This window comes from Chlamydotis macqueenii, chromosome 20, assembly GCF_036417535.1.
Source record: "Chlamydotis macqueenii isolate bChlMac1 chromosome 20, bChlMac1.mat, whole genome shotgun sequence".
Taxonomy (NCBI): domain Eukaryota; kingdom Metazoa; phylum Chordata; class Aves; order Otidiformes; family Otididae; genus Chlamydotis; species Chlamydotis macqueenii.
Genome location: NC_141575.1, coordinates 10,610,139 through 10,732,034, shown reverse-complemented (window position 1 = coordinate 10,732,034; position 121,896 = coordinate 10,610,139). Strand labels below are relative to the sequence as shown.

The 121,896-nt window shown below is 55.7% G+C and overlaps 5 protein-coding genes and 1 long non-coding RNA gene across 6 annotated transcripts; 4 read left to right on the top strand and 2 right to left on the bottom strand.

Annotated features, from left to right (window-relative positions):
- Nucleotides 1–357: 357 nt before the first annotated feature.
- CIMIP2A (ciliary microtubule inner protein 2A) lies at nucleotides 358–13,613 on the top strand. The gene is made up of 7 exons (XM_086763822.1): nucleotides 358–413; nucleotides 3,545–3,738; nucleotides 7,315–7,622; nucleotides 8,431–8,548; nucleotides 9,646–9,740; nucleotides 11,766–11,883; nucleotides 13,491–13,613. The coding sequence occupies exons 1-7, from the start codon at nucleotides 358–360 to the stop codon at nucleotides 13,577–13,579; spliced, it is 978 nt and encodes a 325-aa protein (XP_086619948.1). The 3' UTR covers nucleotides 13,580–13,613.
- TUBB4B (tubulin beta 4B class IVb) lies at nucleotides 13,567–15,737 on the bottom strand. Its single transcript, XM_086763821.1, has 4 exons — nucleotides 15,626–15,737; nucleotides 15,432–15,540; nucleotides 15,245–15,355; nucleotides 13,567–14,777 (listed from the first exon to the last, which is right to left on the bottom strand). Exons 1-4 carry the CDS (start codon nucleotides 15,680–15,682, stop codon nucleotides 13,717–13,719), a joined length of 1,338 nt encoding a protein of 445 aa, XP_086619947.1. The 5' UTR covers nucleotides 15,683–15,737; the 3' UTR covers nucleotides 13,567–13,716.
- A 3,452-nt stretch (nucleotides 15,738–19,189) lies between these two features.
- Nucleotides 19,190–24,195, top strand: LOC147598270 (uncharacterized). Its single transcript, XR_015260764.1, has 3 exons — nucleotides 19,190–19,306; nucleotides 19,920–20,104; nucleotides 23,470–24,195. It is a non-coding gene; the product is annotated as an uncharacterized LOC147598270 (long non-coding RNA).
- Nucleotides 24,196–24,528: 333 nt separating this feature from the next.
- Nucleotides 24,529–37,823, bottom strand: LOC104486326 (ectonucleoside triphosphate diphosphohydrolase 2). Its single transcript, XM_010128989.2, has 9 exons — nucleotides 37,710–37,823; nucleotides 35,478–35,595; nucleotides 33,654–33,804; nucleotides 32,777–32,936; nucleotides 31,119–31,343; nucleotides 29,802–30,074; nucleotides 28,862–28,957; nucleotides 26,585–26,719; nucleotides 24,529–25,547 (listed from the first exon to the last, which is right to left on the bottom strand). The coding sequence occupies exons 1-9, from the start codon at nucleotides 37,821–37,823 to the stop codon at nucleotides 25,317–25,319; spliced, it is 1,503 nt and encodes a 500-aa protein (XP_010127291.1). The 3' UTR covers nucleotides 24,529–25,316.
- A 2,813-nt stretch (nucleotides 37,824–40,636) lies between these two features.
- Nucleotides 40,637–52,027, top strand: NELFB (negative elongation factor complex member B). Its single transcript, XM_086764025.1, has 13 exons — nucleotides 40,637–40,766; nucleotides 41,011–41,174; nucleotides 41,367–41,466; nucleotides 42,215–42,445; nucleotides 43,378–43,563; nucleotides 44,959–45,071; nucleotides 45,742–45,844; nucleotides 46,810–46,905; nucleotides 48,251–48,393; nucleotides 49,275–49,381; nucleotides 50,327–50,468; nucleotides 51,275–51,383; nucleotides 51,638–52,027. Exons 1-13 carry the CDS (start codon nucleotides 40,665–40,667, stop codon nucleotides 51,773–51,775), a joined length of 1,734 nt encoding a protein of 577 aa, XP_086620151.1. The 5' UTR covers nucleotides 40,637–40,664; the 3' UTR covers nucleotides 51,776–52,027.
- A 21,801-nt stretch (nucleotides 52,028–73,828) lies between these two features.
- LOC147598269 (P2Y purinoceptor 2-like) lies at nucleotides 73,829–77,194 on the top strand. The gene is made up of 3 exons (XM_086763510.1): nucleotides 73,829–73,892; nucleotides 75,560–76,541; nucleotides 76,958–77,194. Exons 2-3 carry the CDS (start codon nucleotides 75,623–75,625, stop codon nucleotides 77,101–77,103), a joined length of 1,065 nt encoding a protein of 354 aa, XP_086619636.1. The 5' UTR covers nucleotides 73,829–73,892; nucleotides 75,560–75,622; the 3' UTR covers nucleotides 77,104–77,194.
- The last annotated feature ends 44,702 nt before the right edge of the window (nucleotides 77,195–121,896 follow it).

Genomic DNA, 121,896 nt, shown 5'->3' with positions numbered 1-121,896 from the left:
TGGCTGCGCGTGGGCTGTCCCAGTGACCGGGGCGCGCATAGCCAGGCTGTCCTGAGTTGTGTGTTGGGCGTGAACCGTGCCGTGAACACGTGTTTGTGCTGGGGCAGCTCACGGGGAACATCTGCCGCTGCTGTCCCGAGAGCTACGAGCCTTCAGGAAACCTGACAAATGCTGTAAAAATCTCTGTGCTCATCCAAAATTTCCAGGTGAGGAGAAAATAAAAGACTTGTCCAGAAAAACCTGACGAGCTGTGGGTACTGACACTGCTCCCGACAGCATCACAGAGGTTTCCCGGGTGACTGCATGGTGCTGCGTCTCCTTCCCCCCACGCCTGCCACTGAGAGCTGCCCCACTGCCATGGCAGCCCCGAAGGAAAACAGCCTCTTCCCGTCCAATCCCTACTACATCCCGGGGTAAGTCCTGACGTTAATCCCAAACATCTGCTCGTTTCCAATGCAAATAGCTCCAGCTGGGATCACATAGTGTTTATGGCTCGTTATATCTGGGAGGTTTTTTTAAGGACACTGTTAAATATTCCATGGAACAGGGCTCCAGGATAAGCACCACTTTGCGACAGGGTGTAATTAAATAATTAAAGACTGTGCTGTGGCGCATCGAAGGCAGAGTCAAAATTGTTTGGTTTTTTTTTTTTTCCTCCTCCCTTTTTTCTTTCTCTTTTTTTTTTTTTTTTAAGCTGACAAATGTTACCAGGGCTGCTGCGCAGGGTTTGGCTTCCGTATTGCCCTAACTTTTGCACCAAGGGCGTTTGAAGATCCCCTTTGAATACGTAGTTGCGTAGACACGACACGCTCTTGGCAAATCGGTCGCGGCGCTGTCCTGCTGCCCCCTGGGAGCTCTTTGAAGAGGTTGGTGACTGTGGATGCTGGTGGCCTGGTGAATACGTAGTTATGGGGTTTTTTCAAAGCTTTTTGCCACATCCTCTTCTAAAGGCTTGGAAAGAGGAAAGCAGGCTGTCACGGGTAAGAGGCAATGAGTTATTGGTGAGAAGGTGAGACACGAGCAGCAGAGATAAGTGGATGGGCTTCATGGTGACGTAGAGTTGTGCGTGGGGTCCTCTGGTGACCCGTGCTGGGAGATGTGGTCCGTGATCCAGACTGGGAAGGACTGGATGGCCACTGAGGGGGAACAGCTTCTGTTGGTACAAAACCACGTGGCGTAGTCCAGCCCGGGGCGAACTCCGAAGGGCGTCAGGCCGACCTCCCCACACGGAGGGGCCTGGGACAGACCAGGCCGCAACCCTCAGCGCAGAGAAAACACCCGTGTCCCACGCGGCCACAGGCGCAGGATGGGTGCAGGCAGGAGGGAGGCAGATCCCGGGCTGCAGGTAAGGGTGGAACGCGCTTCCTCCCTTCACGATCCTCCTGCTGTGACAATCGCATCCGGCCTTCCCGCCAGAGCAGTGTGTGGGATTTTTCCGTTGCAGAGCTCTGCGCCTTCCAGGCTTACACAAGCTCCGGGGTTGGGGTTTTTAACGCGTTCTTGTGCTGCCGCGGTTGTCTGAACGATGCGATGTGGTACTCCGTGCGCGCTGTCACCCTGTCAGAGCCGTGCGCTGACGGCAGCTCAGGAAAGAAGAGTCACAGCCAGGAGGGAGCTGCAGCTGGGCGTGCGCCTCTAAAAGCCTCACAACCTTCCCTTGCTTGGTACAGCCCCCGCAGAAGCAGCTTCCAGCCCCAAAACCAGCACAGCGCTGGGCTGCTCCTGTCCAGGCTGGTGCGTCAGCCACTGAAGGGAGGAGGAACCAAATTCTGCTGCTGCGTTTTGCATCGTAGCATCACCCCGAGCCCTGGAGGAGGCCCCTGAGGGTGGTGAGGGTGCCGCTTTGCATCTGGTTTGGGTGGCTGAAGCAAGGAGGAGCTGCCTGAAGGGCAGCGCCGGAGCCCAGGCTCCGCTGCTGGCAGACGACACACCCCGAGCTGGACTGCCGGCAGGAGGAGGAGGGAGGAGGAAGATGCCGCATCACAGCATCTCCCCGGCTGTCCCATGTGCCATACCCAGCCGCGCCAGTGAACCCGCAAACACGACGAGGGCATCAAAACTGGTTGCTCTTGCTTGGGTTGGGCGATGGCCATGGCCGGGGCTTCGAAAACGCCACCGCGGTGCTCAGGAGCATCAGGGAGCCAAACCCAGCGTGCGGGATGGTTTGGGAAGGACTTGGGGCCCAGAGAAGGGATAAATCCATGAATCCCGGGCACAGCCCTGCCCGCCCCATCCCAGCTTGGCGCGGCTGGGAAAGGCACGGAGCTGAGCGAGGACGGGCCCAGGGCCAAGGGAAGGCTGAGCAGGTTTAGGTGACGCAGTCTGAGGAGTGGCGATCGCAGAGATACGGCTGAGTAAGGGAAAAGTGAAATGGGGCTCAGCCTTGAGAACGGAGGTGACTCACTGCTCGCCAGTGAGGTCGGGATCAGTGGCCGGAGCGGCTCGGTGCGAAATACAGAATCGGGGATCTCTCCGGTGGCTTAAACCACCAGCAGAAGGTCACCAGCCCCGCTGAGCCTGGTCTCTGCCCCAGGCGCTACGGCTTTTACCAGCAGCGCTGGTGACGCGCTCTGCGGCAGATCCCTGTGCCATGGACCCAGACTGACTCGCCTGAGCTCCCCACGTTACCTCGCTTTTAATTGCTCGTGAATTGAATCCGTTCTCAGCCCTACCATTACTTTGTTCAGGATCAAAATCCCTCCAGCCATCCTGTAATTATTCAGGCTCTGTCATTCGTGCTTTTGCTCAGCTTTGTCGTCCCGGCGTAGCTTCCCCGTGTTGCAAGACTCGCTGAAACCAGCGGGGACGAGCCACCGAGCTCCTCGGGCGGCTGCCAGTGAGAGATCCTGCAGGCAACGTGGGGAACCTGCCAAGAGTAAACGCAGGGCTCTGCTCGCTGCTGTTTAAAGTGTTTGGAAGGGAAAGTGCTTACTCATCATCTTATGATCCGCGTGCATCAGCCGGCTTTGTCCCCAGACAGGCACCGGGATCACTGGTTGAGTGTTTCTGTCTGTGTTGGCACTGGCAGCTCTACCTTCCCTCCTCAGCAGCGGAACATCACTACTGGGAAATTTCGTACTGGGGATGGGTAGAGCTTGTAATCCGTACTGGTGGACCTGGGAGCTGTGCTCCTGCCGGTGCTGCTTTGGCCGCGCTCCCTGGCCTCGTCCCGTGTTCCTCCGTGGGCCGGAGCACGAGCCTGTGCCTGTACACGCCTGTAAATCTACGAGCCAGTTTTCATGCTGACATGTAAAAACAGGCATGTGCAAACACACACGCAGCCACACCCGCCTGGCTTCACACGTAACCCCACGCATCCTCTCGATGCTCCCCTCGTGCTGCCGCTCAGGCAGCAGAATCTCATCCACGCTCACAGGCGCGTCCCTGTGCCGTCGCCTTCCCGGGCTCACGTACCCCAAGCCCCATATGCTCGTGGCCGTGGCCCCTCCAGGGCGCAGAAGCCCTAAAGCCCTAAAGGTCATCCCGCCAGCCGGCACCTTCCGCTGCCACCTCAGCCACCGCTCTCTTTTGGTTTCCTCCTCAGCTACGAGGGCTTCATCCCCCAGTTCAACTTCCAGTTTGGAGAGACTTTTGGCAAAACCACCTACCGCCTGCTGACGGACCCGACGGTTACGAAGAGCCCTCGCTCCTTGCTGGCCCCACTGCACACGCAGAATGTCGTTGAGGACTTCAGCAGGACAAACCACGACGGCCAGGGTTATCTCCCTACGCATCCAGGTGAGCAGGTCTGGTCCCTTCGCCACAACGGGCTCTGCTAACGAGCACTGGGTCAATCACGAGCAGTGGGGTCCGTACCCGTCCTCAGTGGGCTCCTGGGGTGAAATGGGATATTTTTCTGTGGAGCAATCACAGCTCTGGTACAGGAGCACGGACACAGGAGAGCAGCACTGGTGCGGAGCTGGAGCACTCGGCCTCCGCTGATGAGCATGGGGCTTCTCATACTGGTGTCTGGTGGAGCAGAAAGGAGAATTTTAGTTCCCAGGTTATCTTCAGGTAAATTAAGAGAAATTATTTTATGGCATATTATGAACTCACTCCCTAACTCTTCCATATTCCTGTCGTGGTTTAACCCCAGCCAGCAACTGAGCACCACACAGCCGCTTGTTCACTCCCACAGCAGGATGGGGGAGAGAATCAGCAGGGTAAAAGTGAGAAAACTCATTGGTTGAGATAAAAACAGTTCAATAATTGAAATAAAATATTAATAATAAATTGTAATAAAAAGGAAAATAACAAAAAGATAACTAAAACTCACGAAAGAAAAGTGATGCAAATGAAAACAATTGCTCACCACCAAGTGACCGATGCCCAGCCAGTCCTGGGCAGCACCAACCTCCTCTCCAGTTTTATTGCCAAGCACGATGTCTGGAACAACCCTTGGGCAGTGGGCTCAGCTGTCTCAGCTGTGTCCCCTCCCAGCCTCCTCGCTGGTGGGGCCGTGTGAGGAGCAGAAAAGGCCTTGACGCTGTGTAAGCACGGCTCAGCCGTAACTGAAACATCCCTGTGTTCTCAGCACTGGTCCCAGCACAAATCCAAAACACAGCCCCATAGCAGCTACTGTGAGGAAAACAAACTCTGTCCCACCCAAACCCCGCCCAGTTCCACAGGCTAGAATCCGTCCATCTGGGGAAGAGGTGGGCTGTGCTACCTCCGCCCTTCCCGGCCAACCCGCCTGGCGCAGAGCTCGTGCTCAGAGCTCTTACTCACTGCTTGAGGTTCATCTTCCATCTTCCTGCTCCTACCAGTAAAAGGTTCATGTGCCCTTCCCTTCCCACCTCTGCCCACCGGCCCCGTCTCCCCCGTCAGACGCTGAGATGCGCTCATGGAGATTCCCAACGCTGGGAATTTGCCGGAATCTCCTACCAAGACCCAGCCCTCCTGGGCAAAGTGCCTGGTCCCCCAAATTGGGCCACAGCAGCACCGTGATCCCCATTGGCTCCTCTCGGGGACATGCCGTCCTTTGGAGACTCGTTTCCACGTACCGTGTCACGTGTCTACGCCGCGGCTGTTGTGGACGCCCTGGTCGGTGGCAGTGAATGCTGGCTGAGTGCACGGGTTACTGTGTCTGTGCAGGATCTGGGTCTTCGTTTCCTGTGGGATGGCCACACCAAAGTGGTGCTTTCCCATTTCACGCTGGGAATTTGTGTCACGTAGCTTCTTGCAAACTTTGGCCTTTCTGTGCACGCTAGCCCTGTTTTCCGGGGTAAGGACTCCACTACGCAGGTGGTGTTTGCAGGCTCCATTCCTGGAGACTTACATTTGCATTTCCTTGGGCTAAAATGGAGTTTGGAAGGCTGGACCCAACTAACCAGTTGACCTCGTTGTGCTCTCTCATTATCCTGTCCTCATTCTTGCGCTCTCCTTGCCAACCTCTGCGTCACCCACCACCATTTGCAGTTGGGAGCTTCTGTTTGCTGCTCGTTAGTGAAATGCTGAAGAAGGTGGCGCAGGGAGCACCTTGCCGTGCTGGTAACCCTTCATCGGCAGCTGCTGTCGTGCTGTTGGTGAAGGATCCCTACAACCCTTCACTGCAGACTTCATCGGCGCTGCCTGGCATCCTTCTGGGTGTTGTACGTGATGGAGATCAAAGAGCTCATGGCAGCGTTGGGTCTGTGGTTGCCTTCAGCAAGCTCAGGCTGAACGATGTTTCTGAAGGTCTGGTTTTCATGAAGCCTTGTTGATGGCACGGGATATTCTGCTGTTGTCTAGCAGCCGAGTGCCATGTTGTTTTCTTGCTGGAAGCGTGGTTGGTCGGAGATACCAACCAGGGTTGGGCTGTTGGCATCGAGGGGTTACGGCACAGGCCAAGCATGCAGGCACCCCCTCCCCAGGGACCTGGACTGAAAACATGCGGATAATTTACCCAGATCAAACACAGAGTGCTCTCCTGGCTTTTAATTGACTGCCTCGCTGCGCAACGTTTCTGAATCAATAAGTCTGGAAAAAGCAGGGTAATGAAAAAACCTAATATGGATTTCTCAAGTAGAAAACAACTTGATTTTCCCTTTTCCTTTGGCGTGCAGGATAAAAGGAAAGAGCAGATGCAATATTTTCATTAATAACGAAGGAAATGTGAAGACAAACCTGCTTTAAAATTTGCACACTGCGTTGAAAAATCACTTCCATCAAATATTTGACTTTATCAGCTGCTGTCCAGGCTAGGAACAAAATAATACAGTTGTACAGAGTCTGTACAGAGAGTCACATAGCGTACATATGCTTCTGATACAGTTACAAAGTTCTGTACAGTATAGATGCTTTATAACGCAGTTATGAGCAGATTGCAACCCTAAATGCGCGTCAGAAGCCCTGCTGCTCTCGCAGAAAGGGGTCAATCGTGCTCCGTGCCGTTTCAGCCAGGACAGGTCCTCATTCCCTGGCACACGGCGCTGGTGACGCCTTCGCTGGGAGACAGCGTCCTGTCCCGGGGCTTTGCGCTGCGCCACAGCCGCCCGTGAAACACGAGGAGGGCAGGGAAGGCGGTCACGACCAGAAGGCTGGACAAAAGTGACGTACGGGAGCAAAAATGGAAGGAATTTGGTTTGTTTAGAAAGGACGAGACGGACATAGTAACGGTTTTCCATTCAGGAAAAGATCGTGGCGGGGCACAGGAGCGCTCGTCCTCCATGACCACCGTGGAGGGAGCCGTTGGCGTCGCTCCTGGCACAGAGCGCGAGGAAGCGCCCGGGCTGGAGGTGTCGTGCGGGGCGGGGACAGCCCCGGAGCCACATCACAGGATATTTTTAAGGGAAAGTCGGACAGAAGTCGCCAAGCGTGGCTGTCCCTGCAGAGCCTTGAGCAGGCCCCCATCCCTAGTTCACCGCCAGGATATTCAGCGCACGCTGGCCGTAAGATGTTTTCGCTCAGCCAGCGTCACAGCAGACCCTTCCTCGACAAGCGGCAGGGAAGCCAGGGCAGGAATTCCTTGTGGGACTGGGAGGGGCTGTGTTTAGGGGTGCTGATGCAGCCGTGTGGAGAAAAGGATACGGTTGGGTTTTCTCCCCTTTAATTAATTTTTATAGCTTGGCTGATGATATTTCCCAGTTTGGGTGCCACTTAGAATAGATTTTAAGTTACTGAACTGACGTTTACGCAGCTTTTCTGCGCAGGCTGGTGTATTGGATGGGGCTGACGGTGCTCGCAGGACGCGCTCGCAGCCCGTGGGACGCTTCTGACCTCCAGGCTCCCTTCCTTCGCTCCGGAGGGACGTGTGGGGCCCGCGGCCCAGCGCGGTGGGAATCCCTCACCCTTGTTCAGCCCCTCCTTTCCCTTCACTCGGTGTCTGTCCCGCAGGGTACCTTCAGTATGAGAAACTTGGGGCTGCACCAAGCTTTCCTGAACCACTCCTTGGGCCAAAACCTCCCCCTCCAGAGCCGAGGCCGGCAGAGGCAAAGCTGACAATGATGCACACGGATGCAGTGCCCAAACGCCGCTTCCAAGATTACATCCCGAGGACACAGCTGCCACGTATCGAGTACCCGCAGAGGATTTCACGTCATCCTGCCTCCGAAGAGCACGAGTGGCAGTTGCCCAAGCTAACCCCAGCTTACGGACTGGAAAAAAGGGGTGAACCCAGCAGCACCTTCGCAGGAAGCAAATCGGTAAGAGGTTCTGGGCAGAGGAGACGCGTGGTAAGGGGTGGGGTTTGGGGCCTGGTGGGTGTGGAAAGGCTCTCCTTGGTCCAGGAGTGCGAAGAGGGAATTTCACCTGGGCACGGGCGGCAAGGATGGAAAGTTGAGAGTTTTAGCTTCCAATCCTGGTCACTAGGTCTTGTGTTACGCTGCGCTGTGCAACCAGGCTTGTGTTTCCTTCGGGTGAACTGGGAAAGGCGAGCGCTCCTGGCACCTTTGGTTACGTGCCAGGTTTTTGACCCCTTAACTGCTCCCGCCACTCACCTGAGTTTCCCACCATCGTTACCCCTCATTGAAACACGAGCACTGGGATTTGCCTACGGAGCTGGGTGCTGCTTTGCACGGCACCGCTGGTTCACTCAGGACCAACGCCTTTGAGCCTCTTATTTCTTCTGGAGCCGGAGTCAGCGTTTGTCGCGTCACAGCCAGCCGGGGCCCTGCAAATCTCCGGGAGGCAGAGATTAGAGATTTGACGTCTCAAGTCAAAAGCTGGCGTGGATGTAAATCCCAAGAAAGGGCATCCCTGCTCCTTGCGCTGAGAAACAGATCTGTGAAGGAGCTCCGTGCCCAAAGCCCCTCCTTGTTCTCCCTGGGGATTCTGCAAAACCTCCGTGCAGAGAGCTTGTCTGGTAACTTGACTTTACCAGAAATTCTTGGAGTAGCTCTTAATGTAAAGCTGGGAGGAAATGGAAATGGCAGTTGCAATGATTTAAGCAATGGAGTCTAAGGAGCAAGTGGGTTTTACTGGTGTTTATTTTATTTCTGCTTTTATTTTGAGCTTGTAAATATTGAAGATGAGACTCTGCCAGGAGTAGATGAAATCATGGATGTGGAGCGAGAGGATTGGTTGCCAAAACTGGATATACCAAATGTGATCCAGCAGAAAGTCATTCCAGGTAAAAAAGAAAGAGGGAGGTCATGAGTCTGCCTCAGCAGAAATCTCAGAGACACCAGCCAGTCGCCCCAGCTCGTTTGAACACTGTGGGATGAAAAACGCCCCTGCTCCTCTCCGTGCAAGGGTGTTTCTTTGGGATGCCGTCACTTCTGTGGATCTGACGCCGAGGGGCAGGTGGAAGGGATGCCGGAGCCACCTCAGCTCCCCACAGCTGTAGGGCCAGGCTAGAAAATGCTCCGGAAAGCGAGGAGAGATGGGTCATGGGCTCGGCGCCAGCTCCAGCACCTTGATGGGCATCTGTTACCGTTGGGGCAGCTGTTTCTCTCCTAGAAGGAAGAATCATCTGAATCATCACATCAACAAACAGTGGTGCATTGCACCACCATAAATGTATAAAACTCTTACAAGGAGTTATACTCCATAATTTTTCCTCTTGTTCTGGAAGAGCGTTCCACTGCGAGTAGGAGAATTACAAAGGGTGATGCTCTGGACTCCTCCCCAGAGGGTACCACACCAGCGGGAGCGATGCTTGGCTCTGAGACGGACCACAGCCAGTGCAGGGGTTGCGTGTCAAAGTATTTCAGACTCAGGGAAAGAGCACTGACATTTTAGAAAGACAAATTTTGCTCTCTCCAAAGCATCCTTTTAGGTTGTACCTCTCTCTCTCCATTTTGTGTAGGTTTAGATTTTATATAGTTTCTGTCTTATAGTTAGTGAAAACTTGTGGGATGGGCACGGCAAATGAGAAAGAAAGGCTGGACACTGGGTTGTTAGCCCCTGGATGTGTGTTGAACTCGGAGAGAACATGGCAGAGTTGTTGGTTTAAAGAAAAGACTGTAAGAAAATGAAATATTTCTCCCATACCTCACGGAGACCAACAAAGATCTGCTCAACACATTGAGTTTTCCTTGGGAATCACAAAAAAAAAGACGGTTTTGGAAAAGATACTTCACGTCTAAGAGTTAATTTTACAATTGAAATGGATGAATTTTTCCTTCCTGTACTCTGCCTAGGTTTTACTTTTATCCTAGCCTCTCCTGCTTCCAAACTGTCTGATCCTCATGCGATGTGTGTGTTCTCTCTTGTCTTCACCCGAAGGGTACGCTGGATTCATCCCCTGCTTCACCTGCATTAGCGGCGTGAACTACATCCGGAACGTGAAGGAAGCCATGAAGGAATTTGACCGACAGCAGGTAGATTATGTTGACAAATCCTATTTCAAGAACATAACCCTGGCATCAATTCATCTGCGATGCCAAAAGCAGTTTCGTTTACAGCAGCAGCGTTAGAACCGGGGTTCTAAGTACAAGCGAAAGAAAACGCTGTTAGGTAACACGCTGAAAAAATTATGAGCAATTAAATTCCGTAACTTGTTTCCTTGGGACATGACGGGAGGATAAACGAGTTCATAAAAGGATTAAGCAAATCTGTAGAGAGTTGGTTCAGGAGTGGCTGTTAAAAATGTTGCTCTGAGTGCAGAAACACAGGATGCAGCGCTCTGCGCTTCCCTGACGCAGTCCATCTCCACCCAGGTGGCTTCCTGGGCTGCTTGCGTGGGTATTTCTCCCTTTTAACTGGTTGTAAGGCTTTTTCCTTTACCAACAAAACTTGTCTTAAAGGGATCTAGATGATGTTCCTCCTCCTTCTGGGAAGGATGCAGAAATATCCCTACCGAAAACAAATCTTTCATCCCCTTGCCGTAAAATCTCCCGTATAATGCCGTATAATCCTCCTACATGGGAAAATGAGATCCCTCCTACAGTCGCTTGCATTTAAAGCTACACATTTCTTCCTGCTCCCAGGATGGAGTGAGAGCCCAGCGATGCGGCTGTCTCGCTGGTCCGGTGCCGGTGAGGGCTGCTCAGCTCGGTGAAAGCAGGTTACAACATTTCCAGCCCTTTCTGGTCACTGGGATTCACTGTGGTGCCTTCGCCCCAGAGCGTACTGGTGTGATGTAGTGAAAATTCAAGACGGAGGATCCCTGGCTCAGAGAAACTCAGCTGGGAAGCAGTGACTCAGCAGGGCTGACAGCGCTCGTGGCAGTCGGATGCTGCGGCTGAAATGTGTTTCCCTGCGCTGGCTTCCTTATCCTTTCCTTCTGCTGCTAATAGGAATTGAAATGAAGCAAATAGAACAAAAAAACCAGGCGTTATCAAAACGAAATGTGCTCTTTGCAAAGCCCTTCTGCCCCTGATTGCTGCAGAGATGTCTGCCATGCGGTAAATCGGCGAGGGAGGTGTTTCTCCGTCGCAGGGTTTGGCAGAATCCAGGCTCGCAGAGGCTGGCTGCAGCACATCAGGTGCTGAAGGAATACAAGCACGCTAAAAAAAAGAAATCACACCACACTTCTAGCTAAGATGGCTTCTGACTTCAAGTCACTAATCCTCTGCCCTAAATCTCCGTTGCCCTAGGTTACGTACTGGGATGTGCTGTGGATGGTTGCGTACTGTCCGCAGCAGGGAAAATAGCGCAATCCTTTCGCTTCAGCGCTGCGCCTGAGGAATTGCAGCGGTCGCTCCATCGCCAGTCACAGAAGGGTTCAGTGGTCCCGCGCGCTGCTGGGCTCCGTGAACCCCATCCTTCCCCACCGAGGAGGGCGGTGCAGCTGTAGGGGTTTTGCGGCTGCAGAGACGGGCAGAGCTGCGTACCCACCCTCCAGCACTGCCCCCGTCCGGGTCTGCCCTCGGAGGGCAGGACGGACCCAAGGGATGCTTTCCGCTCTCCCTTCAGCTAACGCTCCCTAAGCCTTCCTGCTCCTCCTCGCCTGGGAATTACTGGCTAACCACCACCAGTGGTACTCACAGAAAAACAAACCCAGGTGAAGGGGTTTTGACCCCTTCAGAGTCACAACACAGGGGCAGACGAGGCACAGACCCGGTACGTCAAACAGAGGAGCGGAGCGCCAGGCGTTTGGGACGTGCGGGCGGTGCCCGGAGGTGACGAGCACAGCCCAGGCCGTAGAGATCCTGGGGGCCGCACCCCGGCCGGGAGCTGCTCCCGGGGCACGGGCCAGCACCAGTCGGGAGAAAATCCTGTACGGTGGAGAAAGGGAAGGTGCAATGCAGTCCCTAATTAGAAGAAAACAGAACTGGAAAGAGAATTGCTTTATATTGGCTTAAATATTTCCTTTAACGCAGAGTCAAAGCACGCCACTTGGGTAGCAACAACACGGTTTAAAAGGAACCGTACTTTATTGGGGTTTTTTGTTTGTTTTCCAGCTTTCGCAGAGAAACCCAGCTTGCAGGTTTGGCAAGAGATTTCCCCAGACATACTGGCCTGACACCAGAATTTACACCAGTGCTGGGCTGATACCTTCCTACATGGGCTTTGTACCAGGTGAGTTTATCAGCTGAGTGAAAACTGAAGTTGCTAATACTAATTATTGTCATTAAGCAGCTGTTATTAGTGCCAGTGTCAGCAGTGAACAGTTACTGAAATGTTCCACCCGGTAGTAGTTTTTTTTTTTTTCCCCAGTCTGTGCCAAGGCGCTGGAGCTGTGCCATCCCCTGCCTTTCTGCAGGAGGGCCCATGGTCCTCGCTGCCGGCCGTGACTTGTGCAGAACCTTCCTCTGGTTTCCAGCCACCACCCCCTGCTAAAGCAGAGGAGGCTCAGTAACGCCTCACCCGTCCTAAAAAGCTTGAAGTATGATAAAAAGCAAAAAAAAAAAAAAAAAAAAAAAAGTGAGAAAGCACGAAAAAAGCAGTGAAATGGCCTTCAAGACCGGTGGTGGCTACCCTGGTCCTTGTCAGTTGTCTGCGCTGCCTAAAAGGAAATCTGAAGAAAGTCAGTTTGTGTGTTAAGGGGAAGGCCTGTCCATGCAGAGCGTTAGAGTATTAGGCCAAGGGTGCTGGTGGATGACACTGTCCCGCCCTCGCTAACTGGCAGGCCAGGGAACACACCAGCTTCTGTGTCATGAAAAGGAGGAAGAAAAAACCCACCCTAAAATCCAGGACAAAAATCAACTGCTTAAAGCGTTACCTCATGATTTAAAAAGCTTTTGTCATCTTTTCACCTACAGAAGTGTTGTGTAGGTTTGAAACCAGCTCCCTGTTTCTGTAGACAGACTGACTTCCCCCGCCCCCAAGAGCCAGCAGTCAGTGTAATTGTCACTACTCCAACCAGTTCGACTGTGGAAGGAGAAACTCACTTTTAAGACAGAAAAAATTAACCCAGCATCAGTTATAATCAAGAACACCAAACAGAGTATCTCCAGTAGGAAAGCAGCCTGCTAGCTCGCGCCCAGCTGCTGCGCGGGACAGGTTTGTCACTGCAGGTACCACTGAACACGTTACCATTCCTGTGCAGGACAGATTTGCTCACGCAGGGTTTCCACGAGGTAGAAGTGTAATTTGGTATCACGTGTTCAGCTCACCTGCAAAGCAGAGAGGCTGCAGTAACACCCGGTTTGGTTTTAAAATCTCAGTAGATTTTTACTGTCAAAGTGACTCCAGCGAGGCTGTGTACACAGCAGCTCTTCAGTGTCCCTTGTCCTCAGCACAGTGCGGCGCAGCTGTCCCCAACACGCTTGTGCCAGGCCAGGGCTACCTGCGGGGTTGGTAGTGCTGCGCGGCTGCAGGGGGCCAGAAACCACCCCCAGCTGCACCATTTCACGGCCCGGGCAAGCCGTAGCTGGTGGACGCCTGCACCTCCACTGCGGTCAGGAGCGCTGCTCGGCTCCCAGCGTGCCGCCTGTAACAGGAGTCCGCGTGCAGGCACCTAAATTTAGACGCGGAGCTGAATTTCACCCTCCATGTGAAGCGTACCCTCCCTCCGCCGGTACCCTTGATTGTAAATCCATACCAGCCAATTTTTTCAACTCCTGCCCCACCAGCAGCAAGCAGGGCTGCCACGGCATCCACGTTGTTATGAGGCAGGGAGAAGCGTGGTTGCCCTGCACAAGGCGGCAGGGGCTCACGCCAAGTCCACCGTTGTTCTTTTGCAGACCTCCGCCACACCTATGCGCTCACTTTTGGAAACAGCACCCGAAAGGCTTACCGAAAGCAACAAAGGAGACGAGGTTGTGCACTGTGAAAAATGCTTTAATGGTGCCTGTACAGCATTTGAAGTGACTTTGAGACAGGAAGAGGAACACAACACAGACAGAGAAGATTTGAATGAGAGTTCATACAGCTTTAAACAAAATTTACAGGTGTTCATCTGCATAGCTTTTACTCTGCCTCCTCCTCAGCCTCCTCCTCAAACTCCCCCTCCTCCTCAGCTGTGGCATCCTGGTACTGCTGATACTCAGACACCAGGTCGTTCATGTTGCTCTCAGCCTCTGTGAACTCCATCTCGTCCATGCCCTCGCCAGTGTACCAGTGCAGGAAAGCCTTTCGGCGGAACATGGCGGTGAACTGCTCAGAAATGCGTTTGAACAGCTCCTGGATGGCTGTGCTGTTACCAATGAAGGTAGCAGACATTTTCAGGCCACGAGGTGGAATGTCACAGACCGCTGTTTTAACGTTATTAGGAATCCACTCAACAAAATAGCTGCTATTTTTGTTCTGAACGTTGAGCATTTGCTCATCGACCTCTTTCATTGACATACGGCCTCTAAACACAGCAGCTACGGTCAGGTAGCGGCCGTGGCGTGGGTCACACGCAGCCATCATGTTCTTTGCATCAAACATCTGCTGCGTGAGCTCTGGCACGGTTAAAGCACGATACTGCTGGCTCCCACGGCTTGTGAGCGGGGCAAAGCCAGGCATGAAAAAGTGCAAACGGGGAAAGGGAACCATGTTCACTGCCAGCTTCCGCAGGTCAGCGTTAAGCTGGCCTGGGAACCGCAGGCAGGTGGTGACACCGCTCATGGTTGCCGACACTAAATGGTTCAGATCACCGTACGTTGGAGTAGTTAACTTCAGTGTTCTGAAGCATATGTCGTAGAGGGCTTCGTTATCAATACAGTATGTTTCATCTGTGTTTTCCACAAGCTGGTGCACCGAGAGTGTGGCGTTGTAGGGCTCTACTACAGTATCTGACACTTTAGGGGAGGGCACAACACTGAAAGTATTCATAATCCGGTCTGGGTACTCTTCACGAATTTTACTGATGAGGAGGGTACCCATGCCAGAGCCCGTACCACCACCGAGAGAGTGAGTAAGCTGAAAGCCCTGGAGACAATCACAGCTTTCTGCCTCCTTTCTTACAACATCTAACACAGAATCAACTAATTCAGCACCTTCCGTATAATGGCCCTTTGCCCAGTTGTTTCCTGCTCCGCTCTGACCTGGAAGAGAGCCATTTTCGTATTAGATTACGGTCACTGCTTCCTGCTTGCAAGCAAAGCTTAGGAGCATCAGGCTACAGAGAAACCCCAGAAAAGCTTTGATTTAATCAAGCGTAGAGCCGTGGTTTCATCACACAAGCAGCTCTGGAGCGGCTCGGCAGAAATACAGAAAACATTCCCAATGACAGAGCAGCCATGAACCTCTCCGGAGGGTAGGGAGGAGGTAATGGGAATCGGAGGAGCAACGACCTCTTGTGCCTTCTCGGACCCGCTCTCCCAGCAGCTGCCATCCTGCCCCAGCCGCAGACCCGCGGTGTTTCACGCCAGGACTACCCCCCCTCCCGGGGCCGCGCTTGCCTCAGGAGCATGTGCGGCGGGGAAGCCCGCAGTGCAGCGTCCCTGCCCACCCCACCCCACCCCGAGCCGGTTACACGACAGGTCCCTCCCCCGCTCCCGGCGCCACTCACCGAACACGAAGTTGTCCGGCCTGAATATCTGGCCGAAGGGCCCGGAGCGCACCGAGTCCATGGTGCCGGGCTCCAGGTCCACCAGGACGGCGCGGGGCACGTACTTGCCACCTGTAAAACAGGGAGAAGCCGTGACTGCGGCGCCGGGGGCGGCCCGGGGAGGGGCGGGCGGCGGGCCGGGCCCTACCTGTGGCCTCGTTGTAGTAGACGTTAATGCGCTCCAGCTGCAGGTCGCTGTCTCCGTGGTAGGTGCCGGTTGGGTCGATGCCATGTTCGTCGCTGATCACCTCCCAAAACTGCCGGAGAAAATCGTGTCAGGGGGCGGCTGGGGCGGCGCGCACCCCCCGCCCGCTCTCTCCCCCCTCTGCCCACCGCCCAGACCTTGGCCCCGATCTGGTTCCCGCACTGCCCGGCCTGCAGGTGCACGATCTCCCTCATGATGGCGGCGACACAGCTCACTCTCTCCAGCACCGCTCTCTCCCCCAACCGACTCTGACTGTGTGAGGCAACCGCCAACCTTTATATAGCAGCGGAATGCGCGCGCAGCCTTCTTCTGCCCGCCCAGGCGGCCGTTCGCAGTAGCTATTGGCTACTCATAACGAGGCTGTAAAAGTCAGGAACTCTGATTGGCCAGAATGCTGTCATTCAAATCATTGGCTCCCATTTGCTCCTCCTGCTCGTCTGTTGATTTTACTGTTAAGGCAACCGGGGCTCGCGAATGCCCGCCCTACTCGCTCAGAACACTCCCGATTGGCTTAATTGAATGATTGATGTCGAGTCTGATTGGTTGTCGCCCCCAGAGATGAGCTAACGTCATTTGATTGGGTGAAAACAAAGTGTCCTAGTAACCGTCGCAATGACTCCGCAGCAGGCGCTGGGCGGTGGCTCGCGCAGCCGCCTGTTCCCGAAGCCTCGCGCGCACTTTGCGCAGCGTAGGCGGCAGCTCCTCCTTACTGCGGGAGAGGGGGAGGGCGGTTTCCGGGGAAACCTGGCCGAGCCCTTTCCCTCGCGGGTCCCTCGCACTCCCCTCCCCGCCTCCGCTCCTCCGCGAGGGCCTCCCTCGCCCGTCCCCGCCGCCACCCCCTTCCCCCGCTCGCCCCGGGGCGCTGCAGCGGCGCCGTGGGGGCGGGGAGCCCGTCTGCGCAGGCGCGGGCTGCGGCGCCTTTTCTAGCACTTTCTGGCGCGCAGCCGCCGGAGGCAGCGGCGGCTCGGCGGCCGTTGTCATGGCAACCGCGCTCGGTGGCGGGAAGGGGCCAGGCCGGGGCACGGCCGGCGGCAGCCGTGAGTGGCGGGGGGCGGCCCGCCCTCTGCTTCGGGCTGCGGGGGGTCGGCGAGAGCCGTTTAGGGGCAGCCCCTCTGCAGGAAGGGCCTGCACCACGTGGAGAGAGCTGGTGTGAGGTGGTGTCCACCTGGGAAGGAGCCCGTGTGAGGTGGTGGCCTCTCAGGGGCCTTGAGCTGGGCGGCTGGCTCACTGGGTCTCTCCGAGGGTGAGCAGAGCAGTGCTGTACAAGGCGACACCTCTGTCCTGGGGTGGATGTTCATGGTGCAGCCCTGGCATAAGGCAGCCGAGCATCCCTAGCTGGATAAGTGTGTGCCTTGCTTCCCTTTTTGCTGTCTCTTCCTAGGCTGTACTGTTCCCTTCTACCATCCAACTTCGTTAGCACATTCTTGCATAAACACTTCATCTATTGGTCACAGCTTCTACTGAGCATGCTTTGACTGCTGTTTTAGCAGAACCTTTTTATGATTATATGTATTCATCAGGATGCCAGCAAGGCCTACAAGTCCTAGCATCTCTTCCTCTTTTGTACTGTAGCTAAAACTTGAAAGAGGTTCCTAATTTGGCTCTCCAAACCTAGTCTCAAACTGCTGCCTGGTTGTGGGGGTGGAATGAGGCAAAGGCAGCAGGTGACCTCAATTCTTTACACAAACAGAGCAGATCAGGCCAGCATTCTGTGTCACTCAGGCATTCATACAAGGCAGAGGTACATTAAGGCTTGTATATGTATCATGATGTATGCTTGGATATCAGTAATCCAACTGCTTCTGTGACTGGGTCAGGTGAGGAGGCAGGCAGGGAAAGAAAGCACTGTGGAGACTTTGGCTGGGGCTTGAATAGCCTCTGGTAGTTGGCTGAATACAAAGGTGATGATGATTCGTATTTCTGGCATGTAAACAACATATTCCCCCAGGAATGCTGGAAGGAGCCCAGGAGCACTGGGAGCAGAGACCCTGGGAAGAGCCCCAGAGCATCGGGAGTGACCTGAGAGGATCCTGGGCAGCTCCAGGAGGCCCTGGAAGAGGCCTCCATCAGCCCAGAGGTGCGCAGGCGCGGCTAGGAAGACACACATACGGCTCATCCTCCACATTTGAAGCCAGAATGCAGGAGGTTTACGCAGTTTACATGGAGACAGCTGAGTAATGCAAAGGCATGAGGGTCCGGATTTATCCCGCCTAATTATAGACATTGATTTGAATAGCTAACGCTGAGCTGTGTTCATGCCAGTCAGTGGCAAAGGATGGCTCGGCCTGCTCCAGCTCTGAATCGCCCTCTGACAACACCTTTCTGTTGTCTGTAAAGGCGTTTGAGGTGACCAAATCCAAAATCTCAGTACCATTTAAGTATCAAAGGCACCCGGGATGAACTCCGATCAGATTTGTTCAAGATTTCATACAAGGCTGTAATAATCAGTAAAGACAGCTTTTCCTCCAGGATGTGGTGCCATCTCTTCAGAGTACTGTGAAAAAATGACTACTGTCTTCTTTCTGATTAAAAAGAGAGAATGTAGAATGTCTTGCCTGTGTTTTGCTGTCTAGGAAAGTACATTCAGCATAAATTCTCATCGGGGCGTACTCAGAACAGCATTGGCAAGCTTCTGCGCTCGTGAAGCCCTAGAAAACCGTCCCTAAAATGGAGCGGGGGGAGCCACTGCAGGGCTGGTAGGAGGCTTGCTGGTACAAGTGCTGCTGTATTTAATGCAGATACAGGATTTTTTTCAGCCAGGGCCAGAAAGTGAAGGACTGCGCATCTTTGACAAAGATCTGTTTCCTCAATTTGTTAAAAATGATGAGCCTTTGTAGCCGGTGCTTCTCACAGCTTGTGCTTGTGCTTCAGCCCTCACTGCCTGTAATGTTTGGGAAGCTGTTCTGTAATGTGCAGAGTGAGAAATGGTTGCCACCCCCAGCATCCCAGTGGCAGCAAATAAGTGGAAATACTCTGCTTTGTTAAGAGTATCAGTCTCCAAAATGCTAGCAGAGCAGAGGATTGCCCCTGTGGAGTAATTTACCTCATTAATTACCCCTATGGGGTAACTAAAACTTCACTCCTGTGCTTGAGCCTCCCAAGGTTTCCCTGGGAAATTCAGCCACCTAAAGATCTGCGGATTAGGAGGCCTTTCAAATTATCCGAAACATTTCTTTTTGCTAATTCTATCCCAGTCAGCCAGTACTTCTTAGCTACATGCAGATCCACAGGAAGCAACAATTCTATTTAAAATATCTTTGCATGTTTTTAAATTAAGGTAAAATGCCAGTGTTTCTAAGCTCTCTGTGAGGACACAGCCAAGCTGCCAGGAGTCTCCATGGAGAGCTGCTGGAGCTGCCGACCATCTTAACCCTGCGACTTCTAATGCTGTGGCAGCCCAGCAACCTGATCAGCGCGTACCAGAAGGTGAGCTGGCAAGCAGCAAGGCAGGTTTCTGCCAGAACCTTGTCTCACACGAAGCATTCCTTTAAAGCAAACGGAACACTGCCAATTGGGCAAATTCTGGGGGAAAAAAATTTGCACGTACTGTGGTCATGCGTGAGCAAAATGCTTAAGTGTGTTTCTAATTGTTGTCGGTTTAGTGGACAGCCTGCCCAGGAACGCTGCTGCAGATTCCCAGGGGCAGTTGGAAAGCAATTGGGATAGCAGAGAAGGGAACGGCTTGGCCGTGGAGGGGAGGGACATGCTCCACATCGCGTTTTCACTGAAGACAGCTCTTTTGTCTGGGATTTGGTTTCTTTGGAAGCTCTCCTCAAACCTTGCTGCAAGTGACAAGCGAGGAGGCTTCACCTCATGAGGTGCTCCTGAGTTTCCCGTCTGTATCCATTAGTGGCTGTAACAGGGATACTCAAAAACATTAGGGTCTGCTGTTAGCAGGCCAAAGTGCCTGGCTGTAGTCCAAAGAAAGACGTGGTAGCGAAGTTAAAACTAAGTTGGCAATGGCATTTCTGTTTTGCTGAATTATATATTAGTTATTTTAAAGCTTTTTATTGTAATTGTGGGGGTTTTTTTTAACTATCTGTACTGCTTTCCGTGTGGAAACGGGTATTACTGTGAATACAATTGGTTTGAGCAGAGTGGGGAGATACTTTCTTTAACTTTTGAGTATTGCCTTCCCCTTTTACTGAACCAGCTGCTTTGTGTGCCAGGGGGTATAGAGAGGTGGCCTCCCCCGAGGCAGGCAGACAACGGCTGTAATTCTCCTCTTGATACTTAACCAGCTGAGTGGGTTCAAGGCACAGGTCCATCCCGTGTCCATCTCTAATGATCATCAGCAGTTGCTAAAGAAGAACAAGCCAAACGTGCACGGATGTGGCAGGTGGTTCAGGTAATTCTTTACCCACAAGCAAGTACCTTTTTGTTTAGTAGCCCTAATGGATTATTTTTAATTTAGCTCATCACCTTTTGAAGCCATGTAAACTTTTGGCATAAACAACCCACTGCCATGGTGAGTCCCACCGTTTAACCACAAGCTTTGTGGAAGAAGAGCTCCTTCCTTTTGGTTTGATAATTTCCAGTTCAGAAGGCGGCCGTGAGCCTGTCGCTTGTGCTCAAGAGAGCCTTGAACGTTGTTGGTGATTACCATGAAACTGAAGGTAATGAATGCTAAATCAGCTTTTCTTGACTTAAGGTTCAGCAGTAACTGGCAGTTTACATCTCCCTCACGTTTAAAACCAGTGAACTTTGAGCACTGTTCCCATAATGTTTCCCTCATTCAGTTCCACAGCTCCACTGCTGTACATTATCCAGCGATAAGCTTTATAAGTATTGCCGTCTTTCACTCAGGAGATCTGTTTCTCTGGAGAACTTCCGCCAAAAAGCGGTGACTAATTCGATCATGAGGTGCGCATATGGTGACACCCGCTGCTGTGAACAAAAATAAACTTTCCTTCACACAAAAGTTGATTTTATCATTCCTCCGTCTCTCTCAAACCTCCTTTTCTTCATTTCCAGTGCAGTCCTCTTCCTGTTAGGGATTATTCTTTCTCCCTCTTGTTTCCAAAAAAGCCTTTGTGCATATTCCATGCTAGTGCCCATCTCCCTGCATCGAGGCCTTCTTCCACTAACGCCACGGCTTCTGAAATCACTGATTAGAGCTGCTTTCACATCCCACAAATAGCTTCCATACTGCAGTGTGTCTTTCATCTGTGTTCACATCAGGAGTCTCCTTGACAAGTTTCCAGACAAGCCTGCTTGCTAATTTATTTGATTTGTGGTGGGACCAGCTACTGGCTGTCTTGGAGATTTCCTAAGGCTTCAGGCGCTGTTCTGCCATCCTCCCTCTTGTGACTAATCCTTGTCATTACACACTCAGGGCAGCAGCGCTTACCTTCTGTTTGTCTGGCTGGAGCAGGGCATCTAAAAGCGCCCGACTGCAAGAAGGCTCTGAGTATCTCATACCAAGAGCGTGGTGGAAACCGGGTCAAAGACACTTCTTCTGCCTGGTCGTCACTGCGTATGGGTACACGCCGATGTTTGCACTTGCAGAACATCAAAACGCTTTGATTTGCCTGGGTTTGATGGCATTATGAAAATCTTTTATATTAAGAGAGCTGTGGCAAAAAATAGGGTTTTACTGATCACAGTATTCATTTGCACTTATTCTTCTACTAGCATTTCCATCTACTTCAGTGTAGGAGTGACAGGGCATGAGGTAGGATGTAAACATCATATGGCTTCCTGTTTCCCTGGAAAATATTCAGATACAGGATCATAGGCGTGCTGTAAGAACAAAATAAAAGTGTCCTGATCTCTAAATGCAGCCATCCTAAAAGGCATTCCTCTCATCTTCTGCTGGATTTGCTCCACCAGTGGTTGTGGATTTCAAGTTATTTCGTTATTGTTTATTATAACAGCCCCAAACAACTGAAATGAGCGCAAGTACTGCAGTGCCTGGTGCTGTGCATTGTTCCTACACTTGCTATTCCAGAGGCCTTCCCTTAACCCCTGCCAGGACAGTATCTCATTGAGAGAAGGAGTTACAATCACTGCATTACTAATGGCAAGATGGAGCTCCGCCATGTGACAAGTTTTGCAAAGTCTTTGAAGCTTGCATGACCTCCTCACAACTTGCCAAGATCAGCTAGGAAGCCTGTGACGTCCCGGTGAAGTAATTCATCCGTAAGCGTCCTGTGAAATACCTGTGTCTCACAAAGCAGCGCTTACCTACAGCCCTGCCTCGCGTACAGCCAGGTACCCAGAGCGGTGCTGGGGCTCAGCTTAGGTCTCTCTCCTACAGCTGCAGGGAGCCTGCGTGTGTGAGGATGGGAAGAAGGCAGCAGCTCTGGTCCTGTGGTGGTGGACTTTGTAACAGCAGAACTGGACTGCAGGCATTTCTCTCAATTTTTGTGGGAATTACTTGGTACAATCCAGATGGGATGTACTGGTTGGGAATTCATGATGCTTTGGAAATGGTAGAAACTGGAAGATGACAGGAGCTAATAAACTCCTACAAACATGCTGAAATGAAATTCAGGCCACTCTAGCCAGCAGCAGGTCAGCTAATCTGTTGTGTTTCTGGAGCTAAAATAGAGAAAGTGCTTTCTGCTGTCAATTTTTGTATCTAATACTTTTGATTTCCTTCTTATTGACGCTTGCTGACAGCGGCCGAACTGCAGTTGCACGTGAGCAGACGTTATCTGCCGGAAGAGCTCTCCCGGGGTTCAGCCTGAGCGAGAAGTGAGGGAGCTATGCGTAAACATAAAGAACTTAGGGACAGTTAGAAAATCCTCATTATTAATTGCATTGTAACCAAAGGGCTGCAAGCATCTTCATTTCAGAGTGAGTGAGTTAATCTAGAATCTCCTTTTAAGCAGATTTCTGCTGCCCAGGTAATCTGGGGATCAGTTCTGCAAACTTACGTAGCACTGACATGGAGGAGCTGCTTCTATAGAGAACTGGGAAAAAAGAACATGTTACTTTTGTTATATTCTATTCTTCTCATAGGTTCCAAATGTTGTTATTTTTGCCTTTTTTATGACTAAACCCACACTTCAGGGCTTTTAAAAGACCAGTCTAACTCATTGTCTAGTAAATACATCTAGAAATGTGTTGTTTTTTTTTTTTTTTTCTGCCAGATAGAATGTAAGTGATGCTCACAGTCAATGCTGCCCATCCCCAGCCCAGTTCACCTGGTAACCCGAGGTGCTGGGGGCTGCAGCTTGCGATGGGCAGCACAGGCGTTGTACGAGAACAAATATGCCTGCCCCCGTGTCCTGCCTGCAGGAGAACACAGCGGTGGTGGTATTTGGAAGGAGTGGTGGGAAAGGAGGGAGCAGAGCTGCTGCCTGCAGTGTGTGGACCACCAAGGGAAGAACTTTAGCCATCAAAACGATAAGAACAACAGCTTTTAGCTCAAGAGTTTAGGATCTGCTCTAAATCAAGTGGTTGTGGGTTGTCTTTGCATCACAGATTTTCTTCACGTCGCAGAGTGGTGATTTGATGTCAAATGGTGGCTCAGGTGCCGTGGATTTAATACGGGGCAGGTTAGGCCATCTGTAGGTGCCATCACTCAGTACAGCTCAGTGGCATGTGTGAGGCAAAAGTAAAGTGCCAGGAGGACATGCTGAGCTTCTTGTCTAATTGTTAATTTATTTTCTGCATAGAAATCCCCAAGCTTCTAAAGAAGAGCTTGGAGAAGTTCCAGTCAATGTCCTTTCTCTTGGACTCTGTGATCGAGTTCTCAAAATCAAGATGTAATGACTGAGCAGGCCAGAACACCTGGAGTCCTGGCGTTCCTGGCATCTCACTGGCTCGTTTCCATTTCCTCAGTGGTAGGATTCTTCTTGGGCAGGCTGCGAATCTCCGCCAGGAACCCAACAGTTCTCCTGTGTGCTGACAGAGCCAGGGCTGTGCTTAATGATTGCATTTCCAGATGTGGGAGGAATGAAGTCTCAGGAATTTCCCCAATATCGCTGACTCCCTCATAACCTCTTTTTTTTTTTTTTTTCTTTCTATGCAGGCTTGTCTGAATCCCTCCCACCTTCTTCAGATGGTTTGAGCAGAGAACACATCAAAGATGTAGACATGTCTCTCATCAACTAAATACCAGCAGCCAAGTTATCTGCAGTCATTTTCTGCCGTCCTGCCACTGGGAAGGAAGTGCCTTCAGGGGTTCTCATTGTGTACCCCGAAAGTACGCAGCCTAACAGCTCTTGAGTAAACAGAGGCAAAATCAGCATCCCCCATCCTCCTCACTGAAACACTCTGTGTTCACCATAAAGCCCCCGCTTTGATCTCTTGCCAGGAATAACACAGACAGTCTATTAAAACATCTTTAATAACATGATACAATTAAAAATATCTAACGTGCAACTCAAAGAAATGAATATGAAGCTTGTTTAAATCTGTTTCCACACCCCTCCGAACTTGACTGACAGGTTCCAAACCTTCATTAATTGGCCTGAAAATTTATGAATAATCCAATGTTATGGGGGGGAGGGGGTGTGTGAGGTGTCCTATATATGAGTTGGGAGCACAAGGGATTAATAATCAGATTTGAAAGGATTTGAGTGCCATGGTAGCTTTAAAAATCCTGCAAGGCACATCACTGCATCTGTGAGCATTTGAATTTCTGTTTAAAGTGGTCTGAAATGAGTAAGAGACATTTGTCCCTCAGGCTTTTAACCGCCTGTGTGTTCAAGTCTCTAAAGCAATCCACGAAGTGAACTCTCAGTGCTTTAGTCAGAGTCCATCCCTTTTCTTCACAATAACACAAGGAATTTGGACAGCACCTCATCTTTCAAACGAGCAGACCAGACTAGACCAGAGGAGCTGGAATGACTGCCGAGTCCCAGAGGAATCCCGAGTATTGGATTATACAGTAACTCTGGTCACAGTCTAGTGTGAAAGCCATTGGGCTGGCATTAGGAAAGCTGCTGTTCCCGGGGCCGGTGTTCTCTGAAGGACAATGTTAGAGGAGATACTTCACTATCACAGTCAGCAAGACGAGCAATTCTGTGCAAAGGAATGCGCTGGTGAACTGCAGCACAGCGTGCACCTGGTTTTGGTAGATGTGAAATGCAACGTGTTCATTTAGGTCCTGGTTAAAGAGTTTAAATTGGCAGTTTTAACCCTGCGTTGCCATGACTCAGCTGAGAGGCAGGAACTCAGCTGCACGTCTGTGCCTTTTGTTTCTCCTTTGGTGCCCTGCACATTTTGTAGAGACCAAGACCAAAACCCATTGGTTTTGAAGGATTCTCGGCAGCAGGAGCATCTGCTGGAAGGGCTGCGTGGACACTGTCACTGAGGTGGAAGAGCAGGCAGATCAGCAGTAGCAGGCAGAACATACCTGCACTCTTCCCTAGAACATGCCAGCAAGGTGGTTGCTACATTCTGATTCGGTTTTAACGCTGTTCCGGTCTTCACTAGTGGCGACACTGCAGGTATCGTCTCTCTTGTGGGCACAGAACAGGACAGAGCGCTTTTTTTCAGATAGCGCCTCTCCTGATCAGACAGGGTTATTGAACATTACCTTTACAGTAGCTCAGGGCCCGCCTGCTCGGAGGCATGGTTTCATTAGGCTGGCGTGAGTAATCTCAGCTGCAGCCCAAGCAAGGTCTGTGCAGGCTGCTCTCATCTGGAGAACGCATGGCTTGCCATCCACCAGGAATCACGGGCTTCCTGCGGAGCAGGATTCCTCATCTCAGTGCACAGTAGTGCAAGTGCTGGCAAGTTGAAATAAGGCACTGAGGCTCTGGGAGTCCTGCAGGAAAATCACTCGCGTCGTCCAGTGACTTACACCTGTGTGACTGCTGTATGTACGCTGTGACTGTCCCCTGGCAGGAGTATTGAGTCCCGGAATAGCTGTCAGTTGTCATCAAAAACACTGCTGTTCCTGTTACTGAAGCTGCTTTCCTTGACCATCACTCGGTACGTGATGCGCATGAAGGAGCCAGTGAGCAGCACGACAAAGAGGATGAGGAGCAAGGACCAGACCCCTGGTTCAATCCCCTTGAGGAAGCTCGGGCTGTCCTGGGGGATGGTGTTGGTCAGACTCAGCAGGTACCCAAGCGTCCAGGCAGACGATGCATCACCTATCTATTGAAATAAAAAGGAGGAGAGGTCAGAAGAGAGACAGACAGCGTGGACCCCAGCTGTGTTTCTGTGCACAGACCAAGGCCTTGTATACTTTATCTGAGACTGATCCAAGGATTAGGCTTGAAATGAGGAGGTCTCCCACCCTCAGTTCCCCCAGTGCACTCCAAGGCCTTAATTTCCCTGACTAACCTCACCTGGGGCTTCCACCCACCCCGCTGCCCATGGGCCTGGGAGCTCCATTAAAGCTCTGGCTTGGGCAGCTGCCCCTTTCCTGAGCTGTGCTGTAGGTGTGTGCTGCTCTGTCTGCTGCTCACTGACTGGTTTTCCCAGATGGACCTTGGGTCTTTGTTGAGTGGGGGTCGTTCTGTCTCTGGCCCTGTTGCCTGGTTGAACCTCAGACCTATGTTGTGGGCAGCTTGTCTCTGGCTTTCCAGAGTGGGCTCCCTGGAAGCACCTTGGACCTGCCTTGTTACGTTGCCTTGGTCTGATGATCGCCATCCGCCTGACTGAATGCTGATGTGGCCCTGCTCAGTGGGATCGTGCCTTCGCTGGTGAGTTGAGAAGGGGTCTGAGAACAGGCTTTCTTTTCTTTTGTGAAGAGGAGGAATTGAATCAATTCCCCCTTTCCTTAGGGGCTCCAGACCCTGAACCAGTTTCAGACCTTATAAGCCAGATAAAAGCCCTCACTAGTGAGGTGATTGCAAAGAGGTAGGGCAGCATCTTTTGGGAAATATTATCAGTGGTTTGTCCTTAGCATTAAGTGGTGATGGGCCGTACCTCCTTTCTGACTGGGCATGGGCTCTTAAAGACGGTACTGCTTCAGCGGAGGTTTTGACATCTGCATTTCAGTGGGGACCAGGGTAATCTCTAGCTTTCTGACACTGGTTTTCTTGCTTATTGAAATTGTGAATTTATTTTGCAAAATCATCTTGCTGGAGACACCTAGCTGGTTAGGGCTTGCAGGAATGGAGACAGGCTGGCTTTACTGAAACCAGCTCTCCCTTGTAACTGGAAATGCCACGCTGTAGGTCACTGACCTGCTTCTGGAATGCAGTCCAAAGAGACCCGTCAAAGTCAAAGCTGTATCCCTTAGTACTGAGATGAAAGATGAAGGCAGACGTAAGACAGTAATCAGCAAGCGTATCCAGGCTTTTGGGGGACTTTTTCACCAGCTGGTGTCATTTCCAAAAGAAGATGGAGACAAAAGATAAAAGTAGTAAACAGTCAGTAGCTGAATTTCAGGGCTGCTGTAACCTCTCCTCTCCTGCTGTGGGGCTGGAGGAGGGGTTTGTGTCCTCTGCAGGCTGAAGCTGTATTTCCTGCACTCTCTGGGCTGTGGTCTGGGAACCAGTGTCACCTCTTAGTGCCTTTGTTCCCATCTTATTAAGGACCAGGCGGTTCCAAGAGCAGCAGGACTGGCAGCCAGGTCTCTGAACTGCTTGGTGTGATTCTCTGCTCTGTAATTAGGCTGAGCTACTGCTGCAGCCTTTCTCTCCGTAGGAGCACTAACAAGATCTCTCCTCTATCTAGAAAAGAAAGCTTTAGGGAACTGCTTATGGGCTTTGCTACCTCATTAGCAAACCCTGTAGGAATTGGCTAATTTGAATGTTACTGTGGATGCCTGGTCAGTGTAGGTGCGAATAAGCCAACAACTGAGGAAGAGAACTTGGTTCCCTCATGGCTCGGTCTCCGTGGGCCCAGGTGAAGTGGGAAAGCCCGTGGAGTCTGAGCGGATGTGTTCTTAAGGAGAGGAGGGTAACAGGAAGACCAAGGTGATGTACAGGAGTAGACAGCCTCCTTGTTTACTCCTTAATATGCAGTAAAAGGTACTTGTGGCTTTTCATTTAATTAAGTCCAGGTGTTACCAGCTGGGATTTCAGAAGAAGGAAAACAAGTGGAGTCTGTTTCCTCAAAGTAAAAAAAAACTCCAAAGAAACAAAACAAAACTCCAAAACAAACAAAAAACAAAAAAAACACACACACACAAAAAAACAAACCAAAACAAAAAATAACCTCAACCACACCAAAACCAAAAACCAGGCAAATCCAAGTTTTTCCCTGGGGGAGCCAGTAGGTTATGGCCCTGGCAATCTGAGCCCCGTGGGCTTTTACAACAGGCTGTTCCTTGCTGCCACTGCCCCTGCACACTGAGTTATTCCACGCTGTCATGGTTTTGTTTAGTAGGGGGGGGCCTAAGGTGGCAGCTTCTGTAGGAAACTGCTAGAAGTTGCTCCCCTTTGTTCAGGGGACTTGGCCAGGCCTAGGGCGGACCCACTGCTGGCCAAGGCCGAGCTGATTGGTAGCAGAATGTCTCGTGATAACGCCTCTGCGATAACGTATTTAAGAATGGGAAAACAGAAAAAAAAAGAGAGAGAAGAGAAGATGTGAAGGAGCTGAGCGGGGGCAGAAGCGCAGAGGGGGAGGCGCAGGCCTCATGGGCCTTGCAGGCCTCACCCTCTGGCCTCTCGCCAGGTGGCCGACTGGGCCCGACTCGGTCCAGCCCGGCTGCAAGAAGTGGAGAGGAGATGAGAAGTGAATGAGATGTAAAAAAGATCCTGAGAGACACCTACCAGCCTGTTGTGAGGAACGGCTGCAGACACCAAGGTCAGTTCAGAAGGAGGGGGAGGAGTAATGCGGCTCCTGGCCAAGATTCCCCTGCAGCCTGTGGTGACGACCATGGTGGAGCAGGTTGTCCCCCTGCAGCCCATGGAGGTCCACGGAGGAGCAGAGATCCACTTGGAGCCCGTGAAGGACCCCGCACCGGGGGAGGTGGATGCCTGAAGGCAGCTGTGGCCCGTGGAGGGCCCGCTGGGACAGCTGTTCTAGAGGGACTGCACCCGTGGAAGAGATGACCCACGCCGGAGCAGTTTCAGGAAGGACTGTGGCCCGTGGGAGGGACCCCACGCTGGAGCAGGGGAGGAATGTGAGGAGTTCTTCCCCCGACCATGAAGCAGCGGCGTAAAACAACATATGATGAACTGACTGCAACCCCCATTCCCTCTTCCCCCCTGTGCCGCTCGGGAGGGGAAGGTAGTAGAGATAATGTTAAGCTTGGGAAGAGGGAGGGGTGGATGGAGGTTATCTTGTTCTCTGTCTCATTATCCTGCTGTTTGTAGTAATAAATGAATAGTTTTCCCCAAGTCGAGTCTGTTTTGCCCGTGACGGTAACTTTAAGGATTTCTCCCTGTCCTTATCTCAAACCTCGAGCCGTTTTTCCTTATATTTTCTCTCCCTGTTCTCTCGGAAGGTGGGGGGAGTGAGAGAGAGACTGCGTAGTCTGGTCCGATCGGGGCTGAACTACGACACACGCTTACCTCTTTGATGGACATTTCACAGAGCCTGGTGACTGCCTCGCTCAAGTCAGGAGAGGATGCAGTTTCTCTCATGAAGTCCATGGCATCAGAAATCACCTACAAAAGCCGCAGAAATAATCGTCAGGTTGGACTGTGCTCAGCATCTGTGCACACGGTGCCTCCAGGAAGGTGGCAGTAGCTGTGGGGTGCGTTGCTGGGATGCCCTTTCCGTGCGCCTGTGTTGGTGGTTACGGGGCCTCTGAGGGGTGCAGGGAGAACAAGCATGTCTGTCGCTGTCTGGAGATGGAAACGGGACTGCTCGCTTGCGTGCAGCAGCCTTCCTGGCCCTGCCTGGATAAGTAGGCAGGGCCTTATCTTCCTCAGCACCATGTCCATGGGAGGCTCTCAGGAGCAGGGAGCTGAGGAAATTTCTGTAATTCCTACCTCTAAAATGTTTGTCCTAGGATTTTGAGTTGGTCTTGGCTTAGCAACCAATGACTTTGAATGCTAGATTCAGAGTCTCAGATATAAGCATGCTTGTGGAGCAGGCCCAGGGATTTGCTAAGGGAGTGGCAGAGGATCTTCAGCTTCACTACAGACTTTGTTTGGGAAGATCTGCTCAAAACACGACTCCTGATTGCCCCATCCTTGCTGGCTCATGTGAGCTCCTTTATGGCTCTGTGGAGCCCAAAGTTTGTCTCACAAGCAGATGTTGCTGAGACATGGATGAAGAAAGCCCTACTGCAGTCCTTGGTGGAAAGCTGTGGTCCATGCCTGAACAGCTTTGTGTCAGTGAGGGGGAGAGGGCAGGAGGGCATGTGCACAGCATTAGCCAGAGCACTGGCTCTCTTGGCTAGCAGAGGGCACAGCATGGCTGTTCCCACTCTATTAATGACCAAACTGGTCCCATTTCATGGGTTCTTCATACCAGTTGCCTACCCCAGTGTAAATGAGAACCCACCAGAAACCTGGTCTGGAGGGGCTTGAAAACGCTGCCGAGGGAATGCTGGAAGAAGCTGCAGGAAGAGGAAGAGTTGAGCAGGCTTTGCACAAGTGTCACACAGGCGCTGGCATTGCTGGAGCCGGTGATGTTGAAGACCTCCTCAGGGCCAGGGGTGTCCAATGTGTCATCGCTGACAGCACAGGGCCCAGCACGCACTGACTGCCACTGCATTTCCCGGGAGTAGGCGAGGGGCCAGCAGGGATTAGAGACGGTTTTAGCACTTCTCTGGTCCTGGAGAGGTGGAATAAAACAGAGGCAGAAGAGAGGAAGTTGGCATCCTAGGGCTTCACAAAAGAAGACAAAATGGAACACAGTGAGGAACAGTTCTTCTCTGGCACCACGATGTTGTAATTGAGCATGCAGGCAGCAAAAGGTTTGCTGAACCTTATCTCAGGTCATCAACTGTGAGGCTGCAGCTCCTGCAGAGTTCAGGGCAAGCTGTGAGGCCTGGACCTGCTGCAGGAGGCTGAGGAGTCCCAGCCCCCCTGTTCTCCCTTGCACCAGTAATACAATCCCAGTGAATCTTGTACTCTTTCTAGTTGCAAGAAGAGGCTGCTCTGGTCTGCCTTCTGCATGGCTCAGCCCCTCAAGAATCCGTGTTTCTTATCTCTAGGAGTTCCCCCGTATAGCTTGGTGAAGTGGGTCTCCATGTGGGACATTCAGGTTTCAAATAAGAGGGGTTTGGTTTATAGGGAGGCAAGTCGATGGGCAGGGAGTAGTTTATTTCTGGAAAATTCAGTTTTGTCAGAGACTAAAATAATTCTGGAGTTTGCATCAGATCCTGCCACCTCCCCTTCAGGTGAAACAAAGTTTGGAAGAACCAAAACACCTGCATGTTTTCAACATGAAATACTGCTCTTTTAAAGACTGCTTCAGGGTTAAAGCCCGCAAAGGACACAAATACCCCAATGGATGGTCCCAGTTGGTTCCTGGGTGCTGCTGTTTAGGTTCCCCTTCTGTGGAGTTCAGAGAAGACAAGGGAAGTCTGCTTCCCTCCGCCCTGAAGGTGATCTTAGCACCTCTGGAGAGCAATTTTGTCCTCATATCTATTAAGTGAGGAGCCAAATAGAGCCTGCAAGTAAAACTCTTGAGTGGGCGTCTGCTTGGAGAGCATTGATTTGGGCATAGAGTATGTCTTACAAATGGACTGGGCTTTCTTAGGTGTATGCAGATGCCCTCTGTTAAAGACAGTGTCATTTTGCCCATTAGCAGCCACACCTTGTGCCGCTGTCATTCAGAGGGATTGTATCCAGGAGTCTGCTGGCAGATACTCACTTGGATGAGCCTGGAGAGCAGCCTGCTGCGGAGCTGGGCCGTGCCGTGGCAGGGGCAGCGGTGAGTGTAGACGTTGTGCGTCTGCCCGTACAGCTGCAGCCTCACTCCCTCTCTTGGTGCCTGGTTCTCTTCCACCTTGGAAGTGAGCTGGGTTGAGGTTTCTCCCACGGACAGGACTCCTGCCATCCCCTTCCTGCAGGGGACCAACTGTCCTCGCCAGTCATACTGACCCAAAAAGAATCAGAGAGGTCAGTTCATTCAAGGCCAGGTTGGCCAGGGCTCTGAGCAACCTGATCTGGTTGGGGATGTCCCTGCTCCTGGCAGGGGGGTTGGACTGGATGACCTTTCAAAGTCCCTTCGAACCCAAACCATTCTGTGATTCTATGATTCTTAAGACTTCTGCATCTGGGTCATGGTCAGATGCAAGCATGAGTGCACAGAGAGAGAAAGCAACTGTCTGCTACAGTGCAGCCAACTTTTTTTTTTTTTTTTTCCTCCCTCCTTCTCACAGCACAGGATGCTGAACCAGTGGCTTTGGAGGGAACAGAGGAGCTGTTGTACAAGCACTGCTATCTGCGCAGGGAGCTCCCCACAGCCAGCAAGAGCAAAGAGGGCTCACCAGCATGGGTGGCTGTTCAAGGCAATGGTCTTGGCAGGCAGGAGCAGGGGAGAGAGGAGGGGATGGTGGTGGGGGTGGGAATGGGAAGGAGGGTTCCAGGTGGGCAGATATGGGCTTCAGGTGCTGCCTTGATGCTAAAGTGATCCTCCTGTCAGAAGGACTCTGTGGTTTCATCTCCTGCAGTCTTTCAGAACTGATTTTGGCAGTGCTGAAGTTTGCAGTACAGGCTGGAAGGTTTGTGATGTAAGCATCTGTCCCTGGCTGGGGAAAACTGCGTTGCTGGCAGCAGGGCTAGCAATTCCCTAAGCAGAGCATGCTTGCTGCTGGTTATCAGAACTGCCTTTCACTTCCCTGATGGGCAATAACTCAGTCTAATCCACCCTTCTTTTGCTTTTTAAGTTCTTGAGACCCTTTGGCTTGAGAAGCCATGGGTTGAGAAAGGAAACTTAAATGTATTCTCTTTGTTAAGTGAGCGCCTTCTGAATGCAGACCAGGCGCCTACGCTGGGGACCCCCAGCTGTACTCTCACTAGCATCTCAACTTCTTGGGCTTTTGCTTTGGCAGCAGACGACTCTGCTTCTCTGTCCACCCTCCACAGGATGTCCTGTGGGACAGCTGGACTCCAGTGGCAATTCCACAGCACCCCACAGACATAGCAGCAATGCCTGTTTGACAGTGGTGCTGAGCGATAGCTGCAGCGACTCGGGGCAGCGGACTTCTTGTGGACACCCCAGGGCCAGGCTACCTATCTGCGTGGCCATCCTGGATGTGCTGTCCAGAAAGCCTCACATCTCTTAGGGCAACTGCATGAACGTGCCCATGAAAGGCTGTATTAGTCCTTCAGTGCAGTTTTAACCATCTCATATTATGTCCCTCAGCCAGCTGGTGTTGGATATAAGCCATCTCCTCTGAAAGGCAGTGGAAGTTGTGCTTAAGCATTGTTTAAAGTGCAGGGCTTTAACGATCCCTCCGCGTGTTTCTGTGGCTGTTTGTTAATGGGAGTTGCTCAGCTCAGTTCTCAGGCAGGATTATCCTTTACCTTGAAGAAGTTCTCCAGGACATAGTTAACTGCAACCCAGTTGAATGCTTCCTCATCTGGACTGGACAGGATTTGTGCCCCCTGAAAGTCAAAGGGGGATGACTTCAGGGCCACAGTCAGGGCTGCAAGGAGACCGTCAGAGAGGGTGGGATGGGTGAGGCTAAACAGAAAAGAAAAAGAAAGCACATTTGTTGTTACAGGGCCCTACCAGGAGCAGCCTGCAGTGGGGACACAGCTGCTGTGCTCCCCACTTTAGGTAGTAGCACAAAGACGCAATGACAATCCCACTCCTGCTGCTACTTCCCTCTCCTCTCACACAACACTGAGGGTAAGAGCAGCAGAGGCATGATTTGAGCAGTTGTGCCACCATTCCCAAATTCAGGAGTTTAGCACCCTCTGCCACTAAAAGATCCTGTGGCCTTGCCCCGCTGACCTGGCCCCCTCCAGACTTCACTTTTCCCCAGTGACTAAAAGGAGTTAAAGGTCCCAGTAAAGAGCTGACTGAGAACAGGGTCCACACAACTGTAGGATAAGGTGGATCTTCCCACCACTGCTCCCAGCCTGCTGACAAGACCCGTCCCTGCACACCCATAAATTGAAAACACTTCAGCTTCCAGACCAACAGATGTTTTCCCATGCGCTAATTGTGAAGCAGAGTTTACACAGAGGGGGAGCAGTCAAATGACTGTCATCCCGATGGCTGCTTGGGGGACAGCCGTGCTGTGCTCCCCTCGGGTATGTCAGGGCCTGAAGAAGGTTTACCTGACTAGCAGATTAGGGAGGAAACACTGCAGAGCAGACAAGGTGAGATGTGTTTACAGAATGATCCACGTGACGTGTGCTGATTTCTGGGGGTGGATTTGCAACGTTCACTCACTTCAGCTGCCTCATGCTGGCAGTTGCTCCCAAGTAGATCGGGGTTTGGCTGTGCTGCTCTGCCGGGATCTCTTTCCAGGCCCAGTTCAAACATAGCTCCAAGCTCTTCCCTACTTTCTGAGGAGAATATGCATAGTTGGAGACTCCCGGACCTGAGGACCAGGGGAAAGAATTAAATTTTCTATGGAAAGATGTGGAGGAAGTGTGAGAGCTGTTACCCAGGAGGTTGCTGTCCTAGGGCATGGTTAAAGACAGGACCTGTTGTGGGCAGAATGACGAAGTCCCTCCAGGTAGCCGTCCTGCTGAAATATGGTACAGGGAGAAAAACAGCACGAGCCTGTAAACCCCAGATCACGCAAAGAGAACCCAAGCCCCGCTTCTGAAGCGTCTTGTAAATGACCATCTATCAGCCACAAGACTGCTGCAACAGCTGAGGCTGTCTCAGCCCACAGAGGAAGAAATGTGACTTTCGCCGCTGTAAAAGGTAAGCAGAAGGACATACTGGCATGCCGATAGAGCTGAGGCTGATGTGTCACCTCTCTTCTCCAGCCACTTCCTCTTGTGTTGGTGGAGGTGGCTTCCGAGCCCCATGCCTGCAAGCAAGACACCTCTGCTGTAGAGGAAGCTGGTGCGGTGTGGGAGGAAGCTGTCTGCAAGCCTTGACACATCTTTCCAGCAAGATTCAATGGGGTCTCACATGCTGGTTTTGAACTACGACCCAGAAAGCCTCAGTTCCTCATCCTCTGGGCCACTGGTCTTCCTGGCTGCGTGACTCTCTCACCACATGCTTTGCCCCCCTGGGCCCTGTACAGGGCCGAGCTGCCGCTTCCCTGCGGCGAAAGGCTGTGACCACGCTGCCGTGCAGACAGAGGACAACTGCTCGCGTGTGGGAGAGAGACTTGCCTGGACCTCTTGCTGCTGCTGCTGAGAAGCTGCTGCGCTGAGCTACCATCTGCTTTTACCCCAGCCAGTGAGCATGGCAGCAGCCAAGGGATGCATACGAGGTTTCAGGGGGCCCTTATTGCATCTTCTTATGTGGTTTGTATTGCTTATGGGATGCAAAGGCACAAACCCTGCTTGTTGTGCAGCTGCCCTCCCACAGCACCCTGCTACTGAGAGTTCAGGGTTTCCCAGCATCCTGCTATAACTGGGCTTCAACATCAGAGCAAGATTGAGAGATAGGGAAGGAAAACCCCAAGCGTTAATGCATGAAACCCTTTCAGCTGGCTTCGATGGGGCCAGATGGATTCAAACTAGTGAGAAAGACCCCAATATTCTCCAAAACGTGACACCTGAAACCAAAGTGCTTGTGCTGTGACAAACATGCTTGTGCTGTCAAACCCTGGACAGGGAGTTGGAATCTTTGCACCTCTGTTGTCCTGGAGCTACAGGACTCACTGAGCAGAGTACGTGGAGGGGGCAGAAGATACCAGGAGCCACCCTGCAGCCAGATTTGTCTCCGTTGCTGTTCCCTGTCTCACCTGGGTGAGAAGCTCAGCAACCTTGGCTCTGCCACTGATCCATGTGGATGTTAGGACCAGCTCCAGCCCCTCTGTGCTTCCCTGCCCAAAGCAGGACTAAAAAACCTGTCACCTGCTACTGCCAAGTGCTCTGCCTTCCATCTCTGAAGGCTAAATCTGCCTGTGCTGAGGAGACCCCTGCTGAAAATAAGCAGCCTGTGCTTCGTGCTCACCACTGTTTCAGTGTGCAGCTAGATGATACAGGCGCTGAGGAAACTGCAGCCATTGTCCATGCACAGATCTCTAGGTTTCCATCCATCCCATACCAGTCCCACAGACCACCGAGCACGAACCAGGCACCTTACCTTGCTCGGGACAGGACCTGCACTCCCTGATCACCCCGGTCTTGCTTGCATTGGTGGTAGTCCACTGGTAGATGAAGAGGATGGTGTGGGATGGGCCCGCATCCAGAACAATGCCATACTGGAAAACCCCAGAAACATTCTAGATAAACACCACTGAGCATGTGCTGCTTTGTTATCGTACGGTTACCGAGCATTATGTAGGTATTCTGGGTGGCTCCTGCAGTTTTGGAGTTAGATTTTACATTCAAGCCAGAGGATGATGTAGATTTGCAGGGAACCATCTGCATTTCTGAATATACATGAGGAGCAGCAGCAGTGGAGAAACACCTAGAAATATCAGACCTATAGTGGCGTGCTCTGTAGCTGGTCCTGAAATCAGGAAGAGGGCTTCCACTGAGAGCTGAAGCCTCTGGCGCTCAGGAGAAACAGGTTCTAAAGCAGCAGGAGACGGCACTATACAGGCTCTCAGCTGATTCGGGGACTCAAGCTGCTGCTGGATTGGTTTGCTAAAAGAGATAAGGGTTTTGTGCGAGAATCGGAGAGTTCTGGCTTGTTCCTGCTTCTGAGGAACCTGAGACCACTGCATCTGTTTGATGTCCCACTGCAGAAATGGTGTGACGCGGGCTGGGTTTGCCTTGTTGCACGCCAGACCTGTGGGAGCTGCAGTGCTGGCGCCAACCGGCCCATACACTGTCCAACGCGGCAGCCCTGAGGAGACTGGGATGATGTCTTGGCAGAAACAGCAGCAGAGAACGCAAGATTTCTCAATGCCTTGTCCACTGATGGTTCTCCTGTTGCCTAGTTGTGAGGCCGAGGGCGTTCTCAGTCTCTTTGCAGCCCAGACTATGGTCTGTTTGCTGCTGTCTGAGCCTGCGCCTCTTTTGGATGTCCCCACACTCAAAATAGCCCTGGTGCTAGCCTAAGGTCTCCTCCTCTCCCCCATATTACATGACCCCAAAGTGGGACGTGTCCTACGCAGATGGGAAAGAACCTCATGAGAGCTGGGAGGTAGGTGGTAGTGCATGGTCTAAGCTGTATCCTGCACAGAAATAGTTGCAGCTGTGACTGAGTGGGAGGAGAAACCTCCTGAGAGGTGATGTTAACGCTGTCAGAAGGGTTTCAGCACAAGACAGAGCCTGGCTGCAGCCTCCGAGTGAAGCTGGCTGCCTGCTGCCTTGCTGGGAGCTCCCCAGCTGCACCAGACAGGCCAGGAGCTGGTGGGACGGGAGCTAGAGCAGAAATGCGGAAGGAGGATGGAGCTGCCTGCCTGAGCCTGCTGGCATCCTCCCACACCAGTGACAGCTCATATTTCTCGCAGGGACATGTTGGCTGAGGAAGAAATGAATGGTGTTGGTGGGGAAACCTGGATTTTTTTTTTCCTCCTTCACAAAATGAGAGGGTGCTGCTGGGAGCACAAGGGAGGAGAAGGGGTCAACACGTTTCTGCCACCGCTCAACACCAGGGAAGGGCAGAGTGTGGAGCAATAGGGGTTCTTTTAAAATCAAATTTTGTTTCTGAGAGGAGTGTGGAGGAGGGGTAGTATCTCTAAACACGCAGGTTAACCCACTTTTGTTCCAGTAAACCTTAGCGTGCCCCTGATCTCACCTCAGCCTCGAGCATCAAGAGGCAGAGCAGATGGGCATTAACCCCCCGGTCACTGGGCAGGTCTGACCTTGCTCTGTAGAGCAGATTGGCTCTTTGGTTAAAATCAAGAGAGGACAGAAGAGGTACAGGCATGGAAGGTAATTCTTTTTTTTTTTTAAAGACAGAAGCAGCAGTTCAGGGCCAAATTGCTACCAACTTCCAAGAGGGACCCAGTTCTTTCTCTCCACTGACACCACTGGTGCCTTGCCGCTCTGGGGAGCTCCTGGGGAGCCTGCACTGAGCATCTCTGCTGGATGATATCCAGCCTCCTTTTCCCTGAGCAGCCAAAGGGGTTGGCTTGTTTCTGGTTTGAAAAGCTACCACATATTGAAGGATTCAAGCCCATCCTTGCAGTATTGTTCTAGTCCCCTCCTCAGTTTGTTGTTTCGGGCTACTGACTCAGTCAGTAGTGCAATGAATGTAAAAAGCAACAAAACACACCGGGTTTTAGTTTAAACGCCCGGCTTGCACAAAGGAACAGGCAGGTTCTCCTTAAGAAGCAGCCCCACAGACAAGGAGAAGGTTCTCTGCTTATTGCCCCCCTTGACCCCCGGCTTGGCCGCCCCTCGGACGAGCAGATGCCCTTACCTTAGTCCTGAGAGGGGCGATGGGCACGTCCTTAGTGGAGATGCAAAGGAGCATGATGCCCGTCAGACCCCCTACGATCACCAGCCAGGGGGGAAGGAGTTCACGCCAAGACATGAGGCGCTTTCTCCTTTCGCAAAGAGGCAAAAGAGGAAGCAGAGGAGCAGCAAACTAACAGCAGTTGATTTTTACAGCCTTTAAAAAGAGGAGAAAGGCAGGGCTGGGGCCAGACTCTGACTTCGGCGCAGCCCCAAGCCACAGGGACCACGAGCAGTGCGTGGACCAAGCTGTGACGCGGCAGGCAGTTCCCCATTCCATCGCTCCGCACGATGAATGAAACAACGGCTCTGTGCCTGTTCCAGTGCGAGCTTTGCAAAGGCAGCGGTGCAACCTCGAAACTGCCCCAGGCGACGGGGTTGAGGTAAACAGAAATGTGGGGTTAACTCAGCTGTGTCACAAGCAGAAAGCAGGCAAACCTCATCCGTTTGGTATTCTGTGCCTGGCAGGGCTAGCTGCCAAAATTAGGCAGCTAAGTACAGAAAGTAGGGAAACTCCTTGTCACTGGGTTTGCTTTATATCTGAGGGCTCCAGGGTGGATCTGAGGTGCTTCTCTGAAAGTACGTGTCCCTCAGGTTGGGGCAGAGCACAGACACTCTGCCCGGTTCCTTCAGACTGCTCCTGCCTCCTCATTCGCTCTCGGGCGGCACTCGGGACAGGAAAACATCTGCCCGTTTGGGTTTCCACCCGCAGGAGACTCTGGCTGGTTTGGTCTTTGCTGTGGTGGGGAGATGGCAGGGGCTGCTCACCTTCAGCAAAGGTGACTGTACGCCCCTTTCTGACAGCCTGCCCCTCAAACAAAACCAACCCCCAGACTTTACAAAACACGTGCCTGCTTCTGCCTTCCCGATGCCACAAAGAGATGTCCCCAAAAAGAGAATTTCTGAAGAAAAATGTGTTAGTCCCAGGAGAGGTGCTTCTTTCAGGCTGTCCCTAACGGTTCCACAGTGACTGGTTCTAGGAATAAAAATGCAATTCCTTTAACAAAGTGTTTTTGTGTGAGCTGGACCATTAATTGGCAAAGTCATCTTGTCCCCACCAGAGGACTTCACCAGCCAGGCCTCTGTCTGCAGAACTAAAGGAATGACACCTTCTTGGTTTTGCAAGGGTATTTGGAGGCACATCTCTGTATTAGAGTTGTTTAAGCAAAGTGCCAGAATTGCCTCATCTTCCTGCAGACTTTAGATTTTGCTGGTCAGCAACTGGAATGCATCTGCAAATGTCCTGTGACAGGACAAGGGGTGATGGTTTTAAACTGAAAGAGGGTAGGTTTAGATTGGACATAAGAAAGAAATATTGTACCGTGAGGGTGGTGAGGCACTGGCACAGGTTGCCCAGAGAAGCTGTGGATGGGCCCATCATTGGAAGTATTCAAGGCCAGGTTGGCCGATTGCTCATGCCCCTGGGCTGGTCGTGGTAGTTTATACAAATATTGCGATAGACCATCAGCACCTCAGGGTGTCCAACAGCTGCCGAGGAGCTGCCAGGTCCTGCCGTGGCCAGGCCAGTCCTGCTTCGCTCCCGCAGAGCCCACCCGCCGGCAGAGCAGCGTGGGCCTCAAACGGCGCAGGGGTTGCTTTGGCAGCGGGGAGATGGAGAGGGGAAATGGGGGATCTAAGGGCATCACAGCAGCTCATGGCTGGGAATGGCAGAGCATTTCCATTCTGTCACCCACCTAGCTGTCAGGGTTCATGGGGGTCTGTCAACAGACCCAAGTGGATTCGGGGGCTCTAAATTGCAGAGGTTTTGCCTCAATATTTATACTAACTGGTGAGCAGACGCCGAAGGGGTTTCTGTGATGGGCTGGACTGACGCAGCTCTGTACAGCCCTGGCGCCTGGCTGCAGATCTTGCAAAGGACACATTAGGATTTTTCCTCCTCCCCACTCTGTAGCCGCTATCCTGAAAGTACAGGGCTGCAAAAGTCAAATCATGAACGAGGAAAGGCCACTTCTCCTTTGTGAGGCTCGTTTTGGTTGCGTTTCCTATTTTCATCGCTGTCTGACAGGGATCAGCCAAAATTCGCAGCCGCCTCACCAAGAGGGACACCTCACGCACCCGCAGGAACCCCGACATTTGCTGCCACGCTCCATAGTGGTGTTAGCCAAAGCAGTGTGCCAGGGCCCTGGCACCTGGCCGCCTTCCCTGGCGTGCGGCAGGCAGCCTCAGCGAGCTCCCCGGCACGGCGGGTGTTGGCGGGGAACATGGGGAGACTGCCGCTGGTGAGGCCGCACCTCAAATACTGGGTGCAGTTTTGGGCCCCTCAGTACAAGAAGGATGTTGAGTTGCTGGAGCGCATCTGGGGAGGGGCAGCGAGGCTGGTGAGGGGTCTGGAGCACCAGTCTGATGAGGAGCGGCTGAGGGAACTGGGGTTGTTCTGTCTGGAGAGGAGGAGGCTGAGGGGAGACCTCATTGCTCTCTACATGAGCCTGAAAGGAGGGTGCAGGGAGGTGGGTGTTGGTTTCTCCTCCCAAGTGACTGTGATAGGACGAGAGGAAATGCCCTCGAGTTGTGTCAGGGGAGGTTTAAGTTGGATATCAGGAAAAATTTCTCTATGGAAGGAGTGGTCAGGCACTGGGACAGGCTGCCCAGGGCAGTGGTGGAGTCACCATCCCTGGAGGTGTTCAAAGAACGTGTAGATGTGGCACTTCGGGACATGGTTTAGCGGACATGGTGGTGTTGGGTTGATGGTTGGACTTGGTCCAGGAGGTCTTGTCCGACATTAATCGTTCTGTGAGACCGGGTTCCCCGCGGCAGAGCCGGCGGAACCTTTGTGCGGCGGAGCGGGTTCCGCGGGGCGGGGAAGAGCGCCGGACCGCGCTGCGCCGGGGGACCGGAGAGCGGGGCGGGCCGCGGGAGAAGCTGTGGCGGGAGTGGGCCCGGCGGGGCCGGCCAGGCCGCCATGTACGCGGGGCTGCAGGAGCTGGGGGTGGCCAACGGCGAGGACCTGAAGGAGACGCTGACCAACTGCACGGAGCCGCTGAAGGCCATCGAGCAGTTCCAGGTGGGGTGGGTCGCCATGGAGATGCCCGGGCGGGGGGCACCGGGGCCCCTGGCAGGGGCCGCCCATGAGAGGCCGGGGCTGGCGTGGGGAGCACGAGAAGGCCCGAAGTGGGGTCTCTCTTGTGGTCTTTTTCCCTCCTCTTTACTTTTTAATGGCATGTCTTTAGCAGTCCCTGCTGTCGTTTGCTGGCTACCAGAGCCGGCTGACCCCCGCCTCCGCCCCTGTCCCGTGTTTGTGTTAGCAGACGGAAAATGGAGTGCTCCTGCCCTCGCTGCAGTCGGCCCTGCCCTTCCTGGACCTGCACGGCACCCCGCGGCTGGAGTTCCACCAGTCGGTTTTCGACGAGCTGAGGGAGAAGCTGCTGGAGAGGGTCTCAGCCATCGCTTTGGAGGGGAAGGTTGAGGAGAGGTTTGTCGGCAGTCTTGTTGCTTATTCAGAGTGAGCTGGGGATTTGTGTGAAAATTAGTTAATAGTGAACGCGTGAGTCCTGCAAAGGAGATTTTGGTTCCTGGGGGATAAAGTTGCAGAGGCTTTGAGGTGAGCCCCTGTGGTCCTTTGCTGTAACTTGGTACTTAGTCTCTTGCTCTTACATGTTTTCAGATACAAGAAGCTGGAGGATCTCCTGGAGAAGAGCTTTTCCCTGGTCAAGATGCCTTCCATCCAGCCCGTGGTAATGTGTGTCATGAAGCACTTGCCCAAGGTAAAACTGCTCTGCTGGTTGGTCTGTGCTCTTACGGCTCCCCTCTACGGCTTCTGTTAGCCGCGCTGTCGGCTGGGCTGCGTGCTCCGTCTGCAGCCCTTCCGCAAGTTTGTTTTTCAGTGTTGGGAAATGACTGAAGATTTACTGCGTTCTTGTATCTGGTAACAGCTTAGTACGCTATTTCAGAAAAGCATTTTATGTTTTCATAATCAAATTAGACTATTTCCCTATTTTATTCCCTGATAGGTGAATTTTTCCACAGCTGATTTACAAATCTGTGATCAGTGAAAACTAAGATTTGAAGAATGCAACTGGAAGTAGTCAGGAGTGAGATTCAGATCTGTGAAACAAAAATCTCTGGGAGTACGCTTATTCAAAGAATCATGTTGTACTTAAAGTAATGGATTCAAAACTGCTACTAGAGCTTTTGTAAGTTGCTGAGTTTTGAAACATCACCCTAAGTCTTAGCATCAGAGGTTTAAAGGAAGTCTTATCCTCTTTGAAAAAATTAAGGAGAAGCTTGGTGCATAATTTGGTTGCTGAAGAAGTTAAATGTCTTCGGACCAGCTTACTGTTACAGGAGCAGGGAAGGGGAAAGATGTCTGTGACATTTCCCGTTGTTTAGTTGCATTGTTGTGTAAATTACCAGACTGCCTGAGATTATGGTTTGGGTGTCTGCTGTAGTCAGTTACTCATTACTAAGCAGGTAAGCTGCTCTGCGCTTCGCTAACTGCTCGGTTGATCCTAGGTCCCCGAGAAGAAGCTGAAGTTAGTAATGGCTGATAAGGATTTGTATAAAGCGTGTGCAGTGGAGGTGAAGCGCCAGATCTGGCAGGATAACCAGGCTCTGTTTGGCGATGAGGTGTCTCCCCTGCTGAAGCAATACATCCTGGAGAAAGAAAATATTCTGTTCAGCAATGACATTTCTGTCTTACACAATTTCTTCAGTCCATCTCCCAAAACAAGACGTCAGGGAGAGGTAAGGACAAGGAAACTGCTTACAACATGCTTGTGGATGGAGTTCATCAGCTTTTAGTCGACCTCATCAAATAACAGCGTGTCCCTGTCGCCCGCCCAGCTTCGCTGCTGAAGTTGTTTGGCTAGACAAAGTGTTTGTAAGAAATACCGGGTCGTTTTCTCCTGTGTAACTTGATGAAAGCAGCAGGAATTATTGTAATAGTTATTAAATTATTAGTTAGTAACTAATAATTAAATACTTATTAATTATTTAATCAATGCTGTGGTTAGTAGATTAAGTGGTTAATGTTCTAAGCTGTTTGTGAGCTTTTAAAAAAAAACAACAGCAAGGCAAAATTGTTTTCTTTTATTGCTCAGTCTGGCTTTAATACACCTCAGCTGTTCTGAAGGCCAAGCATCTCTATCAAATCAGTTTGAATTTCTTAAATTTCTTGTTGTTTTTTTTTTTTAACAAGGACGTAGCCCAGTAAAACCTTTTCTTGGTTTTATTTTGTTTTGTTTTTGTTTTTTGTAAAAATGGAAAGGGACATTGGAAGTTGTAGCTAAGCTGGCATTCAGAGAAGTTGCTCTTTGAGTGGAATTACATGAGGTGGCTGAGCTGATCCAACACTCGGCCACACAAAGGGCAGGTGCTGCTCCTCCCCTCCCCAACCTGTAGCTGTCGTGATTGTCAGACCCTTCTCTGAGCTGATTCTGCTCAGTGATTGCTACAGAAACCCTAGCAAATAAAACCAGTAAGTAATTTTCCAAGACAGTGAGTTGGATTTGCTCAAAGGAGAGATCAGCTGGCATCACAGCCACGCCAAGGAGATGGGCTGGGGCCCACAGGCAGGCGTGATGTGGGAGGGAATAGTGGCATAGGAGGAGTGAGTCTCCGTATACACAATCTACATCTCCTGGTACCGAGTGCACGCTTTTCCACTTTGAGTTTAGGTGGTTCAGAAGCTGACCCAGATGATCGGGAAGAACGTGAAGCTCTACGATATGGTGTTGCAGTTCCTGAGAACCTTATTCCTCCGGACAAGGAACGTTCATTACTGCACACTACGGGCAGAGCTCCTCATGTCGCTGCATGACCTGGAAATCAGTGAAATCTGCACCGTTGACCCCTGTCATAAGGTATTAAACATGTGGGACAGATAGGAGTATTACTGGAGAATTTTCTGTTTCGCCCACTCCTGTGCATACCTGCTGCCCTGCAGGACTTCAGCCCAGAGAAGATGACTCCTCTCTGTGAAGAGAGTTCGGACCTTGAATCCAAAAGTCATCTTATATTCCTTGGAACTTCAGGTGAAAACTTAATCCTGGTTAACCAGCAGCTTGCTTTCATTTCATAACCCATAAATCATTCAAATTTATGGTACTTGTGCAGTGTTAAAAACATCTGATCTGATTTATGTAGATGCTGCAAAAAAATGATCAAAAACATGAGCTAGGTCTGGGTTCTTAACCAAAGCTTGTGTCCCTCCCAGTTGTGCCTGCTGTGATATACTCCATCTGTCGGGAAACTGCATGCGCAACATTAAATACTTTGGATCTTGAGTTGTAAGAAAACATTAAGCTATTAAAATATTGGGAGGTGACAGATGTGTTGTGGATGTCACACCAGGATCTTGTTGCTGGTCCTTCGCCCATGGTTAGCATCGCTCTGATCTAGAACAAGGCTGTTTCTCTGAAGTAGTGTTGCTAAGTTTTATGTGCATTCTGCTTGGATAGATGATGTGCTAGGGTGATGGTAAATGTTACTGCGCGCTTTTTGGTGTCTTCTGATCGAGAGTTCCAAAATCAGTATACTGACAGCAGTTCTTGTTCAAGTTACAGATCATTTTCACCAGCCTGATTTTGCCCCTGCAAAAAGCTGTGACTGCTGCAAGGACAGTAAGGCACGAGGAAAGCATTTCAGAAAACTCAGGAAGTTGTTCTTTTTTGATAGCTGAAATGTTGGGGGAAAATACATACTGTTTTCTGAAAGGGGAGAAAAGCCTTTGATTTGGGTCAAATAAAATGTTTCACGTAGCTGTCGTCTTCCATTTTGGTAATAGAGCTGTAAAGCAGAAACACCTCCACTGTTAATGTCCCTGCTTAGAAGGCGGGAGAGGCATTGCGACGGCTAAAATATCCCGTGTTGGTTTTGCTGAGTGATGCTGCTTCTTTCTTAGCCTCCTGCTTGTGTAAATCCACATTGATCAGCTGTGCTGGGCAGCCGTATATTAATTGCTGCTCCTTATTTTTCAAGGAATGCCTTTCTTGGGAGGGGAGAAAGTGACACCAGCTTAAGATACAGTGGTATCTCTGACCTCCTTCTGGGATGTTTGTATTTCTGACCTCCTCTGTACTTGTGACCAACTTGGTACCATACCTACGTGTATTAATAAAGTGTTTTAATTCCAGATACTTGGAAGTCATTCTGAGCCTGTTTTCTCTGACAATGTATATTTTAGTGCTGGTTTAACGAGTTGCTGTGGTTCATAAAGCTTTCTCCTCTTTTTTTTTTTTTTTTTCTTTTTGTAACAGTTCACCTGGTGCCTTGATGCTTGCATTCGGGAGAAGTTTGTGGATAACAAGAGAGCTCGGGAGCTGCAAGGCTTTCTGGATGGAGTGAAGAAAGGACAAGAGCAAGTGTTGGGGTAAGGCACTTGGGCTGTTTATAGAGAAACTGAAAATGGGTTGCTGGCAGTCACAACATCTGACAGGTGCTGTAGGTGTTAATTCTCCCCTAGAGCCAGCTAACAGCCAGAAGCCCTTCTGTGCGGTCAAATCCAGTGTGTTCGTGAGCACTCATGCACTGGGGCATAGCCAAGCTCGTTCTGGTGACGTAGCTTGTACTGTTTAAGCTACCACTCTCGATCTCCCCTGTGGCCTGGTAACTGACTGGGGGAGATCTCCTGCTTGGCTTCCGTGCAGAAGAGCTTTAGTACTTGTTTTCAGATAACATGCTGTTTCCAGTCAAAGAAATAACATTCATGGTGTTTCTACAAGGCAGGAGAAGGTTGGACACCTGTAGGAAACAAAAGGCAGAAATCCAGGTTTTCCATGGTCACAGTACGGTATTGTCACAGTACTTGCCCTGTGTCTGCCTCTCTTGTTAAACGCAGCAGAGTGTGTGTGCTTATGAAAATACAGCGTACACGCACACAGCACTTCGGTGTTACAGCTGGGAGCTGACAGGATTACAACCAAGAATAGGCTCAAACATCTTACTGCAGTGAAACACTGGTGTCCTACGGCTGGGTATGGAGCTGTGCAGTAGGTTGGTTTGTTATATACGACATGTATTTAATTTGTACTTCTTCTCAGGGACTTATCAATGATCTTATGCGATCCCTTTGCCATTAACACCTTGGCCTTGAGTACTATAAGGCACCTGCAGGACTTGGTTGGGCAGGACACCTTACCCAGGGTGAGTGTTGCAGCTTGTATGCCTAATCTGAACCGTAGTCCTAATTGAACAGCGCTCGCCAACAAAGGACTGGCACTGTAGAAGAAGTACAATTGAGTTCTCAAATGCGTGTGTAAATTGAAATAAGGGAAACGTGATACTACCTGTCCGTTTGCAGCACATGCCGTAGAGCTCTGCAGGAGCACTGTTTGGAGACGGGCTCTACAAAGTGACAATGAATTCTTTGCATGGCTCATTCTATCCCAGCAGCTCTGCGTATGTAGAATCATGTATAAAATATGTGCCTCCCTGCTTTGTCCTGCCACCGCTTTGTCTAACAGCAGCAGACTGTTTTCCCTGCCGCAGTCAGTGCGATGGATTAGTTTACGCTGTTCCGATCTGTTGGCTGCAATGTGATACAGTTCCTGCAAGTGCTGTCTGCGGGAGGTGCTTAAAGGAGGGCAGCCTTGCAGGTGTCTGCACAGTGCGAGGCATTTGCTCGTTTTATTCCTGACTTGTTAAATCTTATTGTTGGATTGAATGACTTCCTCAGGGCAGTTTAAGACTGAAAATTGTTTTGGTTTCAGGGCACAATATAAACAAAAAACACATTGTCATTCTTAAACACATTTTCTCTTTCTTAATTCTGCTGAGATGACTTGATTTGTCCTGTCACATGGTGTTTTGGTGTACTAATTTGGCTCGACATGTTTAAAAGCAATGTCGTGATCAGATTGGCTGCATACTTCTTGGCACATTATAAAATGTTACAAAAAACCACAAACCCTTGTGTGTCTGTTACTGGATTACCATTTGAGGAATCGGTTGTCGGTTAAATCACAGAACTGAATGCTTCTAGCAGTCTTTGATAAAGCTGCTAATCCCAGAGGGCTTTGAATGTAAACTACTACCTCCAAATCAATATCTCTGTGTGTAACTTGTGGAAGATCAAAATAGCTGTTTTTCTCCTCCCCTTAAAATTCGAGGAAAGCCCGGATCTGCTGCTGCTCCTCAGGATGCTGTCTTTGGGACAGGGTGCCTGGGACATGATTGACAGTCAAGTCTTCAAGGAACCAAAAATGGTGAGCCATTTTGATGTTTAGAGTGTAACACATATAATTAAACACATTTAGACTTATTTATTATTGTATTGCCTCCCTGATCTAACATTCATTCTGCATACCTCTCATGATAGCTTTTTTAGAAAAAACATGTAAGTGGTCACAGAGCAGCAGCTCAGGTGGACATGTTGTAAGCATAGTTTATCTGTTTTTTTTATTTACGTGAATGCCTGGCCCTTACTGTTTTATAGTAAAGCTGTACCTGTATTAAATTCTGCACTGGTTGCTCTTTGTTCCTGGGAGCTTCTAAACAGTTGACAAGTTTGTTACAAATATTTACTTTTTTTTTTTTGAGGAGAGCAGGATTTCAGAGGCTGGTCTGAAACTCTGTTAGCAGCTGAGCAAGTTTTCATTGACATGAAAAATGTTTTTCCCTTCCAGATATCTGTTGTAGCATTTTGTGTAGCGCCACACTCAGCTACAGTCTTTCCGTGCTTTGAAAATACTCTGTCCTGTGTTAGAGGCAGCCCTAGTGTAGTTGGGGAGCAGGTATGTTCAGCTGATGGCAGGAAGGCTAAGCATGGTGTTGCACAGCGGGACTGTTTCTCAGAAGAAATTTACTGTTTCTGTTCTGAAAGTAGCAAACGTCTGCCTAGGGGGAGATTCGAAGTCTCCAAAATACTTGTTACTGTCTGCACGTTTAAATGTACCACAGGAAGGGTATTGTAACAGTGAGGGTGGCAGAAACTGCAAGAGTAGCGCTGTGATTTAACTTGCAGAGGTGCTCTCATGAATCCCTTAGAGAGAAACTGTGAACGTTTTTCCTTCCTAAAGGGGATCTCCAAATCTGTGTTTAAAATCTGTTCTATTTGTGATTGCCGCGAGCTGTGACCTCCCCCCTGTGAATCTGATACAGCAGAGGTTGGTCTGCCTGTGCAAGGAGGTGCTTTTTGTTGTTGCTATTCTAGCTATGCGTTGATCCCTGTCAGTTTAGGGAATGAGCAGAATTATGTGTAAGCGTTGATAAAAGCAGTGTAGTACCATCCTTAACACGCAGTGCTTGCAGCAGTGTTGGAAAAGGTCTCTCAGAAGAAATGCTACGTAGTTCTCAAAAGAAAGAGTTTGAGCAGGAATATTTCTGTAGATGAGGTGAAGTACAATTTTCCTAATTACCAGTGGAACATGTGGAAGTGAATTATTCAAGAATTTTAACTGGAACTGGATGTCTGAAAGCTTGTTTTCCTAAGTATAGGATGGGCCTCATAATATTGCCTCACTGTTTGTTCCGGTACTCAAGGACCGTGATGTGGCGTGAACTGATTGACGGAAGCATTGTTCTTTCCCCTCTGTTCTCCATCCCTCTAAGGAAGCTGAGCTGATCACAAAGTTCTTGCCTATGCTGATGTCCTTTGTGGTGGATGACCACACGTTCAATGTGGATCAGAAGCTGCCCTCGGAGGAGAAGGGGCCAATTCCCTACCCCAGCGCCATTCCTGAAGCTTTCACCAAGTACGTAATCTGCCTTCTCGCCTTTGTACGAACAGTTGTGTTACCAAAGCAAAACATCGAGGAGCCAGCCAGCGCTGACAGGAAAAAATACTGTATGTGTAAAGTGAGGACTTTCTGGGGTAAGATTTAGTCCCACTTAGTCAAGCCTAAACTTTTCCTTTAGCAGAACAGGTTTCCACCATGATTCCTTGAATAAAATTTGTCTACAAAAAGTAATATTTCTTATAATGGCCATTCTTTTGGCAGATTGGATATGAAAGTATTTGATATTACTGCTTTCAAACGTGTTGCTTGTGTGGCTTCCTGAGCAGCGAAGGACGAGTGTTTCAGTGATATTTGGGTGCGGCTGGATGAGCACCCATGCTTGGCTCTGTAGTGCTGTTGTAAATTGCAAAGCTTGTATTTTTGTTACACAGACACTTATTCTCTGTTGATAACCTATCACTCCAGGGATGTAAAAAAAATAAAGACTCTGTGTGCTCTGTTGTACTCAGATCTTGCGGTAATTTCCAGCACAATTCCTACCAGTTTGCCAGAATCTGGAGTACTGTATCCTGAGTATTTGGGCTTCTCAAACCCGTTTTGAACAGCACTTTACCGTTAATACTGTTCTAAATGTTCACAATCAAATCCAACTGATTGTGAGACAGCGTGCTGTTTGCTGAATGGTGAGCTTTTCTGGACCGTGTTTACTACCGTAAACACAGTGGTGATCATCTGTTCCGTCACTGAGTAGCTGCTCTTCAGTGGGTTTGAGGTTAGCCACTGCTGTAACTGCTTGATTGCTCTCCAACGGTAATTTAAACCCACTTTAAAGGAAAATAAAACACAAAACCTGTTTTAGCTTTATCAATTAAGAAACTTTACTTTTGCCGTAACAGATTCTTGCAGGACAACAGAATAGCTTGTGAGATTGGGCTGTATTACATCCTTCACATCACGAAACAGAGGAACAAGAACGCTTTCCTTCGGCTCCTCCCGGCACTAGGTAACTTTTTGTCTCATCTTCTGTTCTGTACCTGTTTGCCTTGTACTGGACACCCAGGGTGCAAGTAGACCTGGAGTGAAAGTGATTTCGGGGTCAAAGACTTTGGCTCTTCTGGTGACTTAGTTGTAAGACCCTGCAGAAGCGTTTGGCTTTGTCTGCAGTTTGGATACTTTTCTGATGATCCAAGAGTTGAGAGATAGTGGCTGAAGGTCAGGGGTTCATTAGATCAAAGGCTGTATTAACAATGGGATTAGCTGAGAACCGTTTGGAATGAATCTGAAAGATAAAAGGCAGGTGGCTTAATTCTGCTGCTGCTCATACTAATTGCATATGGCCAGAAATCCCTGGGACTTGGCTTTCCGTGGTGAAGAAACCTGTAACAAAACAGGACTGAGCACAGCCTTAAATTCTTCCTGGGGTTCCCTTCTTCACTGACTTATCTGGGGTAAGTTGCATGAGAGCTTTGAAGCAATCTTAGGAACTGCAGGTCCCAGTAGTGGTGGGGGGGCTTAACTTCCCACTCCCTCACCCCAGCTCTGTTCTTTGAACCCTTTGCTGAACTGTCAGCTCACATACATGGGTGAGTTTTCCACTGGTAAGTGATTTGGATCCGCTCACTATGGGATCTGAGAAGTGCAAGGACGTGGATGTGGCCATGAACAGAGGGTGGTGAAGGATAGCAGGGGAGGACGTTGTGATTTTGGCAGGAGCAAGCTGCTATGCGACCTCAGCCTTGGTGGAGACATGGGCTTTCTACATATTCTTCTCACCCCTCTGCTCCTAATCTTTTATGTCTGGAAGATCAAAGCCACCTGCCTGAGCTACCTGTTTTAAAAGCCACTAGGGAAATCTCACTGAAAAATTTTCAGCAGGAACATCTGCTGTGTAGTCAGGTTTTGTCACATCCTCATCAGGCTCGGTCTCTTTCCTTTTCATGTTGTACAGTTGAGACATTCAGTGACTTGGCTTTCAGTGATATTTTTCTGCATCTGCTTACTGGTAACCTCACGCTGCTGGGTGACGAATTTTCGCTCGAGGAGTTCTGCACCAGTCTCTTTGATGGCTTCTTTCTCACTGCCTGCTCAAGGTAAATCTGATTTTCTTTAGGGGAGTTTACGGGATTGCTAAGAGAGGTTATAGTGCTTCGAACTACAGTTTAATAGTTCAGCAGACTCTTCACATATAGTGGAAATATTAGCCTGGTGCTGTTTTCCTTTAAGGAGAGGCTTGTATTTTGTGATCAAGTTTTTATCAGCAAAATTGTTAAGTGATGATTGTAAATTATTACCTAAACTGTGATTCGTTACTTGTAAATTGGAGTTGCAAAAGGCAATAGCCTTCAGGCTTTGCAGTAGCTGTGAATGTGAAGAGTTAACTTCAGCTCTCTGCAATACCAGCTGCACGCAGAAAATCCGTTTGTATCTGTTAATTCTGCTAAGTCAGTGTGGTTCAAGTGGTGGCCTGCAGACCAGTCTAACCTCCGGGAGGCTTCCCCAAAAGTGACTTAGAACTGCTGTTGAGGCACAGCAGCGCGTGCTGCCACTGCTACCACTTCCTCCTGGCACGTGGAGGGACAGACATCCTCCTGCCTGTGCACATGGCCTGTCCAGCCATAGCTGCTGCTGAGCGCTACGGTCTGTGCGTAGCATCTCCCCCTCCTTCCTCACGGTTGCTGCAGTGAGTCCACTCCTGTTGAATAATTACATGGATTGCCTGAAAGTGTAAGGCAGGGCTAGCACTTCTAGCACGCAGGCTACAATTCTCAAGTGTTTTGAAAATTGTAACAAAGCTGCCAGTCGGTGGGTGTGTGAATTACTCGGGTACTGTCGCTGTAGCTTTCTTCTTCTCAAGATGGTGTTTGTTTCTGTTAGTTACTCTGCTTTAAAATTGCAGAAAGGAGAACGTACATAGACATGTGCTAAGACTGCTGCTTCATCTGCATCACAAAGTGGCGCCTGCCAAATTAGAGTCTCTCCAGAAGGCTTTGGAACCCACCAAGCAGGTAAGAAGACAAGCATGAGAAAGGGAAAATTAATTGCAAATGAAAGCAGCTGCCTTTCCAGACGTTGCTTAATGTAACATGAGCTCTGTTTCCAAGTGTGCAAAGCTGTGTGTTAATTACCTCGTAGCTTCCTCTTTCTGCGGTGGTTTGTGTTAAAACACACAGGGTAATTGCATGCTTGGTGTTCTAGCTAGCAGCAGCGAGAATGAAGTATGACTCTTCTGTTTTTCCCCTCCCTAATTCTTGTTCTGCAGAGTGGAGAAGCTGTGAAGGAGCTTTATAACCAACTCACTGAGAAACTGGAGCTTCGCAAGCCAAGTCCAGCCGAAGTAACCGAGACTCCCTCCATGGAACTGCCCTTGCCCACTGTGCCCACACCAGCCTCACGCTGAGCGGCGTCTCTAGTGCACGAGTGAGACAGGAGAAGAACTAACCTAGTGCTCTGCAGCGTGAAGGCGCTGTGCTGCCTTTCCAGTGTCTCTGCCTATGAAGTGGAAACAAAAAAAAAAGCCACTGAAGCTCTTTCAGGAAGCACTGCAGTTTACCCAACTCACTGGCTCTTGCTGGTTAGAAAAATGTGTATGCAGTGCATTGCAAAGGTTTACTTTTCTTAAAGATAGCTGTCGTCTTGTAGGTCCACTTAACATCTGACTGTACATTTTTTTTTCAGAAAGAAAATGCGTATTTTTAAGCTTGGCATCTTGTATTTTTAAACTGTACTTTAAGAGCTGATCAATGAGTGTTTAACTCACAGAATCACAGAATTACAGAATTATTATCAAGATTGGAAGAGACCTAAAAGATCATCCATTATGATTGAGCAGGTAGTGTGAACCCCTCCTGTGAGGCCAGGCTGAGAGAGCTGGGGCTGTTCAGCCTGGAGAAGAGGAGGCTCCGGGGAGACCTGAGAGCGGCTCCCAGTGCCTCAAGGGGGCTGCAGGAAAGGTGGGGAGAGACTCTTCAGCAGGGCCTGGTGTGACAGGACGAGGGGTGATGGTTTCAAAATAGACAGAGTAGATTTAGATTGGATATAAGGAAGAAATATTTTACATTGGGGGTGTTAGAACACTGTCCCAGGTTGCCCAGAGAGGCGGTGGATGCCCCATCCCTGGAAACATTCCAGGCCAGGTTGGCCGGGGCTCTGAGCAACCTGATCTGGTTGGAGATGTCCCTGCTCCTGGTGGGGGGGTTGGGCTGGGTGGCCTTTAGAGGTCACTTCCAACCCAAATAGTTCTATGATTCCAGCTCCTTAAGGCTAACCATACCTTTCTTCGGCCGTTAGTTTGCTCCTCTGGGTCTTTGGAGAAGACGCACAACAGAAGGAAGTGTCAGAGGAGATAAGCTCCACTGGTACAATTTCCTTTTTGAGGTTCTAGCTCTTTTGATATGTGGTGAGATGTGCTGCATTAGTCAGAGATGTCCACCACTGTTGCTAGATGAAGAAGCAGTCAACAGGCATCTTCTCAGCGAGGCTCTTAGAAAGAAGGCCAGAAATTGAATCATTCTCTCCCCTTTTCTCCCCACCTTTCTCCAAAGGAGTAACTTGAAATGAATCCTGGAGCCGGTGGAAAAAAAAACAAGACTAGCATATTCTCCAGTGACAATAGGGTTTGAGTGTAGGTGGAGTGAAAGTCTGTCTTTGAGAAAATAGCCTGTTCTTCATGGCTCGTTTGTGTTGCCGTCTGTACTGCTTCAGTTAATTCCTGTTCTGCTGTTATTGCTGCCTCAGCGTGAGCCTCAGGTGGAGTGTGCAGGAAGATGGACATGGGAGAAGAACGAGTTGTGTGAGTTTGCAGTGAGCTTTACACTGATTTCAGCAGGTGCAGTATGCCTGAAAATAATCTTGCCGGTCCCTTGTAAGTGGGAAGCTGCCTACATCGCAGAATAATTCGGGTAGGAAGGAACTTCTGAGGGTCTGGGGTCTGCTCCCAGACTCGGAGCAGGACCAGCTCAGGTGAGGTTGCTCGAGAGCAGGACGTTGTGGAGTTTCCTGAGGTTCCTGTCAGGCCGTTTCGCCAGCCTGCTGGGGGTCCCCTTGAAGAGCGCCCCGTCCAGTCTGTCAGCCGTGCCCACAGCTTGGTGTCGTTTGCAGACTTGCTGAGGGTGTGTTCTGTCTTCGGGTTGTACGTAGAGGCATTAAACAGCGCGAGCCCCGTGTATGACCCTGAGGTGGCTGCTGGCTGGACTTTGTGCTGTTGGTCACAGCCCTCGGAGCCTGGCGTCCTGCCAGGTGTCCGTGCAGCCTCCTGAACCGTACCGAAACGATTTGGCTGGCTGGGTTCCTCGGGCAGTTGTGCCAAAAGCTGGTTACAGGCAAGGTAAGCTACGCGCTGTGCTCCTCCCACCCACCAAGCCAGGCACCTCTTCTCGGAAGGTTATTAGGTTTGTCAGGCACAGTTAACTCTGGGAGTTTGCCCATCCCTGTCACTTTCTTGTCTGTCATGTTTTTGGATATGAATTTTCTTGTTTTTCCCGTCACCCCTTGTTTCCTGGGACTCCCAGTGCCAAGTCATGCTCATCAAACTTTTCCATTTACTGAAGCTGTGTCAAAAAAAAAAAGAAAAAGAGAGAGAAACAGACTCTAGCTAAGTAGAGGGAGAAGTCCTTCCCCAAAGCTGCTGACTCCCTCTGTGTGTGGTTTTCTTCCTCCTGAGCTCTCGATGCTGCATGGCACTGCCTCTGTGCTTGATTTCTCATTTTATGCAGGGACTCGTGTGTATGTTGTGGGAGAACTGGGAATGTGGGTTAGGTTTGTGTGAGACAGGAGCGTTGTCCTCTAGTCCGGTGCGTCTGTGTCCCTTAACGCCTGCGGTCGGTGTCGCCTTTGGCGGCCTCTTGGCACTTCTGGCATCGGGCTTCTTGGAAACAGGAACTGGGTATAACAATTGGGTCTTTCTTGCAAAGTTTTGTTTTTAAACTGTTTAAGCTGTCATGGCAACTTGCACCAAATAACATCCCACGCTGCTGGCGAACCTTTTGCAATGAACCTGCTCAGGCCCGTGCTCTGCCGGGACACAAAGGTTATTTTAGGTTTGTGTTGGGGATTCTCTCTTTCACTAAAGGTTTCTTCACTTTTAATCGAGGCTCACTGTCATTTACCAGTTGGTAGAAAAACCTCTTGTGTTTCAGCCTGTACCCACCTTACTGGGATACATGCTGGTGATTTTTTCCAAGTTTTTAGATCCACGAGGGAATTGAGTCTCAGAGCACAAACCAGCTGTTACCTGTGCTTCTGCCGAGGAGAGGAAATCTGGGCAGCTGAGAGCGGGAGTGGCTGTGCTCTCCTGAGCTGCCTTCTGCAAAAAGGTGTGCTAAGAGGTGAGACACGTTTCGGAAAACACTGTTTTAGTAGTGAACATCTTGGTGTGCTTCCATTCTTGGTGACGAGAATGGTTTCACTCCAGGAATTACACAGACCCCTGCTGTACATGTAACCTCCGCACAGCCTGTGGCAGGAGCTGGCTGCAGCTGCGCGCAGGATGCTCGCTTTCTGCCTGGTCCAGGGCCAGGTCTCAGGGTTCTGCTCTGGGGTTCCCGTTTGGAGGAGCTCGCTCTTCTCTTCCAGATGCTGTTGTGTCAGGTGGTGCTGTCCTGCAGCATGACTACCAGGTGCAGTAGAGAAAAGCTCAACATGAGCCGGCAATGTGCCCTTGCAGCCCAGAAACCAACGGCATCCTGGGCTGCATCCCCCGCAGCGTGGGCAGCAGGGCGAGGGAGGGGATTGTGCCTGTGAGGATCGCTGAGACCCCTCCTGCAGCGCTGCGTCCAGCTCTGGAGCTCCCAGCATCAGAAGGACGTGGAGCTGCTGGAGAGGGTCCAGAGGAGGCCACGCAGATGCTGAGAGGGCTGGAGCAGCTCTGCTGTGAGGCCAGGCTGAGAGAGCTGGGGCTGTTCAGCCTGGAGAAGAGGAGGCTCCAGGGAGACCTGAGAGCGGCTCCCAGTGCCTAAAGGGGGCTGCAGGAAAGGTGGGGAGAGACTCTTCAGCAGGGCCTGGTGTGACAGGATGAGGGGTGATGGTTTTAAAACAGAGGGACGGAGATTTGGACTGGATAGAAGGAAGCATTTTTTCACACTGAGGGTGGTGGAGCACTGTCCCAGGTTGCCCAGAGAGGTGGTGGATGCCCCATCCCTGGAAACATTCCAGGCCAGGTTGGCCGGGGCTCTGAGCAACCTGATCCGGTTGGAGATGTCCCTGCTCCTTGCAGGGGGGTTGGGCTGGGTGGGTTTCAAAGGTCCCTTCCCACCCAAACCATCCTCTGATTCTAAGTACAGCTGGACTGTGTGGGAAAAAAAAAAATCTTGTTTTTTTTTAATAATCTTTTTGTAGTGCCTCTACCGTGTGGGCAGCAGCCGGGCGCTGCGGGGTGCGGAGCCCTGCACCGCGGTGGGTGCGCGCTAGAGGGTGGTGCACCCCCGCCGGCCCTGCTTCTCCCGCCCGGACGCGCTGCTGCTGGCGATCCCCCCGGGCCCAGCGCGGCACAGGGGCCGGAGTCGCTCCCTCTTTGCCCTTTGTCACAGGTGGTCTTTACAACGGCGGTGAGATACCTGTGACACTGGAGTATTCTCTCCAAACCTGCCGTGCCTGACTGGGGAATGAATCTTTACAATGAGTTCTTACTGGCTTGAGCAATCGGCCCCTCTCTGCGTGCTTTTCCTGAGATCAACCCAGCAGCCCTGAGGCGTCTGCGGGCTTTTTGGATGGCTCACAGTTCCCTGAGGTTTCACGGTGAGCTGTGAAACACCGTTTGCATTGAGCTGCGTTAGAAGGCCGATAGCGCGCTGGCGCTGCAAAAGTCAATGAAGTTACCGAGGCCTGCGCTGGCTGAACCAGGTCTCACAGAAAATTAGTGGAAACAATAATTACTGTTGAGAATTATTATCTACTGTCAAACTACATGACACAAAGCATGCCTAGCATCGTTTCAAAGTACAGCCGGATTCCACGCGACACGCTGATTTGATGAAGGACAGCTCTTTGTGGACCACGATAAAAGGAGACCAAACAAACTTCCTTGGGCAGAAGGAACAGGAAATCCCGCTGGATACCCTCAGCTATTGTGAGCCCGCTCCGTGTGCTGGGAACTGCTTGGTTCTCAGGTGATTCCTGGCCATGTCTCTACACAGCAGCGTAAAGGAAAGCTGCCATAGGTGTAATTTGGAGATAAATTAACTCGTTAACGTGCACGTGTGGTGCTGATTAGACTGCTTCCTGCTGCAAGGAGGAGCGTGGTTGGGTCACGAGTCTGGTTTCAGTTCCCCGTGCTGGGCTGGGGTGTCTGCTCCAGTGGGAGTGTGATACTGGAGACTTTCCTGGTGTGCGGGAATGCCAATTCCCGAAGGAAGGAGATGGGTTGGGCTGAAATTCCAGCTCTGGGGATTTATTATCTTTACTCTCTTGCAAGCACTTTAAGAAAGGAAAAGGCTGAAATCCAGAGGAGATTTTTTTTTTTTTCCCCAATTTCTGTGCATTTAACTGCAATCCAAAGGAAGCGTGCAGGGTATGTCCTGCCAGGATCCCTTTGATTCCTGTGCTGAAGTGGCTGGGTTTGGGAAGGCGCATTGTCTCCATGTCTGGCCTGTCCTCTTCCAGAGGTGAACGCAAAACCTGAGTTGTCCTGAACTTCACCTGTGGTCCCTGTGCGTCTGCCTCCGGCCCACAGGTCTGCCAGCTGGAGCCTGCTCTGCTGGGATGGAGGAACCGGTCACTGTTCCCTCACTGCTCCTGGGGCGATGTGGCTTCACCTGCGTGGAGCGGCCAGTTCTTTGCAGGTGGAGAGTTGTCACCAGCTTTCACCTTCCAAGGCTGAGCAAGCCTTGGCATGGCGCTGCACAGAGGAAATGATGGTGTACAGCCATCTCCCCTGCCTTAAACTTGGCTATAACGCTAGGGCCCATCGTGTTTTTAACCTGAAATGCTACAAGCAAATATTAATCCCTTCTTCTTTTTCTAATTTCATGTCCCTGCCCACTGTGCTGCCTCGAGTAAAGCTTGATTTTTGGCCAAAGGAAGGAGCAGGAGATCAGGCTTACAGGTGACCGTCCCTCCTCCCCTTCCCCACAGGACTCTGGAGTGGCAGAGGTGGGTTCCTGCAGGGATCTTAATAATGTCAGCAAGCACAGGACTGCAGAGAAGCATCCACGATATTTTCATGTGACGTGTCCCTTGCCTCCTCTGCTGTACCTGTTCACCACGGAACAACGGAAGGATGCCTGCTGGTCCTGATGGCTTCCCTGGGAAGGGACAGAGGCGGTCAGTCCCAGAGCAAACATCCTTCCTGATCTTTCTCCTTGCCACTGGAATGCCTGGAGACTCACCAAATCATTCTTGTGATGATTTCAGAGGCTGGCTACAGGGGAAGGGTGCGGTGGAAGCAGGTAGATGTGTCTTCTTGGCCTGGTGAGACTTCTGTGGAGAAGTGCAAAACCACATGGTAGGTACCAGTTCCCAATGTGCACCTTCTGGTGTGAGTGGGAGGTCAAACCAGGGTATGATATGACCATCACCCTGGTTGTCCTGTGCTGTTGGGGGTCCTGGCCATCCTGGCTTTGTCTGCACTTCAGTAAGTCTGTTCCTGCTTTCCTGGAGCTCCCCGAGGCTGGGGTGACACTTCCATCTTTGGTTTGCTGCTCTTTTTTTGGAAGGACGTGTCCTCTCATTTGGCAGATGCATCGCCTTTCACTGACCAGCACTAGCTTGCTGACCTGGTGCATCAGCTCAGACGCGCTGCGAGATGTGCCTGACCTTGAAAACTCTTCCTGCAGTTCCAGGGGTGTTGCTCAGTGGATTTCCAGGAGGAAGGAGAAGAGGAGCAATGGGGTAGCAGCACGCTCCTTGCCTGCAGAGCCACGCCACAACTGTGCAGTCAGGAGGTGTGCAGTTCTTGTGATGCTGTTCCAGTGCCTTGGTGACACCTGCCCAGGTCCTGCTTGGCTGGAATGTGCTCAAGAAGAACATGAGCATTTTACCTTAGAAATACAAAGGGATTCTAGTACTTCCCTACTGCTTAGGCATCTGATTTCCCACCGAGATCCTTTCAATTTTGGCATTTAAACCTTGGCCTCTTGACAAGGGACCATGTCTTTCCACCCAGTGCCCTTAGAAGTCTCAGAGATTTAAATATTGTCTCTCTCACCTCCTCTGCCTTGAAGCGGTGGGAGGACAACAAGGAAACTGGGGAGCTTGGCAGGTAGGACATAGCTACTGTGACGACAGGGTATTCAGAAGTCTTTCTTTTGAAGAACCCTTCAGTTGTGCTCTGGCCTCAGCGGGATCATTAGGGGTGCAGCGAGAAACTCCACAGCACCGATTTCCACCCGTAAAAGAAAGAGGGCTGGATTCTAACAGCCTGCAACTCCTGCACTTCTCTGGATTGAACCTACGTTGGTGGAAAAGAATGACCATGAAATCACCCTCCTGGAGAGCAGTTTGCCAACTTCTGGTTTCCAACCCATTGATGCTATTTCCAGAATCGTCCCGCAAAAGCCGCAGCTGGGACCCTTGTAAGGATGGGCTCTGCTAGGCTGGGACTTGAGGGAGAATGGGACGTGAGGACCCAGCAACTGGGAGGCATTGTCATGTGTCTCCAAAGGTCTGAATGCTCGCAAGCATCTGCTTGTTGGCAGAACAGCCTGTTCTCCTTAGAGCTGCGGGCAGTGGATCCGTTGGAAAAGCGGTGGGGAACAATGGGTTGTGAGGCAGATGGCTGGAGGGACGATGGACGTTTGAAAGGAGCGTTTGACAAAGCCTGGAGCAGATGCTGCACAGCGGAAAACTGAATTATCCCTCTCCACGATGTTTTTCTGGTGGAGCTGCTGTATGGTTCAGGCTTTACGGTCGCCTTTCGGTGAATTCTGATGAGTTGTGCGTGGGGGGAGGCTTGGTGTGTGACTGTCCCTGGAAGCAAGGATCCCCTTCCAGCTCCCCTTGAGATGGATGTCTTGCTTTGACTTTGGAAGACTTCTGTCTAGTGACATGAAAAACCTTGTTTATTCCTTTTTCAGAGTGGCTCAGCCCTTTGAGGATGGAGAAGAGCGCAGGTTTTGCCTGTCGGTTGTGTAAAGGCACTGCTGGATGCCCTACCTGCTATTTCAGATCTCTCCACGCCGGGGTTGTCTCGGCCAAGGGGAGGTGGTGCTGGAGGTGGTCAGCAGCAGAGCTGCGTGGGGCAGGAGCTGTGCCGCAGCCGGCGCCCGAGCCTCTCCCGGGAGCAGAGAGGAGACTGAGCAGCGCGGGGCGATGTAGAGAGTTTCTGGCCTTTCTCGTGGTTTTGGCGGATGACACACACGTGCTGCTTTCTGTTTGCTGTTGTGCGGCGGTGAGAAGTCTGTCCTGGAGTACAAATGCCGTTATTGACAGAGGTGTCTCTCTGGAGAGGTGCTGCATGGAGCAGCTTTTCCGGAGTGTTTCTGTGCGGTTGACTCTGCAGCTCTAACAGACCCCGCTGTCACCGCAGAGCGTTCTCCACCTTGCTGTCCCGCCTTTCTTTGCCCTTCAGGCTGCTATGCGAATGAGGGCTGAGCCCAGCAGGGCTGGTGGACCGGCCCAAGCCCTGTCCCCATGGCTCTGAACCCACAGACGTGCTGTTGCCAGCGCTCCCTTCACCACAGCCAGGCTCAGCATTAAAAACAAGGGCAAGTCAGCTTCTCGGAGCTTCGGGTGGGTGTAAAACATGGATTAAGGGCAGCTCCACCCAAGCTCAGGCCACTCTCAGTGCTGAGGACACAGCTGACAGGGTTTCAGCGCTATGGTTGCTCCAGACTTTGCTATTCATGACCACCCTCTGCGTTCACCACTCTTTCCCAGGTCCTCTCTTCTCTTCTCCTTGCACTGGGGCACCTGGCACTTATTGCTGTTGTCTTCAGCTCTGTTCTCTTCTCTGTTGTGGTCTCCTCTCCATCTGATCCCACCAGACCGGGCCCTGTGAATGGCAGGGATCGTTCGCATCTAGGTGAGGGCAGGTGCCCTAACGCTTTCTTGCAGCCGAGTTCCTGCGGGAAGCTGACGCCCCGTGCTTGCTTGGCCAGGGCAGCGGGGGACGTTCAGCCAGGCCGACCAGACTCCAGATACCGAGGTCAGTCCAGCCTGAAGGACAACTTCACAGAAAGCAACTAAACCATCTGGGAGGGTGGATTTTGGCCCGCTGGACCTGCAAGGGGAGTTTGAGAAGGACAGAGCCGACCAACCGGATGCAGTGAAACCGGCTTCCTTTTCTCGCAAAACAACTGCACGAGGGGCAAAGGTGCCTCACCTGGGCTTGTAGACGGCTGCGCTGAGACGGGGCCGCGTTGCCTCTGCTCCGGGTCAGCAGAGCCTGTGCTCCAGAGAGAGGAAAAGCATGGGTGTCCGAGCACAGCTTCTGCACCCGCCTGCGTCCAAGGCGCCAGCCCAAAGTGAGTACCGGTGTCCTCTCCTCCTTCTCTGCCCGTGTCACTTCTACGGCGAGGACGTGAGAAAAACAACTCCCGTAACCAGCCACCCCGCTTGAGCCAGACTAAAACCCTGCTGCTCTTGTGCCGTTGTCATGGGAAGGAAAGTCCAGAACTCAACAGACAATTATTATTATTTGTGGGTTTTAACATTAATCTTTCCCCTCAGACTAGCATCGCTTTGCTGGGCCAAAGCTGCGTTGGTCGGTCGGGGTTAACAATTAAAGAGTGGTGAAATGTTTATAAAATCCTCGCAGTGAGTCATTAGCAATCTGATAGAAAGCAACCTGATGATTAAGAGTGCAGGTTTTTCACGTTACCACTTTTTCAACCACATTTGTAGGTAGAAGCAATTAAAAACGCTCAGAAGAAATGTGGCTGAGAGCATCTGTTCATTGTCTTTTACGAACTGTTGCCTCGTGTGAGGCTGTGGAAGGTGCTGACGGATTCTGCAGTACCTCTCTTTCTTTTTAACTCTGAAAATCCATTTTCCTGTCTGCTGGGAAGGCTCAGATCTGCTCTCTTCTGGCTCCCTTGGGGGTTGTATTTCCACTTTCCCCTCTGCTTCCAGGTCTGTTTGACTTCTTCTGAGCTTCGGAAGGAGACACTGCATGTGAAAGGGGAACGCGGGAGAGATGTGTCTGCAGGAGTTTATTCCCCTGAACTGCACGTGAAGCCTCATTTGAGATGTCACAGTCGTTAGTGGCTTGTGAACGAAGCCTGGGTCGCAACAACAAAACATCTGGCCCAGTAGGTCATGGCCGGATTTGTTACCTACCCATGACCTACTGCCCGTGAGCACCACGCTCTGTGTTTGATCTCTAATGAACGATCACATAATTAGAGGGCTTTTTACAAGCAGAAGAGCGGCCAAAGGGCAGAGAAGGGAGTCTGTTTTCCACTTCGCCTGGCCTGGCAGGACAGCGTTCATGGGCTTAGGCTGAGGACAAGCGTGTATGAGCTAATGACGTGCTGCTTGGGGCATCTGAAGACGCCAGACCCTAGGAGCTCAGGTCCACTTTTATCGTGTCTACGTGGAGGACCTCCCACTTGCAGATGCTTGTGGCCTGACTGCTACCTGTGGGGATTGCTGCATCTTCTGGACTCCACGGGACGTTGGACCATGACCCTGTGGCCTGTTTTAAGAGCTGCTTGGCCTGGTTTTTCAGTTTGGCCTGCATGGGGGAGGTTTGATGCTTCCAGTCCTTGTTAGCGAGAAGAATCCCTGCAGGGTTTGCACCCCGTACGAGGGGAATGTGGATCACTTCTCAGTGAAGCTCAGAAGTTCCTTCTAAAAAGCCAATGATTGATTGCAACAAGTCAAGCACGCGGTTTGGGTCAAGCTTGATTTACTGGAACAAAGCAATTATTGCTGCCTTTCTGAGATGCAGGCTGGAGATGGTGTGGGTTCTGGGTCAACGGTGAGCCTCAGGAAGGGTGGATTTTCTGGTTTGGTAGTCAGTTACGCCACCTCCCACGTGGAAGAACGGGGAGATGGGTGCTTCCAAGCCTGAAGGAAGGCGATCTTTGGTGTTACAGTGTGTCCTTGGGGCTGCGATGAATGTAAATAATAACTGGAACCTACCACCTCCATTTTAAAAATCTCTTTAGCAGTAAAGAGGCGCAGATTGTCACATAACAAAGCCCTGAGTAGCAGAATGACAGGCCCGTTCCTCGGTGCCTTTGCTCCAACGGTACACAGCCCAAAAGAATGGGAATGCTGGTGGAGGAGCTTTGTGACACCTGCAAGACACAAAGAGCTCAGTGACCGCTCAGGTGTTTGGGGTTGTCCTCCCAGCCCGACCAGCCGGACTCAGAGCCTTGGACAAAGGAGCTTGGCCTCTTTTCCACCCTGGTTTCACAGAGGAGTTGCAAACCTGCACGTGCTGCTTCCACAGCTTCAGAATGAGATTTTGTCAGTGCGTTGTGCTAGGTCTCCACTCCCCTTGCTGCTGCTTAAACCGTGAGCTGGAGGAGTTGTCCTCTGCAGAGGTTTCCACCCCACCAAAGCTGGGGCAGGCTGCTTTGTACCCCAGAGCCTGCTTTTCATTTCCTTCTGCTCTCCAGAGCCTGCCTGGGGTCCAGGCTCTCTCCTGTCACCTCAGGTCCTTCTCCCCTCTCACTTCAGGCTTGGGGAACTTTTTTTCCATGCCACTTCTTTCACACAGCCTTCATCCATACTTGACCTAATTGTCATTTTTTGTAGAGTTGTCTGAAAACCTCAGGAGAAAGGGAGAGAGATGGTGCATGGAGCATTGTTGGCTCTTAATCAAAACCATTTGCAGAACAACAGACAACTCAAGAAAGAGATCAAGGCCGTGGTCTGCAGGTAAGGTCTGGTTCAGCACTCGGGTGCCTACGTTACGCGACAGACTTGTACGCGTGTTTTATTGGCGTTTCTGTCTCATGCTGATGGCTATCAGAGTGTGCAACAGCCTCCTGAGTATTTGCTCCCAGCTCTCAGGAGTCCCCAGGGAGTTTGCTAACTGCTGCTCGATTCTATACGGAGAGTATTTGCAGAAGTGGAAGCGGAGGACCCACGCGGGTTCTTCCCTTCACACCAAACCCCTCCAGTACACCCCCAAAGCTGTACCCTTGGGCTGAGTTTATGCATCAGCGTGGAACTGGGGGACAGAGGGGAAACACCGCAGCCTGATGGGGTCTTGGGGCAACCCACCCCATGCCCTGCCCCAAATTGGGCTTTCGGCACTCTAAAATCAGCCTTGCCAGTTCCTTTCTTGAATCATTTCTCACAACTTGCAGCTTGTGACTGGTGACCGAGCTGTTTGGAAGCCAGCTGCCGTGTCAGGAGCTGTTGGCTCTGGCCATAACTTATAGGTCGTTGGTTTTTCTACCTTAGGTAGTGTTAAGGATGAATTGGTGAAATTTTTAACAAAAATATTGTGTGTTAAAGTTCAGGTAACTTTTTTAAAACTCAAGAGGATTTTCAGACCTGGGCCATGTTTACTGGAGCACTGAGGGTGGGAAAAGGGCCGACGCGGGGCAGAGGCAGTTTGCGATCTGCTGGGATTTTACAAATGGCACTGGTCAATCAAGCTGTGATGTTCACCAACAAGATTTTTAAAAATGATTTTGTATTCCTAAGATGGAGCACCTAATGCAAAACTGGGAGTAAGTTGCAATGAGTTATCCTGTTGCTCTTACTCCAGTAATTTCTCTCTTTAATTTTGTGCAAAAAGCTCCTCTACCCTGCAACAAAGGAGTCACGTTGTCGTTACTCATTAAAAATTGCACATGTATAAAATCTCAGTGTTGTCTTTAGACTAAAATCCCCGCTATGTGTGAGTTGTACCATACATCAAACCCATCTCCCGCAGCCTGGCAACTGTCTCTGTTGCTATAGCAACGGCTCCACTATCCTTTCATGGAGAACCTCAAGTATTCCCATTTTCGTGGCTGCTCGAACACCTCCCATCCTTGCTTGTTTCATTCACTTGCTCACTCCCATCCCTGAGATCTCCTCCCAATTTAGAGAGTTACTCAGCACTTCTGGACTCGTAAATGAAAGAACATTCGTTAGCTGAAGGAAAGCCACACGGTACTTTGAGGTGCACGTTGATAATGTCATTAAGTTTATTTAATATGCAGATACACTGACCAATTAGCATCCCCTAAGGTGCATTAAACTTGTGCTTCATAGAAAACTGTTGAATTCTGGGCTTCTGCGCTCTTGTCTGCGGTTATACACCAAAGGGCAGAAGTTCCTGAGAAACATCTAACCTCAGGTGGTCAACCAACAGGTAACGTAACCGGAGTTAGCCGAGAGCAGCTTCCTCGCGGTAGGTCTGCTGGGACATTGCGTGTTACGTGGCCGTCACACCTGTCCCCAAGGAATTGCCCTGACCCGTGTGCTGAACCCTGCTCCCTCACAGAGAGCAAGCCCAGCAGTCCCAGCGTCTATGGAGGAGCGGTGGAGGTGATGATCAGGAGCATCGCTGTGTTTGCCCCTCACCTGGGCTCCTCTTCTGCACTGGATTGGCACAGCTCCGTTAGGCAAAGGTCGGTCGTTCAATCTGCGTTCTTGCTTTCTGGGTAATCCTGATGGCCAAATAATTACCAAGGGCTTACTGCTTCGCTGGAATAACAGGAATTTTGTGTAAGATGCTCTTAGAAACACAAGGTCAATACTGATAAATCTTGATTTTAAATGATGAAAAAAGGGCTTTTTTTTTTTAAATTTTATTTATACAAGTGTCTAAACAAGAGTAGGCTATGCTTTTATCCTGATAGCGTTGCATTGTGTCCTGGGGCTCTCCGTGGGGGAAGGAAGGGAGAGGCCAAGGGGATCTGGTGTCACAACCAGGTCCCAGTTGAGCAGGACCCTACGCTGCTAAGCAGAAAGAGGTGGAAGAGCTGGGAGAGGAGCTGTGGAGTGGGAAAGACTGGGAGTTGTGGCGTCAGGGTTTTCCTGCACAGCAGGTACCCCCCAGAGCTTTACCACCGGGGAAACAGCGGCTGAAGAGGTAAGTAAGGAGTAATAACGAGGAGAGCAAAACAAGAGTGTGAGAAAAGATTTCTCAGCTGTGAAACACTCGCTAACACTCCAATCAGCATCGGCTCAGCGCAGCCCGAAATCCTGAGCCGCGGGGAAGAGACAGCTCGGAGATTCCCCAGCCACCGGCTGAGGGTTTTAATTTATTCCTCGCAGCCAGACAGTGCTCCCGTCGCCGGCTTGCGGGCACGGCAGCCGAGTCTCCCCCGCCGCCACCGATCGAAGGGACGCTGCCGGAGCGGGGCCGCTCCGGCGATGGAAGTGTAGGGAGCTGATGGCTGCGGAGTAATGCGGACAAAGCGGGAGCGAGGGGGAGACAAAAGGGATGGAGTCCCGGGAGATGTGATCCACCCCGTTAAAGGAACCGGCCGTAGCCGCTGCAGCTGTGTTTATGCTGCTTCACGCGATAGGCACCAGCCTCTCATCCCCCCGGGAGATTTTTACAGCGTTAATTCACTCTGCACAGAGCCCAGCCTGCAAGGCTCCTCGCCGGCAGCGACCTTGCCATCCCCAGAGCCCTCCCGCAGGAGCTGTGCCCCTCCGGCTCACCTCCCGTCGCTCCCCACCAAATGTCACCCGGACCCAATGAAGCAGACCCCGAAGTGCCCCGAATGGACCCCAGGATTCTCATTTTCCTTCTCTACGTGATGATCCTTCACGAGCTGGTGAGCGGCTGGATGGAGTACCAGAAGCAGATAGCCAAGCCCAAGAAGCAGGCAGGTCCAGTTTGGTCTTCTAGGTGAGTTAACCGGGTTGTGTTTCCAAAAGGTGGATAGCTCAGGTGTGTTTTGATGGGGAAAATCGTCTTTTGTGTACGTGCATCGGTCCTTACAGACGTGTGCGTGTGTGTATCGTCTGTCGTGTATTGGTGCCCAGAGCTGGGATTAAGGTCCGTTAATCTTTTGAGCCTGTATTGCCTGAACATATTGTGCATTTGAGACGCTCACAGATAAATATGCCCGTGATTTGGGGTTTTTTTTTGTGGAAATGTGCCGTAACTCAGCATATTTCCTGTGACTCAGGTTCCCGAACACCACACCTGGGAGAGAAAAATGTGGGTAGCACACGGAGCTACGCTTCACGCGTGATATTCATCAATGAGGCACAAGCCTCTAGGGACTCGTCGCAATCGGGGTGTTTCGTGTTCAATCACGAGCGCGCGTGTCGCTATCTCGCTGTCTCCTCCCACCCTCTGGGCTCTGCCCGCTACGCCAAGCCCATCCTTGTTTTCTGCCCAACAACAATAACAAGCTGGAGAAATAAGGGCGTAGAAGAAAAATGCTGCATGCCCTTAGAATTCAGATCTGTTTCTGCAAATGTCGTTCATGTCTTGTTCGCTTGTCGTAATGTTTGGGGTAATCGTGGTCTTGATATGGTTGGGGGTCTTACAATGAAAAATGTCTTCACAGCTATGCATGGGCTGCGTGATGAGAGACCCGCGCCCCGGCACCCGAAATTCACCTCCTGCCAGGTCTCAGGCAATGGCCCGCCAACGCCTTGTAGCTTTGGACCGAAAAAGATGCCGTGACCCAGTTTGGTCTAGGTCTGACAGCTGCAGCAGGAGGGAACCGAGCTTGCAGCTCGCTCCTTATCCTAATCCGCTGACGCGCAGCAATCCCCCCCGCGATTACGGCCACACGTACAGATCCCAAAGCTGAGGCCACCGAGAGAGAGCAAGGATGCACCCACGGCTTGCAGAAAACCCGTAGTCGGCAGATACCAGTCCCTTGGTCTGCAGTCCAGGGATAAATTCGCTGGCTGAATTTCCAGACCAGCAAAGCTGAACCGCACCTTGCGCTCTCTGGTTGCACAAGTGAAATGATTTGCGCTGGGAACGCAGCCATGGGTGGAGATGGCTCCAGTGCAGAAATGTCTTCGAAGGCAATGGGGCTGGCTGGGTTATAACTGAGGTCGGAGGCAGATTTCCTCACTGTCTTCAAGGAAGAGCACAGGGAGGCGTCGGAAAATAACTTGCGCTGAGGTCTGAGGTGCCCCAGTGCTAGTGAAAGGATGCAATGCAGAAAACCTAATGGAATAATTTTATTTTCTAGAGGCCACCAAACAACTTGCATCAGGATAACGTCGTAGGACTGTGGTTTTTAAAGAGAGCATCAGGGAATTAGGTACCTCACAAAACCAAAAATCTCTGGGGGCTGGCATCTAACCCAGCCCCATTTGGGGAGCGGGACCAAGCCGGATGATCTGTGCAAGGCCCGCACCCTGGGGGCATCCCAGCCCCCTCCATCTGAGCTGCACGCGCAGCCCACCCTGCCCGCTGTCACCGCAGGCTTTGCCCAGCCTGGCCCAGTGCCGGCTCCTGCCGCTCCTCTGGCCGACGCCGGGAAAGCAGGGCCACCGGATCTGTGTGTGCCACACGGGTCGTTCACAGATTGCACCATAAACGGGTGAAGCTCTGTGGCCTGGAGAACCAGAAAATCAGAGGGTGGACTGGGATCCTCTTAGTGGAATGAGGATTGTCCTGCGTGGACACCCTGATTCTGGTGTCACCTGGGCTCCTGCACCCCTCCCGCAATGATGCTGCAGCCTTCCTGCGTGGTGAGCCCTCGAGGCCAGGATTCCCAGTGCTCAGGGAGCACAGCTGGAGCCAGATGTTCATCCTTCAGCACAGGCTTGGGCTCAGAAAATGCTCAGAAAGGGTTGCGACGTCTGTAGCCTGGTTCTCCAAAGAGTTCAAGCCACGGCTCAGCAGCGCAAGAAAGGTTCCTTGTGCCTTGCGTGGGGTCAGGAGCACTACAGCACAGACAACTCAAAAGTGAGGTTCACTCCAGTTGGTTTTGGTTTTTTAGTGCTGGACCAGGTACCATCTGTCCTCAGCAGCCTGGCCCGAGAATTACCTGTCCTCTCGCAGCTGGTACGGCGCCAGCATGAGAGCGCAAAGCGAGCCGCAATATCGGCTTTGATTTAATCGATGGAAAGCGGCTGCACGCCCACACCTGCGCCAGATGGGTCGTACGGATCTGGGGCAGGCAGCGAGCTCAGCCCCGGCGTCAGCAGCGCTGGAGCCTCAGCACTGCCGGGAGGAATGAGAGCGAGGGGCTGGTGCCATCTGAGATCCCAGGATTGTTGACTTTTAGGGAGGATTCGCAGCCGTCGCCAAGGAAGTCACCCAACCTTCCTCGAAGAGCGCCAGCCCGGGGCAGCAGCAAGGCTGGCCACCGCGGCAGAGACGGACGTGAGGCCACCTCGCCTCCCAGCACGGCCTGGAAGTGGGCCAGTGAAGCTTCATCTCCTGCCGCAGGGCCTGAGCTGCCACCTCCCCAGCCTTCTTGTTAAAAGTAATTAACCTGAAAACCAATTAGGAAATTAAGTTACAAAGCAGCAAGCTAATTAGGACGTGAGGGAACAGTCTCTTGTCCGTACCCTCGGCGCAGGCAGGGATTTCAGGGCTCTCCCTCCTTTTGTGGATGTTGAGTAGTAACAGGCTCTGCTGGAAAGCAGCTTTTTCTCACTTTCACAGCTTTTCCCCAGCTCTGGCTTCCTCCGCTCCTGCCGTGGCTGGCGGCTCCCCCACCCCCTGCCTCCATTCATCAGCCGCTTCTGGCCTCCCACGTCTCTGCCATGCCCCGGCCTCTCCTCGCTGTCCCCTCTGCCGCTTACGGGCACGGGGGGAAATGGTGTCTGGGTGATTTTTATGGACAGAGCCCCAGGTGAACACAGCCCCGCTGCTCCCGCAGCCAGGCCGGCTCTGCCAGCCCGTCCCGGGTGTCTGGGCACACGGGGTGGTTGATCATGGGGTACTTGGTTCATGGCGTGGCTGGTTCCTGCCCTGGATAACCCCCCGAGAGAAAATGGACCAGTAACAAGGGTGGCAAAAGGCCAAAGAAGTGCCAGTGCCACCTTGTTGGGTTTAGTGGTTTTAAGGAAAGCTGCTCATTTGAAGTGGAAGTTCTGGAGAACCAAAGGGTTTGGCTTCAGTGACCCACGTGGCTGGGGGGGATGGTCTTCGGGGCTCTGGCAGGCATTTTGTGGGGTTCTGGGCTCACATTTGTGCACTTGTAGCCCAGCAGCTGGGAAAGGCAGGGTCACCATCTCCACTCCAGCTGCACAGGAGAGGCTGGGACCTGGGTCTCTGCAGTCCAGGTGCCCTGAGCATCAGGGGCTGCAGCAGGATCCTGCAGAGACCAGAATTCCCTGTCCTTTTAGGAGCCTCCACTAGATGCAGGAGACGTGGCCCGGCTCTGACCCACACCAGTAACGATATCTCACTTTGTTCCTCACCAGCCAGACCACCAGAACAAACCACTCCAGCTTCTCCAGGCCGCTGGTCCACTCGGTGCGCAGGGAGAGGTACCGGGACTGGAGGAAAGCGGGGCGGATCATCCGGAAAGCCTGAGGGTGCATCCGTCAGGGAGTGTGGGGAGAGGTTACTGAGCCAGAGGCAGCCATCGCTCACGAGCTCTGCACCGACCTACCGCCTCGCAGCTGCAGCTGGGATGAGAGCATCTTCCAGGCACCGTGATATGCAAACCACAGCTTTCCTCTCTTCGCTGAGCCTGCCGTCACCCAGAAGGAATGAGCCCCTTCCTGCTGGGAACCCAATCCTGCATGGTGAGGAGCCGGGATGGAGACCCCTCAGCCAGCAGCGGGATTGCCGGAGGTGGGACGAGCCTTTTGCCACCCAACGCAGCAAAGGGACTTTTCTTCCTTCTTCCCAAAGGCGTGACTAGGTGGGGAGTGTATTTCTTGGGGCAAGAACGGAATTTGCTCCTGCACAGGCAACCCTCCAGCCGGTTTCAGGCTCCTCTCCTCCTGCTCAAGGGCCACGCGGCCGGTACGCAGCATTTCCCAAAGTCACTGGGAAAGCTTTGGTGTCCAGTTTGTCACCATTCCCAGGAGAACTGGCCTGCAGTGGGGCACCCAGAAGCCACCACGCTTTGGAAATGCTGCCTACCCATTATGGGAAGCGCTGGGAGCCTGTGATCTTTCTTCTGCTTTTCATCACTTTAACAAATGATGGCGGTGGAAGGGGAAAGCGCGCTGCAGGGGTGACTCAGAGTCCTGCCACCCAATGCGATTGATTGCAATGACCTTGTAATTAGCATTCCTTGGAGCGCTCCCGGCAGCCCAGCCAAAGGAAGAGCGCCTTTCTAACGAGCAGATAGATGGGGCAGGAATACAATATTGCTCTTTTATCACAGTCTGTGGTTTAGGCATAAAATTAGATTTTAGAGGCAAAAGTCAGTTGTTGCTTCCTGCAGCCCCCCGTAGCCGCCGTGCGCGGGATGGGAGTCGCTGCGCGCCGCGGGGTTCTGACACCGAGCTCTGCCAGCGGCTGTCCGTGGCAGAGCTGCCTGCCTTATTTGCCGAACACGTTTGGCTCAGCCGCAGCCTGTTTTTCCCATCGCCAAGCATTTATAAACCTGACTCACCTCGCGGGCGCATTCCCCAGAGGCAGACGGGGAAGGGAGTCGGGATGGACGACGCATTCATTATCCGGGAGCAGCCACCAGACACGTTTGCGCGTTTCTCTGCCGCACCGCTGTTTGCTGTCACTGCTGCTGCTTGGCGCTGCGTTTGCTCAGTCACCCGGCCCAAGGCAGAGCTCTGCGCCCCGGCTGGAAAGAGGGGCGTGCCAAGGGGCAGAGATTCGTCTCCTCCGAAGTTAAAGGTGAAAAGAAACCTGGCTGAGCCGTGCTCTGGAAGGGCCCAGTCCTCTGTCCCAGCCAGGCTGGACAAGTAACTCCGTGTAGAACTGTGCTGCTAGGGGAGATGGAGGTCACGCCTTCTGTTCGGATATTTTTTAAAAAGAAGTGAGGAGTAGAATTAATGCTTTCTGCACATTTCAAAGCTTAAACTCTCTGCAAAGCTGTGCCTCAGCTCTGCGACACTGTGGCTATTTCCCAAGGTGCCCGCATTCACAAACAGAGCGACAAACGGAGAAGGTGCCGGGAGGGAAAATATTCCGAAACGTGTCTGGGAGGCGAGCGGCTCAGCTTTCCTAGCGTTGAGCCTGCCCTGGTCCCACAGGGACGTGCAGCGGGATGTTCTCCCTGCTCGTCTGCTGGAGCGTGTGTGAACGGGCTGGGAGCACTGGCTGTGCAAAAAGCGATTAAATTAATTACCGAAGGGGTGCGGGATGGGACTGGCCTTGCTGCGCGAGCCGGGCTCCCAGCCTCACCGGGGATAGATGGGCCTGAGCGGGGCAGGCGGATCTGAGCGCGGACAGGTGGGTGTCCCAACGGCTGCACCCGTGAGGGATGGCGGAGGGACAGGGAGGCCTTGCTCTGCTGATCACATGCTGGATTTCCCCCGTAAATGTTGTCGTGTTTACTCCCAATAAACTCTTTTACCTGTACGGAGTTCAGATTGTCTCCGTTCTCATTCAGGCCTCGCGTGTCTCTCTGCTGGTTCTGGCTTCCCCGGCCTGGCAGCCAGCAGAGGCGGGGGCTGGAGGCCACCCCAGAGGGACAGCTGGTGCTGTCAGGGGTGACCAGTATGGCTAAAAGCGTCTTTCACTGGATTTATAGCACAAATGGTTGTTCCCTCGTCCTTTATGGAACACATGACTGCAACCCAGAACCTGGTTTTGGATGGTTGTAGGCTTTGCTTGGTTTCATTGCAAATATTCAAGGTGCTCTGCAGGTCTCCTGGAGAAGGTCCTGCCCAAGAAGCGTGCCACATGGTGGGGGCCGGTGATGGCGGAGAGCTCGGGATCCACCAGTCTCCAGTGGTGTGGACCCCCAGAGACCTGAGGGAGCCATGCAACCCAAGGGCCTGAGCCCAGTATGCCACGGGGGCCCCTCCAAGTTGGTGTTTGCACAATCAGCTGGGTTGACAGAAGGCCCACGCTAGCAGCAATGCAGTCAAGGGCAGCCAGCTTGCATCTGTCTGCTGAGGTACCTTGAGTTCCCTGGGGCTCTGGGTCTGATTCTGTGCTCGCACCCCCTGTTCCCCCATGGCACCCTTGGAGCATTCACCCCCCGCACAGGGGAGCGGGTGACGCCCCAGCAAGGAAGGGCTGCGCCGCCACATCGCGATACACGAGAAATGATGCCGAACGGGAACTCCCTAAGAGACACCCCACGTGCTGTAGCCAGCAACGCCTCCAACAGAAAACCACTCGGTTCAGCGGCCGTGCTCTTTATTATTAAAAAAAAAAAAAAAAAAAGGAAACCCCCCCCCCTTTCCAAAAAAAAAGCCATGAATGCAGCACTTACTGTCACCCCTGTTGCGGCCTCTCGCCCCAGGCCACGATGAGCAGCGCTTCTTCCTGAGCATCCGCACGGTGTGACGGAAGGAAGTCACCTCGTGTGGCTTCAGATGTGTCAGATGAAGTCCCGGGGTGGGAGGCTGCGCGGGCTGTCGGCGCTGCTCTAAATAGACTCTGTGGGCTGTAGATCGTACGCTAAACCATACTTTTCTTAGGAACTTCCCTTTTGGCTTGAAATGGTTCGGAGAAGTTTCCAACCCTTCCACGGCGAGCCAGCGAAAGCCCTGATGGCCCTGGGGCTGTCTGCTAGCAGGAGCGCTCAGGGAGGTTTTAAACATTGAGTTTTGACCATCCATGGAGTAACCTTCCCGCAGACACTGGTCCCATCCAGTCCCAAAGAGTTCACTGGGATGGAGCAGCAGGACTTCACCCTCTGGGCTTTAATCTCAGCTACGGATGTTTTCCTGCCGTAGGAAGAAAAGGGTTTGTACAGGTTAGAGCTGGTGGCAGTGTCACAAGTTGGGCTTGGACCAGAAGACTGCCAGAGTCACCACAACGGAGATCATCATCTGCCTGCCTCCCCCCCTCTGGGGGGTTTCTTTCGCTTGGGAAAGAAACAGGGAAACAGTTCCAGAAATCCACAGCATGATGCTGTGGAGTATTTGGTGTGACTCGGGGGCACATCTCTCAATCCAGACCTTACGAGCCCACCGAATCTGCAGCAGACAGGGCTCTGAGCAACCTGATCTGGTTGGAGATGTCCCTGCTCCTGGCAGGGGGGTTGGACTGGGTTGTCTTTAACGCTCCCTTCCCACCCAAACCCTTCTGTGAGTCTGATTTATCAGTGTTTGCAGCACCTGGAAACCCCAGTTGACAGCTCAGCTCACCTGATGCGCCTCGCTGCTGCGGTTGCTGGCCTGCTGACGCTCCCGCGGTTTGGAGGAGCGGTGTCACCACTGAGGTGACACCTTGCTCAGCCCTGCACCCCTCAGTGCTTCCTGCTGCGGCTCGACCCCACTCCCCGGTGGGGTCAGGCTCCGTGTTGCTCATCACAGCCACCACTCCACCCGCATCCTCCACTGGCAGGGCCGGCGCTCCGCTCACCAGCATCTCCTGGACCTTCCCCCAGCGTGAGCAAGGCCAGCAGCTCCTGCTTTGGGAGGATTTTTGAGCAAAAGCAAGCTGTTCTCCTAAATCAGCTGCTGCTTTTCCTGCCCACAGTTCTCCGAACTGTTGCAGTTTCACAACCCAGCTCTCCTTTCCACCCTACAACCAGGGGATCACTGGAGCCTCTTCCTGCCCGTCAGTTCTTCTTCTCACAGGGAGTCTGAAGGAGCTTGGGCGCTTCTGCCGCTCCGTCACCAGCGGCACTATCGACCGACTCTCGTGGGAGGACGGGGTAAGTCTCCCTGTGGCTGCGTGCGACATTTTGTCCGTGTTCTGTGTTAATAGGAATCCGTTTCTGAAGGCAAAACTCTCCAAGGATGTGATGCCGTGGAATTGTTGTAGAGGTCTCATAAGGGCTGAGGCAGTTGAGGGTTTTCTCCTAAAGAGCAAGCGAAATCCCTGTGGTGCTCAGAGACGCAGGGCTGGCTGCTGGTCCCAGTTTCTCCCCTTCACAGCCAGATTCGCTCTGGTTCTGCTGCTCTTTTGCAGGTAAGGGTGTGGTTAATGGCTTGTGCGATTCGCCTTCAAGTTACGTGAAAATGAACTTTTTTTTCCTGCTTTGCCTTGTTAAGTTAAAGCAGATTTCAAATTTTTGACTAATTCTTAGGTGTTTTCTTCTTCCCTCTCAAAATTTCTCCGCTCACTCAGAGCACAGACCCTCTGCTTCTGTCATTAAGAAATTGTTGCACATATTAAATCTACAGAGCGGGGTCAACCCAAGCCTCGACGACTGGGAGGGAAATGAAGCCTATGGCCTTGGGGGTTTTTGTCACCCTGTGCACTGAGCTGGTCGTTGGTGCTGCAGCGGCTCTACTTTGGGTAGAAGAAAGGATCCGCTTGTCACCGGCATGGCTATGCCCTGCAAGGAGGTGGCCCTGATTTGGGATTTCTAGAGGGATCGCTTGGAAAGCTTTGTGGATGATGATGCTGGAACACAGCAACAAAATGTTATATATATACTTTTCAAAAGTCCTTCATTTGGAAAGGTTCAGTTTTTGGGCAAAAGTAGTGAAAGACAGAGGTAAGCAAATGGTTAACGTGAAAGCGTGGCTGCGATGGCCATGGACCTCTCTGTGTTAAAGTGGCTTTCTTTAGCTGATGGCTCAGCAAATAATAACCAGCAATCCCAGACCCCTGGGTTAGGCTCCCAGTTTTACCAAAATGGGAATTAAATGCTAGACTGGGGAAACTGCACCCTGTTTCAGCCAGGCTCAGGGAAGCCCTGGTGAGGACCAACTGTTCCTTGACCCCTCCTGAGCTGTTCAAGCCATGTTCCTTCAGCGTTGCAGTTTAATTGCAAGTTTCTCCAGCTGGCCAAAGCCAGGAGAGACCAACGGTGTCTCTGTCTAAAAATTCTTCAGCTCTGAAAACGCCTTCAAGCCCATTTTCTCCCCAGGGTCTGTCCCCAGGCAGGCAGCTGGCCAGGAGCCATCCTGCCCCATCCCTTGGGACGTGGTGAGCGCAGCAGGGCAGGCTGAGGGGCATCTCCCTGGACATGGCTCGTTGCACAGAGCCATTAGCCCAAAGTGGCTCTGAGCGTTTCGGGGAGATGCTGGGGAGTGGCAGTGGCTGTACCCCAAAGGCCAAGCGAACAATGACCAGTATGAGAGCCAAGGTGGGACACCAATGGGCTTAAAAACTGCATCCCAAAAGGGGACAGGGCTCAGGGCTCTCCAGGAGAGAGAGACTGCATATGAAAAGCAAGACCTGGCCCCGGGCACCCTCCAGGTCTCCTCCTGTGGAGGCTGGGATAAACAGCGGTCGGCTTTTGGCCACAGAAATTTGGGATCAGGTATCACTGGAAAACTTCTGCTGCTTCAGCCACCACTGCCTCTGACCCGGCTTGGCCTCAAGACGATGCTCTCGCGTGGTCTCACTGCTTTCTCTTTTCTACCCCAGCCCTTGCAGGTCAGCACTGAAGGTCCTCCTGTGTCCTCGGAGCTGCTGGCCTCCCACACCTTCATGAACAGCAGTGTGAGCTGTGCGGCCCAGGGGCTGCACCCCGCCATCCCTGCCTTGGGGACCCTGCTCCTGCTGGGCTGCGTCCTGCTGAACGGCATCAGCTTCTGGGTGTTCTGCTGCCGCATCAAGCAGTGGGATCCAGGCATGATCCTGCAGTTCAGCCTAGTCCTGGGAGATATCCTCATCATCCCCCTTGCTCCGCTCAGGATTTCCTACCTCAGCCTCGGCAACCAGTGGCTATTTGGACAGTTTCTCTGCCAGTTTGATGTCTTCCTACAAAGCATCCACATGTACAGCAGCATCTATTTCCTGATGCTCATCTGCATCCACCGCTATTTTGTCATTGTACGCTACAAGAGCAAGTCCCTCTGGAAGGAGCAGAGCTTCTTGAGAAAGCTGTGCTTGTTCGTCTGGCTCGTCCTCTTTGTCCAAGGGCTGCCTGTCTTCTTCCTCCTCAAGACTTCAGATATTGATGACTCAGCAAAATGCCTAAATATTCATCAGTCAGAGTTGTCCTCTTTTTACTTCTTCTACAACATGTTTTTGGTGGTGTTCTCGTTCCTCTTGCCCTTTGCCGTTTCCTTGACTTGCGGAGCTCTGTTGGGAGCTGCCATCGCTAAAGTGGCCAAGAAAAGCTCCAGAGGTCAGAAGATGAAAAGCAGGTCTCTGCAGATGATAACAGTGTCTCTGGTGATTTTTGTCATCTGCTTTGGCCCCCTCCACATCTGCAGGACCATTGCCGTCACTGTGAAGTACTACGGCCTGTCTTGCAAGATCTTGTACCAAGCAGAACTCGCCTACTACATCAGCTGGGTGTTCACCATGGCCAACACCTGCCTGGATCCCCTGATTTATGTCTTTGCTAACGACAAGTTTAAGAGGAGCTTTACTGACTCTTTTCGCAAACGCTGGGCACTAAGTGAGTGTGAAAGGTCCAGGAGCCATCCCAGACCTTCCTGGAGGTTTCTGTGGGGTGGTTACTGAAGATCCAGACCCTGAGCTTCTTCCTGTTCTGTCCCAAGTCCCCAGAGTTACTGGTAGCAGCACTGCAGGAGTTTCACGGTTGCTCTGCGTTCCTTCAGTGCTATCGAGGGGTTGTTCCTGCAAGCAGGGACTCTCTGGGCTCTCAGGAAGGTCTGATGAGGCACTGCTCCTGCCAGTGGCTGGATCTCCCAAATGTGGGCTTATTTACACTGCTGAGCTGTCCAAACCCCATTGGGTGCAAGGGGGAAGTAGGGGGAGAATTTACACCAAAAGTCATGAATCATGAGAAGGTTCAGTGAAAACTGTCATGAATTTCCTGCCCATAAATGTTTTCTGGTTTTTCTTTTCCAGGAAGAGCGGAGTCTGTGCAGACGCTGAGCCAAAGAGTGTGCAGGGCTGAGTCCAGCATCTCGACGCAGGGGAAGATAACCCACGTCCAGGCACCTGATTGTCCCCTGGCCACCCAGAAGTTGGCAGATCCCCAGCCCTGGAGGTAATCCTGACCTGAGAGCCGTTGTGATGGGACCAGATGCACTCTTACCATCTGTTGGCTCTTTCCAGATGGAAATAAAAGGTGGCAAATGTTGAGTCATGGATGAGCAGTACAAGAGGGAGATACACAGATGGGGAAAGATGCTTTATCAGCCTGGAAGAAACCCGAATTTAGTCTTTTTCAAAGTCTTGACAAACAGAATCCTAGCCTTATTCTCAGGAACATTGGTTTGAAAGCCTGTGAGGAGCTGCCTCCATCCTGCCCTGGGTGGCAGCCAGGGAAGAACATGGCCTCTTACAGGAGTATGGGTGAAGGACACAGAAACCTGAGGACTAAATGCAAACCCTGTGCCCGTTTTGTTTTGGCACATTGCTTGGTTCGCATGAAGTTGAAGGTGAGCAGGGCCAGACCCCTGCCTGCTGCCCGCTCCCATTCAATGGCCCCTTTACCTCATGGCAGGGAACCGGCCTTGCAGTCTTCTCCTTCCTCCACTGCCCTTTGGAGATGGGTGCCTGGGCCCTGGGAGCCCAACAGTCCCGGGACAACCGGCTTATCCTTCCAGGGGGTGGAATGTGGCCACTCTCTGCTGTTCAGGGAGGGAAGAGGGGAGGGAGCCGAGCAGGAGCAGAGGCAGTGGAAGAGATTGAGCTGATAGGGACAAGGCCAGGGAGCTGGGAGCTGGGTTGACCAAGACAGAGGAGGAAGAGTTGTGGGAGGCAGCATTTCCTGGGCTAGCCAGGGTTTCTACAGATCAGAAATACAGCATAACTTTAAAAAATATTATAATATTGTAGGGGGCAGAGGGGCTTTTGTAACCCTGTGTTTCATACTGGAGGATGCAAGAGGGCAGTACTGGGGGTGACGTGCGGAAAACGGACTCCACAATCTGTAAGATTGTAAAGTAGGTATGCTTATTCAGCGCTGGGCAGCACAGGGGGGGTAGTCCCACCAAAACCGTGCGCGCCTTACGTGGCAACTCACTTTAAATTTATACAACCAAATGTTACATATACATAAAGTTTCACAATACGCCTATACATATGCATGACCTATCCCCGCTTCGTATTAAAATTAGTCCCAAGGGGTCATTTTCATAAACTCCTCCTGTCTGGGCTTGCGCAGTGCCTCCTGCTGGTGGTCGTCGGGGGTCGTGGGGATGAAGGCAGGTGACTCCTCTTCGTCACCGCTAGTAACCTTTTGTTCTTGCACAAACTCAGTTATCCTTTGGCTTTCATTCAAGCTGCAGGGTCGGTTTTAGCTGGTTCTTGAAGCGACCCCCCTAGTCCTTACCGGGAACTGTCTTTCGTGAAGAATTGCAAGACTTTCTGCTTCAAATAGTTTGCACAATGGTTAGCAAATTATTAAGCAAGTAGTTAACAAAACATTAAGCACTATTTATCAACTTGATTCCTTAGGATGCACAGCAATAATTAATCAATGCCATATCTATTAAGATTTCTTTAACTCCTTCTCTCAGGGGCATGAGCTTCAATAAGGACGTCAGGAAGAAATGTTTTACGCTGAGGGTGGTGGAGCACTGGCCCAGGATGCCCATCCCTGGAAACGTCCAGATTGGACGGGGCTCTGAGCAACCTGATCTGGTTGGAGATGTCCCTGCTCCTTGCAGGGGGGTTGGACTGGGTGGGCTTTAATGGCCCATTCCCACTCAAACCACTCTGTGATTCTGTGATTCAAACTGGAATTTCACAATGGAACATGAGGGGCAAAAACGACGTTACAGAGCTGCAATGCCATTCCCTTCGGTGCCGTGTGCTCCAGCCTTGATTCATCTCTGTGTAAAAGAGACCCAGCCAAGTGGAGTTGTGCTGCATAAATGCAACTGCACCTTTCAGGAAGTTTTCATGTCGTTACGGGGTTGCAAACTGTGGGCAAGAAGGCACCGGAGCCAGTGCTAGAGCCAGGGCCCTGAGAGGGGAGGTGCTCTGCTGGTTAAGGTGACAGCTTGGAAGTTCAAGGTTTATTTTTAGGCTTCGCTGTAAATTTAGCAAGCATGACACAGGATCTGTGTTTCACTTCTCAGTCTCTCAGATCGGTGTAAATTGTCCTTCCCTTTTCTGTCTTGCCTCTTTCAATGGAAAACCTCCAGAGAGTAGGTGTAAGTTGCATTTTGTGTCAGCAAAGCCAGGCACAGAGCTCTGGTTTTGTCAGGGTTTTCTGGAGAATGCTGTAATTAGCACTGCTGTTAGGACAATGGGAAGAAAGTCCTCATCTCCTGAGAGAAGCTGGGCTGTGGTTGGGGTTTTCATCGCGGTTTTGGTTCCCAGTGCTCCATGTTGGTTTGGGTTTGGGTGCCTCAGCTGTTGGATCTGCTCTGCGGCCACCGCTGCCTGTCTCCGCAAACGCGGCCTGTGCTGGTGGAGCACGCATGGGTTGCCAACAAGTTTCCTCAGGGCAGGCGTGGTGGGTGCTGTAGTTGTGCCCTACTGTGAGGAAGGGTGTGGCGACCCCTCGGATCAAGACCAGCCCTGAGGAGAGGGACTTGGGGGTGCTGGTGGACAAGAAGCTCAATATGAGTCGGCAATGTGCTCTTGCAGCCCAGAAAGCCAACGGCACCCTGGGCTGCATCCCCAGCAGCGTGGCAGCAGGGCGAGGGAGGGGATTCTGCCCCTCTGCTCCGCTCTGGTGAGACCCCCCTGCAGCACTGCGTCCAGCTCTGGAGCCCCCAACATCAGAAGGACGTGGAGCTGTTGGAGAGGGTCCAGCGGAGGCCACGCAGATGCTGAGAGGGCTGGAGCAGCTCTGCTGTGAGGCCAGGCTGAGAGAGCTGGGGCTGTTCAGCCTGGAGAAGAGGAGGCTCCGGGGAGACCTGAGAGCGGCTCCCAGTGCCTAAAGGGGGCTGCAGGAAAGGTGGGGAGAGACTCTTCAGCAGGGCCTGGTGTGACAGGGGTGATGTGAGAGGGGTGATGGTTTTAAAATAGAAGGAGGCAGATTTAGATTAGATATTAGGAAAAATTCTTTTACGCTGAGGGTGGTGGAGCACTGTCCCAGGTTGCCCAGAGAGGTGGTGGATGCCCCATCCCTGGAAACATTCCAGGCCAGGTTGGCCGGGGCTCTGAGCAACCTGATCTGGTTGGAGATGTCCCTGCTCCTGGCAGGGTGTTGGACTGGGTGGCCTTTGAAGGTCCCTTGCCACCCAAACCATTCTATGATTCTATGACCCTCCCCAGCGCCCGTCGTGGTGACTGCACCGCAGCGGGGTCTGGGAGGGCGACAGTTCGGGAGGTTTCCGGGTGCATAGAGGCGGCTTGCAGGGGTCTGCGCTAACAAAACCCAACAAATAATGTGTTTGTCCTAGAAATCAGTGTCAAGGGCAAGGCAGCCTCATTTTCTAACTCAGCTTGTCTCTAGTAATTAATTCTTTGACTAATCCCCGCCCGCCCGCCTCACCGGGGGCTGCTGCGGAGCTTAGTGGAGTTGATGCCTGTAGTGCACCGTGCAAGCTCAGAGGGAAGGTGTTGTTCCACACTGTTCGTAATACTCCTGTTGAAGAAATCCCGTTGCCAAACCCAGGCAGGCCCAGAGCCCTGCGTCACGGAGGCACGCGGGTGGCAGCCAGCAGCACCTTGGTTTCGGGTGGAAATACTTTTGTGTGATGGATGCGATGCAGACATAAGGGCACATTTCTAGATGTCTGTGCAAAAGGCAGCTGTCCCCCAGCACAGCATGTGCCAAAGTGCTCAGCAAAAAGATGGAGCATTGTATTTCAAAAGACAGGTAATCAAGTGACGGGAGGAACCAAATCAGGATTATCCCTTTTTATTCCACCAGGGAGCATAACTCTAATGATTTTGACGCTGAACGCTTCTCCAGGTCAACATCCACTCTTCTGTTCTTAACTCACTGACAGCCGGTAATTCGTTCAGGACCACCAGCTTTAAAACCTGTAGTTGTTCAGGCAAGTACAGATACGGCAAATAATCATAGAATCATAGGATGGTTAGGGTTGGAAGGGACCTTCAAAGGTCATCTAGTCCAGGAACTAAACTGTATCTGCAGCTCTGCAAGGGACTGTATCGCATCCTATGTTTAACACCCCACACCCACCCTGAGCACCACCACAAATCCTATTGTCTTTCCTTGGTTTGAGCAGTTTCTGAGTGTTTAGTGCCTCCAGTAAAGTCATCCCATTCCAGACGTTTGATTTGAAGAAACATTGGGGAATATGGTCCCTATTCACTTGCCGTGAGGAAAATGGTTTTCAGCTTTTAATACTTTGAGGTGGTTTTCTTCTACCTTTCTGAGGTGAACTTGTGTGCTTATGAGGAGCATGGCCATAACGTTATTTACTGAAATCCAGATTATCACTGCTGGATAGCTGCATCTTTACGGGCTCTGAGCCCTTGCCCTGAAGGAACAAGACAGAGCAAGCCCGGGGCAGTGAAGGTCTGGTTCACAAGGCCAACGTAGTTGGTTTCTAGTTTGGAGATACCGATGGCTTTGGATGGGTGATCTCTGCCACTGTCAGGTTTCCAGATCTTGATACCATCTTTTCCAGCTTGGTTTAAACTGACATTGGTTCCTCTTAGCCTCAAGCCCTGATTAACCCCTGAAACGCAGCCGAGGGCTGAGAAATGGGGATCAACTAACTCTCCATAACCGGGCAGAAGGGGAGAGGGAAACTGAAGCCCAGCAGGAACGCTACAGGCTGTGGCCAGCGATGAACACACATCTCCAGGTTGGTTCACACCTGGAAGCCGCTTCCCTGGGCTGGCTGATCCTTCACCCACCCGAGGAGGTGGATTACCGGCACCCATTCTGCACAGTCCGGCATGTGCAAGCACAGAGGAGGTTGCTGACCCTCTCGTAGGGTCATGATGTGAGATCCCTTTTGTTAAAAACTCACAGAAGCAGCTTGTGATTTCCAACAATATTCCCTAGAGAGAGATGTTTTTTGAGGTAGGGAAGAGCCGTCAGGTCCTCGCTCACCATGCCCACGGCAGAGCTTTAATGGGACAGACCGTAAAGGGCTGAGTTACTGGCTGCGCTCTCTTGACCGGTGGTGACCAAGGGAGCAGGATTTATAATCCTATTACTGGGCTCCTAAATCTTCCTGACTGTTTACAGAATGGCTTTGGTGGTGCTGTGACGGATCTCAACTGGGCTTGGGCTGGGAGCCTGATGCGGCACAGCTGCAGGAGTACGTGCAGTGTCGTTGCAGTGACCTGAGTCCTGGCACTCACAAGTGAGAGGCAAATAAACAAAAGTCTGACCTGAGCATTGCAGCTGGTTTTCTGTAAAGCATAGAATCAGAGAATGGTTGGGGTTGGATGATCTTCTGGAAAAGCCCTGGAGAACCCAGGCTCAGAAAACCACCGTGGCACCAAGTCCCCCTGTACGACCTGGCAACACAGAAGTCCTGGTTGATCCACCAGCTTTTATTTTAGATCGTGGTATTTAAGCTCACCGAGCAGCACAACAGAGGCCGTGCTGTGGGGGAGACACTTGTTAAAAGATTATAAACCATGGAGATGTCTTGGAGTGCGGGCAAACGGTGCCTTTCCATGGAGCAGCTGGGTTCAGCCTTTGGATTAAGCCAGTGGTTTCTTCCCAGATGACACCAAACCCAAACCATGTTTCAAAGTACACCAGCACTCCGTTGAGGTTTCCACTGTGTAGCTTGGCCCTGTGCGGTGCGTTGCGTCGAGGTTTGCGCTGTGTGGTGCCGCAGCGGATGGCACACAGGCGAGCAGGTCCTGCCCCAGAGGATGGGGCCACACCTCGGTGCTTCAGCAGAAAGCTATCACTTTGGGTGCAAACACTACATTCCGCAGATTCTCTTTTTTTTCCCACAACACTTCCTCCTCCAGGGAAGTATCAGCTCATTAAACAAGCTGCTGGATGATGAGCTGTTTAGAGATTTTCTCATGATGTCAGAGCATTCTGAGCATTTCCAGTGGTCACCCATGGGAGGAAGGACTCCCTGGGGCCGGCTGGCTGCTGACGTAGGGTTGGGGAAAGCCCTCAGCTTTGCCCCACCACGCAGGGCTGAGGATCTATTTCATCCGTTGCGTTAGGTCCCGGCAGTGCCAATCTGGTGTGGGCAGCCTGCGCTGACAGAACCTGTTTGCCCAGCAGAACGATGACCACTTACCCACATTTTTAGCTGGTGACTTGCCAACGCACTTCCTGTTTATGAGATGATAAAACCTAACCACAGCCTGGACAAATATGCCATGCCAAAGCTCAGCTCATCCCCCTCTGATGGCATTTACCGCACGCTGCCCTGACTTGGTCTGTTGTGAAAGCTTTCTTCCTCTTCCACACAGTGGTTGAGGTGGGAAGGCACCTCTGGAGGTCATCTGCTCCAGCCCCCCTGCTCAAGTAGGGTCAGCCAGAGATGGTTGCCCAGGACCACGTCCAGGTGGCTTTTGAGCATCTCCAAGGATGGGGACTCCACAACCTTGCTGGGCAACCTGGGCCAGTGCTCGGTCACCCTCACCATAAGAAAAAAGGTGTTTCCTGATGTTCAAGTGGAGCCTCCTGTGTTTCAGATTGTGCCCCTTGCCTCTTGTTCTGTCACTGGGCACCACTGAAAACAGCCTAGATCCATCCTCTTCGTGCATTCCTTCAGGTATTTCTAGACACCTGTGAGATCCCCATGAGCCTTCTCTCCTCCAAGCTGAACAGTCCCAGCTCCCTCAGCCTGTCCTCACACATCAGATGCTGCAGTCCCTTTGTTATCTCCCTTCATTAGACTCTGGTGTGTCCATGACTGGGGAGCCCAGTACAAACCACAGAGCCCAGAACGCAGTGCTCCAGGTGGCCTGAGCAGCCTCGGGATGCTACGGACACCACTCAGCTGGCATGGCCCAAGGCCACGGGTCCTCGGAGCTGCCAGCCCTCCTCTTCAGGGGGCACCGGGACCCTGATGTGAGCAGCCCCTGCCCCAGCTGGGAGCAGAGGTACCTGCCACAGCCTTGCTGGCTCCTTGTGCAGCTCTTCTCACTCCCCTGGGATGGGAGCGGGGACAGCCGGGACCCTCTGGAGAGCAGCTGGGAGTTCATCTGCGTCCTCTGTGGCAGTGCTGCTGGAGGGGGCTGGTCCAGGCACAGAAGATCTCCTCAGGATGGAGCGGGGCTGGTGCTGGCCACGGGGCTGAGCTCCCATCTCTCTTGGTAGGCAGTCCAGCTGGTGCATGGCTGGGAGATGTCCCATGCACCATCCTGGCCCATGGCGCTCGCCTCAGGAGCCCTGCGGCCCCAGCACATGCCTCAAAACTTACCACAGCGCCATTGCCTGCTTCGTCTCCCACATCTTCTGTCGTGTACTCGGCATTGGTGCTTAAAGCCAGGCACCGAGACCTTGGCCATGGCTTCCCAAGGCCTCGTCAGGTTGCTCTGGCCTGAGGTGGCACTCGTCTCCAGGTATAGTGAGTCAGAGGGTTCCTGGGGAGCCCAACACAAGAAGGAGCCCAGAACACAGCGCTCTGCGTGTGGCCTTACACTGCCAAATCACTGGGAGGATCACCTCCTGTGACACACCGGTAGCGCTTGGTCTAATGCAGCCCAGGTTGCCATCAGCCCTCTTGGCAGCAAGGGCACGTTGGTGGCTCATGGTCAATTTGGTGTCCCCCAGGTCCTTTTCTGCCAAGCAGCTTTGCAGCTGGGTGGCTCCCAGTTTATACTGGTGCTTGGGGTTCTTCTTGGGGCAAGACTTTGCATTTCTTGTTAAGCTTCATGCGGTTCCTGTCAGCCCATTTCTCCAGCCTGCCCAGGTCCCTCTGGATGCCAGCACGACCCTCTGGCGCGTCAGCCACACCTCTCGGTTTGGTATCATCAGCAGAAATTGCTGAGAGTACACCCTGCCCCATCATCCAGATCGTTAACGACAACTAGCTCCTGGCCTCCAACTTGACGTCGTGCCACCAACCACCACCCTTTGGGCCCAGCCAGTTCTCAATCCACCTTGCTCTCTGCTCGTCCAGCCCCAACAGCTCAAACTCAAGCGCCGGAGCTCCTAATCACTAAATCGGCTTTAAAATGAGGGAGGGGATGAGCTGCGTTTTCAAGTTTGTCTCTGTGCCCAAAACAGGTGGAAAACGGACTCGGGAAAATCTGCAGGTTGGTCATGGAGGGTTGCTTGCAGGGAGCCAGAGGCTGGAAACTAAAATGCCGTGTCCCTCGAGCCCTGCGGGCCAGGAGCTTCGTAGTGGCTTTTCCTGCTCCGAACGCAAACAAAAGCAGCTTTGAAAGCTCCTGTCCTGGTGAGAGGACTCCTGCCTGCACCTCTGGGGCTGCCCGCTGATGGAGGCTCACACAGAATAAATGTTTGCAAGAGGGATTTGTGTGAAAAGGGGCCTTTGAATGTTCCAGGCACCTTTTTGGTTTTTTAAAAAAACCCATTCACTGAAACCTGCCCCACTGGCCTCTGTTCAGCCACATGCCGGGCTGGCTCGTGGCTGTGGTCAGTCCCACCAAAACTAGCACAACATCAACTCAAATCCAGTCAGAATCACAGAAGGGTTTGGGTGGGAAGGGACCTTCCCAGGCCACCCAGTCCAACCGCCCTGCCAGGAGCAGGGACATCTCCAACCACATCAGGTTGCTCAGAGCCCCGGCCAACCTGGCCTGGAATGTTTCCAGGGATGGGGCATCCACCGCCTCTCTGGGCAACCTGGGACAGTGCTCCACCACCCCCAGCGTAAAACATTTCTTCCTAATATCTGATCTGAATCTGCCTCCCTCTATTTTAAAACCATCACCCCTTGTCCTGTCACAACAAGCCCTGCTGAAGTTTCTCCCCAAAAGTTCCGCTGGAATGGGAGCAATCACTGCTTGCCTTGCGCCTCAGTTTCTTTCTAGAAGATGACAACGTTTACGTGCTCCCCATTATCAGATGCAGCTGCACCCTCTCAACCCGCTGGGGTCCGGGTTGGGGCTGGTGTGTGGGCCTGCGGGCAGCAGCATCGCCCCGACGTGCGCCGAGCACGCGATGGCTGGTCCACAGCAACGGCTGCCCCGAGGCAGGGGCCGGCCACCATGGCGAGACTGGCACGCAGGGTCCCGGGGGGACATTGCTCCCAAACGGTGCAGGGAAGCCCTGAGACACCGTCACGGGGCAGGGACGTGCTGCTTCTTGCCCGCACCAAGGAGCGGCTGAGGGCATCGCTCGCCCGAGCCCAGTGCTGCAATGTGATCCCTGCTCGGGCACCGCGCGGCTGGTGAAAACACCGCCCGTGCCTGCGGGAGGGGAACGCGGAGGACCAGCAGCAGCCGGGTTTGTACCTGGAGGCACATACAGTGGCCGTGGGGTGTCCCTTCCTCAGCAGGATGCCGTGGGCAGTGTCACTCTGGCTGATGTGGGGATGTGGTGGATACCCCAAGGGTGGTGCTGCCACAGCCCACAAGATCCCCAGCGTTGCAAGATCCCGGCCTCTCCCAGCCTCTCTGGGCTGCACCGGCTCTGCTGGGGCAGGGGCTGCTTTGGTCCCCCTTTCCCCTGTCCCCACTCCCTCCTGCCCAAAGTTGGGTCAGGCACGAGCAAACGCGTCCAGCTGGCTGCGAGGCACGGGCAGCCGCGCCCCTGCCTGGCTGGAATGGCTTCCGCCATGCCTGGTTGGGATGGATGGTGGAAACGCCATCCTGGGTGATGGTGGGGCTGTGAGCCTGCCCTGCTCTGGGTGGGCACCCCCGGGGGTCCCACGGGCAGGCACGGGGCTGTGGGCCTCGCTCCGGCCTGGAGCTCATCGTGTTTTGGTGTTTGGGGGATTTTGGGTGGACCCCCCAAGGGGTAAGGCTGACACTGCCGCTGCGGGATGGGGGACATTGTCCTTCCTCCAGCTGAATGGGTCCTGCATCCATCGCTCTGGGCCACCCTCCTCTTCCTCCCGCCTGGCCCCTGGGAGGCTGAAGCAGGTCTGGAGCTGCGTGCGGGGCTGTCGGTCCTCATGGGGACCCTCTGCACCCCCAGGGGCTGCCCTCGCTGCCACCACCTGACCTGGTCACCCCGGCCAGGGCCACCTGAGCACCTGTTTACTTTGACCCGATTAAAAGAGGAGCTGTGTCCTTCCCACCCTGACGCAGGCGAGGCCGGAGGAAGGGGATGCTGGAGACACCACAGCTCTGAGTGTGTCCCTGTCCCGGAGCCAAGTGGGACACGGCTGTGCCAGCTGAGGTGGCTTCGGGGCAGGGCTGATCCCTGCAGAGGCTGGGGAGGAGAGGGCCAGCTGCCGCTGGGCCGGATCTTGCAGCAGCACCATCCTGCTCCCCGGATGCTGCGGTCCCCAGGGGCAGCCGGAGCCGCTTAAAAATAGCGACAGCTAACAAACCGCTACGGTTCCCGGGGCAGCTGGGGCCAGCCGGCTGCTGGGGTCGAGCAGCCCAGGTCGAGCGGCGCCGTGCCTCAGTTTCCCCCTCCATGCCGAAGTTGCCTTGCGCAGGGTGGTGTCGTCCAGCTGCGGCACCACGGGGCCCCTTTCCTGCTCCCGCTCGCTTCTCCTGCCTTGCGTCTGGCACCAGTGGGAGGAGAAGCAGCTGGGACGGGCCCTTGCTGCCTTACCCCAGCCAGCACAGAGAAAATCCTGTGGGTGCGGAAGCGGTGCTTTGTCTGGTGCTGTTTCTCTCCTTTCCCTCTGGTCGCTGCTGCGCGTTGCCACTGTCGGTCTCCCGCAGCTCCTTGGCCAGCGTTTGGCCACGGGCAGGACTTTCTGTGGCCCATCCGGCAAGCGCCGGAAAGAAAACTCGTGCAGAGCAAAGCCTTGTGCTTGAGTCAGAGAGGTGCCTGTCCCCACATCCCTCTGCCGCGTCCCCACTCTCACGACAGCAAGTTTCACCCCTGGTGTTAGGGGCTGCTTTATTTTAATTTTTTAATTTAATTTATTTTAAGATTTTAATATCCCCATTAATTCTCCTCTCCAGGAATCATTTCCCTGAAGGTGCAATGGGATGGATGGATGGATCCCCGGGAAGAAAGAGCCTGAAGAAGTCCCTGAGAACAAGTCAGGATGTCCCCAGGTTTGGGGGAGGCAGGCAGCCCTGGGCTGGGTGTGGCAGGGAGGAGATGGGGCGTAGCATTGCCATCACCGTCCCCGGGGGCCATTGTCCCTCGAAGTCCCCGATGTGCCATCAGCCGGAAAGGGCTCCGTGCCTGCGGGAACGGGGGCCGGGTTTGGCTACAAGGGGCAGAGAAACATCCAAGGGTCTGTCCGGGGCTGAAGCAAGCCCTCAGCCCTGCCGGACGCTGAACTCTACTTTCCCCTGGGGCTTGTTCTGCTCCGATTTGCCCCGTGGCCACCTAAGCCTTTAGCCAAGAGGGCGACAGAGCCCTCGTCTTCAGTGGCAGCTTGGGCGCAGGAGAAATTAGGGTGTAATTAGCCCGTCCCCAGCGCTGCACTGGAGGCGAACAGCCCGTTAGGGAGCACTGCTGGTCTCAGACCATTTTGTGTTCATTAGCAAGGAGTAATTAGTGACTTGGAGGCCGGAGGGTGGAAGAGAGGGTTGATTTAAGGCCCAACAGCCTTGCTCTGGCCATGAGGGAGCAGCGTGCCAGCCATCATCCTTGGAGACGCCAATGGAAAGGGGCAGCAGAGAAAAATCAGCTCCTTAAAGGGGATTTTGCTGCCAAATTTGGGGGTAGCTGAAGTGCTGGAGGGATGCTGTCCCCATCCCAGGGAGTAAAAACAGGGAAAGAGGACGGGATGCGGAGTGGGGTGGGGGTGGCCCAGGGCGATGACTTGAGGCGGGGGTTAAGGCCGGCGGTGTCCCCTGCTCCAGCCGGCACAGGGATATTCCCGGGACCAGCTCTGGATGCTTTGGGGTGTCTCCAGCCACGCTGGGCTTGGAGCCTACGGGAAGGCTCTGAAAGCCAACCTGGATGGGGATGCTCTGTAGGGAACAAAAGTAATTCCTTTTGAATCCATCTACTTGCAAAATGGGTTGAAGGAGACCAAAATGCCATGCTTAGGGGACCTTTCTCCCCAGAACGAGGGATTTTCTAGGGCCGGTAGGTTTGGTTTAAATTCACATTAAAGCCCTCCGGAGGGGGCTTCTGGTTTTGGCTTCGTAGGATCAGGACCGAGTGACAGACTGCGCCGGTTCAAACCACGCTGCCCAAAGCGCCCGAGCACACCCGGCTGCTTCGCTCGGGTTTAACTCAAAATCTGCTTTGGCCAGAATTTGCCTTTTACTTATGCGAAGGGCTGCAATAAGCTGGCAGTAAGGTGTTTTTTTCTTTAAAAAACCAAAGCTTTTGCCCCTAAAATGTCTACCCAGCTGCACTAATGGCCTCAGACACTACACGGCACCTCTTCAAGGCAGCTGCATGCTGTGTATCTGAGGCCAAATGCTCTAAGAATTGCCTCACAACTGCTTAATTATTTTTTTTCCCCCTTTAAATTTCCAGCTCCTGAAAGCATGTGATTGCAAGGAGATGACATTGCTTCCTCAGAGAAAAGCACTGCTTTTGGGTAAGGACCGGCATAAAAACCGCCACCAAAGAGCCTCCTCCTGTTTTCTTTGTCAAAAAAGCCCCTCGTGACCCCGGCAAGCAAAGTCACGCTGGTTTGCACAGCCTGGCTGGCATCAGCCAGGGCTTGCTGCGAGCAGCGAGGGAAGTGAAAAAGCTTTGCGTTTGTGTAAGACAGCAAAATCAGGTTGCCAAACAGGATATAGGCTGGGAAACCAGTTGGGCGAGGCGGCTGCCACGAGCCAGCCTCTTGCTCAGGCGGCATCGCTTTCCAGTGCTTATAATCCTATTTAAGATAAATGGTAGTTAATCTTTTTGGTGGCTTATTGTTTATTTAGGGACTCTAAGCAGAGCATTTGGCTGCTGCAGGAGTTTTAGAATCCCTGGAGGGTTTGGGTGGGAAGGGACCTTTGAAACCCACCCAGTCCAACCCCCCTACCAGGAGCAGGGACATCTCCAACTGGATCAGGTTGCTCAGAGCCCCGGCCAACCTGGCCTGGAATGTTTCCAGGGATGGGGCATCCACCGCCTCTCTGGGCAACCTGGGCCAGTGCTCCACCACCCTCAGTGTGAAAATCTTTTCCTTATGTCCAGTCTGGATCTACTTCCTTCTATTTTTTATGTGCTTGGAGATTTACTTCTGCTAAAATAAATGCTGTCGGTCAAAAATCCCCTGGTTTTGCATCCTGGGAAGTTGGCGGGAGCCCGGGGAGGGATTTCACAGGGCAGCAATGGGACCCTTTGTCCTGTGTCCGAAGCCAAGAGCTGCAGAAAAAAGTGAGGATTTTGGTGAGACCCCCGCGGGACAGGTTTTCTGTCTGTGACGTGGGAACCTCCAACTTGTGATTTCTTTCTCTGAAGAGATGAGAAGGTACTTCCCCCCATGAGTCACAGCTCATCAAGTCCGTCTCGGCAGAGGTTAGAGGGAAACTGGTCATTTTTGATGGCCAAGAAACCTTTGGGTGCCCCGGCCCCACAGTGAGCTGGGGCAGCCCTGGTTTGTGGCTCCTGCCGGCGGCCGTTCCGCCTCCGGCCCTGGGCTGTGGGTGACCCAGGGGAGGGCTCGGGTGAAATTCAGCCCAGCCGTTCCCCTATCTAATGGGTTTTGTGTTCCTACTGGTGCCGAGCCGCCCCGTGCTGCTTTTCCTGCACCGGCACTCTGCAAATCATAGCTGAGATCGGTCCCGTGCGCTTTGGCTTCCCCAGGTCGTGCCTGTGCCACGCAGCCCCGTTATTTTCCCCCAATTTCTTTTCCTACAGCCTGAAGTGACTGCCAGAGGGGTTAAAAGGAAAATTCAAAGAAAAACCTCGCAGGGAGAAACTGCTTGGGGTTGACACCTGGGTTTTATCGTGTCTGTGGGCCGGGGGAGCGGGGATGCTCAGGGGTGGCATGGGGATGCTCAGGGCAGCCGGTGCCTGGCGCCCCTGCTCCGTCAGCCCTTTCTGTGAGAGCAACCTTACCTTGGCAAACGCACACGCATCCCTGAAGCCGAAAATACCCTCCAAAATAAACCAGGAGGTGTTATCTCCCTGAGGCCCAGAGAAGACCTTGCTTCCCGCAGAGAGGAGTGAGCGTGGGAGGGCGTCCTCCCAAACCAGTGAGGAGCTGCCGAACCCAACCCCGGGTGGCACGCGGAAGAGAGGGCGAAGCTTCTCCAAGTTGGCGTGGAGCTGCTCCAGGATGAGCGCTTTATCGCTGTTTATGAAGGTGGAGAGGCAGCTACGCTCACCCTGGGCCAAATACCCCTTTGCGTGTGCGTGAAGGCTGAAGGACAGCGGGAACCTGCTTGAAATCCCTTCTCACAGGGGTCTGAAGCCTCCACCGTGTGCAGGGAAAGCCCCTGCCATGGGCTTCCCCTGGCTCTGGAGCCACCAGTGGGGTGAAGCCCTCCCAGGGGGATAGAGGAGGGGAAAAAAGTCACAGTTTGGGGTCTGCCGGGCTTTCCTCAGGGAGTGAGGGACTGGCTGGGCTGGGAAATGGGTGGGATGAGTGTGGGCAGGAGGATCCCAGCTTTACAGGAGGGGCACGGGTTGGTGCTGGTTGCTTTGGTGGGCATGGAAGTACTGTTCGAGTTGGGACGGTGGGTTCCCCGGGCAATTTCTGGTGTGACAGACCTATGTCACACAGAGCTCTGCATAGTGCATGCATCTGTATATGTGTTTGTACAGAAGAAGGTACAGCAGTACCTCTTGAATGATGATAAAGTGGTTTGGATGCAAACATCCAGACATAAGGAGATTTGCTGTGGCTTAGATGTATTTTAACTGCAAAGGGAAACTGTCAGCTCGGTTGTTTTGTAGGGAAAGTGGAGAAGTGAGCGTGTACGGGGGACAGGGAAACTCCAGCATGGCCCCCTCAAACATGGTGCTGGGGGGTCCCCGCTAAACCCTGCAGCGCTGATCCGACCCACTTTGGCCACCGCCCGCCGCCTCCCAGCACGGTCCCCATCGCAGACCTGCCAGCCGCACATGCCTGCCCACCGGACTTTCTTCGCGGCGTCCCCCTCGCCTGGAGAAAACCGCCTCTTCCCCGGCGGTGCACGCCGGAAAATTCCCACCCGCTCTCCCCCACAGCCCCTCTAATCCCTTTATGGTGTTTGTGCCGAGCTCCCCCGCGCCGGCCCTGCTCTTTGCCTTCCCTCTAATCTCCCCATCAAACACTTGGGGCAGGAGACAAACCACCAAGGGTTGTTTGGATCCCAGAATCCGGGGAGAGGAAACGCTCTTTCCTGGGAGCTCCGGGCGATGCTTTTGGGGTTTAACCACCTGAGGAGGGGGACAACCGGGGCGATACCCCCTCGGTCCTGAGCGGCATCCTGAATCCTAGAGGATAATTCAGAGTGAAAAATCAAACTCTCCATCCCAGTCTCTGCTTTCCCCTGGGCCTGGGGGTGATCCCGGGGGTGGGGAGGGATCTGACAGCCGAGGCCGAAGGGTCCCGGCCCTGCTGCAGCACCAGCTGATGTTAAAAGTCACCCCAGGAGGTAGGTCAGTCCGTGTTTAACCCCAGCAGGTAAGTTAATCCGTGTTTAACCCCTTTTTTTGGAAAACTGTATCATGTTACTGGAGTTTTTCAACCTGGAAAATTTGCTGAGGCTTTTATTATTAAAGTAAAGGCTTTAATAATGCCTGGGGTGTATCTTGGCACAGCTGGAAATTGCTCGGGCTGATAACGTCTCAAAGTCAGAGAGATAAAAACTGAGAGTGTTTAGGCCTTGGTCAGGTCTGCCCGGGAGAGCGCTCCGGGCATCGCCGGCTGCAGCGTGATGGCCGTCACCTGAAAAAAGGTGCTGGGAAAGGGAGCAGCCCCGTTGCAGCGCTAGGATGCTCTGGTTGCTCCGCACCGTAGCGATAAATCAGGAATGGGCTTCTCCTCCCGCCGCCCTTCATCTCCAGAACCCCTCTGCGTCCTGCCGCAGTCTTCAGCAAACTCCTCGGGAGATTGAATCCGTGACCTTTTGCTGCTGCAAGGACACCCCGCTCCCTTCCTGCCTCCAGCTCCGCGCTCGCCTGACCTTGGGCCGGTCACCGATTCCCGAGCCGGCTGTGCCGCGGCGGTTAATATTTACTGTACTTGGCGCGGAGGGGAGCGGGCAGGGACCCGCCAACGGCAGAGCCCGGAGCGCGCTGGCCGGGGGCCTGCGTGGGGGATCAGGTGTTATTCCAGCCGCTGGAGGATGCGGGTTTGAGGGGTGTTTGGCGTTCCCAGCGTAACGCTGGGCTGATGCTATGGGAACGGCTGGGATCAGGCTGCGCGGGGCTAAGATCTCATCCCAAGGTTGGCAGAAAAACAGAACAAGCAGGTGCCCAGCGCTCTGTGGCAGAAACACTTTTTCCCGCTTGCTAAAATCCCTGTGGACAGGAGATAATTTGGCATCCATCCTCTACTGGGTGAGCTGCCTCGGTGGCGGTGGTTGGGCGGGGACGGGACCCTGGCCGTGCGCCCGCAGGCCGGCATCGTCCCTGCTGTCCCCAAACAGCCGTAAACACGGGATGTTTGTCCTCCCGGGGCCGGGTGGGCTTTGACCAGCCGAGGGATTATCCGTGTTTATTCTGTCTTCCCTGTTTGGGGGTTTTGGTGCTCGGCGGCTCCAGTCTGTTCCCCAGGCCGGGTTACCGGTGAGCATTCACAGCCGGAGTTTTGTTTCATTTCTCCGTGGATTTGAGCCCGCTCGTGCTTTGGGGTGTTACTGCACAACGGGGCGCATCCTGGGGGAAAGCCAGGGATTTCACTGGGAATACAATGAGGCTCACCTTTACTCAGCTGGCTCGGGGAGATGCGGGTCCTGGCCAAACCCTGGCATCTCCCATGGGAACACCATTGCTGGTCCCCTGTCTGCTGTGAAGGACGCAACACACCAGGCTGTGGAGAGGTGGTCCGCCTCTCCCTGGGTTGGGTTTGCCGTGCTTCCCAAGGGATGTGGGTCCATCTCCGTCCTCCCTGCTTTTCCTGAAAGCTCAGCACCAGCCCCGAAGTCAGTCCCATGGGACCCAGGTCCCCGAGCAGGGCAGGGATGGGTGCACGGGGCCAAGGGACCCAGCAGAGCCGCTGGCATGGCCATCGCTCGCGCTGCCTCAGCTGTGTGTTGCAACACCTCCGGAAAAACGCTGCCACCAGGTTGCATACCAGGGGTATGTTTCCTCCTGCGCTGCTGCCCTACTTGGGGCAATCTCCAAAGAGGAAGGAGGAAATGCTGAGCTGTGCAAGCGCACTCATGGAGGTGTCCTAAAATACCCCAGAGAGGGAGGTGGCTGCTGTGGAGCTGCACCCCGGTTTCAGCCTCAGGGGACCCGGACGTCATCAAGGTCGTGGGTGATGAGGAGGAGACCCGTGCCGCTCTGCCACCACTGCTCTGGGGAACCTCAGGCACATCCCTGGGTGCCAACCTCCTTCGCATGGGCTCTGCTGGGGACAGCGATGGGGGGGTGATGTCTGGCCTGCCCGCTGCCCGCCGCCACTGATGTCACGACCCCGGGGACCAAAATCGCTAATGAAGGTTTACTTCTCTCTCTGCCAATCTCATTTCCTGGCTATTGTGCAACCGCAGATGCTTTCGGGTTTCTTCCCGGTTGTTAATCCACCCGCGGGACCAAAACACCTTCGGAAGAAAAACACAGCCGGCGGTTTGGGGTCAGTGCCCGGCAAGGAGTTGCGGTGGGGGGCGGGTTTGGGCCAGGTTTAGGGCTAGTGGCCGGGGTTTTGGGCCAGGCTTAGAGCTAGGGTCCGGGGATAGGGCTAGTGGCCGGGGTTTTGGGCCAGGGTTAGGGCTAGGGGCCGGGGTTTTGGGGCAGGGTTAGGGCTAGGGGCCGGGGTTTTGGGCCAGGGTTAGGGCTAGGGGCCGGGGTTTTGGGCCAGGGTTAGGGCTAGGGGCCGGGGTTGTGGGCCAGGGCTAGGGCTAGGGGCCGGGGTTAGGGCTAGGGGCCGGGGTTAGGGCTAGGGTCCAGGGTTAGGGCTAGGGGCCGGGGTTTTGGGCCAAGGTTAGGGCTAGGGGCCAGGGTTTTGGGCTGGGGTTAGGGTTAGGGGGCGGGTTTAGGGTTGAGGGCCCAGGGTTAGGGTTAGGGGCGAGGTTTAGGGCTAGGGGCCGTGGTTAGGGTTAGGGGCCAGGGTTAGGGCTAGGGGCCAGGGTTTTGGGGCGGGGTTTGGGCTAGGGGCCGGGGTTAGGGCTAGGGGCCGGGGTTACTGCTACGGGCCAGGGTTAGGGTTAGGGGCCGGGGTTTTGGGCCAGGGTTAGGGCTAGGGTCCAGGGTTAGGGCTAGGGGCAGGGGTTTTGGGCCAGGGTGTAGGGCTAGGGGCTGGGGTTAGGGCTAGAGCCCGGGGTTTTGGGCCGGGGTTAGGGCTAGGGGCCGGGGTTTTGCGGCAGGGTTAGGGCTAGGGGCCGGGGTTTTGGGGCGGGGTTAGGGCTAGGAGCCGGGGTTAGGGCTTGGGGCCCGGGTTAGGGCTAGGGGCCGGGGTTTTGGGCCAGGGTTAGGGCTAGGGGCCATGGTTTTGGGCCGGGGTTAGGGCTAGGGCCCGGGGTTAGGGCTAGGGGCCAGGGTTAGGGCTACTGGCCGGGGTTTTGGGCCAGGGTTAGGGCTAGGGGCCGGGGTTTTGGGGCAGGGTTAGGGCTAGGGGCCGGGGTTTTGGGCCAGGGTTAGGGCTAGGGGCCGGGGTTAGGGGTAGGGGTCGGGGTTAGAGATAGGGGCCCGGGTTAGGGCTAGGGGGCAGGGTTTTGGGCCAGGGTTAGGGCTAGGGGCCGGGGTTAGGGGTAGGGGCCCGGGTTAGGGCTAGGGGGCAGGGTTTTGGGCCAGGGTTAGGGCTAGGGGCCGGGGTTTTGGGCCAGGGTTAGGGCTAGGGGTCGGGGTTTTGGGCCAGGGTTAGGGCTAGGGGTCGGGGTTTTGGGCCAGGGTTAGGGCTAGGGGCCGGGGTTTTGGGCCAGGGTTAGGGCTAGGGTCCAAGGTTAGGACTAGGGGCCAGCGGTAGGGCTAGGGGCCGGGGTTTTGAGCCAGGGTTACGGCTAGGGGCCGCGGTTTTGGGCCGGGGTTAGGGCTAGGGTTTAGGGTTAGGGCTAGGGGCTGGGGTTTTAGGCCAGGGTTAGGGCTAGGGGCCGGGGTTAGGGCTGGGGGCTGGGGTTAGGGCTGGGGGCTGGGGTTTTGAGCCAGGGTTAGGGCTAGGGGCCGGGGTTTTGGGCCAGGGTTAGGGCTAGGGCCCGGGGTTTTGGGCCAGGGTTAGGGCTAGGGGCCGGGGTTTTGGGCCGGGGTTAGGGCTAGGGGCCGGGGTTAGGGCTAGGGGCCGGGGTTAGGGTTAGGGGCCGGGTTTAGGGTTAGGGGCCAGGGTTAGGGCTAGGGGCGAGGTTTAGGGCTAGGGGCCGTGGTTAGGGTTAGGGGCCAGGGAAGGGCTAGGGGCCAGGGTTTTGGGCCAGGGTTCCGGCTAGGGGCCGGGGTTAGGGCTAGTGGGCAGGGTTAGGGCTAGGAGCCGGGGTTAGGGCTAGGGGCCGGGGTTAGGGCTAGGAGCCGGGGTTAGGGCTAGGGGCCGGGGTTAGGGCTACGGGCCCGGGTTTTGGGCCAAGGTTAGGGCTAGGGGCCGCGGTTTTGGGCCGGGGTTAGGGTTAGGGGGCGGGTTTAGGGTCAGGGGCCGGGGTTAGGGTTAGGGCCCAGGGTTAGGGCTAGGGGCGAGGTTTAGGGCTAGGGGCCGTGGTTAGGGTTAGGGGCCAGGGTTAGGGCTAGGGGCAGGGGTTTTGGGCCAGGGTTAGGGCTAGTGGCCGGGGTTACGGCTAGAGGCCGGGGTTTTGGGCCAGGGTTAGGGCTAGGGGCCGGGGTTAGGGCTTGGGGCCCGGGTTAGGGCTAGGGGCTGGGGTTTTGGGCCAGGGTTAGGGCTAGGGGCCAGGGTTTTGGGCCGGGGTTAGGGCTAGGGCCCGGAGTTAGGGCTAGGGGCCAGGGTTAGGGCTAGGGGCCGGGGTTTTGGGCCAGGGTTAGGGCTAGGGGCCGGGGTTTTGGGCCAGGGTTAGGGCTAGGGGCCGGGGTTAGGGTTAGGGGCCAGGGTTAGGGCTAGGGGCCAGGGTTTTGGGGCGGGGTTTGGGCTAGGGGCCGGGGTTAGGGCTAGGGGCCGGGGTTACTGCTACGGGCCAGGGTTAGGGCTAGGGGCCGGGGTTTTAGGCCAGGGTTAGGGTTAGGGGCCGGGGTTTTGGGCCAGGGTTAGGGCTAGGGTCCAGGGTTAGGGCTAGGGGCAGGGGTTTTGGGCCAGGGTGTAGGGCTAGGGGCTGGGGTTAGGGCTAGAGCCCGGGGTTTTGGGCCGGGGTTAGGGCTAGGGGCCGGGGTTTTGCGGCAGGGTTAGGGCTAGGGGCCGGGGTTTTGGGGCGGGGTTAGGGCTAGGAGCCGGGGTTAGGGCTTGGGGCCCGGGTTAGGGCTAGGGGCCGGGGTTTTGGGCCAGGGTTAGGGCTAGGGGCCATGGTTTTGGGCCGGGGTTAGGGCTAGGGCCCGGGGTTAGGGCTAGGGGCCAGGGTTAGGGCTACTGGCCGGGGTTTTGGGCCAGGGTTAGGGCTAGGGGCCGGGGTTTTGGGGCAGGGTTAGGGCTAGGGGCCGGGGTTTTGGGCCAGGGTTAGGGCTAGGGGCCGGGGTTAGGGGTAGGGGTCGGGGTTAGAGATAGGGGCCCGGGTTAGGGCTAGGGGGCAGGGTTTTGGGCCAGGGTTAGGGCTAGGGGCCGGGGTTAGGGGTAGGGGCCCGGGTTAGGGCTAGGGGGCAGGGTTTTGGGCCAGGGTTAGGGCTAGGGGCCGGGGTTTTGGGCCAGGGTTAGGGCTAGGGGTCGGGGTTTTGGGCCAGGGTTAGGGCTAGGGGTCGGGGTTTTGGGCCAGGGTTAGGGCTAGGGGCCGGGGTTTTGGGCCAGGGTTAGGGCTAGGGTCCAAGGTTAGGACTAGGGGCCAGCGGTAGGGCTAGGGGCCGGGGTTTTGAGCCAGGGTTACGGCTAGGGGCCGCGGTTTTGGGCCGGGGTTAGGGCTAGGGTTTAGGGTTAGGGCTAGGGGCTGGGGTTTTAGGCCAGGGTTAGGGCTAGGGGCCGGGGTTAGGGCTGGGGGCTGGGGTTAGGGCTGGGGGCTGGGGTTTTGAGCCAGGGTTAGGGCTAGGGGCCGGGGTTTTGGGCCAGGGTTAGGGCTAGGGCCCGGGGTTTTGGGCCAGGGTTAGGGCTAGGGCCCGGGGTTTTGGGCCAGGGTTAGGGCTAGGGGCCGGGGTTTTGGGCCGGGGTTAGGGCTAGGGGCCGGGGTTAGGGTTAGGGGCCGGGTTTAGGGTTAGGGGCCAGGGTTAGGGCTAGGGGCGAGGTTTAGGGCTAGGGGCCGTGGTTAGGGTTAGGGGCCAGGGAAGGGCTAGGGGCCAGGGTTTTGGGCCAGGGTTCCGGCTAGGGGCCGGGGTTAGGGCTAGTGGGCAGGGTTAGGGCTAGGAGCCGGGGTTAGGGCTAGGGGCCGGGGTTAGGGCTAGGAGCCGGGGTTAGGGCTAGGGGCCGGGGTTAGGGCTACGGGCCCGGGTTTTGGGCCAAGGTTAGGGCTAGGGGCCGCGGTTTTGGGCCGGGGTTAGGGTTAGGGGGCGGGTTTAGGGTCAGGGGCCGGGGTTAGGGTTAGGGCCCAGGGTTAGGGCTAGGGGCGAGGTTTAGGGCTAGGGGCCGTGGTTAGGGTTAGGGGCCAGGGTTAGGGCTAGGGGCAGGGGTTTTGGGCCAGGGTTAGGGCTAGTGGCCGGGGTTACGGCTAGAGGCCGGGGTTTTGGGCCAGGGTTAGGGCTAGGGGCCGGGGTTAGGGCTTGGGGCCCGGGTTAGGGCTAGGGGCTGGGGTTTTGGGCCAGGGTTAGGGCTAGGGGCCAGGGTTTTGGGCCGGGGTTAGGGCTAGGGCCCGGAGTTAGGGCTAGGGGCCAGGGTTAGGGCTAGGGGCCGGGGTTTTGGGCCAGGGTTAGGGCTAGGGGCCGGGGTTTTGGGCCAGGGTTAGGGCTAGGGGCCGGGGTTAGGGTTAGGGGCCAGGGTTAGGGCTAGGGGCCAGGGTTTTGGGGCGGGGTTTGGGCTAGGGGCCGGGGTTAGGGCTAGGGGCCGGGGTTACTGCTACGGGCCAGGGTTAGGGCTAGGGGCCGGGGTTTTAGGCCAGGGTTAGGGTTAGGGGCCGGGGTTTTGGGCCAGGGTTAGGGCTAGGGTCCAGGGTTAGGGCTAGGGGCAGGGGTTTTGGGCCAGGGTGTAGGGCTAGGGGCTGGGGTTAGGGCTAGAGCCCGGGGTTTTGGGCCGGGGTTAGGGCTAGGGGCCGGGGTTTTGCGGCAGGGTTAGGGCTAGGGGCCGGGGTTTTGGGGCGGGGTTAGGGCTAGGAGCCGGGGTTAGGGCTTGGGGCCCGGGTTAGGGCTAGGGGCCGGGGTTTTGGGCCAGGGTTAGGGCTAGGGGCCATGGTTTTGGGCCGGGGTTAGGGCTAGGGCCCGGGGTTAGGGCTAGGGGCCAGGGTTAGGGCTACTGGCCGGGGTTTTGGGCCAGGGTTAGGGCTAGGGGCCGGGGTTTTGGGGCAGGGTTAGGGCTAGGGGCCGGGGTTTTGGGCCAGGGTTAGGGCTAGGGGCCGGGGTTTTGGGCCAGGTTTAGGGCTAGGGGCCGGGGTTAGGGGTAGGGGTCGGGGTTAGAGATAGGGGCCCGGGTTAGGGCTAGGGGGCAGGGTTTTGGGCCAGGGTTAGGGCTAGGGGCCGGGGTTAGGGGTAGGGGCCCGGGTTAGGGCTAGGGGGCAGGGTTTTGGGCCAGGGTTAGGGCTAGGGGCCGGGGTTTTGGGCCAGGGTTAGGGCTAGGGGTCGGGGTTTTGGGCCAGGGTTAGGGCTAGGGGTCGGGGTTTTGGGCCAGGGTTAGGGCTAGGGGCCGGGGTTTTGGGCCAGGGTTAGGGCTAGGGTCCAAGGTTAGGACTAGGGGCCAGCGGTAGGGCTAGGGGCCGGGGTTTTGAGCCAGGGTTACGGCTAGGGGCCGCGGTTTTGGGCCGGGGTTAGGGCTAGGGTTTAGGGTTAGGGCTAGGGGCTGGGGTTTTAGGCCAGGGTTAGGGCTAGGGGCCGGGGTTAGGGCTGGGGGCTGGGGTTAGGGCTGGGGGCTGGGGTTTTGAGCCAGGGTTAGGGCTAGGGGCCGGGGTTTTGGGCCAGGGTTAGGGCTAGGGCCCGGGGTTTTGGGCCAGGGTTAGGGCTAGGGGCCGGGGTTTTGGGCCGGGGTTAGGGCTAGGGGCCGGGGTTTTGGGCCGGGGTTAGGGCTAGGGGCCGGGGTTAGGGTTAGGGGCCGGGTTTAGGGTTAGGGGCCAGGGTTAGGGCTAGGGGCGAGGTTTAGGGCTAGGGGCCGTGGTTAGGGTTAGGGGCCAGGGAAGGGCTAGGGGCCAGGGTTTTGGGCCAGGGTTCCGGCTAGGGGCCGGGGTTAGGGCTAGTGGGCAGGGTTAGGGCTAGGAGCCGGGGTTAGGGCTAGGGGCCGGGGTTAGGGCTAGGGGCCGGGGTTAGGGCTACGGGCCCGGGTTTTGGGCCAAGGTTAGGGCTAGGGGCCGCGGTTTTGGGCCGGGGTTAGGGTTAGGGGGCGGGTTTAGGGTCAGGGGCCGGGGTTAGGGTTAGGGCCCAGGGTTAGGGCTAGGGGCGAGGTTTAGGGCTAGGGGCCGTGGTTAGGGTTAGGGGCCAGGGTTAGGGCTAGGGGCAGGGGTTTTGGGCCAGGGTTAGGGCTAGTGGCCGGGGTTACGGCTAGAGGCCGGGGTTTTGGGCCAGGGTTAGGGCTAGGGGCCGGGGTTAGGGCTTGGGGCCCGGGTTAGGGCTAGGGGCTGGGGTTTTGGGCCAGGGTTAGGGCTAGGGGCCAGGGTTTTGGGCCGGGGTTAGGGCTAGGGCCCGGAGTTAGGGCTAGGGGCCAGGGTTAGGGCTAGGGGCCGGGGTTTTGGGCCAGGGTTAGGGCTAGGGGCCGGGGTTTTGGGCCAGGGTTAGGGCTAGGGGCCGGGGTTTTGGGCCAGGGTTAGGGCTAGGGGCCGGGGTTACGGGCCGGCGTCAGGGTTTTGGGTTGGGATTAGGGTTTTGGGCCTGGGTTAGGGCTAGGGGCCGGGGTTAGGGCTAGGGGGCAGGGTTTTGGGCCAGGGTTAGGGCTAGGGGCCGGGGTTTTGGGCCAGGGCTAGGGCTAGGGGTCGGGGTTTTGGGCCAGGGTTAGGGCTAGGGGCCAGGGTTTTGGGCTAGTGTTAGGGCTAGAGGCCGGGGTTTTGGGCCAGGGTTAGGGTTAGGGGCCGGGGTTAGGGCTAGGGGGCAGGGTTTTGGGCCAGGGTTAGGGCTAGGGGCCGGGGTTTTGGGCCAGGGTTAGGGCTAGGGGTCTGGGTTTTGGGCCAGGGCTAGGGCTAAGGGTCGGGGTTTTGGGCCAGGGTTAGGGCTACGGGCCGGGGTTTTGGGCTAGTGTTAGGGCTAGAGGCCGGGGTTTTGGGCCAGGGTTAGGGTTAGGGGCCGGGGTTAGGACTAGGGGCCAGCGGTAGGGCTAGGGACCGGGGTTTTGGGCCAGGGTTAGGGCTAGGGGCCGCGGTTTTGGGCCGGGGTTAGGGCTAGGGTTTAGGGTTAGGGCTAGGGGCTGGGGTTTTAGGCCAGGGTTAGGGCTAGGGGCCGGGGTTAGGGCTGGGGGCTGGGGTAAGGGCTGGGGGCCGGGGTTTTCAGCCAGGGTTAGGGCTAGGGGCCGGGGTTTTGGGCCAGGGTTTGGGCTAGGGGCCGGGGTTTTGGGCCGGGGGTAGGGCTAGGGGCGCGGGTTAGGGCTAGGGGCGCGGGTTAGGGCTAGGGGCCGGGGTTAGGGCTAGGGGCCGGGGTTAGGGCTAGGGGCCGGGGTTTTGGGCCAGGGGCTGGGGTTTTGGGCCAGGGTTCGGGCTAGGGGCCGGGGTTAGGGCTAGGGGCCGGGGTTAGGGCTAGGGGCCAGGGTTAGGGCTAGGGGCGAGGTTTAGGGCTAGGGGCCGTGGTTAGGGTTAGGGGCCAGGGTTAGGGCTAGGGGCAGGGGTTTTGGGCCAAGGTTAGGGCTAGGGGCCGCGGTTTTGGGCCGGGGTTAGGGTTAGGGGGCGGGTTTAGGGTCAGGGGCCGGGGTTAGGGTTAGGGCCCAGGGTTAGGGCTAGGGGCGAGGTTTAGGGCTAGGGGCCGTGGTTAGGGTTAGGGGCCAGGGTTAGGGCTAGGGGCAGGGGTTTTGGGCCAGGGTTAGGGCTAGTGGCCGGGGTTACGGCTAGAGGCCGGGGTTTTGGGCCAGGGTTAGGGCTAGGGGCCGGGGTTAGGGCTTGGGGCCCGGGTTAGGGCTAGGGGCTGGGGTTTTGGGCCAGGGTTAGGGCTAGGGGCCAGGGTTTTGGGCCGGGGTTAGGGCTAGGGCCCGGAGTTAGGGCTAGGGGCCAGGGTTAGGGCTAGGGGCCGGGGTTTTGGGCCAGGGTTAGGGCTAGGGGCCGGGGTTTTGGGCCAGGGTTAGGGCTAGGGGCCGGGGTTAGGGTTAGGGGCCAGGGTTAGGGCTAGGGGCCAGGGTTTTGGGGCGGGGTTTGGGCTAGGGGCCGGGGTTAGGGCTAGGGGCCGGGGTTACTGCTACGGGCCAGGGTTAGGGCTAGGGGCCGGGGTTTTAGGCCAGGGTTAGGGTTAGGGGCCGGGGTTTTGGGCCAGGGTTAGGGCTAGGGTCCAGGGTTAGGGCTAGGGGCAGGGGTTTTGGGCCAGGGTGTAGGGCTAGGGGCTGGGGTTAGGGCTAGAGCCCGGGGTTTTGGGCCGGGGTTAGGGCTAGGGGCCGGGGTTTTGCGGCAGGGTTAGGGCTAGGGGCCGGGGTTTTGGGGCGGGGTTAGGGCTAGGAGCCGGGGTTAGGGCTTGGGGCCCGGGTTAGGGCTAGGGGCCGGGGTTTTGGGCCAGGGTTAGGGCTAGGGGCCATGGTTTTGGGCCGGGGTTAGGGCTAGGGCCCGGGGTTAGGGCTAGGGGCCAGGGTTAGGGCTACTGGCCGGGGTTTTGGGCCAGGGTTAGGGCTAGGGGCCGGGGTTTTGGGGCAGGGTTAGGGCTAGGGGCCGGGGTTTTGGGCCAGGGTTAGGGCTAGGGGCCGGGGTTTTGGGCCAGGTTTAGGGCTAGGGGCCGGGGTTAGGGGTAGGGGTCGGGGTTAGAGATAGGGGCCCGGGTTAGGGCTAGGGGGCAGGGTTTTGGGCCAGGGTTAGGGCTCGGGGCCGGGGTTAGGGGTAGGGGCCCGGGTTAGGGCTAGGGGGCAGGGTTTTGGGCCAGGGTTAGGGCTAGGGGCCGGGGTTTTGGGCCAGGGTTAGGGCTAGGGGTCGGGGTTTTGGGCCAGGGTTAGGGCTAGGGGTCGGGGTTTTGGGCCAGGGTTAGGGCTAGGGGCCGGGGTTTTGGGCCAGGGTTAGGGCTAGGGTCCAAGGTTAGGACTAGGGGCCAGCGGTAGGGCTAGGGGCCGGGGTTTTGAGCCAGGGTTACGGCTAGGGGCCGCGGTTTTGGGCCGGGGTTAGGGCTAGGGTTTAGGGTTAGGGCTAGGGGCTGGGGTTTTAGGCCAGGGTTAGGGCTAGGGGCCGGGGTTAGGGCTGGGGGCTGGGGTTAGGGCTGGGGGCTGGGGTTTTGAGCCAGGGTTAGGGCTAGGGGCCGGGGTTTTGGGCCAGGGTTAGGGCTAGGGCCCGGGGTTTTGGGCCAGGGTTAGGGCTAGGGGCCGGGGTTTTGGGCCGGGGTTAGGGCTAGGGGCCGGGGTTTTGGGCCGGGGTTAGGGCTAGGGGCCGGGGTTAGGGTTAGGGGCCGGGTTTAGGGTTAGGGGCCAGGGTTAGGGCTAGGGGCGAGGTTTAGGGCTAGGGGCCGTGGTTAGGGTTAGGGGCCAGGGAAGGGCTAGGGGCCAGGGTTTTGGGCCAGGGTTCCGGCTAGGGGCCGGGGTTAGGGCTAGTGGGCAGGGTTAGGGCTAGGAGCCGGGGTTAGGGCTAGGGGCCGGGGTTAGGGCTAGGGGCCGGGGTTAGGGCTACGGGCCCGGGTTTTGGGCCAAGGTTAGGGCTAGGGGCCGCGGTTTTGGGCCGGGGTTAGGGTTAGGGGGCGGGTTTAGGGTCAGGGGCCGGGGTTAGGGTTAGGGCCCAGGGTTAGGGCTAGGGGCGAGGTTTAGGGCTAGGGGCCGTGGTTAGGGTTAGGGGCCAGGGTTAGGGCTAGGGGCAGGGGTTTTGGGCCAGGGTTAGGGCTAGTGGCCGGGGTTACGGCTAGAGGCCGGGGTTTTGGGCCAGGGTTAGGGCTAGGGGCCGGGGTTAGGGCTTGGGGCCCGGGTTAGGGCTAGGGGCTGGGGTTTTGGGCCAGGGTTAGGGCTAGGGGCCAGGGTTTTGGGCCGGGGTTAGGGCTAGGGCCCGGAGTTAGGGCTAGGGGCCAGGGTTAGGGCTAGGGGCCGGGGTTTTGGGCCAGGGTTAGGGCTAGGGGCCGGGGTTTTGGGCCAGGGTTAGGGCTAGGGGCCGGGGTTTTGGGCCAGGGTTAGGGCTAGGGGCCGGGGTTACGGGCCGGCGTCAGGGTTTTGGGTTGGGATTAGGGTTTTGGGCCTGGGTTAGGGCTAGGGGCCGGGGTTAGGGCTAGGGGGCAGGGTTTTGGGCCAGGGTTAGGGCTAGGGGCCGGGGTTTTGGGCCAGGGCTAGGGCTAGGGGTCGGGGTTTTGGGCCAGGGTTAGGGCTAGGGGCCAGGGTTTTGGGCTAGTGTTAGGGCTAGAGGCCGGGGTTTTGGGCCAGGGTTAGGGTTAGGGGCCGGGGTTAGGGCTAGGGGGCAGGGTTTTGGGCCAGGGTTAGGGCTAGGGGCCGGGGTTTTGGGCCAGGGTTAGGGCTAGGGGTCTGGGTTTTGGGCCAGGGCTAGGGCTAAGGGTCGGGGTTTTGGGCCAGGGTTAGGGCTAGGGGCCGGGGTTTTGGGCTAGTGTTAGGGCTAGAGGCCGGGGTTTTGGGCCAGGGTTAGGGTTAGGGGCCGGGGTTAGGACTAGGGGCCAGCGGTAGGGCTAGGGACCGGGGTTTTGGGCCAGGGTTAGGGCTAGGGGCCGCGGTTTTGGGCCGGGGTTAGGGCTAGGGTTTAGGGTTAGGGCTAGGGGCTGGGGTTTTAGGCCAGGGTTAGGGCTAGGGGCCGGGGTTAGGGCTGGGGGCTGGGGTAAGGGCTGGGGGCCGGGGTTTTCAGCCAGGGTTAGGGCTAGGGGCCGGGGTTTTGGGCCAGGGTTTGGGCTAGGGGCCGGGGTTTTGGGCCGGGGGTAGGGCTAGGGGCGCGGGTTAGGGCTAGGGGCGCGGGTTAGGGCTAGGGGCCGGGGTTAGGGCTAGGGGCCGGGGTTAGGGCTAGGGGCCGGGGTTTTGGGCCAGGGGCTGGGGTTTTGGGCCAGGGTTCGGGCTAGGGGCCGGGGTTAGGGCTAGGGGCCGGGGTTAGGGCTAGGGGCCAGGGTTAGGGCTAGGGGCCGGGATTTTCGGTCAGGGTATAGGGCTAGGGGGCCGGGGTTAGGGCTAGGGGCCGGGGTTTTGGCCAAGGTTAGGGATAGGGGCCGCTGTTTTGGGCCAGGGTTAGGGCTAGGGGCCGGGGTTAGGGGTAGGGGTCAGGGTTTTGGGTCGGGGTTAGGGTTTTGGGCCGGGGTTAGGTCTAGGGGCCAGGGTAAGGGCTAGGGTCCAGGGTTAGGGCTAGGGTCCAGGGTTTTGGGCCAGGTTTAGGGCTAGGGGCCGGCGTTTTGAGCCAGGGTTAAGGCTAGGGGGAGGGGTTTTGGTCCAGGGTTAGGGTTTTGGGCCGGGGTTAGGGCTAGGGGCCGGGGTTAGGGCTAGGGGCCGGGGTTTTGGGTCGGGGTTAGGGTTTTGGGCCGGGGTTAGGGCTAGGGGCTGGCGTTAGGGCGAGGGGCCAGGGTTAGGGCTAGGGGCCAGGGTTTTGGGCCAGGTTTACGGCTAGGGGCCGGGGTTTTGAGCCAGGGTTAGGGCTAGGGGCAGGGGTTTTGGGGCAGGGTTAGGGTTTTGGGCCGGGGTTAGGGCTAGGGGCCAGGGTTTTGGGCCAGGTTTACGGCTAGGCGCCGGGGTTTTGGGCCAGGGTTAGGGCTAGGGGCCAGGGTTTTGGGCCAGGGTTAGGGCTAGGGGCCGGGGTTTTGGGCCAGGGTTAGGGCTAGGGGCCGGGGTTTTGGGGCAGGGTTAGGGCTAGGGGCCGGGGTTAGGGGTAGGGGTCAGGGTTTTGGGTCGGGATTAGGGTTTTGGGCCTGGGTTAGGGCTAGGGGCCGGGGTTAGGGCTAGGGGTCGGGGTTAGAGATAGGGGCCCGGGTTAGGGCTAGGGGGCAGGGTTTTGGGCCAGGGTTAGGGCTAGGGGCCGGGGTTTTGGGCCAGGGTTAGGGCTAGGGGTCGGGGTTTTGGGCCAGGGTTAGGGCTAGGGGTCGGGGTTTTGGGCCAGGGTTAGGGCTAGGGGCCGGGGTTTTGAGCCAGGGTTAGGGCTAGGGGCCAAGGTTAGGACTAGGGGCCAGCGGTAGGGCTAGGCGCCGGGGTTTTGGGCCAGGGTTAGGGCTAGGGGCCGCGGTTTTGGGCCGGGGTTAGGGCTAGGGTTTAGGGTTAGGGCTAGGGGCTGGGGTTTTAGGCCAGGGTTAGGGCTAGGGGACGGGGTTTTGGGCCAGGGTTAGGGCTAGGGCCCAGGGTTTTGGGCCGGGGTTAGGGCTAGGGGCCGGGGTTTTGGGCCGGGGTTAGGGCTAGGGGCCGGGGTTAGGGTTAGGGGCCGGGTTTAGGGTTAGGGGCCAGGGTTAGGGCTAGGGGCGAGGTTTACGGCTAGGGGCCGTGGTTAGGGTTAGGGGCCAGGGAAGGGCTAGGGGCCAGGGTTTTGGGCCAGGGTTCCGGCTAGGGGCCGGGGTCAGGGCTAGTGGGCAGGGTTAGGGCTAGGAGCCGGGGTTAGGGCTAGGGGCCGGGGTTAGGGCTAGGGGCCGCGGTTTTGGGCCGGGGTTAGGGTTAGGGGGCGGGTTTAGGGTCAGGGGCCGGGGTTAGGGTTAGGGCCCAGGGTTAGGGCTAGGGTCGAGGTTTAGGGCTAGGGGCCGTGGTTATGGTTAGGGGCCAGGGTTAGGGCTAGGGGCCAGGGTTTTGGGGCGGGTTTGGGCTAGGGGCCGGGGTTAGGGCTAGGGGCCGGGGTTACTGCTACGGGCCAGGGTTAGGGCTAGGGGCCGGGGTTTTGGGCCAGGGTTAGGGTTAGGGGCCGGGGTTTTGGGCCAGGGTTAGGGTTAGGGGCCAGGGTTAGGGCTAGGGGCAGGGGTTTTGGGCCAGGGTTAGGGCTAGGGTCCAGGGTTAGGGCTAGGGGCAGGGGTTTTGGGCCAGGGTTAGGGCTAGTGGCCGGGGTTAGGGCTAGAGGCCGGGGTTTTGGGCCGGGGTTAGGGCTAGGGGCCGGGATTTTGCGTCAGGGTTAGGGCTAGGGGCCGGGGTTTTGCGCCAGGGTTAGGGCTAGGGGCCGGGGTTAGGGCTAGGGGCCAGGGTTAGGGCTAGGGGCCAGGGTTTTGGGCCGGGGTTAGGGCTAGGGCCCGGAGTTAGGGCTAGGGGCCAGGGTTAGGGCGAGGGGCCGGGGTTTTGGGCCAGGGTTAGGGCTAGGGGCCGGGGTTTTGGGGCAGGGTTAGGGCTAGGGGCCGGGGTTACGGGCCGGCGTCAGGGTTTTGGGTTGGGATTAGGGTTTTGGGCCTGGGTTAGGGCTAGGGGCCGGGGTTAGGGCTAGGGGCCGGGGTTAGGGCTAGGGGGCAGGGTTTTGGGCCAGGGTTAGGGCTAGGGGCCGGGGTTTTGGGCCAGGGTTATGGCTAGGGGCCGGGGTTTTGGGACAGGGTTAGGGCTAGGGGTCTGGGTTTTGGGCCAGGGTTAGGGCTAGGGGTCGGGGTTTTGGGCCAGGGTTAGGGCTAGGGGCCGGGGTTTTGGGCTAGTGTTAGGGCTAGAGGCCGGGGTTTTGGGCCAGGGTTAGGGTTAGGGGCCGGGGTTAGGACTAGGGGCCAGCGGTAGGGCTAGGGGCCGGGGTTTTCGGCCAGGGTTAGGGCTAGGGTTTAGGGTTAGGGCTAGGGGCTGGGGTTTTAGGCCAGGGTTAGGGCTAGGGGCCGGGGTTAGGGCTGGGGGCCGGGGTTACGGCTGGGGGCCGGGGTTTTGAGCCAGGGTTAGGGCTAGGGGCCGGGGTTTTGGGCCAGGGTTTGGGCTAGACGCCGGGGTTTTGGGCCGGGGGTAGGGCTAGGGGCCCGGGTTAGGTCTAGGGGCCAGGGTTAAGGCTAGGGGCCAGGGTTAGGGCTAGGGGTTAGGGTTTTGGGTCGGAGTTAGGGTTAGGGGCCGGGGTTAGGGCTAGGGGCCAGGGTTAGGGCTAGGGTCCAGGGTTAGGGCTATGGGGCCGGGGTTTTGGGCCAGGGTTAGGGCTAGGGGCTGGGGTTTTGGGCCAGGGTTCGGGCTAGGGGCCGGGGTTAGGGCTAGGGGCCTGGGTTAGGGCTAGGGGCCGGGATTTTCGGTCAGGGTCTAGGGCTAGGGGGCCGGGGTTAGGGCTAGGGGCCGGGGTTTTGGCCAAGGTTAGGGATAGGGGCCGGTGTTTTGGGCCAGGGTTAGGGCTAGGGGCCGGGGTTAGGGGTAGGGGTCAGGGTTTTGGGACGGGGTTAGGGTTTTGGGCCAGGGTTAGGGCTAGGGGCCAGGGTTAGGGCTAGGGGCCAGGGTTAGGGCTAGGGGCCAGGGTTTTGGGCCAGGTTTAGGGCTAGGGGCCGGCGTTTTGAGCCAGGGTTAAGGCTAGGGGCAGGGGTTTTGGTCCAGGGTTAGGGTTTTGGGCCGGGGTTAGGGCTAGGGGCCGGGGTTAGGGGTAAGGGCCGGGGTTTTGGGTCGGGGTTAGGGTTTTGGGCCGGGGTTAGGGCTAGGGGCCGTGGTTAGGACTAGGGGCCAGCGTTTTGGGCCAGGTCTACGGCTAGGGGCCGGGGTTTTGAGCCAGGGTTAGGGCTAGGGGCAGGGGTTTTGGGCCAGGGTTAGGGTTTTGGGCCGGGGTTAGGGCTAGGGGCCGGGGTTTTGGGCCAGGGTTAGGGCTAGGGACCGGGGTTAGGGCTAGGGGCCGGGGTTTTTGGCCTGGGTTAGGGCTAGGGACCGGGGTTAGGGCTAGGGGCCGGGGTTTTTGGCCTGGGTTAGGGCTAGGGGCCGGTGTTTTGGGCCAGGGTTAGGGCTAGGGGCCGGAGTTTTGGGCCAGGGTTAGGGCTAGGGGCCGGGGTTTTGGGCCAGGGTTAGGGCTACTGGCCGGGGTTTTTAGCCAGGTTTAGGGCTAGGAGCCGGGGTTTTGGGCCAGGGTTGGGGCTAGGGGCCGGGTTTAGGGCTAGGGGCCGGGGTTAGGGCTAGGGGCCGGGGTTTTGGGCCGGGGTTAGGGCTAGGGGGCGGGGTTTTGGACCACGGTTAGGGCTAGGGGCCGCGGTTAGGTCTAGGGGCTGGGGTTTTGTGCCAGGGTTAGGGCTAGGGGCCGGGGTTTTGGGCCGGGGATAGGGCTAGGGGCCAAGGTTTTGGGTCGGGGTTAGGGCTAGGGACCGGAGTTAGGGGCCGGGGTTAGGGCTAGGGACCGGGGTTAGGGCTAGGGGCCGTGGTTAGGGATAGGGGCCCGGGTTAGGGCTAGGGGCCGGGGTTTTGGGCCAGGGTTAGGGCTAGGGGCCAGGGTTTTGGGCCGAGGTTAGGGCTAGGGGCCGGGGTTAAGGCTAGGGGCCAGGGTTAGGGCTAGAGGCCGGGGTTTTGGGCCAGGGTTAGGGCTAGGGGCCGGGTTTAGGGGTAGGGGTCAGGGTTTTGGGTCGGGGTTAGGGTTTTGGGCCGGGGTTAGGGCTAGGGGCCAGGGTTAGGGCTAGGGGCCAGGGTTTTGGGCCAGGTTTAGGGCTAGGAGCCGGGGTTTTGAGCCAGGGTTAGGGTTAGGGGCAGGGGTTTTGGGCCAGGGTTAGGGTTTTGGGCCAGGGTTAGGGCTAGGGGCCAGGCTTAGTGCTAGGGGCCAGGGTTTTGGGCCAGGGTTAGGGCTACTGGCCGGGGTTTTTAGCCAGGTTTAGGGCTAGGGGCCGGGGTTTTGGGCCAGGGCTAGGGCTAGGGGCCGGGGTTTTTGGCCGGGGTTAGGGATAGGGGGCGGGGTTTTGGACCAGGGTTAGGGCTAGGGGCCGGGGTTAGGGCTAGGGGCTGGGGTTTTGGGCCAGGGTTAGGGCTAGGGGCCGGGGTTTTGGGCCGGGATTAGGGCTAGGGGCCAAGGTTTTGGGTCGGGGTTAGGGCTAGGGACCGGGGTTAGGGGCCGGGTTTAGGGTTAGGGGCCGGGTTTAGGGTTAGGGGCCGGGGTTAGGGCTATGGGCGAGGTTTAGGGCTAGGGGCCGTGGTTAGGGTTAGGGGCCAGGGTTAGGGCTAGGGGCCAGGGTTTTGGGGCGGGGTTTGGGCTAGGGGCCGGGGTTAGGGCTAGGGGCCGGGGTTACTGCTACGGGCCAGGGTTAGGGCTAGGGGCCAGGGTTTTGGGCTAGGGTTAGGGCTAGGGGCCAGGGTTTTGGGCCAGGGTTAGGGATAGGGGCCGGGGTTTTGGGCCAGGGTTAGGGCTAGGGGCCGGGGTTAGGGCTAGAGCCCGGGGTTTTGGGCCGGGGTTAGGGCTAGGGGCCCGGGTTAGGGCTAGGGGCCGGGGTTAGGGCTAGGGGCCGGGGTTAGCGCTAGGGGCCAGGGTTTTGGGGCGGGGTTTGGGCTAGGGGCCGGGGTTAGGGCTAGGGGCCCGGGTTAGGGCTAGGGGCCGGGGTTTTAGGCCAGCGTTAGGCCTAGGGGCCGGGGTTTTGGGCCAGGGTTAGGCCTAGGGGCCGGGATTTTGGGGCAGGGTTAGGGCTAGGGGCCGGTGTTTTGGGCCAGGGTTAGGGCTAGGGGCCGGTGTTTTGGGCCAGGGTTAGGGCTAGGGGCTGGGATTTTGGGACAGGGTTAGGGCTAGGGGCCGTGGTTTTAGACCAGGGTTAGTGCTAGGGGCCGGTGTTTTGGGCCAGGATTAGGGCTAGGGGCCGGGGTTAGGGGTAGGGGTCAGGGTTTTGGGTCGGGATTAGGTTTTTGGGCCGGGGTTAGGGCTACGGGCCGGGGTTAGGGCTAGGGGTCGGGGTTAGGGATAGGGGCCCGGGTTAGGGTTAGGCGCCAGGGTTTTGGGCCAGGGTTAGGGCTAGGGGCCGGGGTTTTGGGCCAGGGTTAGGGCTAGGGGCCGGGGTTTTGGGCCAGGGTTAGGGCTAGGGGTCGGGGTTTTGGGCCAGGGTTAGGGCTAGGGGCCGGGGTTTTGGGATAGTGTTAGGGCTAGGGGCCGGGGTTAGGACTAAGGGCCAGCGGTAGGGCTAGGGGCCGGGGTTATGGGCCAGGGTTAGGGCTAGGGGCTGTGGTTTTAGGCCAGGGTTAGGGCTAGGGGCCCGGGTTAGGGCTGGGGGCCGGGGTTAGGGCTGGGGGCCGGGGTTTTGGGCCAGGGTTAGGGCTAGGGGCCGGGGTTTTTGGCCGGGGTTACGGCTAGGGGCCGGGGTTAGGGCTAGGGGCCGGGGTTAGGGCTACGGGCCGGGGTGGGGGATAGGCCCAGGTTTTTGGGCCAGGGTTAGGGCTAGGGGCCGGGGTTTTGGGCCAGGGTTAGGGCTAGGGGCCGGGGTTTTGGGCCAGGGTTAGGGCTTGGGGCCGGGGTTTTGGGCCAGGGTTAGGGTTTGGGGCCGGGGTTTTGGGCCAGGGTTAGGGCTAGGGGCCGGGGTTTTGGGCCAGGGTTAGGGCTAGGGGCCAGGGTTTTGGGTCAGGGTTAGGGCTAGGGGCCGGGGTTTTGGGCCGGCGTTAGGGCTAGGGGCCGGGGTTTTGGGCTGCGGTTAGGGCTAGGGGCCGGGGTTAGGGCTAGGGCCCAGGGTTAGGGTTAGGGGCCAGGGATTTAGGCTAGGGTTAGGGGCCAGGGTTTTAGGCCAGGGTTAGGGCTAGGGGCCAGGGTAAGGGCTAGGGGCCGGGGTTAGGTCTAGGGGCCGGGGTTTTGGGCCAGGGTTAGGGCTAGGTGCCGGAGTTAGGGCGAGGGGCCGGGGTTTTGGGCCGGGGTTAGGGCTAGGGCCCAGGGTTAGGGTTAGGGGCCAGGGATTTAGGCTAGGGTTAGGGGCCGGGGTTTTAGGCCAGGGTTAGGGCTAGGGGCCAGGGTAAGGGCTAGGGGCCGGGGTTAGGTCTAGGGGCCGGGGTTTTGGGCCAGGGTTAGGGCTAGGTGCCGGGGTTAGGGCTAGGGGGCAGGATTTTGGGCCAGGGTTATGGCTAGGGTCCGGGGTTAGGGCTAGGGGCCGGGGTTTTGGGCCAGGGTTAGGGCTAGGTGCCGGGGTTAGGGCTAGGGGGCAGGATTTTGGGCCAGGGTTATGGCTAGGGGCCGGGGTATTGGGCCAGGGTTAGGGCTAGGGGCAGGGGTTTTGGGCCAGGGTTAGGGCTACTGGCCGGAGTTTTTAGCCAGGGTTAGGGCTAGGGGCCGGGGTTTTGGGCCAGGTTTAGGGCTAGGGTCCGGGGTTAAGGCTAGGGGCCGGGATTATTGTTAGGGGACGGGGTTAAATCTGGGGGCCGGGGTTAGGGCTAGAGGCCGGGGTTAGGGGCCAGAGTTAGGGCTAGGGGCCAGGGTTTTTGGCCAGGTTAAGGTTTTTAGCCACGGTTATGGCTAGGGGCTGGGGTTAGGGCTAGGAGCCGTTGTTTTGGCCAGGGTTACGGCTAGGGGCCCGGGTTAGGGCTAGGGGTCAGGGTTAGGGCTAGGGCTGGGGTTAGGGCTAGGGGCCGGGGTTTTGGGCCAGGGTTAGGGCTAGGGGCCAGGGTTTTGGGCCAGCATTAGGGCTAGGGGCCAGGGTTTTGGGCAGGGTTAGGGCTAGGGGCCGTGGTTTTGGGCCAGGGTTAGGGCTAGGGGCCGGTGTTAGGGCTAGGGTCCAGGGTTAGGGCTAGGGGCCAGGTTTTCGGCCGGGGTTAGGTCTAGGGGCTGCGGTTTTGGGCCAGAGCTAGGGCTAGGGCCCGGGGTTAGGGCTAGGGGCCGGGGTTAGGGCTAGGGGCCAGGGTTAGGGCTAGGGGCCAGGGTTAGGGCTAGGGGCCAGGGTTTTGGGCCGGGGTTAGGGCTAGGCGCCGGAGTTAGGGCGAGGGGCCGGGGTTTTGGGCCAGGGTTAGGGCTAGGGGCCGGGGTTTTGGGCCAGGGTTAGGGTTTTGGGCCGGGGTTAGGGCTAGGGGCCAGGGTTAGTGCTAGGGTCCAGGGTTTTGGGCCAGGGTTAGGGCTACTGGCCAGGGTTTTTAGCCGGGTTTAGGGCTAGGGGCCGGGGTTTTGGGCCAGAGTTAGGGCTAGGGTCCGGGGTTAGGGGTAGGGGCCAGGGTTAGGGCTAGGGGCCGGGGTTAGGGATAGGGGGCGGGGTTTTGGACCAGTGTTAGGGCTAGGGCCAGGGTTAGGGCTAGGGGCTGGGGTTTTGGGCCAGGGTTAGGGCTAGGGGCCGGGGTTTTGGGCCAGGGTTAGGGCTAGGGGCCGGGGTTTTGGGCCGGGATTAGGCTAGGGGCCAAGGTTTTGGGTCGGGGTTAGGGCTAGGGACCGGGGTTAGGGGCCGGGGTTAGGGTTAGGGGCCGGGTTTAGGGTTAGTGGCCGTGGTTAGGGTTAGGGGCCGTGGTTAGGGCTAGGGGCCAGGGTTAGGGCTAGGGGCCAGGGTTAGGGCTAGGGGCCAGGGTTTTGGGGCGGGGTTAGGGCTAGGGGCCGGGGTTAGGGCTAGGGGCCGGGGTTACTGCTACGGGCCAGGGTTAGGGCTAGGGGCCGGGGTTTTGGGCCAGGGTTAGGGTTAGGGGCCGGGGTTTTGGCCAAGGTTAGGGCTAGGGTCCAGTGTTAGGGCTAGAGGCCGGGGTTTTGCGCCAGGGTTAGGGCTAGGGGCCGGCATTTTGGGCCAGGGTTAGGGCTAGGGGCCGGGATTTTGGGACAGGGTTAGGACTAGGGGCCAGTGTTTTCGTGCAGGGTTAGGGCTAGGGGCCGGGGTTAGGGCTAGGGGTCAGGGTTTTGGGTCGGGATTAGTGTTTTGGGCCGGGGTTAGGGCTAGGGGCCGGGGTTAGGGCTTGGGGTCGGGGTTAGGGATAGGGGCCCGGGTTAGGGCTAGGGGGCAGGGTTTTGGGCCAGGGTTAGGGCTAGGGGCCGGGGTTTTGGGCCAGGGTTAGGGCTATGGGTCGGGGTTTTGGGCCGGGTTAGGGCTAGGGGCCGGGGATTTGGGCTAGTGTTAGGGCTAGGGGCCGGGGTTAGGACTAGGGGCCAGCGGTAGGGCTAGGGGCCGGGGTTTGGGCCAGGGTTAGGGCTAGGGGCCGCGGTTTTGGGCCAGGGTTCGGGCTAGGGGCCGGGGTTAGGGCTGGGGGCCGGGGTTAGGGCTAGGGGCCGGGATTTTGGGCCAGGGTTAGGGCTAGGGGCCGGGGTTTTGGGCCAGGGTTAGGGCTAGGGGCAGGGGTTTTGGGCCAGGGTTAGGGCTAGGGGCCGGGGTTAGGGCTAGTGTCCAGGGTTAGGGCTAGGGGCGGGGTTTTGGGCCAGGGTTAGGGCTAGGGGTCGGGGTTAGGGCTAGGGGCCGGGGTTTTGGGCCAGGGTTAGGGCTAGGGGCCGGGGTTTTTGGCCGGGGTTACGGCTAGGGGCCGGGGTTAGGGCTAGGGGCCGGATTATTTTAGGGGCCGGGGTTAGGCCTAGGGGCCGGGGTTAGGGGCCAGAGTTAGGTCTAGGGTCATCGTTTTGGGCCAGGCTTAAGGTTTTTGGGCCACTGTTATGGCTAGGGGCTGGGGTTAGGGCTAGGGGCCGGGGTTTTGGGCCAGGGTTAGGGCTAGGGGCCGGGGTTTTTGGCCGGGGTTACGGCTAGGGGCCGGGGTTAGGGCTAGGGGCCGGATTATTTTAGGGGCCGGGGTTAGGCCTAGGGGCCGGGGTTAGGGGTCAGAGTTAGGTCTAGGGTCATGGTTTTGGGCCAGGCTTAAGGTTTTTGGGCCACTGTTATGGCTAGGGGCTGGGGTTAGGGCTTGGGGCCGGGGTTTTGGGCCAGGGTTACGGCTAGGGGCCGGGGTTAGGGCTAGGGGCCAGGGTTAGGGCTAGGGGCCGGAGTTTTGGGTCAGGGTATAGGGCTAGCGGGCCGGGGTTAGGGCTAGGGGCCAGGGTTATGGCTAGGGGCCGGCGTTTTGGGCCAGGGTTAGGGCTAGGGGCGGGGTTAAGGCTAGGGGCCGGGATTATTGTTAGGGGACGGGGTTAGGTCTGGGGCCGGGGTTAGGGCCAGGGGCCGGGGTTAGGGGCCAGACTTAGGGCTAGGGGCCAGGGTTTTTGGCCAGGGTTAAGGTTTTGGGCCACGGTTATGGCTAGGGGCTGGGGTTAGGGCTACGAGCCGTTGTTTTGGGCCAGGGTTACGGCTAGGGGCCGGGGTTAGGGCTAGGGGTCAGGGTTAGGGCTAGGGGCCGGGGTTAGGGCTAGGGCCGGGGTTTTGGGCCAGGGTTAGGGCTAGGGGCCAGGGTTTTGGGCCAGGGTTACGGCTAGGGGCGTGGATTTTGGGGCAGGGTTAGGGCTAGGGGCCGTGGTTTTGGGCCAGGGTTAGGGCTAGGGGCCGGTGTTAGGGCTAGGGTCCAGGGTTAGGCTAGGGGCCAGGTTTTCGGCCGGGGTTAGATCTAGGGGCAGGAGTTTTGGGCGAGGGTTAGGGCTAGGGGCCGGGGTTAGGGCTAGGGTCCAGGGTTAGGGCTAGCGGCCGGGGTTTTGGGCCAGGGTTAGGGCTAGGGGCCGGCGCTTTGGGTCAGCGTTAGGGTTAGGGCTAGGGGCTGGGGGTTTCGGCCACGGTTAGGGCTAGGGGCTGGGGTTTTGAGTCAGGGTTAGGGTTAGGGCTAGGGGCTGGTGGTTTCGGCCAGGCTTACGGCTACGGGCTCGGGTTTTGGGCCAGGGTTCCGGCTAGGGGCCGGGGTTAGGGCTAGGGGGCAGGGTTAGGGCTAGGGGCCGGGGTTAGGGCTAGGGCCTGGGGTTAGGGCTAGGAGCCGAGGTTAGGGCTAGGAGCCGGGGTTTTGGGCCGGGGTTAGGGCTAGGGGCCGGCGTTAGGGCGAGGGGCCGGGGTTTTGGGCCAGGGTTAAGGCTAGGGGCCGGGGGTTTTGGGCCAGGGTTACGGCTAGGGGCCGGAGTTCGGGCTAGGGGCCGGGGTTAGACTAGGGCCGGGGTTAGGGCTAGGGCCCAGGGTTAGGGTTAGGGGCCAGGGATTTAGGCTAGGGTTAGGGGCCAGGGTTTTAGGCCAGGGTTAGGGCTAGGGGCCAGGGTAAGGGCTAGGGGCCGGGGTTAGGTCTAGGGGCCGGGGTTTTGGGCCAGGGTAGGGCTAGGCGCCGGAGTTAGGGCGAGGGGCCGGGGTTTTGGGCCGGGGTTAGGGTTAGGGCCCAGGGTTAGGGTTAGGGGCCAGGGATTTAGCCTAGGGTTAGGGGCCTGGGTTTTAGGCCAGGGTTAGGGCTAGGGGCCAGGGTAAGGGCTAGGGGCCAGGGTTAGGTCTAGGGGCCGGGGTTTTGGGCCAGGGTTAGGGCTAGGTGCCGGGGTTAGGGCTAGGGGGCAGGATTTTGGGCCAGGGTTATGGCTAGGGTCCGGGGTTAGGGCTAGGGGCCGGGGTTTTGGGCCAGGGTTAGGGCTAGGTGCCGGGGTTAGGGCTAGGGGGCAGGATTTTGGGCCAGGGTTATGGCTAGGGGCCGGGGTATTGGGCCAGGGTTAGGGCTAGGGGCCGGGGTTTTGGGCCAGGGTTAGGGCTAGGGGCCGGGGTTTTGGGCCAGGGTTAGGGCTACTGGCCGGAGTTTTTGGCCAGGGTTAGGGCTACTGGCCGGAGTTATTAGCCAGGGTTAGGGCTAGGGGCCGGGGTTTGGGCCAGGTTTAGGGCTAGGGTCCGGGGTTAAGGCTAGGGGCCGGGATTATTGTTAGGGGACGGGGTTAGGTCTGGGGGCTGGGGTTAGGGCTAGAGGCCGGGGTTAGGGGCCAGAGTTAGGGCTAGGGGCCAGGGATTTTGGCCAGGGTTAAGGTTTTGAGCCACGGTTATGGCTAGGGGCTGGGGTTAGGGCTAGGAGCCGTTGTTTTGGCCAGGGTTACGGCTAGGGGCCCGGGTTAGGGCTAGGGGTCAGGGTTAGGGCTAGGGGCTGGGGTTAGGGCTAGGAGCCGGGGTTTTGGGTCAGGGTTAGGGCTAGGGGCCAGGGTTTTGGGCCAGCATTAGGGCTAGGGGCCAGGGTTTTGGGGCAGGGTTAGGGCTAGGGGCCGTGCTTTTGGGCCAGGGTTAGGGCTAGGGGCCGGTGTTAGGGCTAGGGTCCAGGGTTAGGGCTAGGGGCCAGGTTTTCGGCCGGGGTTAGGTCTAGGGGGCTGCGGGTTTTGGGCGAGGGTTAGGGCTAGGGGCCGGGGTTAGGGCTAGGGTCCAGGGTTAGGGCTAGCGGCCGGGGTTTTGGGCCAGGGTTAGGGGCTAGGGGCCGGCGCTTTGGGCCAGGGTTAGGGCTAGGGGCCAAAGCTAGGGCTATGGCCCGGGGTTAGGGCTAGGGGCCAGAGCTAGGGCTAGGGGCCAGAGCTAGGGCTAGGGCCCGGGGTTAGGGCTAGGGGCCGAGGTTAGGGCTAGGGGCCAGGGTTAGGGCTAGGGGCCGGGGTTTTGGGCCGGGGTTAGGGCTAGGCGCCGGAGTTAGGGCGAGGGGCCGGGGTTTTGGGCCGGGGTTAGGGCTAGGGCCCAGGGTTAGGGTTAGGGGCCAGGGATTTAGGCTAGGGTTAGGGGCCGGGGTTTTAGGCCAGGGTTAGGGCTAGGGGCCAGGGTAAGGGCTAGGGGCCGGGGTTAGGTCTAGGGGCCGGGGTTTTGGGCCAGGGTTAGGGCTAGGTGCCGGGGTTAGGGCTAGGGGGCAGGATTTTGGGCCAGGGTTATGGCTAGGGGCCGGGATTTTGGGACAGGGTTAGGGCTAGGGACCAGTGTTTTGGGGCAGGGTTAGGGCTAGGGGCCGGGGTTAGGCTAGGGGTCAGGGTTTTGGGTCGGGATTAGTGTTTTGGGCCGGGGTTAGGGCTAGGGGCCGGGGTTAGGGCTTGGGGTCGGGGTTAGGGATAGGGGCCCGGGTTAGGGCTAGGGGCAGGGTTTTGGGCCAGGGTTATGGCTAGGGGCCGGGGTTTTGGGCCAGGGTTAGGGCTAGGGGCCGGGGTTTTGGGCCAGGGTTAGGGCTATGGGTCGGGGTTTTGGGCCAGGGTTAGGGCTAGGGGCCGGGGATTTGGGCTAGTGTTAGGGCTAGGGGCCGGGGTTAGGACTAGGGGCCAGCGGTAGGGCTAGGGGCCGGGGTTTTGGGCCAGGGTTAGGGCTAGGGGCCACGGTTTTGGGCCAGGGTTCGGGCTAGGGGCCGGGGTTAGGGCTGGGGGCCGGGGTTAGGGCTAGGGGCCGGGATTTGGGCCAGGGTTAGGGCTAGGGGCCGGGGTTTTGGGCCAGGGTTAGGGCTAGGGGCCGGGGTTTTGGGCCAGGGCTAGGGCTAGGGGCCGGGGTTTTTGGCCGGGGTTAGGGATAGGGGGCGGGGTTTTTGGACCAGGGTTAGGGCTAGGGGCCGGGGTTAGGGCTAGGGGCTGGGGTTTTGGGCCAGGGTTAGGGCTAGGGGCCGGGGTTTTGGGCCGGGATTAGGGCTAGGGGCCAAGGTTTTGGGTCGGGGTTAGGGCTAGGGACCGGGGTTAGGGGCCGGGTTTAGGGTTAGGGGCCGGGTTTAGGGTTAGGGGCCGGGGTTAGGGCTATGGGCGAGGTTAGGGCTAGGGGCCGTGGTTAGGGTTAGGGGCCAGGGTTAGGGCTAGGGGCCAGGGTTTTGGGGCGGGGTTTGGGCTAGGGGCCGGGGTTAGGGCTAGGGGCCGGGATTTTGGGGCAGGGTTAGGGCTAGGGGCCGGTATTTTGGGCCAGGGTTAGGGCTAGGGGCCGGGCTTTTGGGCCAGGGTTAGGGCTAGGGGCTGGGATTTTGGGACAGGGTTAGGGCTAGGGGCCGTGGTTTTAGACCAGGGTTAGTGCTAGGGGCCGGTGTTTTGGGCCAGGATTAGGGCTAGGGGCCGGGGTTAGGGGTAGGGGTCAGGGTTTGGGTCGGGATTAGGTTTTTGGGCCGGGGTTAGGGCTACGGGCCGGGGTTAGGGCTAGGGGTCGGGGTTAGGGCTAGGGGCTGGGGTTAGGGCTAGGAGCCGGGGTTTTGGGTCAGGGTTAGGGCTAGGGGCCAGGGTTTTGGGCCAGCATTAGGGCTAGGGGCCAGGGTTTTGGGGCAGGGTTAGGGCTAGGGGCCGTGCTTTTGGGCCAGGGTTAGGGCTAGGGGCCGGTGTTAGGGCTAGGGTCCAGGGTTAGGGCTAGGGGCCAGGTTTTCGGCCGGGGTTAGGTCTAGGGGCTGCGGTTTTGGGCGAGGGTTAGGCTAGGGGCCGGGGTTAGGGCTAGGGTCCAGGGTTAGGGCTAGCGGCGGGGTTTTTGGGCCAGGGTTAGGGCTAGGGGCCGGCGCTTTGGGCCAGGGTTAGGGCTAGGGGCCAAAGCTAGGGCTATGGCCCGGGGTTAGGGCTAGGGGCCAGAGCTAGGGCTAGGGGCCAGAGCTAGGGCTAGGGCCCGGGGTTAGGGCTAGGGGCCGAGGTTAGGGCTAGGGGCCGAGGTTAGGGCTAGGGGCCAGGGTTAGGGCTAGGGGCCGGGGTTTTGGGCCGGGGTTAGGGCTAGGCGCCGGAGTTAGGGCGAGGGGCCGGGGTTTTGGGCCGGGGTTAGGCTAGGGCCCAGGGTTAGGGTTAGGGGCCAGGGATTTAGGCTAGGTTAGGGGCCGGGGTTTTAGGCCAGGGTTAGGGCTAGGGGCCAGGGTAAGGGCTAGGGGCCGGGGTTAGGTCTAGGGGCCGGGGTTTTGGGCCAGGGTTAGGGCTAGGTGCCGGGGTTAGGGCTAGGGGGCAGGATTTTGGGCCAGGGTTATGGCTAGGGGCCGGGATTTTGGGACAGGGTTAGGGCTAGGGGCCAGTGTTTTGGGGCAGGGTTAGGGCTAGGGGCCGGGGTTAGGGCTAGGGGTCAGGGTTTTGGGTCGGGATTAGTGTTTTGGGCCGGGGTTAGGGCTAGGGGCCGGGGTTAGGGCTTGGGGTCGGGGTTAGGGATAGGGGCCCGGGTTAGGGCTAGGGGGCAGGGTTTTGGGCCAGGGTTATGGCTAGGGGCCGGGGTTTTGGGCCAGGGTTAGGGCTAGGGGCCGGGGTTTTGGGCCAGGGTTAGGGCTATGGGTCGGGGTTTTGGGCCAGGGTTAGGGCTAGGGGCCGGGGATTTGGGCTAGTGTTAGGGCTAGGGGCCGGGGTTAGGACTAGGGGCCAGCGGTAGGGCTAGGGGCCGGGGTTTTGGGCCAGGGTTAGGGCTAGGGGCCACGGTTTTGGGCCAGGGTTCGGGCTAGGGGCCGGGGTTAGGGCTGGGGGCCGGGGTTAGGGCTAGGGGCCGGGATTTTGGGCCAGGGTTAGGGCTAGGGGCGGGGTTTTGGGCCAGGGTTAGGGCTAGGGGCCGGGGTTTTGGGCCAGGGCTAGGGCTAGGGGCCGGGGTTTTTGGCCGGGGTTAGGGATAGGGGGCGGGGTTTTGGACCAGGGTTAGGGCTAGGGGCCGGGGTTAGGGCTAGGGGCTGGGGTTTTGGGCCAGGGTTAGGGCTAGGGGCCGGGGTTTTGGCCGGGATTAGGGCTAGGGGCCAAGGTTTTGGGTCGGGGTTAGGCTAGGGACCGGGGTTAGGGGCCGGGTTTAGGGTTAGGGGCCGGGTTTAGGGTTAGGGGCCGGGGTTAGGGCTATGGGCGAGGTTTAGGGCTAGGGGCGTGGTTAGGGTTAGGGGCCAGGGTTAGGGCTAGGGGCCAGGGTTTTGGGGCGGGGTTTGGGCTAGGGGCCGGGGTTAGGGCTAGGGGCCGGGATTTTGGGGCAGGGTTAGGGCTAGGGGCCGGTGTTTTGGGCCAGGGTTAGGGCTAGGGGCCGGGCTTTTGGGCCAGGGTTAGGGCTAGGGGCTGGGATTTTGGACAGGGTTAGGGCTAGGGGCCGTGGTTTTAGACCAGGGTTAGTGCTAGGGGCCGGTGTTTTGGGCCAGGATTAGGGCTAGGGGCCGGGGTTAGGGGTAGGGGTCAGGGTTTTGGGTCGGGATTAGGTTTTTGGGCCGGGGTTAGGGCTACGGGCCGGGGTTAGGGCTAGGGGTCGGGGTAGGGATAGGGGCCCGGGTTAGGGTTAGGCGCCAGGGTTTTGGGCCAGGGTTAGGGCTAGGGGCCGGGGTTTTGGGCCAGGGTTAGGGCTAGGGGCCGGGGTTTTGGGCCAGGGTTAGGGCTAGGGGTCGGGGTTTTGGGCCAGGGTTAGGGCTAGGGGCCGGGGTTTTGGGATAGTGTTAGGGCTAGGGGCCGGGGTTAGGACTAAGGGCCAGCGGTAGGGCTAGGGGCCGGGTTATGGGCCAGGGTTAGGGCTAGGGGCTGTGGTTTTAGGCCAGGGTTAGGGCTAGGGGCCCGGGTTAGGGCTGGGGGCCGGGGTTAGGGCTGGGGGCCGGGGTTTTGGGCCAGGGTTAGGGCTAGGGGCCGGGGTTTTTGGCCGGGGTTACGGCTAGGGGCCGGGGTTAGGGCTAGGGGCCGGGGTTAGGGCTACGGGCCGGGGTGGGGGATAGGCCCAGGTTTTTGGGCCAGGGTTAGGGCTAGGGGCCGGGGTTTTGGGCCAGGGTTAGGGCTAGGGGCCGGGGTTTTGGGCCAGGGTTAGGGCTTCGGGCCGGGGTTTTGGGCCAGGGTTAGGGTTTGGGGCCGGGGTTTTGGGCCAGGGTTAGGGCTAGGGGCCGGGGTTTTGGGCCAGGGTTAGGGCTAGGGGCCAGGGTTTTGGGTCAGGGTTAGGGCTAGGGGCCGGGGTTTTGGGCCGGCGTTTAGGGCTAGGGGCCGGGGTTTTGGGCTGCGGTTAGGGCTAGGGGCCGGGGTTAGGGCTAGGGCCCAGGGTTAGGGTTAGGGGCCAGGGATTTAGGCTAGGGTTAGGGGCCCAGGGTTTTAGGCCAGGGTTAGGGCTAGGGGCAGGGTAAGGGCTAGGGGCCGGGGTTAGTTCTAGGGGCCGGGGTTTTGGGCCAGGGTTAGGGCTAGGTGCCGGAGTTAGG

Coding starts and splice junctions, on each gene's coding strand:
- TUBB4B (XM_086763821.1), bottom strand. CDS start 15,682: ATGAGGGAGATCGTGCACCTGCAGGCCGGGCAGTGCGGGAACCAGATC. Junction 15,541..15,625: donor GGAACCAGATCGGGGCCAAG/GTCTGGGCGGTG, acceptor TTTCTCCGGCAG/TTTTGGGAGGTGATCAGCGA. Junction 14,778..15,244: donor GCCGGACAACTTCGTGTTCG/GTGAGTGGCGCC, acceptor GCTCTCTTCCAG/GTCAGAGCGGAGCAGGAAAC.
- LOC147598269 (XM_086763510.1), top strand. CDS start 75,623: ATGAACAGCAGTGTGAGCTGTGCGGCCCAGGGGCTGCACCCCGCCATC. Junction 76,542..76,957: donor TCGCAAACGCTGGGCACTAA/GTGAGTGTGAAA, acceptor TTTCTTTTCCAG/GAAGAGCGGAGTCTGTGCAG.
- LOC104486326 (XM_010128989.2), bottom strand. CDS start 37,823: ATGTCTTGGCGTGAACTCCTTCCCCCCTGGCTGGTGATCGTAGGGGGT. Junction 32,937..33,653: donor GCCAGCATGAGGCAGCTGAA/GTGAGTGAACGT, acceptor TTTTCTGTTTAG/CCTCACCCATCCCACCCTCT. Junction 28,958..29,801: donor CCCTCCAGACCAGGTTTCTG/GTGGGTTCTCAT, acceptor CGGCTTTTGTAG/GTGATTTCTGATGCCATGGA.
- CIMIP2A (XM_086763822.1), top strand. CDS start 358: ATGGCAGCCCCGAAGGAAAACAGCCTCTTCCCGTCCAATCCCTACTAC. Junction 7,623..8,430: donor CCTTCGCAGGAAGCAAATCG/GTAAGAGGTTCT, acceptor TTTTATTTTGAG/CTTGTAAATATTGAAGATGA. Junction 11,884..13,490: donor CTACATGGGCTTTGTACCAG/GTGAGTTTATCA, acceptor GTTCTTTTGCAG/ACCTCCGCCACACCTATGCG.
- NELFB (XM_086764025.1), top strand. CDS start 40,665: ATGTACGCGGGGCTGCAGGAGCTGGGGGTGGCCAACGGCGAGGACCTG. Junction 45,845..46,809: donor GGCAGGACACCTTACCCAGG/GTGAGTGTTGCA, acceptor TTAAAATTCGAG/GAAAGCCCGGATCTGCTGCT. Junction 46,906..48,250: donor TCTTCAAGGAACCAAAAATG/GTGAGCCATTTT, acceptor CATCCCTCTAAG/GAAGCTGAGCTGATCACAAA.